The sequence below is a fragment of the Pinus tabuliformis genome, chromosome X (assembly GCF_031772625.1).
Source record: "Pinus tabuliformis cultivar Carrire ecotype Pingquan chromosome X, CPIR1, whole genome shotgun sequence".
In the NCBI taxonomy this organism is placed as follows: Eukaryota; Viridiplantae; Streptophyta; class Pinopsida; order Pinales; family Pinaceae; genus Pinus; species Pinus tabuliformis.
This window is the reverse complement of record NC_142308.1, coordinates 1,637,335,087-1,637,479,265: the sequence shown is the minus strand read 5'-3', so window position 1 is coordinate 1,637,479,265 and position 144,179 is coordinate 1,637,335,087. Positions and strand designations below refer to the sequence as shown.

Genomic DNA, 144,179 nt, shown 5'->3' with positions numbered 1-144,179 from the left:
TGAATAATGATGGAACATAGGAGAGAAGACTTCATGACCAAGTTTCATGGTCAAAGGGACCAGCTAATATGGGGTTCCTCATCTTGAGTATATAGATGTGGGAAGGGAGAAATCGCGGGTACATGAGTTACCAACTCGGCCTTTCTTTTTCCACCCTCTTGTGTGCCTTTTACTTTTTCTTGATTTTTCTTTGTATTATTGCCCGTACCTCAAGGGTTAGAGCTTGTTTTCTATGATGTATAGCAATGATTGCCCCCTTAAGGGTGAGGCAGCACATTCCCCACCAGGGGTTGGGACGTGCAAGTATTCCTTTTCATAATATGATGAGCAACATGTGCTCAGGAACCAGGTGATGGTCATAATGTGTGAGGTAGATCTCATGCTAGGATTTTTCCCATGTGCTAATGTGTATGTCTCAACCATCTTTTGCATTTTTTATCTTCTTTGTTACTTTTTTTTTTTTTAACTTGTGCCCATTATTTGCTTTATCCTTTTCTTTTAGTTGCACCAACCTCCCAGGGCCAAGTTTCAGAGCCCTACCCAAGAATGAGGATGCATCGTGTCGATCCCAAAGAACCAATGGTCAGTTGAACCCAAAGAAGGGAGGTGGAATATGGGGCTCGTAATGTAAGATGGAAAGTGTTAAGTATGGAATAGGGAGAGATGGGACTACGTTATCTCAATTGGGATTTCCTAACTAGTGCCCCTCCTACACCAATTGGGCCATTATGGGAGGTCCCATTGGACTAGGATGAAAGATTAACCCCCCATTTAATGTGAGGGAACAAAATGACTGTAAAAACCCCCTTTCCTTCTAGCTTACCCCATTATCCATGCCAAATGACAAAAATACAAGAAATAATAAGCACCCAATTACAAAATGAATAAAGTACCTTTTAATCAAAATCCCACCTTCCAATGTGCACTCTTGCCAAATGGGCGAGGAGACATATGACTGATGCAAGTGGCGAAGATACGAACGGCACATCATCATCGACTATTAGCGAATGTCAGGGGCTACTGATTGTCGGTTGGAAGAGATGATGGGATAAAACATTCTCCTATGGGGTCACCCACTTTTGGTGGGTAACAAGACCTATATATCCAATTCGAAATGGGGTTTCTATAATCACTAAGAAGAAATAAAAACACCTTATTGCCTTATTATCAACTCTAAAATTTTATCCTTGCTAAATCCATGTACAACCCCCCAAAACTACTTTTTTAAAGATGTCAACACCAAAACCTAGATGAGACTAGAAGTGCTAGGATTTGTGTCCTTATGTGAGAAGAACCTAGGGTTTGTGGCTATGAAACCATATATGAGATTTGGAGGGATTTTCTTAGAGAGCTTGTGTAATATGATCATAGTGAAAGATTAAGGGTCAACTTCTTGGTGTTGACACTAGCTTGTTACGAAACCATTGGTTCACTAGATAGCTTGGTCAGATGCTTTGCTAGGCCTTTATATTTTTGGTTATGGTTTTCTATTTATTGTGGATGCCTGATCTAAGGTTTGGAGACATTGCAGAGTCTTAACGTGTTATAAACATGGAGTATCTTGTACCAATTTGTGAGTGGTTATTAATATATATTGGATCTTCATTCTTATGTATATACAAAGTGTACTTTGTTGTCTTTCCTGTGTGTACTTGTAGATTTGGTTTCAACATATATTCTCGTGGGCAATGAGCAATTTCTAGGGTTGTTTGGTATGATGATTTCTAATGAATAGTCAGAAAATTTCTAGAGTGATATAACAAGTATACAAAAGCCAAGAGTGTAGATTTGTGGTTGTAACAAATATATTGTTAATAAGTAATTTCATATATATTATATGTTGTGATTTGTGTCCTAAGGGTTATAAACATAATTTCCTTGAAGTAGAATTATCTAGTTTTTATTTTTTGCATCATGTATTTGGTTGGATATTAGTGAAATATGTCTAGTTGTAATTTATGCTTAGATTAAACCTTAAGGATAAAGTTCACAAGAAATAGATTTAAGGACCTCGAGCTGGAGGTATTTCTAAATTTGCCTTAAGTAGTGTTTTCTAGAAATTTTCATGTTTTCTTCCCTCAACCAATTGATTTTTCAATTCTTTGTAGCTTTCACATTATCTTATTATCTCCCATGATTCATTCCTCTATCAATCAATTCCAAGGCTTATACATGGAGCTCTTGCCTCAACCTCCTTGGGGTTTATAATTCCCCAACCATCCTTGAGAATCCTTGGCCTTCGTAACCCATTCTCCTACTTAGCTTAGAATCATTTCCGCTTGTATGCAATTTAAATATACTTGAGGAATCACTAGATTGCTCAACGGAATAAAACTGAATTTAATAGAGTTTACAATTCTCCCACTAATCACGATTTGAGCTTCTCCTATATAGATGGAAGGAATTTGACACGGTTTCTCACCATAACATCAATGATGAATTCAACATGGTTCTCCCCCATAACTTCAATCACAAATTTGGCATGGTTGTCCAATTTATTTTTCAACACCTTCTTTTTAACTTGCAAGTGCTTGAACATTCTTACATGGCTTTGTATTCTTTACTTAGAAATTGTTTGTTACAATAGTTGGAATCTTTCTCGCTTCAAAATGTTACCTATGTTTGTTATCCCACAACACAAATTATCCAATACATATGATTTGTAGATTGCCTTGGATATTCAAATGGTCAACGCATCATAAAAGAGCTTTTTCAATGAATTTTCAAGCAATGTAATCATATCATACTCTATTATGTTAAGATTATTTTACATTTATTCTTGTAACAATGAGGAACATAGAGTCGATTCAAAGTTACATAAATCAACAATGAAACATAGAATTAGAAGATCTAATGAACACGCCAGTTAACACATAAATTTACCTTAGAGAAACTCATACTCCCGACCCTCTGTTGACCTAGATTGTCATTGATGTCAATATGGAAATATTCTAGATGAGTAAACAACGATGTGAGGCCAAGGAGAAGTAGAGCAGATCCGTGAAGAAACGAGAGCAAGAAGCCATGAGGAGAAACCAAAGGAAAGCCAAGACAGTCAAGCCGTTGGAGCGGTATCAGAAGCCACAGGAAAGCCAAGTAAGTGTAAGAGCGGGAGAATGAAGAGGAGCCATATCAGGAGTATCGTATGTAATATATGCCAAAGACGTTAACAGAGGAGCCAAAAGAGCAGAGGAATATCAGAGAAGAGCTATTGGAGCAATGCATCGGAAGCCATCGCAGAGTCATATTAGACCATAAAAGAGTGGAGGAGTGTATATCGAGTTAAAGTATATAACCACATATATCGGGTTAAAGTATATAATATTGGGTTAAATAAAAAGTGAATGCATGTTGTTATATTCCAAAAGACAGATTTGTAACAATGGCAGTGGTTTTCGGGCGGACGCTAGGTGGTAAGTGGTATTTAGAGGAGAGCGCCTGATTCCATTAACCAAGCGACACATAGCACTGGGGTGGAGAGAGAAAACCACTTTTTGGGTGGTTATTTCCCTTGCAAATTGCTCACCTGAAATTCATGCAGACCATTGGATCCAGCGTGGGTTGATCGACGGCGAAGGATCAACGGACGGTTTTTGGGTTGATCGGGTTAAGTGTTGACCATCGGATCATGAACAGATCAACAGTGGATGATCGCTAAGGAATACCGCCTAATATCATATCATAAGTTATAAAGGGATGGCACATTAAATATGTGATTGTGATATATATATATATATATATATATATATATATATATATAGATGTGATACAATACTCGGGCCCGAGGATTCCATTGTAATACACTTTAAAGTTACATCGCATCCGCCATATCGCAAGACTCTTGTAAATCCTTGCCACATTGAAAGTTTCGATTGCGATAATACATGGACCCGACAAATGTATTAACACCGTTTAATATCATATCGCGTCGTCCTCATCGGAATTATCATATCATAAGTCTTAATAGGATGCCACATTGAAAGTGTCGGTTGCGATATATATATATGGACCCAACGGAGTTATTAAAACAGTTTAAAACAATATCACGTCCGATTATCGGGGAATTGGCTATGTTATGTGCAAATCTGCCGATTACGATAAAGTTATGAAGGAGCGGACCCGATGAAGTTATAGATGCGGGCGTAATGCATTTGAAGTCCGGCCTTATGTGTTCGGAGGGTGTATTTTCCATGTATTTCATGTGCATCCTTGTATTTCGATATATTGTATGGTCCCGGGTTTAAAGGCTTAAGGCCTCGTCATATTAAAGCGGCAACGATAAAAGGATGACTTGGCATGTGGGACCTCTATATGGCTAAGTCTCTCTTATATGGTTTCCGTGAACAATTAATGTATATTGTATGAATATTAAAAAGGGCCTCTCTGATATTTTTTTATATGCAACACTATTGCAATTCGGCCTCTCATCCTCATTAACGTGTCCTATGTGTATTGATGGATTTGAAGAGACAGAGGAAGCAAAAGAGTGAGCGCAGATGTTATAGACATATTTGGGCACTGCAACCCCAATCACATATGTCGATAAACCAAGGGCTTCTGAACCCCTAAAAGTGTTGTTTCATACCCTAAAGGAACAAAGTCAGTTGATCACATCATTTCCCAGAAGTTCTCCCTGAAAAACTGCTCAGAACTGGTCAATACTAGACCATACAGACTACTCCATGTTGAGGGTGCGATGCATACTGGCAAGCCCTTGAGTAGGGTGCGATGAGCGAGAGCAGACAAATGGCAGAAGCAATTTGCTAGGTGGAAACTCAAAGAATCTTCTAGAAACTGCTCATATGACACTTGCCTCTCTGAATTCGCCCAGGGATGAGTAATAGATCATGAAATCTCCAAGTGGAACCAAGAACTATCAGTGAAATGACACTAATCAAAATCCCAGAAGCTGACTCACTCTCCTGCAAACATCTATATATGGATCCCTCATCCCGGAGATCTAAAGGCTGGAATTTTGTAATTTGTAAGGAAGTGTTGTTGATTTCTCTTTAAGACATTGTATTGTTGGGTGATCTTGCTTTTGATGAGGTGAAGAGGGCTTTCATGCTAGGAGGATGATGTTGGATCAGACAGCTGGGTTGTAATCCTCTCTTCTACCACTTCTATCAATAAATATATTTGAGTTTTCCTCCATATACTTGTATATTTATGATTCTTGTATTTGTGTATGCATTTGTATGGTTAATGTACATCTGATTTTGCATTGTTTATGGTTATAAATCTCTATGCTTTGATGGTATTTTGCTACTTTGATTTTACAGGTGTTCTTTGAAGCGGGACAAGTGAGAAAGGAGTGGTGAAGCTCTATCAAAGGAGAGAGGAAACAAGTAAGGAGCCAAGCGAAAGACTGAGGTTGGTACTCTCTACTTCTCTCTTATCTATCTCTCATAAAGGAAAACACAAGTAACTTTGGTTTGTTTGTTTCTAAGATAGCTACCCATCTTAGTGGGACTAGCAGCTCTGAATGGACACTAGTTTTCCCGATAACAAAATGGCGACTCCGCTGGGGAGCGAATAGTGTGTTTGTTTTGTTACTGTTTTTTGCTTTATAAACTACAGATGGAGCCTGAAGTTAAGCCAGCTAGCCTTCGAACTGCTTTTGCTATGAAACTGCAAAGTAGATCAACACTGCTTCAGTCAATCTCCGAGTTGGTTTATGAACTTAACATCTAGCTTGCAAAAATCCTAAGTGCCCTAGTGGTAGTTCAAATAAGCTCATTAGATCAGCCCCTATACTTTGTGTTTACTGACTATCATCAGCTAAGCCTAAACCCCTGAACTTAGCTGCAAACTGTGAGTGAAAACCAAGCTCGGTCTCATCCCTGGACCATCGCACTGTCTCTCATTGGCAATCTGGATGCATCGCACCTCCTGTGTGTTGCAAGTGAGATGCATCCATGTTTCCCTGTGTTACAGGTGCGATGATTGAATGAGATTGTTTCTGCCTCCAGATTTTGGTTTTTTCTTCATTGTCTTCAAATTTATTCAGTAGTTTTGTTGTCTATGATCAATATATCACTGTTGAAACCATCTTCCTTTGCAAGCCTCCATCAGAAGGAATTGTGAATGTTTTTTATGTATTTTTCATCATTTACAGTTCTCCTTTGCAAATAGTAGTTTAATCGAATTGTCGTCTTTTGATTTGAAAGTGTCACAAGTGTCGTTTTTAGTCAAGAAAAAGAGTGTCGCAAATCATTCCTTTTTTAGATAGTCGATTACACTTTTGCCATTGTATTTAATTTGAATTAATAGTATTTCAAGTGTCGAAAGCAATTTTAAATTCGAAATCACAAAGTGTCGTCTTCGCCTTCCTTTCTTTTTTTGAAGAGAAAATTATTAGTACTGTCGCTTTGAAAGAAAATAATTTATATCTGTACTTAGTTTTCTTTTTGTCATTCTCACATTAAGGAAACTGAAAAACAATACATGCATGTGCATTTGCATTAAGACTGCACGCTAAAATTGATTTAGGAAAAGTGCATCTAGTGTGTGCTCTCTGCTCTATGTTGAAATAATTTCATTTCTCTTTCCTTAGTAGCTAGGATTTTCATTGCAAAAAGAAAGTAAACGACTGTTTATCATCTTAGATTGCACATTTAGGAATTGTATATCTACATCACGTGGTGAACCTTAAAGGAAAACTTCTTAAGAAAGATCAACTGTAAAATAAACCTCAATGAACATAAAAACGCTTTGGAACCTAATGCACAACATTTAAAAGTCTAGGGTAGAGATGTATTCCGGCATCGTAAAGCCTGGTAACTATCGCTTTCATCGTAGGTTGGGTGATTCCTCCTTTTTTAGACGACAAGTGCCAGTACGGACTTGTGCTCCCACGTACCATCGAGTATATATTGGGAGACCACAATAGGCTACATCCTTAATCCTTAGGAAGCCATGTTTGTCGCCCTATCGATCACAATGCACTGAACACAGCTTTCGAGAAGATTGACTACCGTACTATAAAAAGTATTCTGCAGTTTTGTGATTGGTTTGGTAATCCCTCTGTCTAGATTTCCAAAGTAGTCACTTTCGTTCCTTTTCAGACTCCTTAAAAGAAAAGGTCCATATGAGCACTTGTCACTTTAGGCTCATTAAAAATCAAAGGTGACTAGAGTCATCTTTAGCTTTTTCTCGACTCTTAAAAATTGAAGAAGCAAGTTGTGTCAAAGCGTCATAAAATTTATTTTAATCGGAATAACATCATTGTTCCCTCATTGGCGTTAGGTTGAGAAAATGGAGTCTACCAATCAAGGATTTCCCCTTGGGGGAAATCCTAGTCCTTTCTCTTCTTAGGGAGATGTTGGTGCTCCACATATGGCTACATTGTCCCTTCCAGGACTCACAATTGGCCTGCCGATATGGCTTTGCTCGACCTCTGTCGTTCAAAACACCGTAATTCCTAAGCAATCAAAACAGCAACCAGATGAGACTAGAGTTACCCCCCAACTGTCTACTTCGTTTATTTCTCCCTCTCCTTCTTCCTCTTTGCTTGGTGAAGCCAGTAACCAAGTAACTGAGAAGAAGAAGAAGCCAACGGCGAAAGGGGGCAACCATGCATCGTCTAGCGAAAATCCACACACTGCACCATCCAAGCCTAAATCTCCATGTGTCATTTTCAAGGGAGACCACTATCATCGAGATTGTCCCTACATTCCACGGATCTTGAGGGACTGGTCTCCCCGCTTGCACAATCCAGTGTCTTCAACCTCTGATGATCATGTTGAGAGCACACCATCAACTAGTGAAAATGAAGTCAATGGACAAAAAGGAAGATCTAAATTTCCTTGTAGACTGTGTGAAGGTGATCATGCCCTCCACCATTGTCCTTTTCTGGACGAAGCTAAAAGAGTCTTGGATAACCATCCTGCTTCACCACAGCGACTTCCTCCTGGATACAAGAAACTCTTGCCGAGTCCATCGCTAGTTGAAAATCCGACTAACACACCATTGTTGTCGGTCGAAGCACCTATCATTGAAGATAGACCCTCTGAGTCCACACTGGACCAAAGTCAACAGGTCGAGATGGCAGTTGACCCAATCTTGTCTTCAGAAGGTCCACCTTCAGATGATACTATCACCAAAGAGAATGAGAACGACACCGTTCAAATTCTTTTCATTAACACAGAATCCGATGAACATGGGGGCAATCTACCCATTCCTTTACCGCAAGAAGGAAGTTCATCAGAGATTTATCCGACCGTTTATTCGGTCCCTCCTCCAAGCAATCTAGTCGTTTCCTTCGATTGGAATCTTCTAGGGAGGCCTCGCCTACTATCTAATGTACCATTATAAATAATAGTACAAGCTTACAAAATGATCATGGTTGATACTATCATAGATGAAGGGGCTTCTGCGAGTATCCTTTCCTCAACTGCTTGGAAAGCACTTGGTTCGCCATCGCTTCTGCCTGAGATTCGAAATCTAGCAGGCTTCAACAAAGGAACTAGTCGACCGCTGGGGATCCTTCCAAATTTTCCTATAACTTTGAGAAGGAAAACCGTTCATCTAAACGTGATGGTAGTCCAAGGTCCTATAGATTACAATCTACTCCTTGGGCGTGACTACATTTATAGCATGGGAGCTATTGTTTCCTCACTCTTTCGAGTGATGTGTTTTCTGCATGAAGGCAAAGTGGTCCACTTAGTTGACCAGCTTTCATTCCCTGGTTCAAACATAGCTACTAGTCAAATGCAATCCCTAACTGGTCTTTTTGCACAAGGAATGTCTCATCAATCCCTAATCCATCCACCTGATGACCGTGAGTGATTCGGTGATTGTGACTGAAACCCAGGAGGCATGTGCCCTAGTCTGCTTCGGCAGGAAAACCCCACATATAAGGTAGGTTTTCCCGTAGGAATATGACTAGTCTGATACCCATGTCCGTTTAGGAAAATGGATTTAGACTGGAAAATGATTCCCTCGTCAAAGGTTATGTGATCTGAAGCTCCCACCATTCACCTTTGTCTATCTCGATGGACAGAGCCGAGGAAGTGTTTTGTTTGCTACGCGAATGGAACAATCTTGCTAATGCAAGAACTTCAGTGTGGTAACCTGGAAACTCTACTTATACCTAGTGGCATGCAAACCTTTTTGCATGCAAGTGAAAAGCGACCTTTTATTTTCTTAGTTTGTAGGCTCTCAACCCTTTAAACTCGTACGTTGGTCGTTCCTAGCTTGCATACGGAAGGCTCCGGAGCAAAGTTTCAAACGGGGCAATCTCCCTAAAAAATGAACCTATCGATGAGACATCCTTATTATACGACTAGCACGAGCAGTTTTACGCAAAGTTCAAGCTCGTTAAAAAATAAACCTAGCAATGAGAAAATGTTCCCCCAGAGTTTAAGCTCATTAAAAAATGAACCCACCTTCAGTAAATAATCTTTGCAATCGCATAATTATGAGCTTTTGAGCCTTGGTCGTATTCTTACCATCACCTCCACTCTTTTCTAGCAGATCATACACCTCCATTTGATTGTTTACCCTTTTGAGGAACAGCTGCAACGAGTGATTCTATTAGCCACCTTCTTTACACTGTCGTGATTGAAAAGTTCCAAACCTTACCTGGAACCAGTTGCTATCCAAAAACATCACTCGTTCCTCAAAAAACGAGTCTCCTTTAAGCTCTTTTCATCTGACTCGTAAAATATGAAAAGATTTCCTGCAATTGGCCCCTCCAACTCATTAAAGTGATTGGAAGTGCCATCCCTCCTCTAGATTTTAATCTTTTTGGACCTGAGGGATCATTACACAAAAAGATCGAGCACTTGTCTTGTTCGGCTCGTTAAAACTATCGAAAAGTCATCCCTTTCGTATTATTTTATACTTTTTCGGACTTAAGGGATTATATTACGAAAAAGGAACTACTGGAGTTGCCTTTACGTCTCTTTTGAGACTCTCTAAAATTGAAAAGAACCGAGTTATCTTTGTCGTTAAACTCGTTAAAACAATAGTGACAAACTTGTCCATGCAGACAAGAGCGAGTTTCACTATCGCTAGGCTCGTTAAAACATAGCGACAGGTTTGCCCGAAGGGAAAATTATAGAACAAGCATATGTTATCCTCCTCAAGCTTGACAAAAATAAAGAGGTACTGGTCAGCAATGACTGGGGAAAAGGGAAGAAAACTTGAATAACTTGATTGGTAGCAGGTCGCTCTTGAACATGACACTTTCACTCTGTCACCATGATTGAGTCGGGTTGGGTTATTCCGTTCACCGACCATATCACCATTGGTCCGTCGTACCATCCATTTTGGGGTTAACGCTACCAATCCATTTCAGTGTCGCCAATATGTTCAAGAGAAGTCGCTCAGAGAATTCACCAACCTAGCTAACGCCTTATCCGCTGCAATACCTTCACTCTCCATTTTTCATGACCGCCACCCTGAACCTTGTGTCATCAAATCGTTTTCACCTCCACAAAATCATTTGCTCTGTTCCATGTCGTAGATGTGGGATTCATTAAAGCCCTCCTACGAGGGTCACTTCTTGTCGACATCAGCTCATTATCCAAGAAGTTGACTTAGGATCAACCCTTTCAGTACTTTGAAGGTTGCATGCCTCAATGGCAAGTTTCTCACTTCCGGCGACAGGTTTACATCAATGACCTTTGACCGAAAGATTTTGCATGGTGTTCGACATCAACTCATATATTCACACCACGTGAATTGTACTACAGTACCTTGAGGGTTATTATCATTATCGGTGATTCCTCTCGCGCCTGTTAACAGCTTACATCATTGGCTGGTAATCAGGCGATGTATTTCCATGTTCGACATCAGAACATCTTTTCACATGGATCGACTTGTACTTCGGGCGAAGATTGAACGAGTTTGAAGAACCCGGATCTAGTTTCATCCATCTGGGTTGCGATATATTCGGGAAAATAAAGACATCAAATGTACATCACAGCTGCACAGATAATCACCCAAATTAAGGGATAATGACTCTACCAAAATCATCAGTGTGCCACACAGACAATTGTCTGTCCTATGTACATGAAAATGAATTTATAAAGTTGAGCATGGGAATGCCCGCCTCAGCTAGATCATGAAAATATTATGAAGATAATGTATTGTATTGTATCTTATTACAAGTCACCTTCCAGTTCAAAAAACCTCAGATCCTCATGATAAAGCATTTCACCTGACATCAAAAGATTTACAACCTCATGCTTTAGGGGGCAACTGTTATAGACATATTTGGGCACTGCAACTCCAATCACATATGTCCATAAACCAAGGGCTTCTAAACCCCTAAAAGTGTTGTTTCATACCCTAAAAGAACAAGGTTAGCTGATTACATCATTTCCCATAAGTTCTCCATGAAAAACTGCTCAGAACTGGTCAAAACTGGACCATACAGACTGCTCCATGTTGAGGGTGCGATGCATCTCACCTATTACACACGGGGGGTGCGATGCATACTAGAAAGCCCTTCTGTAGGGTGCGATGAGTGAGAGCAGACAAATGGCAGAAGCAGTTTTCTAGGTGGAAACTCAAAGAATCTTCTAGAAACTGCTTATATGACACTTGCCTCTCTGAATTCACCCAGAAATGAGTAAGAGATCATGAAATCTCCAAGTGGAACCAAGAACTCTCAGTGAAAGGACACTAATCAAAATCCCAAACGCTGACTCACTCTCCTGCAAACATCTATATATGGATCCCTCATCCCGGAGATCCAAAGGCTAGAATTTTGTAATTTGTAAGGAAGTACTGTTGGTTTCTCTTTGAGACATTGTATTGTTGGGTGATCTTACTTTTTATGAGGTGAACAGGGCTTTCATGCTGGGAGGATGATGACAGCTGGGTTGTAATCCTCTCTTCTACTACTTCTATCAATAAAGCTATTTGAGTTTTCCTCCATATACTTGTATATTTCTTAATCTTGTATTTGTGTATGCATTTGTATGGTTAATGTACATCTGATTCTGCATTGTTTATGGTTATAGATCTCTATGCTTTGATGGTATTTTGCTACTTTGATTTTACAAGTGTTCTTTGAAGCGGGACAAGTGAGAAAGGAGCGGTGAATCTCTATCAAATGAGAGAGGAAAAAAGTAAGGAGCCAAGCGAAACACTTAGGTTGGTACTCTCTACTTCTCTCTTATCTATCTCTCATAAAGGAAAACACAAGTAACTTTGGTTTGTTTGTTTCTAAGATAGCTACCCATCTTAGTGGAACTAGCACCTCTGAATGGAGACTAGTTTTCCCGATAACAGCAGAGTAAGCTGAAAGATCAAGCGAGCATTGAGGAAGCCGAAGAGCCAGCGGAGAAAGGAAGCCAAAGTTCAGGGGTATCAAGAATATAAAACAGAGAACAAGGAAAGTTTAGGGTCACGGAAAAACTATAAGAAAATAAAGGAAGTCGAAGCTCTGGCAGAAATAGAAGGAACGGGAGGACAGAAGTAAGTCATATGCCCAGCAGGGTTGGGAGCAGAGAATTACAACCAAACAAATCTAGACGGTTTACAGCATAGGGTTGTAGCCTTTGAGGTTGGTGCCTCAAAACTGAAAGGATTGGTGTCCTTGGGAGTTGGTAATCCTAAATTCAAGGTTGGTGCCTTGACAAGACAGCATTGGTGCTCTGGAGGTTGAAGCCTCACAAAGAGTCCAAGTTGGTGCTTGGCAAATGATTGAAACCATAAATATATATATATATATATATATATATATATATATATATATATATATATATATATATATATATATATATTGCACTTTATTTATTGTAAATATCACATTAATAAATGCACCTATTCGTGTTATCTACTTCTGTGTTCCAAACATAAATGTTTTCAACTGATATAAATAATAATTGAAAAGAAATACTAATTCACCCCCCCAGTATTTCCAACAATTAGTATCAGAGCAGGCTTCTTCATATCAGCCTAACAGCTTGAAGAAGGATTCTTAGTCATGATGAGAAATCAAGAAGTGTCAAGAAGACCTTCTCTATTCGATGGCACAAATTTTGGTTTATGGAAAAAGAGAATGTCCTATTACTTAATGTCCCATGAACCTGAGGTTTAGCATTCGGTCTTAAATGAGTACATAGCTCCTTCCACTCTTCCAACAGATCAAGACGAGAGGAGAGTCTACATTGCAAATGCAAAAGCATTAAACTCCATCACTAATGGAATCACTGGTTCTGAATTTACAAAAGTCATGAATTGTAACTCTGTCAAAGGAGTATGGGATAAGCTAATTAGCTTATATGACGAGGACTCCAAAGTCAAGAAGGAAAAGCTTCAAACTCATAGAAGACAATTTGAAAGTCTGAAAATGGATGATGAAGAAGATATTGCATCAAACTTTCTCCGAGTAGCTGAAGTGGTCAACTCTCTTAAAGGATTGGACGAAAACATTAAAGAAAGCACCATTGTTGAAAAGGTCTTAAGATCTCTCCCAAACAGATTTGACTCCAAAGTAAGTGCCATAGAAGAAGTGAAGGATCTAGATACTCTCAAGATGGATGAACTCCATGGAATCCTCATTGCCTATGAGATGAGAAAAGGTTGCCCAAGTTCCAAAGATGCAGCATTCAAGGCCTCAAAATCAAAAAAGGGGAAAGAAAAGAATGTTAGTAGTGATGACTCCGATGTTGAATCTGAATTGGCGCAATTTGTACGAAGACTGAAGAAAGGATCTAAGCTAAAAGGTAAATACCCTCTTATTTGTTTCAAATGTGGAAAAATAGGTCATTATGCTACAAAATGTCCTCATAAGCATGATAGTGACGATGAAGAAAATTCTAAAAGAAAGGGTTCAATAAGAAGAATTTCCTACCTAAGCAAGATGAGTCTGATGAAGATGAATTTGTAGTCATCAAAAAGAAATCAACTAACCAATTCCCTCACCGCAAAGGAGGTAATGAAGAATTAGGTGAAGAAAATGATCATGTTGGAAGCCAAGAAGTATTATTCATGGCATTCACAAATAATGATGACTAAGGGCTAGATGGAAATGTAGATGAATTGTTAATAAGTGCCATTGAAGAAAATGAGAAATTATGGAATAAAATCATTTCTCTCAAGGTATAAAACGAGGAAACAAAAAGAAGGGAAGATCTCTTGAAAAATAAGTTAAAAGAAAAAGAAGAAGCTTGCGAATAACGTGAAGCCGAAATAGTATCTCTGAGGAAGGAATTGGAGAAATTTAAAAAGGGTTGGAAGAGCTCTCAAATATTTGACACTATCCTAAATAATCAAAAACCTCAATATGATAAATCTGGAATAGGTTTTAAAGGAGAATCATCAAGTACTAAGAATAATGTGAAAAGCTATGCCGATGTACTTTCCAACAACCCAAAAGAAGAAAGATTATTTCATCAAAGGCTCATCCCAGATCCAAAGAATGAAGAGAGAGTAACTCCAAGGAAGAATGTTGATTCGAATCACGGATGTTACAATAGATACAAAACAGTATTTCATCAAAGGCCCATCTCAAATCCAAAGAATGAAGTGGGAGTAATTCCAAGGAAGAATGTTGATTCAAATCATGGCTATTACAACAGGTACATTACTATATTTTTTGGGCATTGTTTCTATTGTAAAAATTTTGGTCATCAAGCTAAACATTGCATGGCTCATAAGAATGAAACACCAAAACTGAAGGATCAAATAAACAAACCATATGGCCCCAAAGGGCAAGAACAAATCAAGACCTACAATTCTTTTTATCCCTTGGCCAAATTTGATATGATTTTCTCATTATGTAATAATAATGGACACAATGAACAAAATTGCCCACTCAAAAGAGGAAAAACAAGAGGTGAGAATCCCAACACGAATAAATGTGTCCTAGCTCTATGTGCTCAAAATAATGAAAATCATTGGTTTGTGGATAGTGGGTGCTCCAAACACATGACAGGGGACAAAAGTAAGTTTGTCTCATTGAACAAAAAGGAAGGAAATGTATCCTTTGGAAGTGGATCTGCGAAAATTGTTGGAAAAGCAATTGTTACTCTTATTAATGGAAAAGGAAAAGCTCAAAATGCTTTTCTAGTAAACAGGCTCAAACACAACCTCCTGAGTGTTAGCCAAATCTGTGATCAAGGACATAATGTTGTCTTTAGCACCAAAGACTGTGAAATCAGGAACTCTTCCTCGGGGGAACTTGTGGCAAAAGGGGTTCGAACACCAAACAACATCTACATTCTTAACAAGATTCAAGAAGATAAATGCTACTTAAGTCAAACAGATGAAATTTGGTTGTGGCACAAGCGACTTGGACATACAAGCTTCGATAACTTGATCAATATCAGCAAGATTAAAGCAATACGAGACATCCCAAAGTTATTCAAACCAAATCAAGGAATATGTGGTCCATGTCAACATGGAAAGCAAACCAGAACCAGCCACAAGACCAAGGAGTTTTCTACATCAAAGCCTTTGGAGATCATCCATGTGGATTTATGTGGACCAACTAGAACTCCGGCACTCCAAGGAGAAAGGTACTTTGCTTTATTTGTTGATGACTATACTAGAATGATGTGGATATATTTTATAAAATATAAATCCGAAGCATTTGAGTGTTTTAAAAATCTTAAAGCTCTTGTAGAAAATGAAAAGGACTTAAAGATTAAGTGCCTCAAAACAGATAGAGGAGGAGAATTCACATCAAAAGAATTTAATGAATTTTGTAAAATACATGGAATTAAAAGAGAACTGTCTGCTGCCAGAACACCGAAGCAAAATGGGGTAGTTTAAAGAAGAAACCAAACAGTTTAAGAAATGGAAAGAACAATGTTAATAGCAGCAGACTTGCAGCCAAAATTCTGGAGAGAAGCAGTTGGGACAGTGGTCTACACCTTGAATCAAACTCAATTAATACCAAATAATGAAAAGACTCCTTATGAATTATGGAAATGAAGACCTGCTTCAGTAATATACTTCAAGATTTTTTGAAGCAAGTGCATAAAAATCAATGATGGCTCACCAAGAAAGTTTGATTCTTGGGTTGACAAAGGGATCTTCCTTGGATATTCTACACGGAGCAAAGCCTACAAGTGCTACAATAATCGACTATGGAAAATAGTGGAAATCATTGATGTAAAGATTGATGAAGACCTTCCAGAAAAATAAATTGAAGAACATGAAGTTGATCCTCTCATTGAAGAAGAAGAACCTGAAAAAGAAGAAATAGATCAAGAAAAACCCAAGGAAAAAGAACCATCTCAAACCCCTTCAAAGATGAAGTTTCTCCAAAAATATCACCCAGAAGAGCAGATTATTGGCAATGTAGATGAAGGGATGCAGACACGAAGAAGAATGACAAGTACACCAAGGAAAAATGATGTTTCTCTTCTATCCATGATAGAACCAGAAACATTTACTCAAGCAAGGATCCTCATTGGGTAAAAGCCATGGAAGAAGAAATGTCTCAAATTGAGAAGAATGAGACATGGGAGCTGGTACCTCGTCCAAAGGACAAAAACATAATAGGAACCAAGTGGGTATTCAAAAACAAAATGAATGAAGATGGACAAATCATCAGAAACAAGGCAAGGCTTGTTTGTAAAGGCTATTCACAAGTTGAAGGAATTGACTTTGAAGAAAAATTTGCACCGGTAGCTCATATGGAAGCTATCGGGATGTTCTTGGCATTTGCTTGCTCAAAAGGATTCAAAATCTATCAAATGGATGTAAAGTCAGCATTTATGAATGGGGAACTTAAGGAAGAAGTCTACATGTAGCAACCAAAAGGGTTTAATCTAACAGAAGGAAAAAACTTTGTTTGTAAGTTGAAAAAGGCATTATATGGGTTGAAACAAGCTCCTACAGCTTGGTACGCAAGATTGGATCACTATCTACAACAAGAAGGCTTCAAGAAGCGGGTGGCAGGAAGTAATCTCTACATAAAGACAGATGAGGATAAGTTACTAGTCACACTTGTTTATGTTGATGATCTGATTTTTAGTAATAATTATGAGATGAGCCATGAGTTTTCTCAAAATATGTTAAAAGAGTTTGAGATGTCAATGATATGAGAGTTATCTCACTTCCTTGGATTACAAGTATTTCAAACCACGGCAAACATGCTTAAAAGATATGGAATGGAACATTGTGCACACATGAGCACACCTATGACAACAAGTTGCAAATTGAGCAAAAATGATGACTCCCCTCCAGTAGATGCAACTCATTACGGGTCAATAATTGGAGCCCTTTTGTACTTAACTGCTACAAGACCCGACATTATGCAAGCAGTAGGAATGGTGGGAAGATTTCAATTAGCTCCTAAACAATCCCATTTGTTGGTTGTAAAAAGAATTCTCAAATACCTAAAAGGAATTCCTAATTTTGGTCTCCGGTACCCTAAGAGCTCAACTCATACTTTGATTGCATACACCGATGCTAATTGGGACGGAAGTGTCGATGATCGGAAAAGTACTAGTGGAAATGCATTCTTCCTGGGAGATTGTTTAATATCTTGGCTCAACAAAAAACAAACATCCATATCACTATATACAGCTGAAGCCGAGTATCTAGTTATCGCAGAGTGTTGTACTCAAATACTATCGATGAAGGAAGCTCTAAAAGATGTCAACATATGTACAAATCAACCAATTACCATCTATTGTGATAACACAAGTGCGATCAGCCTCAGCAAAAATATAGTGACACACTCAAAGACCAAACATATACCAATCAAGTATCATTTCCTTCGTGAACAAGTAGCTGAAAAAAACATCATCTTGGAATATATCAATACTAAGGAGCAAATAGTTGATATTTTCACAAAACCTCTTCCTCAAGAAGCATTTGAACATCTTCGTTGAAAGATCGGAGTTATCTCTTTAGCATCATTTAAGTTGATTCATAAAGATGTTGCATGACAGGGGGAGCAGTTCGATAGGGGGAGTCCCTGAGCACTCCTTTGCCATTGATGTCAAAGGGGGAGAGAAGAAGAATATTGCCATCAATAACAAAGGGGGAGATTGTTGATTGTCATTGATGTCAATATGACAATATTTTGGATGAGTAAACAATGATGTGAGGCCAAGGAGAAGTAGAGTAGATCCGTGAAGAAACAGGAGCAAGAAGCCATGAGGAGAAACCAGAGAAAAGCCAAGACAGTGAAGCCATTGGAGAGGTATCGGAAGCCACAGGAAAGCCAAGTAAGTGTAAGAGCAGGAGAATGAGGAGGAGCCATATCAGGGGTATCGTATGTAATATATGCCAAAGATGTTAACAGAGGAGCCAAAAGAGAAGAGGAATATCAGAGAAGAGCTATTGGAGCAGTGCATCGGAAGCCATCATGGAGTCATATCAGACCAGAAAAGAGCGGAGGAGTATATATCGAGTTAAAGTATATAACCACATATATCGGGTTAAAGTCAAAGTGAATGCACGTGGTTATATTCCAAAAGGCAGATTTGTAACAGTGGTAGTGGTTTTCGGGCGGACGCTAGGTGGTAAGCGGTGTTTAGAGGAGAGCGCCCAATTCCATTAACCGAGTGACACGTAGCATGAGGCTGGAGAGAGAAAACCACTTTTCCAGTGGTTATTTCCTTGCAAATTGCTCACCTAACATTCATGCAGACCGTTGGATCCAGCGTGGGTTGATCAATGGCGAAGAATCAACAGACGGTTTTTGGGTTGATCGGGTTAAGTGTTGACTGTCGGATCATGAGAAGATCAACGATGGAGGATCGCTAAGGAATACTGCCTAATATCATATCATAAGTTATAAAGGGATGGCACATTAAATATGCGATTGCGATTGCGATTGTGATATATATATATATATATATATGTGTGTGTGTGTGTGTGTGTGTGTGTGTGTGTGTGATACAATACTCGGGCCTGAGGATTCCATTGTAATACACTTTAAAGTTACATCGCATCTACCATATCGCAAGACTCTTGTAAAGCCTTGCCACATTGAAAGTGTTGATTGCGATAATACATGGACCCGACGGATGTATTAACAACCATTTAATATCATATCGCGTCTGCCTCATCGGAATTATCATATCATAAGTCTTAACAGGATGTCACATTGAAAGCCCCGATTGTGATATATATATATATATATATATATATATATATATATATGGACCCGACGGAGTTATTAAAACAATTTAAAATAATATCATGTTTGGGTATCGGGGAATTGGCTATGTTATGCGCAAATTTGCCGATTGCGATAAAGTTGTGAAGAAGCGGACCCGATGAAGTTATAGATGCGGGCGTAATGCATTTGAAGTCCAGCCTTATGTGTTCGGAGAGTGTATTTTCCGTGTACTTCTTGTGCATCCTTGTATTCCGATATATTGTATGGTCCCGGGTTTAAAGGCTTAAGGCCTTGTCATATTAAAGCGGCGATTGCAATAAAAGGATGACTTGGCATGTGGGACCTCTATATGGCTATAGTCTCTCTTATATGGTTTCCGTGAACAATTAATGTATGTTGTATGAATATTAAAAAGGGTCTCTCTCATATTTTTTGATATGCAACACTATTGTAATTCAGCCTCTCTTCCACATTAACGTGTCTTATGTGTACTAATGGATTTGAAGAGACAGAGGAAGCCAAAGAGTAAGCGTAGAGGAAGCTGAAAAATCAAGCGTGAATTGAGGAAGCCGAAGAGCCAGTGGAGAAAGGAAGCCAAAGGTCAAGGGTATAAGGAATATAAAACAAAGAACAAGGAAAGTTTAGGGTCACTGAAAAACTGTAAGAAAATAAAGGAAGCCAAAGCTCTAGCAGAAATAGAACGAACACGAGGACAGAAGTAAGTCATAGGCCCAGCAGGGTTGGGAGCAGAGAATTACAACCAAACAGATCCATACGGTTTACAGCAGAGGGTTGGAGCCCTTGAGGTTGGTGCCTCAAAACTGAAAGGATTGGTGTCCTTGGGAGTTGGTGCTCCTAAATTCAAGGTTGGTGCCTTGACAAGACAGAGTTGGTGCTTTGAAGGTTGGAGCCTCACAAAGAGTCCAAGTTGGTGCTTGGCAACTGATTGAAACCATATATATATATATATATATATTGTACTTGATTTATTGTAAATATCACATTAATAAAAGCATCTATTCCTGTTATCTACTTTTGTGTTCCAAATATAAATGTTTTTAACTGATATAAATAATAATTGAAAAGAAATACTGATTCACCCCCCCTCTCAGTGTTTCCAACACCCTCTTTCTTTGTTTCTTTTATAACTTACAATGTAAATCCTATGGAGTGTATAGCCAGTGTGGTCAATATATTAAATTATTGCTAAGGTATTGTATCCTCCATGTTGCGTCATTACGTCAAGTCCTCTTTCATGTGCTACTATGGAACAATATCTCCTTGGAGTCAAAACCAATTTATTTGGTTGTTGATGGGATTTTAAACTATTACACCTTGAACATTTGGATTCACCCTAATTATCAACCTCCAAAACCACTTGTAATATGGCCAAGAACCTATTACAATAGTAGTTGTAACTATGTTTTGAACCTTCTTGACAAGCAATGCATTTCTAGATTCCATGTGTGATTAATATGGTGCCTAAGAGGAGATCCTATGGCGATACCATGGTGCTCAAAAGGTTATTGTTGTGGCTTGCAATATTGTCTACTTATATCAAAACGGTTACCTTATGTGGCTTCTTCCTACTCCTACAACCTAGTTCTTCATTGCAGGTAGAAACCTTCCATATATCATCCTTTTATATCTTTGGATGGTCAAGAAGAGATATTTCCACACTTCGTTCTCCATTCCATTACATTCAAAAGTGTGTGACCCTAAAACTTTATTGACCACATTGTTGTCAAAGTTCAAGGGTGTTTGTTGATGGAAGAATGAAGGGGCCTTTAGATATTTGTCCTTCGCATGGCCCTAAAGTATTATGAAATGGAGTTTAGTTAAGCATTAGAAAGAAAAGCTCCAAGGCACTCAATCCACTATGGAACCAAACACCCCTTAAATTTGATTTAGCGGTGCTTTGCTCCTAACTACTTTATGGACCATCCTAGACTTCCTAGACTGCAACATAGAAACATCTCAAACATTATGGGTTCAAGCAATCCTACATCAACCAAGAAGGGTTCTTGCTTTTGTCTTACATATATTTTCATTTTCCAATTTTGTTTTGGGTTTCATTAGGAAACCAAGCATACAATTGATTTGCTCAAAACAAAGAACATACTTAATAATTTGAAGTCATAGATTAACAGGTGAATTTTATGTGGTTAAACATTGATATGAAACCTTAATGGTTAAATGTTGATCGAAATAGATCAATTAACCAAACAAAAAAGTTAGGAGGAAGAGGGCACAACATGGAAGAATGTGGAGCAAGGAATAGTGTGGAGGACGATAATCTCCACAAAGAATCGAGGTGGGTTACAAATGGTGCAAGGAGGCATGTGAACAAAGATTTTGACACATTTTAATCTCTCCATGGATGGATGGATGGAACAAAAATGGATAAAATTATATATAGATTCCCCCTACCTATACCAAAAGGCCAAGAATTCAATTGCCATATTGATGCATAACCTCATCAATATGAGCACCCCGGGAAAATAATAACACAATTTGGAAGGCATTTGGAAGGCTTTTGTTTGACATTAAAGCCATGTAAACCATTACCCTCCTACTAAACAATCTTCCGTAATATGAAGGTATCAAACATTGTAAGAAAAAAGAACTCCTCCACAATTTATGTTGGAGCAATCTTTTATTCCTTTGGAGGGGGTGGTTGGAATATGAGGGTAATGTGCTCGTAAAATATTATAAAATGTAGAAATTAAAAAGGTTAATAACACAAATTCCTAGAATAATAAAATTCTTAAATACACAATTCTACATGTAAAAACAATACCATTCATGACCTCATAAAAGATGAGAATTTATCATGGAACAAATAATCATGTTCAACAATTTTGTGTGGTACTTATACAATTCATGATTCTATAATAGATGAAAAATTATCTTTCTATTAATAACAAACAAATGGATAGTCAAAAATGGTAAAATGCCAAAGCATGTGATCATATTAGAGACCTTGAAGGTTGATATTGTTGAAATATGTAACTAGGTTTGGTCTTCATTATGACAAATGTAATCATGATTTTATGTATTTAATGTAAAGAGAAAAATAATATTATTGTCATTCTTGAGGCATGGGTTTCATGCTCAAGGGAAATTTATTTTATATGTCAAGCACTCATTGAGTGCTTCTAGGGCTTGTCATTGAGTCTACAAGTCAATTGAGTCATTGTCATGTATCACATGTTACATATTGTAAGAAAAAATATTTTGTGTTATTAAACCCTCCAAGATAAGTCAACCTGCCTTGATCAAGTCGGCCTACAGATCACAAGTCCACCTCATGTTGGACAATTCAACCATGAAGAAAAGGTTATATATAAGGAAGGCAACGACCTCATTTTGGAGACAAGGATCAGACATCAAGAAGTTCGATCAAGAGCAAGAAGACGACCTAGGAGTGAAAATAAAAAGATCTAAAGGAAGAAATAAATCGAAGTCTTTGGGATTTGTTTTAAATGAAATCTCTCACACATGCGAGGTGAATTAGGGCATTCATCTATTGCAGGAAGACTGAATTGCAGAGCCATTAAATCCTCACTTTTGGTGCCAAGAAGACTCACTTTGCAAGCCGAGTTCTCAAGGAGAAAGATCCTATCCAAGCGAAGAGAAGAAGTATCATGATTCTGCCCTAAACTTCCACACGTGCAAAGTTGCAGTAAGTACTGAAGCCGAAAATTGCAGGATGAAAAGTGCGAACATAAGTTGCAGGGTTGAAATCTTGGTCAAAGCAAAAGGGTGTAGTTGCCTCAAGGCAAGTTTGACTTGAGTTGACTTTGAGAGAAAGTTCTTCGAGGTTGACTTTGTCTTGGAGGAGTTTGTGTCAAGGGTCATAGGTCTTGGAATTCGTCATTTGAAGTTCTATAAGAAGAGGAGTTTTTGTGGGTTCCTCTCAAGAGGAGAGGTTTTGGTTGTGGCTAATAGCATATATCTTGTGTCCTCATGTGTTATTTTTCTTCACTGTTTGGTAGTTGTTTGATGAAAAAAAAAACATTATTAATAATCAAATCAAATAAGTTAATCAAGTTAAATAAAAATGCATTTCTCAACTAATCTAGCTGCCCTAGATTTCGCAACAAATACATTATAGACTAGTGTAGCCATATAAATTAAATGGCTAAAGCACCAATCCATAATAAGCATAAAATTTATATAAACAAAAAAATATCATAAACTAACTAATTTAGAACTTTATTATTATTATTATTTATAAAAAGAATTAACATAAAAATTAAACATATATACATTTAAGAAAACATGGAATGTATTCTTATCCATGGAGATTTAACTCCACTTTACCATGCATATTCCCTAATCTATAAATAGATGTCATTACAATATCATGGGTCAATACCATGGCTTATCAATACTACATGCCAAAAAAACAATCACATATTCATATGACTTTTTTTAACTAATCAATTTAATTAATAGAGAAAAAATGGCATAACTACTTTGGAAATAAATCTCAACCTTTGATTTGTGTATACTACTAAGAATGTTCTAGAATATTCTATGGAATTTAAACCCCTACCATCCACCTAATATTTATTGATAAATTAAAATTCTGTAAGCCCTACTCTAAAGTAGACATGCATATCAACATAATTTAGTGCTCTAGCCCTAAGGGTTGGTTTAAGCAATCATAAACCAAATATCAAATCTTATGAGCAAGTGATGCAGGAGCATCTTACTCAGAAAAACCATTGTATTTTAGTAAGCATAGGGTCTTGTGTTTCAAGGGACCTGATTCCCTAAAGAGTGATTAATTATTTATTTTCCTATGTTTTTATGAGGGTTGTATAATAGTGAGGATATTGTAATGAAATCTTCTCATTAAAGAGAAATTTCAAGAATAGTGTGTGAGTTAGAGGAACTAGGAGTTAGTTCATGATTTTGTGGATTAGAGAGGATCCTTAGAGATAAGGAAAAGATTTTAGGATTTTGTTGAGAAGGTTATGGATCTAAACCAAGAATTGGTTGTAGAATCCTTTTATACAAATGTAAGCCTAAAAGGCATAGTCAAAGGTTCACTGGTTAGTCAGTCAGATCGAGAGTTAGATAGGTTGGATTGTGAGCCTACAGGCATTGAAACGAGAAAGGCCAACTGAATGTAAATCAGGCTAGAGAGAGAGAAAGAGACTCTTATGTAAATACTTGTTTATTAACACAAACAACTCGATTTGAGTTCATGTGTGTGTATTGAGTATTTGAGATATAGAGTGTGTATGATCTTGAGTTATTCTACATAACATAGGTTGCAGGTACAAAATCATAGGTGTAATATAGAGAAGAGTAACAAAGAGAGGTGTTACGACTTTATAGACACAGACAGTACAAGAGGAAGCCTTTAATGTTACAGTGAAGGTGAAGAAAACGTAAGGCGCAAGCGGAAGTCGAGATCAGTGAGAAGACAGTTTGGAGAACTCCTAAACCACAGAAGGATAGAGCAAGTCAAATACACAGGCAGGAAATTAAATACGAGAACACTGGAAGAAACCCGAACCACAGAGAACACTGAATAAACAACGTAAAAACGAAGTAAAGAGAAGAAACAAAAGAGAGTGTAGTGATGCATAGGAGCCGTTGGATCTTGGAGATCAACGGACGAGATTGAAGGAGATAAGCGGCCAGGATTAAGTCGCATAGAATGGAGTAAAGAAATGAACCGACGGAGATCAATTTAAGAGTTAGCGGATGAGGAATCCGGAGGAGCCGTCGCAACCGTCGAAGGTAGAAGATCTACGATCATCAGGTGTTAAATAGCTCGGGAATTAATCAAAGAAGAAAAGCGGGTTTACAAGCGAATGCGAGTATCAGACAGAGAAAAAGTGTTAAGTGGTAATAGAGGGGAGTCACCCAATTCCATTAAGCCACTGACACGTAGCACGTCGAAGGAGAGAGGAAACCGCTTTATCGGAGGAGTAATCATCATGCAAATAACGCACCCAATATCATTGTGGACCGCTGGATCAAATGGTTTTTGATCTACGGTGCAGGATCACCGAGTAGTTCTGTTGATCGGAGAAGATATCAACCATCAGATCGCAGGGTAAGATCTATGGTGAAGGTTGAAGCCGATAAGGCTTGAGAAAGGAGCGGACCCGAGAAGTTTATACAGCAGAGTTAAAGTCATTTGAATTCCGAAGGATGAACGGAGATCGCACGACAGTCGTTGATCTGATGGAATGAAATCAACGGTGGAGGTTGTACGCGATAAAGGTAAACATCGAAATATGTGCCAAGGCTGAGGTAAGGCGGAAAGGTAAAAAGGTAAGGTTTAAGTGTATTTATGAGTATTTCTATTATACGAAGGTTATAATAGAAATAAAGCGGATTAATGTATTTTGGGTTAAATCGGGTTTTAACCAAAGTCTAAGGTCATGATGAGCGGGTAATGAAAACAAACATAAGGTTAAGTAATAAGGGTTAAGAAGGGATGAATTAAGTTCCGCTCAAAGGTTAATGAGGGGTCAGACCACGTATAGTCAATTAAAATGTTTCCGCATGAGATTAAGTGAAGGGGCCTTAAACCTTAATTTAAGGAGGTTTGACTAGGCAGGGTAGTTGAAATTCCTGGGACAAATGAGATCATGCATTTTATATGCATATTGTGGGTAAAGTCGACTTAAGCTGGCATCATTTGGTATCAGAACAGAATTGTGGTTGAAACATTTGAGAAATTTAGAACAGAGTTATGTTTTAAATGTGTACGCAGGCAAGAGGAAATCAAATTCTTCTCTGACAAGCAGTAGGCACACAGAGATAAAGTATAGCAGAATATTGGGAGAACTTGCAGATGCAAGGAAACAGAGAACAATCCATTCAAAGTGCAGGTGAATGGTGGAATAAGATCATGCAGAGCTCTTGAAGGTGAGATGATATGATTTTATTATAGTTTTATTTGAAGATTGAAGAGTTTGTGGTCTTTATATTGATGCACATGTAGTAACATAAGAAGGTGAGAAGGTTGCAGCAATCTAGAGCAAGGAGTGCTCAATTGGTTCCAAAGGAAAGAACCAGAGAAATGCTAACAGACTGAGCTTAGAGGAGAGAAGCTTAATGAGGCATATGTAGCAAGAAGGAGACTTGTTACTGCAGAGGTATTGTTGCAACTCACAAAGGCAATTCCACAGAGGATGTGGGTAGAATTGCTAAGGGATGAAAGAAATTGGTAAGAGTTTCTAAGTGAAAGAAGAGGTGGTCAGAACCCAGTATTTCATTGTGATTGAAATACAAAAGGATAGTTGTGTTCTTAGAAGATGCAGATGAGTTGAAGCCTAGGAGCAGAGAGAAGTGCTCAAAAGAGGTTCCAGAGAAAGAGAACCAAGGGCATGCCAAAAGACCAAGTACAGAGGAAAGCTTGGTGAAGTAAGTGGCAACAAGGAGGACTTGTTGCAGAGGCTTTAATGCAGCCCATAGTAAGTGAGTAAGGAGCTCATGAAGATAGAGATGGAGGAGAAAATGACTACTGATAGTCATAGTATAAGTTTTGAAGAAAACCATAGCAGAAGAAAGGAGAAGAAAAAGGATGCCAAGGCAAATGGCATGAGAATGAGTGACGAAAAATATGATAAAGAAATGGCTCAGATAGCAGTTCAACTTGAAGTATTAATGGAGATGTTGCAGAGAAATGAGAAGGACCTGAAATATGGTTATGTCATGAGAAAGAAAGTGAAGTGGCAGAGGCTACAAGAGAAAAGGAATCAGCAAGAGAATATGCAGTTAATAAAGGAGTTGAGGGAGTTTGAACAGATTATAGATGTCAAATTGAAGACAGAGAAGCTCAACATGGACCATTACCTTTTGAAAGTAATGAAGAGACAGAGGAGTTGAATCATATAAATGATTCAGAGCAGCCAGAAGACTTGATGGTTGAAGCATCAAATGAGACCATAAGGTCTTGTGTTTTTAAAACTAATAATTTGTGTATGGTTGCAGGTTTGGAAGAAGATAGGCAGTCTTTTAAAGCTGTCAAAAACATGGAAGAATACCTTCCAAAAGATGAAAGTTTTGAAGCAGAGTATGACAATGAGACTGGAGAAGAAACAATTCACTACAGTGAACAAGTGCAAAGAGGCATCATTAAAACAGATGGTGTGGAAAAGAGACTTGCTAATAGTCTCAAGAATTCTTTGAGTTTGAATCAGCATACTAATGTGCTGACAGAGGAGTTAAAGGAAAGATCAGAGCAACATACTGAAAGGTTGCCAGAGGAAGAAGAGGCACAAAGGCCTTATATTTTTTATTTTGATAATTGTCTTATGATTGCAAATTTTGTTGCAGAAACTAGAACATATTTGGCACAGGTGGACAACCAAATGAAAGAAGAAGAGAAAGAACATCTACTGAAAGATGTTAAGGAAGATTTAGCAAAGGAAGAAGGACCATCTGATGATTGGTCAATAGAAAATGAAGAAATAGGAGATTGTGTAAAATTTCCAAATTTTACTCCAAGTAAAGTCATTGAGTTATATAGAGAGTTAGACCTTTAAAGGAGAAAGTTAGAACAGCAGAGGATAAATATCCAGATAAATTACTGAAGAAGGATGACAAAGAAATTGTCATAAATGACAGTCAAGAAGAAGTTGACAGGTACAGTAAATAGAAGCAGAAAATTGTCTTGAAAGACAATATGGCAACAGATGAAAAGGTGCAAGACAATAGTGAACAAGAGGGTAAGGATGTAAGGGCGGCAGTAAAAATGAAAATTCAGCAATTAAGAGTTGAAGACAATTAGCAGACATAGGATATACTGGACAGAGAAATTGAACTCATAAGAAGGATAATGATGAAAGTGTCTCAAAAGAAGACAACAGCGGGAAAGCAAAGAAGCAGCAGTAAGAGGAAGACAGCAGCAGACTATGAAAGCATGGCAAGTGGAGCATTGCAGCATAAGGCAACAGCGAACAAGCAAAGACAAATTACAAAATAAAGTCTGGGATCTAGGAGGAATCAATTATCCAGACTTATGACCAGGAGATCATAAATTTTCTTACCTGGGGACTCTGATGCAGGAGCATCCTACTTAGAAAAACCATTGTATTTTAGTAAGCATAGGGTCTTGTGTTTCAAGGGACCTGATTCCCTAAAGAGTGATTAATTATTTATTTTCCTATGTTTTTATGAGGGTTGTATAATAGTGAGGATATTGTAATGAAATCTTCTCATTAAAGAGAAATTTCAAGAATAGTGTGTGAGTTAGAGGAACTAGGAGTTAGTTCATGATTTTGTGGATTAGAGAGGATCCTTGGAGATAAGGAAGAGATTTTAGGATTTTGTTGAGAAGGTTATGGATCTAAACCAGGAATTGATTGTAGAATCCTTTTGTACAAATGTAAGCCTAAAAGGCATAGTCAGAGGTTAGTTGGTTAGTCAGTCAGGTCGAGAGTTAGATAGGTTGGATTGTGAGCCTACGGGCATTGAAACGAGAAAGGCCAACTGAATGTAAATCAGGCCAGAGAGAGAGAGAGACTCTTATATAGATACTTGTTTATTAATACAAACAACTCAATTTGAGTTCATGTGTGTGTATTGAGTATTTGAGATATAGAGCGTGTATGATCTCGAGTTATTCTGCGTAACATAGGTTGCAGGTGCAGAATCAAAGGTGTAATATAGAGAAAAGTAATAGAAAGAGGTGTTACGGCTTTATACACACAGACAGTACAGGAGGAAGCCTTTAATGTTACAGTGAAGGTGAAGGAAACGTAAAGGCGCAAGCGGAAGTCGAGATTAGTGAGAAGACAGTTTGGAGAACTCTTAAACCACAGAAGGATAGAGCGAAGTCAAATACATAGGCAGGAAACTAAAGACGAGAACACTGGAAGAAACCCGAACCACAGAGAACACTGAAGAAACGACGTAAAAACGAAGCAAAGAGAAGAAACAAAAGAGAGTGTAGCGATGCATAGGAGCCGTTGGATCTTGGAGATCAACAGACGAGATTGAAGGAGATAAGCGGCCAGGATTAAGTCGCGTAGAATGGAGTAAAGAAATGAACGGCAGAGATCAATTTAAGATTTAGCGGATGAGGAATCTAGAGGAGCCGTCGCAACCGTCGATGGTAAAAGATCTACGGTCATCGGGTGTTAAATAACTCAGGAGTTAATCAAAGAAGAAAAGCGAGTTTACAAGCGAAAGCGGGTTATCGGACGGAGAAAAAGTGGTAAGTGGTGCTAAAGGGGAGTCACCCGATTCCATTAAGCAACTGACACATAGCACGTCAGAGGAGAGAGGAAACCGCTTTATCGAGCGGGTAATCCTCGTGCAAATAGCTCATCCGATATCATTGTGGACCGTTGGATCAAATAGTTTTTGATCTCCGGCGCAAGATCACCAAGTAGTTTTGTTGATCGGGGAAGATATCAACCGTCGAATCGCAGGGTAAGATCTACAGCGAAGGTTGAAGCCAATAAGACTTGAGAAAGGAGCGGACCCGAGAAGTTTATACAGCAGAGTTAAAGTCATTTGAATTCCGGAGGATGAACGGAGATCACACAACAGTCGTTGATCTGATGGAATGAAATCAACGGTGGAGGTTGTACGCGATAAAGGTAAACATCGAAATATGTGCCAAGGCTGAGGTAAGGCAGAAAGGTAAAAAGGTAAGGTTTATGTGTATTTATGAATATTTCTATTATACGAAGGTTATAATAGAAATAAAGCGGATTAATGTATTTTGGGTTAAATCGAGTTTTAACCAAACTCTAAGGTCATGACGAGCGGGTAATGAAAACAAATAGAGGGTTAAGTAATAAGGGTTATGAATTAATCAAAGGTTAAGAAAGGGTTGAATTAAGTTCCGCTCAAAGGTTAATGAAGGGTCAGACCATGTATAGTCAATTAAAATGTTTCCGCATGAGATTAAGTGAAGAGGCCTTAAACCTTAATTTATGAAGATTTGACTAGGCAAGGTAGTTGAAATTCCTAGGACAAATGAGATCGTGCATTTTATATGCATATTGTGAGTAAAGTCAGCTTAGGATGGCATCAACAAGATATAAAATCGTTTAACTCTCTTAATCCCCTTAAGGTTAAGTGTTTGGACCTTGCAGTGACAATTTACCCAGGCTAACTATAAAAACCCGATTGCGCCTGGAAATTTGAAATTTCATAAACTTGCGTTGCCAAGTCTTGGCCTCAACATGCCCAAATCTCTCCGGATATATCTGAATTCTTGTCAAGTTCCAACTCAAATTCTTGAATCTTCACTTGCTTTCCACTTGAAAATATCTCACCTCAAAAATAATGATCTTCAAAGCTTCAACACTAACAAAATGCCACTCTTAAGGATACCCACGAGCTTGCTGTTTTATTTACATATGAAACAACATGGGCAGCCAATATAAAGAAAACAAACTGAAGATATTAGCGGGGTTACTGATGGTTAGGTTAATTGATGAGTTTTAGGCTAGACTAGGTTGGTTACGTGTAGGATTCCAGGAACATCCCTGAATGTCCCTGATATGAGGCCAGGTTAGGCTAGTTGACTGGCCAATACTAGTATTTTCAAGGGGAGGGGATTCCAGGAACATCGCTGAATGTCCCTGATATGAGAGACATACTTTGTTATCTTGGGAACGTTCCTGATAAAACAGGGTTGTTTCCCCTATTCCCTCTGAACGGGTAAATGCAGAGGAAATATCACGGGAGATTGCATCCCCGCATCCCCGTATTTACTGGGGATGGGGAAATTCAGGGGCCGTGGCCCGTAACCATGGGGCAAATGTAACGCCAGTGCAACACAACCCCTAAATAGTCAAATAACCAAACACGAATGCTGGATAAAAATTTGGGAATTATAAGTGAAATTCAATTCTTTGATTCTCGCAAATTTAATCAGAATAAAACCATCACTATGGCAAGAAATTATAACATGCAATGATCCAGAAGCTACGGTTTGACAGAAGAAGTGGAATCTTACAAATGATATTTTATTTCTCGACAAGTACAATACTATTCATAGGAATTATAATCAAAATATTGAAAAAGCATATGTTTGTCATAAAATACAATTTGTGTTGATTTCTTTACACTACAGAAATCACCACTTACTTTTCCACATTAGGGTATGTCTAAAAAAGATGTATATCTTTAATATGATACTTAATAATTTTGACATAACTGTCTCCACTGTGGCAGTAGATAACAAACTCCCACTATCCACTGCAACTGTTTGCAGAAATTTGCCAGATCACTTTTCCTGAAGAAAGGATGTCAGTGTATTAAAATGTGTTTTCCCAAAGATATCTACCTCCTTTCCTGTTTATTACCATGGTTCCAATTTCAAAGACATCCTGCAGAAACAAAGTTCCCTCTTCATGTCAAGACTTCCAAGTATCTACCTCCTTTCCTGATCACTCCCATTGTTCCAGTTTCAAACACATCTAAAGAAACGAGGCTCTCTCTAGATGTTAAGACCTGAGGTGGTTAATTTCAAAGAAGTTGAGAAGTACCTTCCGCCTAGCTTTGTTGATTCTGATCTTCATAACTGAGACCAAAAATAATAAAATTTTGAAAACAAACGAAGAGCAGACCGTTTATTTACACAGCTCTGATTGGAGCTTATTAGATATGATTTTATCAACTATCTCTCAATTTCTGAGATTGTATTGTCAGGAGCTTGCACTGTTCTCTCATGGCTGACAATTCTGCCTCCTTAATATCCAGGGATGCTTTTAACCCGTCGTTAGTTTTTAAAAGGTCACGGACTTCCATATCTTTTTGTTTGTTCGCACCCTCCAAGTTTGCAGCTTTGGAAGTAAGCCTGACACCAAAGAAAAATATCACTCTGGCTGTAAAATGAAAAATCAATGCAAGCTTTGGAAGTGTACATATGTTATTTGATTGATAAATGCATGCAAGCAGAAATAATAGTCAGAGAAAAGTGAGTATTATATAGCCATATTTATCCTCTGTAGCATTAGATACAATTATTCATATATGGCAAAGTAGTCGAAGGTTCTTCCTCTTCAAGAAAATATAAAACCTGCTCTCAACTGATACAACCTCTCTCTACTCATGATGGTTCTTCAATCAACTTTATTTTTTTATCTGTATAATACAATCATGAGACATACGCGGGCTTATAATGCCAGTTATGCAGTAATCATGAGACACACACAGCATTCAACCATGAAAAACAGAGATTTTAACGTGGTTCACCCAACCAATCTGGGCTACGTCCACCAAACAGAGGCATCGGCAATCTTATTACTCAACAGGAGATTACAACAACAGATTTGCACATCTGGAATTCTTTTTCCTCACACCTTCTCATCACACATATCCTCTACGGGCTTACATTTTTATAGCTGGGAGTAGAAAACTGAATCATAAATTCACTCACAACAAATATAGGATGCAATAACTCCTCATCAGGAATAAATGGAGTTAATTTAGCAACAAATCCTATTGTTGTCACATTCATGAAATTTTCTCCAAATTTAATTAACAGAAAATCTCAACACTCTCAACTGATACAACCTCTCTCTACTCGTGATGGTTCTTCAAGAAACTTTATTTTTTTATCTGTATAATACAATCATGAGACAGACGGGGGCTTATAATGCCGGTTATGTAGTAACGTAATTCACCGAATGCTATTTTTTCTTAGCTTTCTAAGCAGTGTTAGCAGAATATGGAGCTGACTGTCATATGTTGTTTCAATGTTTCAATTTTGACGAGTATACTCATCATTCATCATTCCTTTAAATGGATGTGTCTAATAATTTAACATTTTCAATTATATTACTATTTTTCACTTTTGACAGGTATATGCAAGATGACATTCAAGATTACGTGAAAGAAGACATGTACAAAAAAATATTAGCTTTTGGGGTTACTCCAAAAGTATTTATGTCATGCTTGGGGATGCATGATGTATGGATGACTCTTCATTGTACAATGATGAACATACACAATAGAGTTGATTTGCTCATTGATTGACATGAATTGTTTTTATGCTTGTGTGGCATTCCTCCTTCAAACATTGTAAACCTATGGAGGCTTGTGACTTCTTTATGTAGAGAGCACATGGAGGGTGGTTGTTTGCTTCGAAGACAACTTTCCTTGGAGAACAATGGTCGGGCATCCTGGGTGTCTTGGTTGCTTTCGTAGGGGTTTGTACATGACTTCATTGGAGTAAATTTGGCGTCTAAAATGGACCCCATCAGAAAAATCCATGATGAGTTGGAATTCGAGAATCAATAGAGATTCAAGAAATTGGATCACCGATAATCATTGAGTTGGATCCATACAAATCAAATATATTGTCATTTTCTTATTTGGCAATATTTAACTACATACGGACCTCACCTTGGTTAAGATCCGGTAATATCATGTAGAAATATGATCAATATTCTTGAAGTATTAAATATAGAATATTTTATATTTCATTAATTTAAATCCTTAAAATAATAAAACACATTAATTAAAATCATAATTAAGTCACTTTAAATTATTTACTGTAAGGACTTTTATATATAATATAGAACAAAATATAATTAATATATATAACTAACAAATATTTATCAACGGGGTTTATCTCAGGTGGTTCGAAGAAATTATTGCTATCCTCCCCACCCAAGTTCAATTTCCACAAGTGACATGTTGAGCTCGTAATGAGTTGATTATATTTGTTAAAATTGGCAACTAAGGCCAAACTCCATGTGGGTCATGTTATTTATGGCAGCTGATATTTTTCTTGGATTCCTCTCGTCAACAGGTGTAGGATTGATCTAGCGATCATCCAATTCCAACATGTATTCATGGAGATATGAATTTATTTGTATTTCTTGACAATTTGTCAAGGTCGGCCAGCAAGTTAAGTTGTGTTGCACACCCCCAACTAACCTCAACGTTGCATATAAAAGGAGGAGACATTGTGTCTCATTTCACTCACTCTCATCCTCTCATCTCTTCCTTGTCTCTTGGGTATACACAAGGAAGGAGGACGCAAATCTCTTGGGCAGCTTTGAAGAAGGACGCAGATCTCTAGGGCATCATTGCGAGGACGCAGATTAGGGCAGCGAGGACGCAGGAGGGTACAACCATCTGTTTGGGGTGATTTAGGCTGCTTTGACAAGCGTCTTACCCTCTTTGACTGTGGCTTTACATGGGAAACCTCCCCTAAGCTAGACGAAGTGCTGCGCTGACTTTTGGAGGACTGATTTGGGACAGCGTTGACTGGTTAGGGGTGGCTGCAAGTTGTTGTAGCTTTCACTGCTGACTTGTCCCTCTTACTTGGACTGTTTTGCGCTACACATACTTGCTGTTGGAGGTCGAGTTCTCCTAGGATATCTTAAGGTCATTGGTGAGTTGTTTGACCAGCTTTGACCTTGCTAATTTGATTTACGCTGCTGCTATTATAAATCACAGATTTGTGATATTGTACTATCTCTCTCTCTGCGCTGAATTTTTGAAGAATATAGAAGAATTGATCAAAGGGTTTCCCCACATTGGGATTTGTCCCTGGCTAGCCGCCACATCTTGTGTCTCTTGTCTTGGCTTGTCTTCTGTCCATTTTATTTATGTTCTATCAGCGTTTTACTTATATGTTAATGTGACTGCTACACTGAGAATTGACATTGGGCTAATAAGAAGAATTGAAGTAAATTGCTCTAAGCAAAGAACATACCATAATTTAACAATATTGTTGTAATGGCTTTGCACCTTGTTGTTGATTGACCTTGTGCCCTGAAAAATCTAGGGTTATAACAACAAATAAAATAATATTAATTCTTAAATATAATGAATATATAATAATAATAATAATATATTATCTTCATATTCTATTATTGCGGAAGGCTTCTTATTTCTTATTTCAACTTAAGGTGGATGAGGATCCGTTGACTTCTTTTTATTGTTTTAATTGAGGGCCTAGATTGATCTTAGTCTTAATGTTTATCAACGGCTATAGTGTATTAAAGAGTTTGTTAGGTTGCATTGACTTTTAATAAATTTAAAAAATTAGATTCGTGCACCTTCCCGCCCATCAATTTCCTTGGGATTCCTCATTATTATCTATAACATTCATTTATATATAAACAATTTTTATTTAGCAAAATGGTCTATTACTTTTAATAAATTTAAAAAATTATATTCGTGCCATGTGGCTCCCCACCCACCAATTTCCTAGGGATTTGAGATTATTCCAAATCTAATAAGTTCTTCCATAATAAGTTCCTCATTTCCTCATTAATATTTATAACATTCATTTATAATTCTTTTTATTTCTTAAGTTAAAGTTAACTCATAACATTTTTATACATGGTTAATTAGGTAAATGTGTGCATTAGTAAGGCATTCTTCGTGTTGCAATAGTTTTTTTGGTTGTATTTATGAAGCCTTCGGCTATCAACCACACTAATATTTTTAATGTGGTTGTACTAGTTGTATGTTGGGATTGTTACCACAATATCTAGCAGGCCTAGTGCAAAGAATCTTCTCGAACTTTCGGGGAAATATTATTATCTTCATAATTATATTATTCGTAAAAAGAATCTTATAGATCTTTTTCCTTATCCTTTAGACGGGATTCCATCGTTGATGTTTGTAGCTCGGGAAGGTACAGTTGCATAGGCCTAAGTGTCTAGGTGTGCAGAAGCCAACCACAAGATCTCCCTAGGATACTTGCTCTAGGTTGAGCAAGTTGCTTTGTAACTTAGTGTTGTATACCTGGGGGGGTCATATGGGGTGCAAAGGAAGGTACGCAAGGGAATAATGTGATGCAATAATATAATGGGCCATAGTTAATAAATAAAATCATTAACCCACATTATGCAAGGGACCACAAGTAGTTAGAAAATAATGTGATAAGTCCATTGTAATGGATGTATGGTATTGAGAGACTCATGGTAATTACCCATGGTATTGTATGTATGAAGTCTATACAGAGGCTAGAGACTCTTCATTGAGATGTCAAGGATTATTGTATTGACAAGCTTATGGCTTGTGGAGTGTTCTCATTCCTTAAGGAGTAATTGTATGGTATTACCCTACTTCAAGGGTTTTGATATTAATAAAGATCTGAAGCTTTTATACTTTGTTTATCTTGGGATTATTTGCAATTATTGGATATATTTGCATTTTCATATATTTGCAAGTCAGATTTACTACAAGTGGTATCAGAACACTTTCTTGGGCGAAGAAGGGGGGCATTTTTTTTTTCATTTTTTGCAGGAATTGTTTGGGCGATGAGTTTGCAGATCATATCTTAAACTTCTGGTGCAAAATTTGCAAAAACAAATAGCAGATTTGGATTCTTTGCGGAAAAATACCCAAATTCAAAAAAAAATTGGCCGAATCGGAGTCTGGATGAGGGAGATATCGCTGATTTAAAATCAATGGTGTTGCAAAAGTTTCTTTGATGGCAATTTGTAGATGGCAGCTCTCTAGCCAATTTTTTCAGTTTTTATGTAGAATTTCAGAAAATAGATTGCAGATCCGAGCTCCTCTTGAAAAATTACCCAATTTCAAATAAAAAAAAGTCCAGATGAGGGAGATGTCACTGATTTAAAATCAACGCTTTTTTTAGAATTTTTTGTGATGGCAGAACAGTTGCAGCGCGAATTTGAGTTTCCAAATTGCCCAGATCGGGTTTCAATCGCATGGGAAGATGAAAAATGATCGTTCCATTTCCGAAAACGGACTATAATATTGCCCAAATTGTGGCCATTTTAAAATTTGTCGCACAAAAAAGGTAAATTTTGTCAAAACCCTCATTCTAATTCATGGGTTCTACTCAGGTATCTTTTACAGGGAAAGATGATGGACCTACTATTGAAGAATTCCTAAAAATTCAAAAGTCCAAGAAGTTGGTAAGCCTTCCCGATGAAGAATTTGAAAAGTCCTTTGGACAAAAGGTCTCATGCTAGAAGGCAGGATAATGAGCCACATAAGGGTTTATTTTCTACTGGCGTCTCCTTATTGCAAATTCATGGATGTATTCAAAAAAAGAAGATCATTGTATCTATCAATCCTAGTTGCAAGTATAATCTATATACCCAATAACTACAAATAATCCCAAAATAAACAACGTATAAAAGCTTCAGATCTTTATTAATATCAAAACCCTTGAGGTAGAGTAACACCATACAATCACTCCTTAAAGGAGGAGAGCACTCCACAAGCCATAAGCTTCTCAATACAATAATCCTTGACATCTCAATGAAGAGTCTCTAGCCTCTATATAGGCTTTATACATACAATACTATGGGTAATTACCATGGGTCTCTCAATACCATACATCCATTACAATGGGCTTCTCACATTATTTCCTAACTACTTGTGGTCCCTTGCATAATTGGGTTAACCATTTTATTAACTATGGCCCATTATATTATTACATCACATTATTCCCTTGAGTACCTCCCTTTGTACTCCATATGAGCCCCCCCCAGGTAGACTTCACTTAGTAAAAGCACATAGCTATTTTTTTGGCTCATTGAGCTAAAATAAACTTAGAAAAAGTAAAGCAATTTACTTCAGTGATTTTGTTTAAATCTCCATCATTGATCTCAAGTGAGGGAAGATCTAATCTCAGTCATCAATCACTTTGGAGATTAGGGTTAGAGATTTAGTTCAACGTAAAATTATAAAAGCAAGGCTAGGGAAAGGTAGAAGAAACACCATCTAGCAGCACTCACCTTAGAACGAGGACAAAAATGGCAATATTGTCATCACTAAGCGATATGTCGAGTTGTTGGCTAGCTAGCTATCCAAGATAGAATAAAAGTTTTCCCCTATAGGGTTACTCACTTTTGGTGGCTATGAGTGCTCTCTGTTATATTTCTCTATGTATGCTCCATTTACTTTCCTAAACTTCATTTCTTGCTTGTACAAACTAGATCATATAGCATGTCTTCGTCATGCTACAAAATGTATGCTTGGGATGATTGACCTTGATTTTACACTCGTTGTGCAAGGATAAGAGATACTCTCAATGTTGCCTAATCTTGTAATGTACCATGTTTGGGTTGTACTAAGTGTGGCAGTTCCAGCGATTCCCAGCAGTGTCAGCTGTTTCAGCAATTCTAGATTCTGCGTGACAGGCAGCTTTTCTACGTCAGCTCTCCCGGCTACTACGCTGCCTCTTTGCAAGCTCTCTCCGCCTTCTCTGTCAGTGTTCTCCGAAAAGTCCTTCTTCCAGATTCTCACTGCCCCTCAGCTGCAAGATCTCCCCAATCAATTTTCCTCCTGAGAACTTCTCACCTCAGAAAATCGATTTCCTCAATCTCTTTGTGTGTGGTTCCAAATAAACCCCAAGCCTCCATTTTATACTTTTCTCGTTGAGTCTTCAACGGCCGAGATTAAGTCTCTAATCAACAACTAAGATTAAAACATGACTTGATCCGCCTTCTAGATCATTCTCACCCATATTTTGATTAATACCAATTAATATTTTAATTTCCCTAAGTTTAGACTTAGGAACTCCATTAAAAATATTAATTATTTTAATAAAATACAATCTGGGTGGAATATCACCAAACAGTTTCTGGGTTCTTTAGAACTCATGTGCCTTAGCCTCTCCACCAATTTTCAAGGCTAGATCACTTCCGATGCTACCAAAAACTAACATTATAGTGAGATAGATAGCTAGGCTCTGCTAGCATGTCAGACCAAGATGGTAACTCTCGAATTTTAAGTCTTTGCATTAATGTTAACAACATTATATAACATGAAGAGGTGTGAACATTGGGATTCATATTTCAAGGTCACTTCCTATTCTAACTGTTCATTTTCCTTTATTTACATAATTACAATTTGTTCACCCAATCCCTAAGGATTAGGTGTCTAACAAAATAATTACCCATGTCCAATGGAAAATATAAGATTTTTGTCATGGTTGATAGATTAACTAAATATACACATTTTATGATAGTCGGTAGGACAGATTCAACAATAGATTTCTGATGTCTTATGTAAGAAAATCTATAAATTGCATGGTTTCTGAAGGTCATTGTCAATGACAGGGATCCAAAATTTAAAGGGAACTTTTGGAGAGAATTTTGCGAACAAACCAGAATATCCCTTAATATGGGTCCAATTTACCATTCGCGAACAAGTGGGCCAAACAGAAATTGTAAATAAATGCTTGGAAAGTTACCTCCGTTGTTTTGTGACAGATAAGTAGAACAAGTGGTCCCAATAGTTGCATTTAGCCAAATGGTGGTAAAATTATACTTACCACACCTCCACCAAAATTTCTCCCTTGCAAGCCTTATATGGATATGAACCACCAAAATGGAAGGAATTTGCACTAACACTAAGATCCAAGCAGTAAAGAATCAGCTAGAGGAAGAGAAATAAATCATCAAAATCTTAAAAGAAAATCTAGTTGTAGCTCATAATCGAATGAAACAACACGGAAACGAACATAGATCAAAAAGAAAGTTTGAAGCAGGCGATTGGGTGTTTGCATGACTCCAACCTTACAAATAGCCATCAATTATTCCTTAAACAAGAAGGGAAGAACAAATTCGCTCCAAAATTCTATGGTCCTTTCAAAGCAACAAAAAAAATTAGCTAAGTAGCCTATATGGGTTGAAGCTACCGGACAACTGCCACATCCATAATGTCTTCCATGCGTCTTGCTAGGAGGTGTTGGGACAAGCCCAACCTATTCAAACAAAGATTTTCAAATTTGATGACAAAGGAAGAATTATTTTAGAACCAAAAGGTATTCTTGCAACTAAGAAAAAAGTGTTACGTTCTAGAACCATCAAAGAATACCTTATCAATGGAAAAACCTTCTAGAAGAAGATTCATCAATGGAAACAAAAGTTTCGCCAACAATACCCCTCAATACCCTTGCAATTTTAAAGGGGGTGACAATCTTACAACTATAAATAATAAATAATAAAAATTAGAATTGATTACAAACAAAAATAAATAATAAAAAATTAGTCAGTAAAGAATGCATATCGTGCCCCCTCACTTGTGACCAGTGAATGTTATATAGCACACCGTCTGAGTGAGGGGGCATGGTATCCACCCTTTGCCAACAATGCACCATTTACTAACTAATTTTTTATTATTTATTTGTATTTGTAATCATTGCTAATTTTTATTATGTATTATTTTAATTTGTAATAGTTATTATTAATTCATATCTACAAGTGTTCTTGTAACGATACGTCTCCCAAATAGAACCTACTCTACCATGACATCATCCATAAAGAGGCCTACATTACCTTTCCAAGGCATGTAGGAATGGCATGGCACCATCTAGGGCAAGCATTGGCACCAAGGAAGAATATGCTAGCCCTCCCAAGTAATCTCAGTGGCATCCATCCTCATCTAGGCTCTAAAACAAGGAGTCGTCCATCAAACAGGTTCAATGCCAGCCTCGAGGCATCATGGATCCATCTAGGCACATCATCAAATAATCCAATGCCTGAGCTCTCAAGCTCAATGTTTCAAAATCAGGACGTATATCAAGAAGTGCAGAATCATGTAGAAGTTGCTCAAGGCCCAACGCTCATCTTTGGAAGTGCAATGTTGGGGCCACAAGGTCATATATACTCTCGAAATGGGGCAAAGCACCCTCTGGATGTACTGGAAAGGAGTCAAGACATCCCTCAACAAATCTCTAATGCATGTTTGATACCACGCGAAAAAACCTCTCAAGATCAAGTGAGATCAACATCATTAGGGACATAAAACCATTAAAGCATCATAATGGACCATATCTAATGCTAGGGGCACAAAAATACTTCACACAAAACTTACCTTCAAATGTCTAACTAGCTCAAGATCTGTAAACAAGTTACCTCACTTATATTAGGGATGATTAGGTCAACAACCCTATTAGGTGTTTCCAACCCTCAAGGGGAGTGACATGTCCCAAGTAAACCCATCAATCCATAGGTGCATGTGATAAGGTGGTCATGGAGTGGGAAAGACTTCAAGGAAAATGCCACAACCATGAGACCAGCTAATGGAGGTCCAACATCCTAAGTATAATAATGTAAGGAGGCAGCAATCATGGAGTTGCCCCTTTCCTCAACCCACTTTTTCCACCCCTCTAGTATGCGTTTTACTTTAATGATTTATCTTTCTTTAGTATGTAGCGTAAGAGACCAAGCTTGCTTTGTGCTTTTCCAATACCCCTTATGCTAGAAAATCGGAAAGGCAAAAAGATTTTCTTATGATGATAATTACTTGTGATTTCTTTGAGTTCTTATTATCTTTTTTATGCTCTTTTATCTTAGTTCCATCAAGCAATTATCAAAACAAACACATGAAGATCATGGACACCAGATGTACGAACTCAGCCAGGGCTAAAACCCCTATATAGGGGAAAACCCAGTCAAAGAACTCTTCCTTCAGTAGATTCACCACAAATCTTCCTCCACCAAGTTAGCTTTCCAAGATGATTCAACAAATTTCAATAGTCACTTCTAGTCCAACAACAACTAACCAAAAATTTATGCCCCAGCTTCAAAATTTCGGCCTCCCCAGCAACTGCAGAATTTCAACCCCCAGCAACAATCCAGAACTTCACAAGTGAGAGAAAAGAGAGAGAAATCTCAGCTTCTTTAGCAAGATGTTGGCCTCCTCCTTCTTTGCTAGACTTTTCCTCGTCTCTTGAAATTTGCACTTTTTCTTAGCCCGGAAATTGCAGATTGAACTTGTTGAGTTGGTGTTTCAAATGAAGTCGAGTTGCTCTAATATATAGGCTTCTTGTGAGGTCAAATTCTCCTATTTGAGGCCAACTTGTCCTTCCTTAAGGCTGACTTGGTGGAGGAGGCCTAGAAGACCTAAAATACAGTAAAATAAATTTCTTCTTTAACAAATAGATCCCAAGAAGGGTTTGTTACAATATGACATGGATAAGGACACTTGACATAAACCCAAGAAGCCTTTAATGGAGGATTTGACCTAAAAACAATTGACCCAAGCATGAAACCTATGCTTTAATAAGTCAATTTCTTTAATAATAAAATTTATTTTTTCTTTCTTTTGAAAAATATATTTCATTATGACTCAAATACAATTATAAAGACTGATATTAGTTACATTCTTCAACACTCCCTCTTAACTAGGGAGGTATTCATAATTACAAATATATAGAGGTACATGGAAGATCTCGAAAATGAACTACGAAGAGTTCTAGCACACTCAGTGCTTCGGACTAGATACCTGACCTAGCTAATCTATTCAAGTGGGACTAAGATGGACTCAAGCTTTCAGCCAGTCTAGGTAGCATCAGGCTTACTTGCTAACCATCAACCCAAGGAGCTAGGTGTGTATCCAAGGTTGAAGCTTCATGACCAACGCCACCCTCCCTCTTCGGGATCTAGACATCAACACATAGCCCGTCCAGATGTCGTCCCAAGCATCTGCCATTAGATGCTTCATCTGTCCCTAATAAACTAAACTAGATATATCCATTTGTCCAAGCATGCTTCTAAAGTGTTCGTCCTTCTTTATAGAGAAATTTGTTGAAAAGTGTAACTAGGTTCGGTCTTCATAATGATATGTGTAATTATGATTTTATGTAATTGATGTAAAGAAGAAAATAAAATTATTTTTGTAATGCTTGAATCATGGGTTTCATGATCAAGGAATTTTATTTTTAGTTAAAGCTCCCATTGTGAGCTATTAGGTTTGGTCATCAAGTCATAAAGTCTAGTGAAGTCAATGTCAAGGATTGAAGACCCATTTGGGCATGTAATTCATTGTAAAAGAAATTTGTTAACCCTCCAAGACCATGTCACAAGCTCACCTTGAAGTCGGCCTGAAAGATAATTCTAGAAAGGCATGTTGGCCTTGTCATAAGGAGAAGTCGGCTTATTTTTGATGGACAGACCACTATATATAGGGTAGCTCGGTCTCACTCAAGGACAAAATTCAATCAAGCATCTAAGAAAGGAAGAAAAGTGCAAGAAGCCTAGGAGAAAAAGTCTCCCATCAAGCAAACAAAGGAGGAAAGGAAGCCGAGATAATTTGGACTTGTATTGGGCAAAAACTCTTCACACGTGCGAGGAAGTCAAGGGTTATCTACTGCAAAAAAGGGTCGAAGCTTATACAGTCCATCTAGAAGTCGAATCAAGGGAAGAAAAGAAGATAATCATCAAGCCGAGTTGCAGAAGGAAGTCCTTCTATCCAAGCGAAGGAGATCAAGATATCAAACTAAGTCAAGTACTACAACTAGGGTTTCTAAAGAAGGGCCAAGAGTTGCAGATCTGAACCAAGGGACCGAAATCTGAAGGATAGCCGAGATAGTAGGAGGAGGAAGTTTGACCATTGTTGACTCAAGGAAGGAGGAGTCAAACTTAGAAAGCTTGTGACTTAGTCTTGGAGAGGTTATTGTGTCAAGGGTCTTGGTCTTGGTATTCGTCAATTGAAGTCTCTATAAGAAGAAGAATTCGTTTTGGGTTTTCCTCTCAAGTTGGAGAGGTTTTGGCCCTAGTTGATCGCCTACATATTGTGTCTCTTGTCTCTTTATTGTTCATGGTTTGGTAGTTGTTTGATGAAGAAGAACACTATAATAATATAAGTAAAAGAAGAACCTAATCTAAAGAAGTAAAAAGTATTCACAAGCAGTTATCATCAAAGAGAAATCATCTAATCCTAATGCCCTAGATTTCTCAACATGGTACTAGTGCTAAGGTGACAGAATCAAGGAAAGGGCATCTCATCAAGGGACACTCAAGCATTCAAGGACCAAATCTCGAGGAGGGCATCAAAACAAATCTAGAAGGTCATCTTGAAGTCAAGATCTACAAAAGGTGTCAAAACCCTAGATCAAAGAAGAAATCTTGGGATCCTCAAGTCATAATCTAAAGACCACAAAGGCCCTACTCAAGTTGAAGAGATCTACAAATCAAAGTAACTTGAAGACTACTCATCCAAGAGCATATGCCTCTCCCACTGGTTTGCGGCTAATAGATAAAGCACGCCAATCTGGTGAAAGAAGCATGCTCTTCACATCCCACATAGAATTCAACAAAGACTAAAGAGATATGAAAGTAGTGGCAAATCGTGTAATGGCAGGACGGACAAACTGTTTGTTGTTGGTGAATCTTCTCATCAAGCTAAGCACAGATGCAAGATTATATATAAATTTTGTTATGTTCCTGGATGATTCAACAATATCCCTCACAATAGGAATCTTACCTATATCCTCCAACATCAAGTCAATGCAATGAGCAGCACAAGGTGTCCAAAACAAGTTAGGAAACCTCTCCATAAGCAACTTGACAGCTGCAACATAATTTGCAACGTTTTCCGTTATCACTTGGACAACATTGCTTGGGCCTACTTCCTGAATTGAGATGTCCAACAACTCACATAATAAATGTGCATCTTTAATGTGTGCAAATGCATCAACAGATTTTATAAACATTGTCTCCTTAGAACAACTAACCAAGAAGTTAAGAAGGGTCCTACCCTTCTGGTCATTCCAACCATCTGACATGACTGTGCATCCAGTGTGTTCCCATGATGCCCTAAACTCCTCCAATCTAGAAGTGCAATCAGTCTTTTCATCTTGAAAAAGAGGCCCTCTCAATTCTGCAAAGGTGGGGGCTTTGTACCTAGGGCCAACGACAACAACAACATCAAACATAGGTTGGTAGAAAGGGTTTGTCTTGGCAATGTTGAAAGGAACATCACTCCATAGAAAACACTTACCGACCAACCTGTCAGCTTCTTCTTTTTCCTTTTTTTTAAGTGTTGATTTGATGCCAGGTTGTGCACCAGGTGTGGTTGTAGGAACAAAAAAAGAAGAGAAAGTTGAGGGGTTGGGACATATAGGTTGTTATGTAAAAAAATTAGTTAATTTTAGGTTTATTATTTAATTTAGGTTTAGTAGAAGAAAGGGCACGATCATAAGATCATGCCCTTTCCTAAAGGGTGCCCATGGCGGTATATAAGCCAGGCAACCCACTGTAAACATTCATCATCTGTAATTTCATCTCTTTAATAAAATATTTATATATAATTTCTGCGTATATTAAAGTTCTCTGCTTCATCTGGTATCGGAGCAGTTCGTTCTGCCATCCAACTGTGCCCACCATCTAAATTCCACAGCCTGTCGTCCGTCCGCTGCCCACAGACTTCACCTTCGACCGTAGCCAGCCGTTAAAATTACTGTCCGCGTCCCCCGTCCCCGCTGCGTCCGTCCCATACACCACCATCGACCGTAGCCAGCCTGCGGTTACGGTGATATTCGATATTCGATATAATTGCCAGCCTGCGGTGTTATTCCATACGATTTTTTCGAATAAGTCAAAAGGGTCCGTTAAATCAACGTGACTGTTCAGAGTTTAATGATATATACAAAAAATAATTATAACTAATCGCCAGCCTGCGGTGTTATTCCATACGATTTTTTCGAATAAGTCAAAAGGGTCCGTTAAATCGACGTGACTGTTCAGAGTTTAATGATATATACAAAAAAATAATTATAACGTGATTGGTTATAATATACGTATATCGTATTTTAATTTATATATAATATATATATAATTTAATTAAGAGTTATATAATTCATAACTTTAATTTATATATATATATATGAGAGGTTAATAATTGTAAATTATAATTATTATAATTTATATAAAAAAAAACCCTTACGCTGGCAAATAAATACATGCCCCCGCAAACCCGCTCAATGTCGACAATGACAATGGTGGATTTCCAGAAAAAATTGGTTGACGGAGAGCATAAGATAAATAACAACCACGACGAGGTCAGTAAAAGATTAAATGAAGTCGAGAGCAAGCTTGGGGAGCAAGCAGACAAAATCAAAAATCTTCAAGATACGACAAATCGAATAGAGATAAAGATGGAAAGTCAACATGTCCAAACAGAAGTAAACATCAGAGATGCTTTAACAATGCTGAGACTTCTGTGTAAAAGGTCGAATTGTACACCCGAAGAGCTATTAAAAGAAAGTGAAGAGAATCAAGAACACCTCTCATTAGATTCAACAAAGTCAACAGATTCTCATGAAAAGGTTGAATCCCCAAGAAAATCAGCGACACCCCACCAAGAAGCAAGTAACACGGCCTTTACAAACAAGCAACTTTGGGATACCCTTACTAATCAACACCCTCTTTTTGCTCAACCATTAGCCACATACCAGAAGAGGGCAAAGGTTGAGATGCCTAAATTCGATGGAAACGAAAAAAACAATGTTGCATGGATAAATAAAGCAGAAGAATACTTTGAGATATATGACATCACTAACGATGACGAAAAGCTCAGACATGCATCCATGAAAATGGAAGGAGAAGCATATAACTGGTATATGTGGTGGAAAAAAACAACACACGTCATTAGCTGGAGAAAATTTAAAGATGCTTTTTTTAAGATTTCAACGTGTAAAAGAAGAAGAGTTCTTTTCAAAACTCATCAAATTACGACAAAAAGGAAGTGTGGATGAATACACTCAAGAATGGGAGACCTTAGTAACTCGAGTGCCTGGGTTATCAGAATCTCGTTTAATTCAGTCATACATCTCGGGACTTAAAACCCATTTACAAGTAGAACTTGAGATGCATGACATTTCATCAATAGAAGTAGCAAGACGAAAAGCAAAAACAGCCGAAAAGAAATTCGAACAAATATTTTGGTCAAAAGCCGAAAAAACATATTCAAGACGAAGAACACCTCAGTATGCGGACGCAAAAAATACAAGATATGTTCCACCACATTGTCGTGAAGATGAAAAATCTAATGTGGAAGCGCAAAGGATAAAGGAGGGTAAATGCAAGCGCTGTGGTGAAAAGTGGGATCCCAAACATAGGTGTGCTGAAGGAAAAGAACCAAAAAACCTATATAATTGTGAAGCAACCAATGATTCAAACAGTGAAAATTCTGACATAGAAGAAACAGGAGATGCCCCAGAATTCTCACCAGAATTAGATGACGAAAGTATTCCGCAAGTGTTGTTATCAGCTATGACAGGTATATCACAACCTCAGACTCTAAAGTTAAAGGGACACATTAAGAAGAACAACGTGGTGGTTCTCATTGACTCTGGTAGCACACACAATTTTTTGGATGCAACCATGGCCAAGAGACTCAATATTTTTTCATTTCCCTTACCAAGCATGAAGGTAATGGTAGCAGACGGTAAGAGGATTGAAAAGGTGGGGAAATGTCATAAGGTTAAATTGCAAATTCAAGACTTCAATTTAGAGTCTTCGTTTTTCACAGTACCATTAGGAGGAGTAGATGTAGTCTTAGGTGTCCAGTGGTTACGAACCTTAGGTACTTATGCCGCTAACCACCAAGTACAATTTATAAAATTCAAATGGGGAGGTCAGAAGTACAAACTACACGGATTCCAAGCACCAGAAAATCAAATCGTATCACCATCTCAGATGATGAAGATGATTTGAAGAGGAGCACCTGCTTATGTAGTACAATGTCATCAATTAGAAATGTTATCTGCAAGTATGACCAGTGAAGAGTCACCAGAGACACTTTGAATCTCTCACATTGAGCAGTGGACAAATCTCCAAATCCCCACCACAAAATTAGCAAATCTCCTCCTCTTGGGCAATGGCAAACAGCTACTCTCTCCATAGGGATGAATGGGAGCAAAAACAGCAAGCAAATATGTTTTTTTCACCCTTTTCGACCTCTTATATGTGGCCTGGGAGAGATGGTCGACTTTTTCGGTCGACTCTCGATAAAATAGGGATTAATTTGATTAAATCGCGATTTTTCGGCAGGGAAAAAGTCGACTAATTTAATCGTTTTGATGAAAAAATTGGGTTTTGGGGATTTAATCCCAACATTTTCCACACTGGTTTGTATGACTACATGTGCCAAGAATGTTTGATATCATGAAGATAAGTTGGATTAAAATCTTGTATATATTTGTGTAAAAGATATCTCCTTGATACAAGAATATGTTGTTGAATGGTGTTGTCATTGATGTCAACCCTGGAGTTTGACTTTGACTAAACACCTATCATTGATGTCAAACTATAAATGAATGCTTTTAATATTTGTCTAAATTACGTCAAGTTGGAAGCTCCACTATTGGATGGTTGAAAACCCTAGTTCTAGAGTTTGGGTTTCCTGGACAAAGGATGTACCCACACTTGTTGGAAGTTTTTGAACAAGCAAATCATTGAACTTATAATGGAAATCCTCGCCACTGGATTCTCCTCATAGAGCCAGTTCTGGAGGTACGTAGCACACCCCGAGAGGCCTCACAGTTTGTGAGATATCCTCATTTGAAGATGATGCCCCCATCATGTGGACAAAAAACCCAAAAGTCAAAAGGTCAAAGCCATGACAAGGGTTCAACATCTTTGTTGAAGTCCCAATAGCTCAAAGGTTGATTGACCAAGTCAAAGGTCAAAACTGGACAAAGGTTGAAGGGCATTTATTAATTAAAAAAGGAGGTAAATCACTCAGCTTTTGGTTTTTAACCTTAACAAAATTTAAAAATCAAAAGGAGAAGATCCCTCCTCAAAATTCCTCCAATGTTCATCCTTGAAGCCCCTCAAATTATCTATAAAAGGAAAGAGAATTCTTATCAAAATATATGATCTTAACGATTTATCTGATGTGACATTGTTCTGAAACAATTTGACCCCTCTGGAGGCAGCAAAGATATATCTTGAGAGAAGGTAAGTTTGGTGTGGTTTTCAAGCAGAGACTCGGCTTCTGTGGGACTAGCAAAGGCAAACTAGCGGGAAGGGCTTGAAGTTTTCTTCTGTTTTCGTATATTACTTGGCAGAGCTTCGAACCCTTTTAGGGCATCGTTTGGGGTATGGTCACTAATGTTTTGTTTTGATCCTACACCTGGTGGCTCGGTCCTTTAGGACATTCATCTTGATCATCTTTACAAGACAACTAGAGGGCTATTCTGGTGCGAATCTGCAGGTAATATTGAAGGATAATTTTGTGCTCTAAAGACATATGGTTCCAGGCATCCTTGCAGCCTACTTAATAGTCCATCTTTGCAGTCCCTATAGCAGTGTATGAGCATAAAGTGAAGTCCGTGACATGGATCTGCAGACTAGGAGGGCCAGCGAAGGAGAACTGTTGCACAGATCTGTGAATTAGGGCTCAACACTTGCCTTTGAGATTCGGATAAGACACAAGCATCTGTGGCCTCCCTGAGTAGCACAGGTCAAGGGCTTTTCAGCCCTATCTCAAACCTAAAACTCCTCATTGACTGTGGCCTCAACAGATTCAAAAGGACTTGATCTGTGTGACAGCTTGAAAGTGTCTCATTGCTTGTAAGATCTTTTGAAGAAGCATTCTGAGCAGTGACCTAACCATGGTCGTTTGGGCACATATATAGTTTTACTTACTATATTTGCATCCATTAAAGCTGACCTTGTGAGTAGTCCAAGCCGCATATCTAACAGCAGTGTCTAAGTTGAAGAACAGTTGTTGAAACATTGAGAGAGAAGCCATGTTTGGAGAAGTAAACCTAAAACATCAACAACGTTGAACAATTGTGCAAAGCATCATGATTTGGTCAAGCAATTTGCAAGGAGATTGGCAGTAAGTGTTCTTGACAGCATCAAACAAGGTATGTTTCATATGGTGCTCTTATTTTGAAGGCATAAGTTTGACAGAGGACCAAGATTAGGTTTCATTGTCTGAGGGTTGCAAACTACCTGAATATCCCTGGGCGCAAATTATTGATGGCAAAATGAACAAGGTGTTTTAAATAAAAGGGCCTGAGGTACTATGTAACCTACAGTGGCAGCAAATAAGAAGGAAGTTTCAAATACATATGCAATCTGGAATATGCACTTTGCAGGTCAGTTTGAAGACAGGGTCTTAAAAGCAGTCTTCACTGACTTGAGTATTCAAAACCATATTAGTAGTACTGCAAGGCATTGACATCTACAGGCAGTGACATCAGCATAGTTGGCAGAAAATCTTACAAGATTCATTATGTAGTCAGTGATGCCAAGACTTTTGACGTCAGTGGATGGATGAAGCAGATTTGACTGATCAGATTTTGTATTACAGGTTGTTGAAGATTTTTGAGCAGAGAGGATTTTTCATTACAGGTTGTTGAAGACTTTTGAGCAGAGTTTACTTTGGATGTTGAGCAGAAGCAGAGGTTTGAGCAGAGATTGAAGACACATTTGATTATGAACTGACTCTACATTATTGCAGAGATACTGAACAGTGAATTGGTTGAGTCTGATGTTTGGTGCAGCTAGAGTTTGATAGGTAGATTGAGACGAGGCAGGGTTTGACAGTGAACAGAGCGGCAGAACTTTCATTACAGTTTATTTATATTGATTCAGAGCACAAGTGGAACCAGTCTGAAAATTGTGAAACATGGTCCATTGGTGTGAGTTGAAGGTTGGAGCCTTCAAGGCAAGTGGCAGCTCGCTGACTAGGGTGGCAAAGTGGTGCAAGGCAGGTGATTGGAGTCACTTTGAAGTTGGAGCCTGAGAACACTTCACGGTGGCAGGGTGATGCTAGGGCAGGTTGTAGCCTGCATAGGGCGTTGGAGCATTCGTCCAATTACAACTGATGCACAAGGCATTGGAGCATTCGTCCAATTACAACTAGTACACAAGGTGTTCGAGCATCCGTCAGGTTGGGGCCTGAGATCTAGGGTGTTGGAGCATCCTCCCAGTTGTAATTGGTAAACAGGGTGTTGGAGCATCCTACAGGTTAGAACCTATAAATCAGGGGATTGGAGCATCCTTCAGTTGGCACTGAAAACATGATGTAATTATTTTTTAAGACAAATATTAAGAAGCGTTAGGTGGTTTTTGACCCGGAGGGGCTTTTCCACCTAAAAATATATGTGTCTACTATCTTGATTATTATGCTTTGTTGAATGGTGTTGTTTATTGTTTATGTGCTATTGATTCATGTTGATGAAATGATAATGATAATCAATGCTCTGTGAAGATAAAAATACTAATTGATAAGAAATATTGATTCACCCCCCTCTCAGTATTTCCAACAATTGGCATCAGAGTAGGTTCCTTCAATCGCAGTTTAACAACTGGAAGGAGATCATGGAGTGGATAAGCCAGGAATTCTAGTACCAAATAGAAATAACTATGCATTATGAGTTTTAAAGATAAAGTTATATCTTCAAGCACAAGGATTTGATGTTTGGAATGTTGTATTGACCAATTACGAGGAACCTTCAATGCGTCCCTCAGATGATGACATTCGAAGGCTTTACGAGAGCCCTGCTAAAGCTAAAAATGCTCTCATGTCTAGTGTGATCGATTCTATATATGTCAAAATAATGCATTGCAAATCAGCAAAGGAAATTTGGGGCAAACTTCAGAATACATATGAAGGAGACAAGAAGGTAAAGGAGGCCAAGCTTCAGACTCACCGAGGACAATTTGAGCAGCTGAGAATGAACGAGGATGAAAACATCGCAACCTTTTTCCTTCAGGTTGATGAAGTAGTAAATGCTATATAAGCATTAAGAGAACCAATGGAAAGCAAGACAGTTGTCCGAAAAGTTTTAAGATCTTTTCCAGAGAGATTCGATGCTAAAGTTTGTGTTCTTGAAGAAAGAGATGATTTATAGAAATTCAACATGGATGAGTTGCATGGAATACTTACAGCATATTAAATGAGGAAAGAACAAGATGCTCCATCTAATCGAGAAGCAACATCTATAGCATCCAAGAAGACTGAGAAAGACAAGCAAGAATCAAAAACAAGCTTCGGTTGCTGCAAAGAAGAGGATTCTCAGATGGAGAAATTGCAAACTTTGCGAGGAAGATGAAAAGAGGAATAGGCAAGTTCAAAGGTAAACTTCCACTAAATTGTTTTATTTTTGGTGAGATTGGTCACCTTGCAGCGAAATGTCCTTATAAGGACTCGAGTAACGAAGATGAAGCACCCTGGCAAGGGAAGAAGGGTCAAAGAAGATTTAATAAGCAAGGTCAAAGGAAAGGCTTTAAGAAAATCTTTTTCTCTAAAGAAGACAGCTTCTGATCTGAAGAAGAAAGCGACAGTGACGAAGAAAATACAAGAGTAGTGTTATTCATGGCTAGGGACAACAGGAAAGAAGCTCTTGAAGAAGAAAAAGGAAATGAAGAAGAGATGAACAAGATCGAATTTCAAAATGAAATGATTAGAGTTATAAAAGAGCTTAAGGTTGAAAGAGGAAACGTCAAATCTCTCAAAGTCAAATTGAAAATAGCAAAAGAACATGCCAAAAGCCTCAATAACAAAAATGAAGAATCAAAGGAAGCCATCATCAACCTTAAAGTACAATTGGAAGAAGCCAGAAAAATTGATGACTCACTCAGAAGAGAACTTGTTAAGGAAAGCTTTAGAAGCAAAGATAGTCTACCTACGAACGGAAGCACGAAAAGAAAATGTCTAGCAGAACTTTGCAAGCAGCTCTAGAGCATTGGATGGGTCCATCAACAGTCAAAGGCCAAATCAAAATGAAGGACAAAAGAATATGAAAAATGTTGCAGCTCCAAGAAGTAATGTTGAAGGATTCAAGGACAATGATCAACAATAGGTTGTTCCTCCTCCAAGAAAGAATGAATACAGAAGATCATCCAAACAGGATAATCCATCCAGGTATGCTAATTTGTTTAATGGTTATTTGTTTTCATGTACTAACTTTGGACATATGGCTAGGGATTGTAAAGCTTATGACAGGTACAATTATCAAAGATATTATCGATGGAATCAAAACCCTAGAAGCAGGTTTACAAGATCATGAGACAAGTTTCATGATGACTTTAACAGCAAGAAGTATGTGTCATTCTCCACTATTCAAGCCCAACATTGAATGTTACAAATGCCATAACTATGGGCAAGTAACTCGAGATCGCAAGTACAAGATGGAATATTTTATAAATGACAACCCTAATATCAAGTACATGACAAGAAAACAGGTGCAAGAAGACAAAGCAAATGAGAAAGTTTTAGCAGTAATGCTTTTGGGTTTTGTAAAGGAAAAAGATCATGAGGAATCAACAAATACATTAGACGATGACAAGATTCAAGATGATCCGGACGAAGAGCTGGTTCATACATTATTTTGAAAAATTCAGCATGACTCCCTGAATATTGAAGAGGTGGAGTCTAAGTAGCAGCAGTTGCACATTTGAAGATTGATCATTGACAGGTTGACAGTTGGTAGATATAAAGAAGTGTAATGGCCAATTTCAGTGGAATAGCAGTTTTGGCAGGCAAAGTTGATCCATATTGGTAGGTAGAGTCAGCAGTGGCAATTTGTATGAAGCATAGCATGACAAGGGAAGATAGGTAGTTTATTGCAACAAGCATTGATCAAGGCATTTCGATGATTGACAGGTACCTTGCAAAAAGTCAGAGGAAGGTACTTCATTAAGAGGAGCACAGGGAAGTGACAAGTCCACAAGAAGCAGGCAAATTGTCAATGGATTCAGCCTTTGCCATTGATGTTAAAGGGGGAGAGGAATCAGAAGAAGAAGATCGAGGCATGATGTCAGGGGGAGCAGTGATCACAAGAGGAGTACGTGTGTTGCCATCAATGACAAAGGGGGAGATTGTTGAATAGTGTTGTCATTGATGTCAACCCTGGAGTTTGACTTTGACTAAACACCTATCATTGATCAAAATGTAAATGAGCGCTCTTAATATCTGTCTAAATTACATCAAGGTGAAAGCTCCACTATTGGATGGTTGAAAACCCTAGTTCTAGAGTTTGGGTTTCCTAGACTAAGGATGCACCACGCACTTGTTGGAAGTTTTTGAAGAAGCAAATCATTGAACTTGTCATGGAAATCCTCGCCATTGGATTATCCTCTTCGAGCCAGTTCTGGTGGCATGCCACGAGAGGCGTCATGGTTTGTGAGATATCCTCATTAGAAGATGATGCCCGCATCATGTAAACAATAACCCCAAAATTTAAAAGGTCAAAGCCATGACAAGGGTAAGTAAAAAGGTCAAAGCCATTTCAAGGGTTTAATGTCTTTGTTGAAGTTCAAATAGCTCAAAGGTTAATTGACCAAGTCAAAGGTCAAAACTGAACAAGGGTTGAAGGGAATTTATTAATTAAAAAAAACGACGTAAATCATTCATCTTATGGTTTTTAACCTTAATAAAATTAAAAAATCAAAACAAGAAAATCCCTCCTCAAAATTCCTCCAACATTCATCCTTTAAGCCCCTCAAAATATATATAAAAGAAATGAGATTTCTTCTCAAAATATATGAACTTAATGATTAATCTGATGCATCTGACATTGTTCTAAAACAATTCGACCCCTCTGGAGGCAGTGAAGATATCTTGAGAGAGGGTGAGTTTAATGTGGTTTTCAGGCAGAGACTCGGCTTCATTAGTGCAGTGCTTCTATGGGACCAGCAAAGGCAAACTAGCGAGAAGGGCTTGAAGTTTTATTCTGTTTTGGTATATGACTTGGCAGAGCTTCGAACCCTTTTAGGGCATCGTTTGGGGTATGGTCATTAATGTTTCGTTTTGATCCTACACCTGGTGGCTTGGTCCTTTAGGCCATTCATCCTGAGCATCTTTACAAGACAGCGAGAGGGCTATTCTAGTGCGGATCTGAGGGAAATCTTCAAGGATAATTTTGTGCTCTAAAGACATACGGTTCCAGGCATCCTTGCAGCCTACTTAATAGTCCATATCTGCAGTCCCTATAGTAGAGTATGAGCATAAAGTGATGTCTGTGACATGGATCTGCGGACTAGGGAGGCCAACAAAGGAGAACTCTTGCACAGATCTGTGAATTAGGGGGATCAACACTTGCCTTTGAGATTCGGATAAAACACAAGCATCTGCGGCTCAAGGGTTTTTCAGCCCTATCTCAGACCTAAAACTCCTCATTGACTGTGGCCTCAACAGATTCAAAAGGGCTTGATATATGTGACAGCTTGAAGGTGTCTCATTGCTTGTAAGATCTTTTGAAGAAGCATTCTGAGCAGTGGCCTAACTGTGGTCGTTTGGGCACATATATATAGTTTTACTTACTATATTTGAATTTTGAATCCATTAAAGCCGACCTTTGTGAGCAGCCCAAGCCACATATCTAGCAGCAGAGTCTAAGTTGAAGAACAGTGGTTGAAACATTGACAAAAAAGCCAAGTTTGGAAAAGTAACCTAACACATTGACAGCATTGAACAATTGTGCAAGCATCATGATTTGATCAAGAAATTTGCAAGGAGATTGGCAGTAGTTCTTGACAGCATCGAACAAGGTATGTTTCATATGGTGCTCTTATTTTGAAGGCATAAGTTTGACAGAGAACCAAGATTAGGTTTCATTGTCTGAGGGTTGCAAACTACCTGAATATCCCCAAGCACAAATTATTGATGGAAAAATGAACAAGGTGTTTTAAATAAAAGGGGCTTAGGTACTATGTAACCTACAGTGGCAGCAAATAATAAGGCAGTATCAAATAAAAATGCAATCTGGAATATGCACTTTGCAGGTCGGTTTGAAGACAGGGTCTTATAAGCAGTCTTCACTGACTTGAGTATTCAAAACCATATTAGTAGTACTACAAGGCATTGACATCTATTGACATCTACAGGCAGTGACATCAGCATAGTTGGCAACAAGTCTTACAAGATTCATTATGCAGTCAGTGATGCCTGGACTTTTGATGTCAGTGGATGGATGAGGCAGATTTCACTGATCAGATTTTGTATTACAGGTTGTTGAAGACATTTGAGTGGAGAGGATTTTGTATTACAGGTTGTTGAAGACTTTTGAGCAGAGAGGATTTTGCATTACAGGTCGTTGAAGACTTTTGAGCAGAGTGTATTCTGGATGTTGAGCAGAAGCAGATGTTTGAGCAGAGATTGAAGACACATTTGATTATGAACTGACTGTACATTATTGCAGAGATACTGAACAGTGAATTGGTTGAGTCTGATGTTTGGTGCAGCTAGTGTTTGATAGGAAGATTGAGAAGAGGTGGGATTTGACAGTAACCAGAGCAGCAAAACTTTCATCAGTTTCTTTATATTGATTCAGAGCACAGGTGGATCCAGTCTGAAAATTGTGATACGTGGTCTGTCAGTGTGAGTTGAAGGTTGGAACCTTCAAGGCAAGTAATAACTCACTGATTAGGGTGGAAAGGTGGTGCAAGGCAGGTGATTGGAGTCACCTTCAGGTTGGATCCTGAGAACACTTCACCGTGGCATGGTGGTGCTAGGGCAGGTTGTAGCCTGCATAGGGCGTTAAAGCGTTCGTCCAGTTGCAGCTGGTACAGAGGGTGTTGGAGCATCTGACAGAATGGAGCCTGAGATCTAGGGCATTGGAGCATCCTCCCAGTTGCAGTTGGTAAATAGGGTGTTGCAGCATCCTACAGGTTGGACCCTGTAAATCAAGGGATTGGAGCCTCCTTCAGTTGGAGCTGAAAACTTGATGTAATTATTTTTGAAGACAAATATTAATAAGCGTTCAATGGTTATTGACCCGAAGGGGGTTTTCCACCTAAAAATCTCTGGGTCTATTGTCTTGATTATTATTTTTCATTGAATGGTGTTGTTTACTGTTTATCTGCGATTGATTCATGTTGATGAAAAGATAATTATAATCAATGCTCTGTGACGATAAAAATACTAATTGATAAGAAATATTGATTCACCCTCCTCTCCGTATTTCCAACATGTTGTAGCTCTTTTTATTCCCTATCACACAAGTGTTGTTGATTTTAGGTAGCATCGGATGTGCTCTAGCTCTGAAATTTTGTGGAGGGGCTAGAACACATGAGATCTCCAAGACCTAGAAATTGTTTGGAGAAATTCCACCCAGATGAGGAGTTATTAAAATAATTAATATTTTTAATGAGTTCATAAGTCTAAACTTGGAAAATAAAAATATTAATGTGTATTAATAAGATATGGGTGGAGAATGTTCTAAGTGTCGAGGAAAAAGCTAGTTCTAATCTTAGCCGTTGATTAGGGACTTAATCTCGGCCGTTGATTCGTCAACATGAAAAGTATAAGAGGAGGCTTGAGGGTCAGTTGAAGACACACCAAGTGATCAAAGAATTCGATTTTCTGGGGTAAGGTTTGCTGAGGAAATCGAGTTAGTGATCAGAGTTGTTGTGAGGGGCGGCAGTTCAGCAAGGGATTTTCATCGAACGCTAAAGAATACATAGAAAAGAGGCAGCGAGTGCCTGGAGAGACAACGCAGGCCCTAGAAGGGTTGACGCAAAGGCCGAAGAGTTGCGTAGAGGACGCAGAAGCCGTAGAGGCAGCGCTGGGGAGATTCTGTGGGGCAAACTGGAAGTAGATTAGCAAATTCTGAGCCGGGAAAGGGTGACGCAGCTCCTGGAGGAGTGACGTAGTTCCAGAGAAATGCTTGGAGCAGCTTTCGTTGTCCAGCATAGGGAATAGTCAAAGTCACTATGGAGTTTGATCATCCGCTTGCTGATTTGCCGGATTCCGGAATATCTGTCTCTGGATAGAGGTACTACTGCCAAGGATATTCTCTGTAGGGTGAGCCATACCTAGCACCCTAGTTGTATTCACGAAATTTTCTTAATAATACAAACCCTCTATATGCTCCACCGGTTTTCCCGAATTGGGTTTTTCCTAGGGACAATTGTCCAAAAATAACGGTGTCCCTTGTGTTATTGTCTCAGTTTATCTCAGTGCATTATCTGTATATTTGTGAAGGCTGCAATAGTGTTTACTTCGTTGTTTATGCAATAGGGGTTTCTGATGTGTTAGATTCAGGAATTTTCACATGGTAACAGAGGGGTTGCAGATCGTAGGCAACTGAAGACACCAGTCGATAAATCTGAGAATTTGAAGTAGAGAAGTAGTTGTCCCGAGAGATAGCGTTGTTCCAGAGCTAAAGAGGCAAGAGGAGTGATGCAGTGCTTGCGTTAGCACTCTGAGCTAGGAGAAGAGCCAGCGCAGAGGCAGAGGAGGGCAGATCAAACTCACGCAGAGCCACGTCATCTTTCTGAGCCAAGAAGGATTGACGTAGTTGGCCGAGAGGAGCAGATTCAGCCCACGAAGAGATTGCGCAGAGCCTGAAGGGCTCAGATTTTTCAGGTTGCCAGGGTTAAGGGAGTTGTGCAAATTTTGATTTGAAAAACTAGTGGGACGCTGGTTCTGTCGATACAAAATAGTGTCTAAGGAGACTGAACTAAGGTAGATGGAAGCACTACCTCGACAGATTTCTAGCCAAGAAATCTAGATTCAAGGTGCAGCGGTAAAGGAGAATTGGAGAGGAGTGATTCGACGATTGGCCAGAGGATTTCCGGGAGGGAAATCAGGACTCAGAGGGAATCTAGAGAAGAGCAGCAGAGATGGCAGTGAACGGATTGAAGGATCAGGACAGATTGGACGGGGCTTCCAATTTTGTCATCTGGAAGGTCAGGATCCTGGCAATCCTAGACAAACATCACATCAAGGACTATGCCTTGAAGGTTGTTGTTGAATCAGTCGACGTTGATCCATTGAAGAAATACGAGCAGGCCCAGGGTAAGGCCAAGTGCATGATACTAGACGGGGTCAAACATCATGTAGTACCACACATTGTTGAGAAGAACACAACAAGGGAGATGTGGGAGACCCTGACCACCTTGTATCAAGGCTCTTCCGTGCAACAGAAGATGCTATTAGAAAATCAGTTGAGACAGTATCAGATGCAGAAAGGAGAGGAGATAGATCCCTTCCTTCTCAGGTTGCAAGGGATTCACGACCAACTTACTTCCGTGGGGTCTACACCAGATCCAAAGTTCATGGTCAGGACTGGCCTGAATGCAGTCTCCGAGGAGTGGGGGACGTTTGTCCAAATCATTTTGGGCAGAGCAACTCTCCCCAGTTGGGAGGAGATGTGCGCAGCTCTTCGACAGGAAGAGCTCAAGAGATTGACCAAGGCAGGGAGTTGCTCATGCGCCTCTAGAGAAGAGGTGGGGAGACTTGGAGCTATAGTCGAGAGGACTACAAAAGGAGGGTAGGATCCTTGAGGTGCCCAAACTCTTGGATCACATACGGCTACGGGAGCCCTTAAAGACAGTAGCATGATGACAGGTGTCGGGTGGAGCAAGGTGTGATGGAGCGGTAAGGAAATGCTAGAGTGCAGAAGTCTGTGGTAGTGCAGTGGATGTTGCAGCAGTGCGAGAGGCACATAAGAGGTTGCAGCAGCACAGTGGCAGTAGAGGGAGCACAGGATAGCAGCAGAGGTAGCTTCAGCATCACGAGGCTTCCAGACTGACCAGGATGTCAGTGTTTGGGTGAAGTCAGTTACTTACTTCTCAGTGTTGATTTGGGATAGCATCGAATGTGCTCTAGCCATGAAAATTGGTGGAGAGGCTAAAGCACATGACATCTCCAAGACCCAGAAATGGATTGGGCAGATTCTAATCGGTTTGGGAGATATTAAAATAATTAATATTTTTAATGGAGTTCCTAAGTCTAAACTTAGGAAAAATAAAATATTAATGGGTATTAATACAAAACTGGGTTAGAAGGTTCCAAATGTCATGGATCAAGCCAAATCTAATCTTAGTCGTTGATTAGAGATTAATCTCGACCGTTGAAGGACCAACAGGAAAAGTATAAGAAGAGGCTTGAGGGTCAGTTGGAGAATACACTGAGGGAGACCAGTCAGTTTGATTTCTAGAGCGAAGTTAGCTGAGAAATTTGAACTAGTGGTCTGGAGAGCAGCAGGAGGCAGCGAGTACGAAACAAAGAGTCGGGAACAGCACCAAGGGAACAGCGCAGAGGTTGGAGAGGCAGACGCAAAGCCTCTCAGGCAAACACAGAACCAGCAAACTGCGCAGTCACTGGAGGGCCTGCGTGGGTGACGCAAAGAGGCCCAGTGCTGACGCAAAGGCAGGGGCTGACGCAGAGGGTTTGGGAGCTACGCAGAGGTCAGCCAGGCTAACGCTAAGATTGGAAGAAGTGTTGAAGAATTTTCTCTCTGTTGGGTAAGCCAGTTTGGCACCCAGTTGTACTAAATAATTGTTGAATAATAAAATCCTCCCTTGCTACACTGGTTTTCCCACATTGGGTTTTTCCAAGGACTGTTGTCCAAAATATCTGTGTCGATGTGTTAATTCTTGTGCATGTGTTTGTTTCTGTATTATGGTGTGATATCTGCAGCATAATTTATTTTAATGTTTACTAAAGGATTTTTTATAAATAACTTATTGGGAAAATAAGTAGGTAAAATAAATCAGTTGTTGCAATGATAGAATTTTCACACTTGGTAACTGAGTTGCAGTGCAACAGTTAGCAGTGGCAGTGTTATGGGCAACATGTTGAGAGGGAGTTGCAGTACAGATGTAGCAATGGCAGTGGCAATGTCATGGGCAGCAGTACAGGAATCAGAAGTGCAATGGATGTGAGGCAACAGACCAAGCATCAGCACAGAGGACCGATGCGAAGAATCAGTGTGATGCTTCTATGGTGAAGCATTGTTAGAGCACATTCCTCGCTAAGAGGGAGTGTTGATTTTGGGTAGCATCGAATGTGCTCTAGCTCCGAAATTTTGTGGAGGGGCTAGAACACATGAGATCTCCAAGACCCTGAAATCATTTGGAGAAATTCCACCCGGATATCGTTGATTATAATCTCGGTCGTTGATTCATCAACAGGAAAAGTATAAGAGGAGGCTTGAGGGTCAGTTGAAGACACACCAAGTGATCAAAGAATTCGATTTTCTAGGGCGAGGTTTGTTGAGGAAAACGAGTTAGTGATCAGAGTTGCAGTGAAGGGCAGTTCAGCAAGGGATTTTCATCTGAGGCTGAAGAATACATAGTAGAGAGGTAGCGTTGTGCCTAGAGAGACAGCACCGGGCCCTAGAAGGGTTCACGCAGAGGCCGAAGAGCTGACGTAGAGGACACAGAAGGCTAATGCAGGTGACACAGAAACCGTAGAGGCTGATGCTGGGCCTCAAAAGCAGCGCTGGGGAGATTCTCGGAGGAGTGACGCGGTTCCAGAGCAGTGCTTGGAGCAGCTTTCGTTGTCTAGCATATGGAACAGCCAGAGTCACTGTGGGGTTTGATCATCTGCTTGCTGATTTGCCGGAATATCTGTCTCCGAATAAAGGTACTACTGCCAAGGATATTCTCTGTTGGGTGAGCCATTTCTGGCACCCTAGTTATATTCACGAAATCTGCTTAAGAATACAAACCCTCTATATGTTGCACCAGTTTTCCCGAATTGGGTTTTTTCTGGGGACAATTGTCCAAAAATAACGGTGTCCCTTGTGTTATTGTCTCAGTTTATTTCAGTGCATGATCTGTATATTTGTGAAGGTTGCAATGCTGTTTACTTCGATGTTTATGCAATTAAATAACTTGTTAATGTAAAGAACAAGTAGGAGATTGTAAACCAGTAATTGCAGTTGGGGTTTCTGATGTGTTAGATTCAGGAATTTTCACAAGTGCTTGAGAAGATATAGAAGCCTCCTAGAGACATCCTTTGGGTTGATAGAAGACCAATGCCTACGGCATCCGAGAGGAGTGCTTTTGAAGATTATCTGAGGGATTTCTGTTGCACTCCATATGTCACGTAATTGGAAAAGGGATAATTCAAGGCTTGGTTCAATAGCCCTTCACCAAGGTAAACTCAAGCAAACAAACACTAGTAGGTATGGCTAATCTCAAAGAGAAATGTCTTGGTTCTGGTGGTCGACACACAACAATATGCAGCTTAACATTATTGTTGTAGTATAGATGAACAGAAGGAAGGAAAGGAGAGAAATCGATGCAGAGGGCTAGACATAACACAGAATCCTAAGCAACAATCTCCAGCAGAAATATGGAAGAGTGAGGAGGTGAAAATGCAGAAAAAGTGGAGCGTGAATTAAGGTCTCAAGCTCTATGCCTCATGAATACATTTGTCCCCAAACAACAATAAGTAAATCTTGAGCACATACAGGTACTGTAGGTTATCAAATAACACAAGTAAATCTGTTGTTACACAGGTACTGTAGGCTATCAAATAACACGAGTAAATTTGTTGTTACACAGGTACTTTTACTACTTAGCAACAAACATACAACCATGAATGAGAGTGAAACCAGCAGCTTCATTACACGATTTCAGAGGAGGAAAGACATACATGAAGTGATATACAAAGGGGAAAACATACTGTACATTGCTCTGATTGGAATCAACAAAACTGCTTCATTTCCAAATCACCAATTCATTACATTTAACAATTGTACATGCCCGAGCACCACATGAACAAGCAAATTGAACCAAAGTGGAACCACTTTCTCTGCAAACAGAGGGCCTCTAGAATGCAGAATTTGGGAACCTTTTTTAAGTGTTTCTTCCCTCTATTTATAAGGAGAGGGGAGCTTTGAACAATAGTTACAAAATATCTCAGTCGAGCTCCAGCTGTCTCAGCGTGCGATGGCTTTGCTGCCCAAAATGATTACAATAGATTTGATCGCTTCTTTAAAATGCAACAAAGTACAAAATAACAAAACATAAGATAACTAAATAATGACCCTAAAAAAATATTTCCACACCGATTCTTGTGATCGCCTCTGATGAGGGTGCCATGATGTGCCTCTTCTGTTACTCGGTTAGTTCACCTGTCATTTTTGCCTTAACTGCTTGACTTCCCCACTTTCTGGAGTTGGGAGCAATCAACTGTCGATTTCTTGTCACAATGCAGAATCAGAGATCAACCTGGCAGTCCTTCATTGTCTGACTTCGTGGAGCTCCATGTTGAGAAATTAATTCTCAAGTGACCTGCACATTGCTTCCTGAGTCCCATACCTCCATTTATCTCACTGAAGACATGCATCGGAGCACAGAGATGGCTTGTATCACTTCAAGGCAGACCCAACACTCTTTCCTGCGGATCGTGGTCCTTGCTACCTTGATTGAGCGATCTTTGACAGTGGCCATGACTCCTGAGACCAACACCTTTGTTCCCGCATTCAATCTTGCGGCTACCCACCCATCCATCTCATAACTCTCTGTATTACACTATTGGAGCCCAATATGTCCTGTATTATTGCAATAGTGTTAGATCGGAGCTTTGCCTTATCGGAACTTTATTCTTGAAAGACATTATGAAAACAACGAGTTCTGATGCCCTTGGCACCCTTTGTTTAGCCCATTTCTATTTTCCTCCATGGGACTGGGTGCGGTGACCGGAGGCTTAGCCTTAAGGCGCTAGGGCATTTTGTTCCTGCCCGAGGGTCATTTTTCCTTTGTTAAGAGCTTAGCGCCCTTGGTTCTATAAGTTCTTCTCGACCATGTGCCAGCCCTAATATCAGAGCCCCCTTATCGGCACTTTTTCAATTGCCAACTGTTATAAAGTGCTGACATCCTCAACCTCCAATATGCGATCTCTAATATGATGTCATCACTTCCACGTGGCACCTCATGAGTGGTGACACATGTCACCCAGATTTTCCCCCTTAGGCCCTCTCAAAACGCCAAAATTGCCTGCCACGTGTCCTTTCGTACCGCCATGTCATGCTGACGTCAGATGCCACTGTAGCTTATCAGAACCAATCATATGCCGCCACGCGCCATTATCGGAGCCAACCCTATGCTGCCACATGTAGCTTACTGGAACCAATCATATGTTGCCACGTGTCCTTCTAGAGGAGAGAGAAAAGGGCCCGTCAACCTTTGGTTTTGCGATGAAATCTTTTGTTAATCCTTATTGGCGCTCCCTGACAGTTTTTAACGCTATCGGAATTTTTAGCAATATCACAACTTTTTTAAGGTTTGCACTTTCAGAAGTTCTGATCCTCCAATTGTCGATGCTCTGATCTCTGACGTTGCTTGCTGCGATGTGTTGGACCTCCGAATTGCGATCGCTGATAATGTGATGTGCTGATAATGTGATCTCCAACATCTTGACCTCCAATATTGCGATGCGCTGGTACCTCTAATGATCTGATGTTGCAATCGCCAATGTCTCTAGACCTCCAATACGCGATCTCCAATATTCCCTCCTAAGGCTTCAACCCTTGAACTTCAGCAAACCATATTTTTTGATCCAGGAGTCCAATTTTGGACTTCCACATATCGTTGGAAAGCTTCTTCATAGCACTTTCCAATGGAGAGGGTCTGATTTAGGCTTTGAGTCCTTCTGCTACTTCGAAAATGACTGCAAACTTCTCTGCTCATTTACTCTTTGGACAGCTGAAAACACATTTTGCAGTAAGTGACAACACAACATATGTCACCTTTGAGGAAATATCATATCAAGTATGCATGAAATGTCTTGCATTATGAATGGTAATATGATCTTTGAAGTTCCTTTCTGACCCAAAGGAAGTTAAGGAAATTATTTGCAAGAAGTCATTGGCTATCAAATCTGAAGAAAAAATCCTTGAAGTCTCTTATTTAAGGCAAAATGCATCCTAGATACATTTACTGATTTGAATCACACTCAAAGGAAAGACGAGATACATGATTTAAGAAGGCATAAAGATTCTATGATCTTGGACATGGAAAGATCGTTTGCTATTGATGATGAAAAGGGTATAGTTGTTGCAACTGTCTAGTTACAAGGGTTGTTGAACAGCGAAGAAGAGGCTGAGCTCCTCTTTCAGATTTGAGACCGAAAAAACCTTAAGAAAATCAAGTCATTTGCAAAACATTTTATTATTATCACTAGTAGGCTACTTGGGTTGAAAAGATAAGAATCAATGTTTAGCTAAGAATATTAAAATTTAGAACAGTAACCAAGTATGTTGTGGGATCCCTGATCTTGATTGTTTGCTAAAAGCATGGGGATTTTATGGATTCTGGAATATGACTTGAAAGAGGTGCAAGATGGATCTTTGAAAAACTAGGATTTGGAAGACAGAAAATCTTGGATATAAAAATTCTAGGGTTTTACACATTTGGATATCTAGGATTTGTAAACCCTTGCAGTACAAAACCCTTGGGTTGAATTTAGATCAAAGTTTCCGCTAAAAAAATGAAACTCTAGCTCATGCAAGGAAGGAATGACATCATGATGACGACGTCGATGAGGTTGATAAAGTTGCAAAGATGAATGCAAGAAGGCTAAGATCAAGAGGGAGCTGAGATTTTTATGAAGTTCTCAAAAGATAAGTATTTTATATCTCTCTTGTTTGATTATTACTAATGTTGTTATTTTACAATTAGTTAGTCTCTTGTCTTTGAATTCCTTTCTTGGTTGTAATTGTTCTTCCATGGCCTCCTAATGAGGATTGCAGGTACATAGTAAAGGATGCCAAGACTCTGGCAACAGATGAAAGAAGTGGAAGAACGAAGCAAAGCATGTGACAAGAGGACTTTCCCAAAATCGTGATTTATGTTGAGAGATATTGCACTAGATGAAATTCGAGCTCAAAGGGAGCTAGTAGATCAATAAGTTTGAAGTATGTCTTGATTATGCCAAAGAAAAGTCAATGGTATCTACAAGATCTAGCATGCAGCAATCGCGAAAATTGAGAATAGAATATTCTCCCAATAAGAGGGAGAGGATCATGGCAAAATGTTTGCTCCAAGTTGTGAGGTACACATTTGTTTATTATTATTGCTTTGAAAGTGTACCAGGTAGATGCAAAGATCGTTCTTCTCAATAATTGAAGAGGAAGAAGTGTACATAGAGCTATTTCAAAGTTTTGAGGTACATGAGAAGAAGTCTCATGATTGAAGAAAGCTTTGTGCGATCATAAGCAGACACGTTGAGTTTGATATTCTTGGATAGATCAATATTTGATGAGTCTTGGTTGATCTTATTATTATATGACTTGTCTTTGACAAAAGCAAAAAGACTCGTGTCAAAGGGAGAAATTGTGGCAGAATGATTTACTTACAGAGGGAGCAATCAAGAACCTTTGTTTTAGCTTTAAAGGGATTTGACCTCTGAGTTCATAATGATGGACTCTCATTGACATTGTCAATTGATATGCTGGAAGATAACAATGGTAGAGGGAGCAACCAAAATTACCACAGCAATATATGTTTCAGTGTGAGAGGGAGCACCCAGTCAGGGTGACAGGAAAGTAGTTGTGGTGATGGACCCAGTGAAAGGAAGTTGATCAGTTTTATGAGCCAAGGCATGTTGCTCAACATGGGTTGGAGTACCAACATGGTACAGTTGGTCATGGCAAAGTCAGTTATGATTTGAGATTTGTCTCAAACAGTGAAGTACAGTTGCAGATTCATATTAGGCAGAGAGTGTTGAAGACAGAAGAGTTCATCGAGATATTGGTTCAGTTTGGGCTCCATTATAACTTCTTGGATGAGCATGAAGTCAACATTTGCCGCACTCAGTATTGCAAAGGCAAAATATATATTGGATCTGGATTGGCAAGTTGAGAAGCAATTTGGCTTCAAAGGCTACTTGCAGGATTGTCTTGATCAGGTGTAGGTGACAACCATGATGACAAGTTGAAACACGGGAAGCAGTATGGCTTCAGCATTATTCTACAATATCGCAGATGGTTGACAAAACCTCTGTCCAAAGTGAAGTTTGTATACTTCAAGGACAAGCTTGGACTTGTTGAGAATGCCTCTCATTGAGAGGGAGTGCTAATGAGATAACATCATGGACTGACATTCTCCCTATGTCATATATGACCAGAATTAGGGAGAATGGTCCAACAGAGGACAGTCATTCTTCATGTGTCAAGTATGTTGACCAGAATTAGGAAGAATGGTCTTAGAGGCCCAAAATTACTCAGATAGAGTGTGGCCTTTCAGCATCAAGATCATTTAGCATCAGGTCCAGAATTACTCAAATAGAGTGTGGCCTTTTGGGATTCACCATGTGTCAGGTACCGACCAAAATGATGGTGAACCAAGACTATTCTATATATCATGTGACAGATAGACCAGAATTATGGTGACTAGTTGATGCTAATGATGTACCATGTGTCAGGGGTACCAACCAGAATTATGGTGAGAATGCACCATGTGTCAAAGGTACCAACCAAAATTATGGTATCTTGTTGATGTTGTTGACTTACCATGTGTCAAATATGTTTGACCAGATTATGGTAATCAATTGATGTTATTAATTTACCATGTGTCATAGTTTTTGACCAAATTATGGTAACTTATTTACCATGTGTCACAACTATTGACCAAATTATAGTAATTGGATTTGTTATAACCTTTTCTTAGAGAAATTTGTCAACATGAGAACATATATATAGTCATTATGAATACCTCCCTAGTTAAGAGGGAGTGTTGAACTTTGTAACTATGGTCGATCTTCATAATTAATATTTTTGGCCTTGGTATGTTTTACAAAGCATGTTCTTCATGCTATTTGTCAAAAGAATAATTATAAGGCATGCTCTTCATGTCCTCATCAAAAGAAGAGAAATTGAATTTTTAAATTTGAATTTATTGGCTCCAAAAGAAGGAAAGTTGTCCCCCTCTAGTCAAGTCAGCCCCAGTATTGATGGTACCCATTCGGCATAACAGATGACTGTATAAGAACACACACTCGTCCTCCCACATTTGGCATACAATTCAGATCTCTCCAAGAAGAAAGTTTGGATCACTTGAGGGAGTATGTAAGGCAGAAGATGAAGGCGAGAAAGAAGGTTGAATCTATCAATGTGATTGAAGGACGAAGCTTTGTAATTGAAGGATAAATATTTGTGATAACACTCTGTGGAAAAGGCCAAAATTTTGAGGAAGGAATCTCTGTGGAAGGACTAAATCTATGCTCTGTAAAAGGCAACAAGAAGACTGAGCTCTGAGGCGGAAAAGATGAGTTCTAAGGTAGACAGAAGGCCTAACTCTAAGAGAACCAAACTGAGTTATGTCGGGCAGATTTATGACTTGACTAGGATGGAGTTGGATTAGGTTTGACCATGTTTCTTTGATGGTCAATTAAACCTTGTAAATGACTAGGATGTTTAGGTATGTCTCTTGTTGAAAGAAGAATTTCTCTAAGGAAAAAGTTGTTGGGTTTTCCCCCATGTGGGTTTTCCCCGTGTAAATGCTTGTGTTCTTGTGTGGCTGTCTCTTTATGATCCTACTGGCATATTGTTTTAATGTTGAGTTCCTTTGTGTAATTGCTTTATGATGAAAAATGAATACAAGAAAAGATTAACCTAACTGAAATCATAAAAAGCTATGTTGCACAAGGACTTGTCCCCACCAAAATTCATCGTGTTTCCTTCATCCCGACGATCTCGGTACTTTAGAACTCGTTGGAAACTTCCCCAATTGATTGGGGACTCCATCAAGTACTTCGGGACTTCTAGGCCGTCCCCAGACCGTCCCTCGAAAAATTGGGGACTTTTCGGGGGACTTTAGGGCATCCCCTGATATCATGCACATTAAACTTAAGAAGAACAAACAAACAAACAAACAAAAAATTGAAACCTAAACCATATCACAACCTAAACCTATCGCATACAAACTAAACCAATCGCATACTACACACTACACTACATGGCAGCGGCAAAGGTAAACACTATTACAGAGACACTACAGCAAAGGTAAACATCAGTTGCGAAGGTTGCAGGTAAGCACTGAGCTTGAGGGAAGGTTGCATGTAAACATAGGTTGAGAGGGCTGCAGGAAGAGTCGAGCAAATTTTGAGACAGCAACGAAGGTAAAAGATGAACAGAGAACTCCATTCACAGCGACAAAGGTAAACAAAGCTAAGAGAACTCGAGCGAAAGTTGTAAGTGAGGTAAGAGTCGGATGACAAGGCAAAGTCTAAGACTCTTAATTTGGGATTTATAATTAAATTTTAATGACTTATTCATGTTTACAGTTTACAGTCACTATACTCCATGAATTAATTTGCCTTCAATTTGAACTTGTCTCTTTCTCCATGTCTGTGACAAACCTTTTCTTGGCATGAATCTTTGAAATTTCCCTATGCCACAATCACCATGACTTTAATACCATGTTAAATATATGCAAGAGACAAGTAGGAGAGACTAGATGAGAGATAAGATGATATATCAATGTGCTACTAAATTACTAGTGGTGTTGTCTATATACATAGCAAGTTCCATTATTCATTTTAGGAACCAATCAACTAATTCCCTAAATACATTAACATAAACATCATTTATTATATATAATTTATTTCACTTTATGACATTATTACTTTTGTACATAACATTTGTTACTCCTAAAATAAACATTACAATGGCTAACTCATCTTTAACGCTTAATGTTATAAGGTAAATAGATGGGATGGTAATACTCTTTGTGCTCTGTAAATAATAGTGATTCTGAATGATTATGATATACATTACACTGATGACAGGTCCCGCAAGGTTCTTAATTTCTAGACTCTTAATTTGGGATTTATAATTAAATTTTAATGACTTGTTCATGTTTACAGTTTTATTAAATTTTACTTTTAGTCTTTAAAGTTTAGCTGCTATTTAAATTTTGAAATGATTCATCATGCATCATAGAATGATTATGTAGACAGTAGTAGATACTAGGTTGTAGCAGACTAATAGTATTGCTTGTTGAGAATTCTACAGGGTTGCAATTAGGATGATTTCTCTTAAACTTGATAACTACTTGTGATGTCTTTTTACTTTTTCTTACTTATTAGCTTTTTCTCTTATTATTATGTTATTCTTATCATCAAACAGTTATCAAAACAAAAAGATCAACAGTACATAAGAACATAGGATAGAGGCTGCAAGCCAGAGCCAAAACCTCTCCACTTGAGAAGAAAACCCACAAATCTCTTCTTCTTATAGATTCTTCAAATGATGAATTCCAAGACCAATACCCTTCCAAGACCAAGTCCGACCTTCTTGATGATGTGCTTCCTTTGTCCAAATCAAACCCAGTCAAATCTCTTCCAGTTGCACAACTTCAACCCCCAGCTACAGAATTTCGACCTCTATTGCAGATCTGAAATTTTCGGCCCCTGCAATAGTTGTTGCTTCCACACGTGTGAGCAAATCAGTGTTCTATGGGGACTCACCCCACCTAGGGGTCTAGTTTCGTAGCTCCTCCGCGCTCCAGGGACTTGGGGACGAGAAGGGGTCGTTTCCCCACACTCCCAAAAAATAGGGTACGCAAGGCGACGTGCCAGGGGGTTGTTTCCTTGTGCTAAGGGGTCGTTTCTAAAAGGGGGTCGTGAGGGGCTGTGTGGGGTTGAAGGGGGGGTCAAGGGGTCCGATATTTTTAAATAAACTTTTGCTTATAATTAAAATCTAACATTAGTTTTAAAACTCTAGGGTTTCAATTTGTTTTTTTATAAATTTAATTCATTATTCGCCCTGGCCCCTCACTCCATTCGCAAGACATTCCTAGTTCCTCTGCAGCAGAGAGGATGGTCCACATGTAGCTGCATCCACTCTATCAAGAGGAACAAGCTTACCTCTAAAAGAGCGGAAAAGTTAGTTGCTGTGCACAATGCCCTACGTCTTGAGCATAAGAAGACACCTGAGTATATGAAAGGACCAGCAACACGATGGGATGTTGATCTAGAGGATGATGCACACGTAGATATGGAAGAGAGACTTGATGAGAGACAGATGGGGTTGGTTGGTGTGCCACTTAGCATGTTTGAGAATGCTAGTGATTCAAATTCAGATGGTTATATGGCTGATCCTGATTTATTCATGCAGCAGCTGGATGCAGAGAATAGTGGGGCATTACCTTGAGGCTTGAGCAAAATTATGCTCGTTTATCTTTTGATATGTTGATGTTCTTATGTAATTTTGACTCTATAAAATTTTGACTCTTGATGTATCAGACTTGACTTTAGTCTTTTATAATTCTATAAAATTTTGACTCTTGATGTATGATGTATCAGACTTCACTGTTATAATTTTATGTCAATATTCACTGTTCAGTATTCAGTGTTCATAGTAGGAAGTGGAACATCAATATCGTTTAAACTTTGTAGAAATTTCTCATTTCCCACCCCGGTTTTCAGTTTCTCCTTATTTCTCCCATATAGTTAAATGCCCTTTCCCATAACCATACATTTAACAAGCTGGAAAAAATAAATTTGCTGAAAACACAAATTCTGGAAATTTTACACAACGCTGGAAATTGCAGTAATAAAAATCAGCAATAATAAACAGCCATTAAAACACATTTAAACACTGAGATTTTTGGTCAATGTGACCCTGGAAAAACCCCCTACAACTCTTGGGGAAAACCAATTTGAGAGCTCTTCTTTATTTCAGGAAAATGCCTTTTTACAGTAAGAGAAATATTCTAGAGTTCAGGCTTCTGTGATCCATATCAAGTTTGTGAGAGATTTTTCGGCGAAAATCACATGGAATACCATTTGTCGACGCGTTTCGAACCAAATAGTGTGGTTCATCGTGCTTCTGTGATCCATATCAAGTTTGTGAGAGATTTTTCGGCGAAAATCACATGGAATACCATTTGTCGACGCGTTTCGAACCAAATAGTGTGGTTCATCGTCAAGACGATGAACCACACTATTTGGTTCGAAACGCGTCGACAAGACAATGAACCACACTATTTGGTTCGAAACGCGTCGACAAATGGTATTCCATGTGATTTTCGCCGAAAATGACGATGAACCACACTATTTGGTTCGAAACGCGTCGACAAATGGTATTCCATGTGATTTTCGCCGAAAAATCTCTCACAAAAAAGAGAAATATTCAGCAAAACTCAGCAAGCAAACTTTTACAACTTATCTCAGCCTTGCTGAAACTCCGCTGCTGAAACTCCGCTGCTGAAACTCCGATGTTGAAACTCCGCAGATCACTGTCCAGAAATCTCCCTTGCTCTCTTGCTCTCCTTCTCTCAATCTGCTCATGAAAGAATGAATGACCTTTTCCTCCTTTTCCTCCTTTAATCTAACCCCAAGTGACTTTTGGGTGATCCCTAAATCCAATGGCTGAAATAGATTGAGACCTAAGGCTGAGATTAAATGTTCATTTAAATCTCACTTTCTATTTTTTAATTCACCCCACTTTAATAAAGACCCTGTTGTCGCGCAAATTGACACGACAACGCTCAGACCGGGGGCTGTCACTCTGATCCCCGATCCCTCCGTTTAAGCCTGTCTCCCGCGGCTAAGGGGGGTAGTCCCTGTGAGATGATGAGACCAACTGTCGACCAGTTGGTTGGGAGACACGAGATACGATATAAAAAGCACTCGATGGATTTGATTAATTTAGCAGACCAGTGCCTTAAGAGATTGTGGTTAAAACGATTACTTGTTAAATGATATAAAAATATGGACCATGAACAGCAATCATCTATCATCAGCTAAATCACAATGCTCTTAGAATGACCAAAACGATATCCAGCAATTGAGAATTTTCAAAAAAAATGAATGCTTTAAACCACCACGAATCATAAACCATTAACCAGATATCAATTTCGCATCTCGACTTGAAAATTTAGATCTCAGCATGAAAGATATGACAATTCCCGAAAATAACTGGATCTAAAAATTTCCACAATATTTTTATATTTTTTCGATTTTTTTTTTTTTTTTTAAAGAAAAAAAGAAATTTTCTTATTATATATATATATATATATATATATATATATATATATAATTTTAAAATGTATAAAACTTTAAAAAAAAAACTTAAAATGTAATTCTAACTAAAATCCAAAACATTAAAATCTAGAAATAAAACTAATCTAACAAAGCTTAAGTCCTTTTTTATTTTATATTATAAAAATCTAAAAAAGAAAAATCTAAAACTAAAATCTAACATAACCTAAAAAATCAAATCTAAATTCAAAAGATAAACTTTAAAATCTAATTAAAACTAAGTCTAAACAAATCTTTTTTTTTTTATTTTTTATATTTAACAAAATGAAACCTAAAAAATAAAAGAATTAAAATCTAAAAAAAAATGAAATACGTAACTATAAAACCCTAAACTAAAATTTAAATCTAATTAAAATCTAACTAAACTCAAATAAACAAATTAAAATCTAAATGCAATGTATCATCTAAGATATACGTTAGTCTAAAAAAAACTAAAAAAAAATTAGAAATTAAAAAAAAACTCAAACGCATTTCTTTTGATTTTCATATGTATGTTTTAAAAGAAACAAAATTAAAATGAAATCTAATTTAACGAACTTGACTCTAAAATTAAAATTAAACTACGCTACCAACTAAACCCTAGATCTACGATATAACCACGCATTTGCATATTTAATCGAAAACCAACCATGAAACCGTGACCTGGCCCGGCATCAGAACGAAATGATCAATCGCAGAAAAATATTTGGCAGATACGATTCAGTTTGAAATGAGCACTGAACATTTCGAGTTTTGCAAACAATACCTGAGCGACCTGAGCGTGAGCATGCCGAAAACGTAAATTGATCGATTAGATTTAAGACTACTTACCTGAAGAATTTTTGTTAAAAGAGTTCGACTGGGCTCGGATTTTCCAGGGAAACCTAGCCGTCAACTGAGAATCGTATTTTGATGTTGTCCGAAAGAAACAAAATGTATTACCAATCATACGATTTCGTCCAAAAATTAATACACATTACCTGGTACGCGTGGGAAGCAATCTCTCCTTGCAAAAGCCGGTGAACGCTTTGATACCAGTGTTTGTTTTGGTGGTGGACTTGGAACACTGTCTCATTGGCCTGTATTTTTCAACGCTTTTCTTTTTTTTTTATTTGTGCATCACCCTCCCGCAAACTCACAAATATTCTACTACAGCTTCGACGTTTTTATGTACAAAACGCCCATGATCCACAGGCCATCGCAGTCTCAGTTTTCCAAACGGCAATGGATTTAATACCAAATTCCAATAACACGCAAGCATACGTGAAGACGATGGCTGAGTCGTTGATACACAGATTTACAATGGCTTTGAATCAATTGCAGATGGCAGACTGATCAGCGTATTCTGTTTTGGAGCCCACGTTGAAATCCGACCATTCGTCTTGAACGCTGAATGCTTGCCACAATCGTTTCGATTTTGGGCTGAGAACTAAGCAACGACCCCTCTTCGGCTTTCTTGGTATCAACCGGATGGCAGGATCCTTTTTAATGATAATCGTTTGAGGGTTTAAGGTTTCCAGCAGAGGCTAGAAATGAAAGATGTTCACAACGTTCAAAATGCTGAAGGATCATATAACCAGACCCAAGAAAGAAACATGAACACTTTTCTCAACGATAAATGACTCTCTGTCTGCTGATCAAATACCTTCTAACGGCAGTCCTGCAATTGCAAGGAGACAAAACCCTAATGAAAATTGAACAAAAATTTGAAACCCTAGAACAGAAAAATTTGAAACCCTAAGACAGCTGATTAATTTACAAATTTGGCCCCTTAACAGGCAGATTCATCAATAAGCACAGAAATATTTTTTAAAAAGCAGAAATTTCAGACTGTCACTGTGAAGAACTTCAAAAAATCTCATGCAAATTAGAAAAATAAATCGAATGATAGACCCAGGATCAAATCCAACTGGGCTCAGCAAAAAATGCTTGCGGGAGTTGGCTGGTTCAGCCGAGAACTTCCCCGAACGCCCACAAAATTCCTTCATAAAATGCTTTCTGCACAGCTCAAAACAACCGTCAATAAAGGGGGCAAAAAATGCTGCTAGATTTCAAACAGTAATGGAGATACCTGCCATTACTTCATAAACCCTAACAGCACCCAAAACCCAGCAAGTGAACAAGATACCTGTGCTCACAATACTCTACAAAAAGCTATTATTAATGGCTGAAAATAAAATATGCAGAAAATTTAAACAATCTCACAGCATTTCAAGAGAGTAACACCAGCGAGATATGGACCCCAAAGTCTTCTTTTATTAACCAGAAACAGATTTACAAGAGAGCTTCTTCAGTATCAGACTCACAGATCGAATGAATGAAATGACCACCTAAGACCCTATATAAAGGAAATGATCCCAACGGCTAGTTCGAATGATCCATGTAGAAATGATCTCGACCGTTGATGAGGATCAAGACATCTCTTGATCTCATCCGTCGATTTATTCACTTAAAATATTATTATTTTATTAGTTAGGGTTTTTGCTTTATTTTTTAATTTTTTATTATTATTTTTTTTTATTTCATTTTTTTAAATTTCTAAATTTTTTAATTTTTTATTATTTATTATTTTATTTTATTTTATTTTATTTTTTAAATTTTTAAATTTTTTATTATTTTTTATTTATTTCATTTTTTAAATTTTTAAATTTTTAAATTTTTTATTATTTATTATTTTATTTCATTTTTTAAATTTTTAAATTTCTTAATTTTTATTTATTTTATTATTTTATTTCATTTTTTAAATGGATCATCGAACTAAGCCTTTGGAAACATCACCTAGGACCTAGGACTTAGGACTCACGAGGGGATTTAAAACATTTTCAACCCTCAAGACACATTTCATGATGACTTTTTACAATTTACATCTCAAGGGGACAAACCCACTTAATACAGACCCTCACAAAACACCCAGTTCTGCGACACAACTATAATCTAGCAGATCAACACACTAGGATTCTCCTAAAGTTCTAATGACAAAATCCATCCCGGCTTTGGGGTCAGGTTTGAAGGAAAACTCTGCCGATCCATGGATCGGTGAGACGAAAAACCTTCCGGGACGTAGATTACCACTAGAAAGTTAGGTCCACCTAGGCAATACACATACACGACTCATGTCTGCTAAGATTATTTACAATTCATACATGCAGACTGGGTTTACAATCAAAATGATCAAGCTGCTGATGACTGCAGGATGGCACGGAAACGCTGATCAGGTGCTGCCCCTTTTTGCAAAGAAAAGGGGGGTGTACTGCATGGGTAGTTGACCAGTAGTGGTCAACATCTGGCTCTACTTGGGGACACGTTGCTGCTTGCAGGAATGTGAGAATCCAGAATCTGCACCCATACAACACACAGATAAAAATAAGTAGCGTCCATTCCAAAATCATCATATACATTAAGCACAGGAAAGATAAAAGCTCTTCATTTATTGACTAACTAACAACATGAAAAGTAAATCTAATCCTAAGAACAGAAATGAAATGCTGAAAAGACAAGGTGTATGGATAGAAATACAATACAGAAGATGCCCCAATGGCATCAGATATCATCTCTGAAGAACAGCTTGAGCATTTGGCCGTTCACTGGTAGATCAAGTGGTTCGCCATCCAATCTGCTCAAGTAGAATGAGTTCGGCCCGGCTATATCTCTAATGATGTATGGTCCCAGCCACAAACTATCAAACTTCTTATGTTTTCCCGGCTTTTCATTTTTGCGATCCCAAAGTAAAACCATATCTCCAACCTGCAAAGATCTAGATCGAGAGCATTTATCAAAGCTTTTCTTAATATTAGATTGATTTTTACATATAGCCTCAAAAGCTGTCCGACGAGCCTCATCTAATTCCACAATCTGATCTATCCTATTCTGAACAACATCTTTATTAGTGGAAAAATTTTGGAGAAGCTGATAAGCTGGCAATTTTAGGTGCACAGGTAAGGTAAGATCCAAGCCATAAACTAATGCAAAGGGTGATTTACCAGTAGACTTCTTCTTAGTAATTCTGTCTGCCCACAAAGCATACTTGATTTTGCTGTCCCAAGACTTCTTGTTATCTCCTACTATCTTCTTGATAATGGTTATGAGATTTTTATTACTTGATTCAGCCAAACCATTACCCTGAGGATAGTAATTTGACGAATGAGATAAGACAATGCCATACTTAAAACAAAAAGATGTAAACTCTGAAGAACTAAAAGCCTTGGCATTGTCCATAGTGATCTTAGCGGGGACACCAAATCTAGTAATGATGTTATTCTCAATGAAATCCATAATCACCCTTTCAGTGACATTCTTAGCAGGAATGGCTTCGACCCATTTAGTGAAATAATCTGTGGCAGTCAAAATCCAAGAGTAGCCATTGCTAGAATTTTCATGGAACTTCCCTATGAAGTCCAGACCCCAATGCTGAAAAGGTGCCTCTACAATAACAGGTTGTAGAGGAAGGGCAGCAAGCTTCTGCTTCCCAGTGAACAGTTGACAGGCTTGACACGTTCTAACATACTTGTGCACATCAGAAAAAATCGAAGGCCAATAATAGCCAGCTCTCAGGATTTTGTGGGCTGTAATTCTAGCGGCATAATGACCACCACAAAATCCTGAATGAAATTCGGAGATTAATCTTTTGGACTCAACATCGTCAACACACCTAAGCACTATGCCCTCAGGATTTCTCCATCCAAGGCCATCCTTCATAAGGCAGTACTTAGTGGCTTTTAGTCTAAGAGCCCTTCTCTTATGAGCGACTAAATGGTTAGGACATGCAAGATTGGTTAAGTAGTAAACTATGTCCTTATACCATTCATGCTCTGCTAATCTTTTCAATTCTGGCGAAGCTAGATCGTTAAGGCAGAACAAACCAAGAGTCTTTTCATTACTTTCAATTAACATTTGAGCTAATCCTTGGCCTTTGATTACCTTGGTGGGTCTGATTTCCAAATCATACTCCTGTATCTTAGTAACCCACCTAGCACGAGTCCCTAAGCAATCGATTTGAGTTAATATGTCTTTAACAGCAGAATGTGGGATGAAAGCAATGATCTTAGAATAACCCACATAAGTTTTAAAATGCTTAAGAGACTTGACCAGGGCATAAGCCTGCTTTTCCATGGTATTGTACTTCAATTCGGAGTTTTGAAGTGCTCTACTCATGAAAGCAATAGGCTGCTCGTGACCATCTCGATTCTTCTGAAGCAAGACACCGGCAATGGTATCTTCAGAAGCGAAAGAAAAAATCATGAAATCCTTGGAGTAATTAGGACTAACCAGGACAGGAGCTTTTGCAATAGAGGACTTGATTTCTTGGAAAGCCTTTTTGCCCTCTTCTTGCCAGACAAATTTTGCATCTTTCTTCAGAAGACTTTGAATGGGCTTAGCTATTTCTGCATAATTTGGGATGAATCTTCTAATAAAATTTATCTTTCCAAGGAAAGACTGAAGGGATTTAAGATTATGCGGGAGAGGAATCTTTTGAATTGCTTCAACTCGTTCGGGATCGATCTTGATTCCTTCCTTAGAAATGATATGACCGAGTAATTTTCCTTCTGTTACCCCAAAAACAGATTTAGCCGGATTCAAAGAAATTCCATATTCTCTGCATCTATCGAAAACTTTCCTAAGATGATCTATATGACTGATACCATCTTTAGAGAAAACGGTAAGATCGTCTTGGTAAATTTCGATTTTCCCGATCAACCCTTTGAAGGCATAATCCATGGCCCTCTGGAAAGTATCCCCAGCATTTGTTAACCCAAATAGCATTCTGATGTATTCAAAAGTACCCCATGGTGTTGTAAATGTGGTCTTGTGTCGATCTTCCTTTTTAACCCAAACTTGATTATACCCAGAAAAGCCATCTAGCAATGACATCATTCCAGACCCAGTTACTCTTTGCAACAAAGTTTCCATGTTTGGCAAAGGGTAATTATCCTTTTTGCATGCTAGATTAAGGTTTCTAAAATCGACACAAAGTCTTATTGTACCGTTCTTTTTCCTAACAATCACCAAATTCAAACACCATGTCAAATGCCTAGTTTGAGCGATGATCCCTGCTGAAAGCATCTTTGCAAGTTCTTTCTCGACCAAGGGGGCTAATTTCGGATTAATCTGCCTAAGTTTCTGCCGAAAGGGTTTAGCATTTTCGTCCTTTAAGGGAATAGTATGCTCCATAACATCCTCCCTATAGCCTTTTAATTCATCATAGGAAAAAGCTAAAACATCTCTATATTCATGAAGTAAATCAGTTAACTTTTTCCTTTCCTCCAAACTAGTACCTTTACCAATTTTAACTATTTTCGGATTTTCAGAAGTACCAATGTTGATTTCGAGGTACTGGCCTGGGTCCATCTTGTTTTCTTCTCTAAGCTTTGTGGCATCATGCCGATCAAAATGTTGCTCTAAGGCAACCACATTTCTAGGAGTAGGATTTATAATATGTTCATGATTTAAAGATCCATCTTCCTGAGAAATTATCCGAAAATCTTCAAACTCATCCAAACTGTTGAGAAAACGAACGACTTGTTTTTCATCATTAAAAACTTGCCAATGCTCTGAGTTGTCTGGAACAGATGGTCTGAATATTACTTCCATTTTAATTTTATCGTTAATTAACTCGTCAGACAACTGGAAAGTGGTAGCAGCTACGGCAAGTTCATCTGCCGAACTATTTAGCTCTCTAGGAATTGCTTCAAGGTTAAGGGCATCGAAGTGCTCCATAGTATCCCACACAGCATTTCGATAGTTTCTTAATCTCTGATTTCTACATGTGAATTTGTTTTTAAGCTGCATGATAACCAGATCGGAATCCCCCTTGATGCTAAGCAATTTAATCCTCAAAGCTTTGGCCAATTCAAGTCCCAACAATATGGCTTCATACTCAGCGACATTGTTGGTTGCTTCAAATTCTAAACGATAGGCAAACTTGAATATGTGACCAAGGGGAGACTTAAGCACTATTCCAGCACCCTTACCATGACTAGAGAACGCACCATCGAAGTACATATACCAGACTTCATCTTTAAGATTTTTTACCTTATCATCGGGAGGAATTATGAAGTTAGACATGATAGAATAGTTCCCGATGTCAGATTGCTCTCTAATTATTTCATTATGAGGCTTCTTAGGATTTTCAACATGAAATTTCCTCTCGGGCTCTCTATTTAGTCTAACGAAACCATCACCGCTAGGAGAAGGAATCATAGCATATGACCAATTCATCTGAATGCTTCCTCCTAGATCAGAGGCCCACTTTCTAGATAACAACATACCCCAAGCATCAGGTACATCAACGACAACAATATCCATAACAACCATGATGTCTGGGTAAACGGAAAGATGAACTTGCAAATCCTTGATTAAACCATGTACTTCGATTTTCTTAGAATCCATGGCACATATATTATAGTAGGGTCTGGAAACTCTTAAGTTAAGTTGTTCCATAACCCTTTCAGTCATAACACAAGCAGATGCACCTGAATCCAACATGCAGTTATTCAATTTATACCCATTGATTAATAAGGTGATAGAGAAGGGTTGATGATCTTTGTTATCAGCATCCACGCTTTGCAGATAAATAGGAGCATCATGATAGTCAACCTCGCGAATCTTCTGCTGAGAAGTGTTGACTTGAGGACCCTGAATTGCCTTTAGTAACTTGTCTTTTTGGGAAGGGATCTTAGCGATCTCAGATACAGGAACCCAGATTTTTGCATTGTTAAACCAACTTCCCAAATCGACATCTATTCCAGAGTTTATGCCCGGATTTAAAGTTCGAGAGGGAATCTGATTCCCGCTCTGATCTTTATCCCTTCTTTGGTATGTCAAACCCTTATCTCTAGCAATTTCTAAAATTTTCTCAGGAGAGGGTTTCTCACCATACAACCTAGCTAAAATGTCATCTTCATTTTCAAGGTTATTTATACTAAAAGTAGATGAAGGATTCATAACATCATAGCTCCTTTCCTTAACCTCTATCCAATCATTCATGGGCAAAGGAAACTTGCTCCCTACTACGTTTATTTGCTCACCTGTCCCAAACATTCCATTATCCAAGAGTCTTCTGATAATGGGACAAGAGGACTCTTCGTGAAAAGCATCGCAAGCACGACAGTAAGGAGGAGCATTATCTACCAGATTAGTAAGCGGATTAGGGGGTCTCTACTCACTAGATTGACCCCTTCTTTGCCAATTATTATTTCTGTTATTATTATTTCGAGGTTGAAAATTTTGCGATTGCGTTCTTTCCATCTGAATCAATCTATTCTGCAAAGTGTTTATCTCCTTATTATGATTAATTTCCATAGTTTCAATTTTTTGAAGCAATTAAGAACAAGCTCACTTTCTGGCTCTTGGACTGCTTTTCCCTTAGGTTCCTTTAGTTTTGTAGTAGACCTATCAAAACCTGGGATTTCAGACTTCCCAGAAGCTGCCTTGTCCTTTTCAAGTTCTATAGCTAAGGCTTGGCAATCTCTATAATCGTTAAGTTTAGCACGCCTTAAATCATAAGATGGTTCAGGACTAAAGGCATCAATGTAAAAGTCTTGCAGAGTTTTATCTGTAGGTTTATAGTCTTGAGGTAATTCTCTAATAATACCATTAAACCTTCTATTAAATTCTTCGACAGTTTCATCCTCTCTCTTTTTCATCAGAGTAAGAGCTCTTACAAGATGTCTTCCCTCTCTCTTATCTCCATATTTTTCTCTAAGTGAATTAATGATTGATTGTAAAGAGTTAAATGAATTTGGAGGTTTTTCTGTAAACCAATCATAAGCATCACCTGCTAGAGTCAAGATAAAAAGAGTCATCCTGACATCTTCATGATCAAAATCAGGAGATCTAGCATACTTAGCCATCCATATATTGAAATCTCGCAAATGGGAGTTAACACTAATGGCATTATCTCCTTGAAAATTAGGCAATTTGTCTATCCCAACAGATGGAATAGCATTGGGGGATCTGGGAATGTTAGAAAAATCACAAGGGGCATACAGACTCATGGTGCTGCGCCTAACTTGACCTTTAAAGAGCAAATGAATATCGGAAAGGGCTTCTTGTCCAAGATTTGCAAGGAGTGTACGAGAAGCAAGTTTGTGTGATCGCACCCTGTAAACCTTTTCAGGATCAGGAGTGGGGTTGCACAGACTGCTTGGATGTCTTCTAGTGTACACTCTTGCAGATAATATAGGAAGTGGAGTCGCCACTTGAACAAGAAGTTAAACACAGAAAAGCTTGAAATGTAAGAACCAAGGACAGAAAAACTCTATCCCCGGCAACGGCGCCGAAAAATGTTGTCGCGCAGATTGACATGACAACGCTCAAACCGGGGGCTGTCACTCTGATCCCCGATCCCTCCGTTTAAGCCTGTCTCCCGTGGCTAAGGGGGGTAGTCCCTGTGAGATGATGAGACCAACTGTCGACCAGTTGGTTGGGAGACACGAGATACGATATAAAAAGCACTCGATGGATTTGATTAATTTAGCAGACCAGTGCCTTAAGAGATTGTGGTTAAAACAATTACTTGTTAAATGATATAAAAATATGGACCATGAACAGCAATCATCTATCATCAGCTAAATCACAATGCTCTTAGAATGACCAAAACGATATCTAGCAATTGAGAATTTTCAAAAAAAATGAATGCTTTAAACCACCACGAATCATAAACCATTAACCAGATATCAATTTCGCATCTCGACTTGAAAATTTAGATCTCATCATGAAAGATATGACAATTCCCGAAAATAACTGGATCTAAAAATTTCCACAATATTTTTATATTTTTTCGATTTTTTTTTTTTTTAAAGAAAAAGAAATTTTCTTATTTATATATATATATATATATATTTTTTAAATTTATAAAACTTTAAAAAAAAAACTTAAAATGTAATTCTAACTAAAATCCAAAACATTAAAATCTAGAAATAAAACTAATCTAACAAAGCCTAAGTCCTTTTTTATTTTATATTATAAAAATCTAAAAAAGAAAAATCTAAAACTAAAATCTAACATAACCTAAAAAATCAAATCTAAATTCAAAAGATAAACTTTAAAATCTAATTAAAACTAAGTCTAAACAAATCTTCTTTTTTTTTTATTTAACAAAACGAAACCTAAAAAATAAAAGAATTAAAATCTAAAAAAAAATGAAATACGTAACTATAAAACCCTAAACTAAAATTTAAATCTAATTAAAATCTAACTAAACTCAAATAAACAAATTAAAATCTAAATGCAATGTATCATCTAAGATATACGTTAGTCTAAAAAAAACTAAAAAAAATTAGAAATAAAAAAAAAACTCAAACGCATTTCTTTTGATTTTCATATGTATGTTTTAAAAGAAACAAAATTAAAATGAAATCTAATTTAACGAACTTGACTCTAAAATTAAAATTAAACTACGCTACCAACTAAACCCTAGATCTACGATATAACTACGCATTTGCATATTTAATCGAAAACCAACCATGAAATCGTGACCTGGCCCGGCATCAGAACGAAATGATCAATCGCAGAAAAATATTTGGCAAATACAATTCAGTTTGAAATGAGCACTGAACATTTCGAGTTTTGCAAACAATACCTGAGCGACCTGAGCGTGAGCATGCCGAAAACGTAAATTGATCGATTAGATTTAAGACTGCTTACCTGAAGAATTTCTGTTAAAAGACTTCGACTGGGCTCGGATTTTCCAGGGAACCCTAGCCGTCAACTGAGAATCGTATTTTGATGCTTTCCGAAAGAAACAAAACGCATTACCAATCATACGATTTCGTCCAAAAATTAATACACATTACCTGGTACGCGTGGGAAGCAATCTCTCGTTGCAAAAGCCGGTGAACGCTTTGATACCAGTGTTTGTTTTGGTGGTGGACTTGGAACGCTGTCTCATTGACCTGTATTTTTCAACGCTTTTCTTTTTTTTTTATTTGTGCATCACCCTCCCGCAAACTCACAAATATTCTACTACAGCTTCGACGTTTTTATGTACAAAACGCCCATGATCCACAGGCCATCGCAGTCTCAGTTTTCCAAACGGCAATGGATTTAATACCAAATTCCAATAACACGCAAGCATACGTGAAGACGATGGCTGAGTCGTTGATACACAGATTTACAATGGCTTTGAATCAATTGCAGATGGCAGACTGATCAGCGTATTCTGTTTTTGGAGCCCACGTTGAAATCCGACCATTCGTCTTGAATGTTGAATGCTTGCCACGATCGTTTCGATTTTGGGCTGAGAACTAAGCAACGACCCCTCTTCGGCTTCCTTGGTATCAACCAGATGGCAGGATCCTTTTTAATGATAATCGTTTGAGGGCCTAAGGTTTCCAGCAGAGGCTAGAAATGAAAGATGTTCACAACGTTCAAAATGCTGAAGGATCATATAACCAGACCCAAAAATGAAACTTGAACACTTTTCTCAGCGATAAATGACTCTCTGTCTGCTGATCAAATACCTTCTAACGGCGGTCCTGCAATTGCAAGGAGACAAAACCCTAATGAAAATTGAACAAAAATTTGAAACCCTAGAACAGAAAAATTTGAAACCCTAAGACAGCTGATTAATTTACAAATTTGGCCCCTTAACAGGCAGATTCATCAATAAGCACAGAAATATTTTAAAAAAAGCAGAAATTTCAGACTGTCACTGTGAAAAACTTCAGAAAATCTCTCATGCAAATTAGAAAAATAAACCAAATGATAGACCCAGGATCAAATCCAACTGGGCTCAGCAAAAAATGCTTGCGGGAGTTGGCTGGTTCAGCCGAGAACTTCCCCGAACGCCCACACAATTCCTTCATAAAATGCTTTCTGCACAGCTCAAAACAACCGTCAATAAAGGGGGCAAAAAATGCTGCTAGATCTCAAACAGTAATGGAGATACCTGCCATTACTTCAGAAACCTTAACAGCACCCAAACCCCAGCAAGTGAACAAGATACCTGTGCTCACAATACTCTACAAAAAGCTATTATTAATGGCTGAAAATAAAATATGCAGAAAATTTAAACAATCTCACAGCATTTCAAGAGAGTAACACCAGCAAGATATGGACCCCAAAGTCTTCTTTTATTAACCAGAAACAGATTTACAAGAGAGCTTCTTCAGTATCAGACTCACAGATCGAATGAATGAAATGACCACCTAAGACCCTATATAAAGGAAATGATCCCAACGGCTAGTTCGAATGATCCATGTAGAAATGATCTCGACCGTTGATGAGGATCAAGACATCTCTTGATCTCATCCGTCGATTTATTCACTTAAAATATTATTATTTTATTAGTTAGGGTTTTTGCTTTATTTTTTAATTTTTTATTTTTTTTTTTATTTATTTCATTTTTTTAAATTTTTTAATTTTTTAATTATTTATTATTTTATTTTATTTTTTAAATTTTTAAATTTTTTATTATTTATTATTTTATTTCATTTTTTAAATTTTTAAATTTCTTAATTTTTATTTATTTTATTATTTTATTTCATTTTTTAAATGGATCATCGAACTAAGCCTTTGGAAACATCACCTAGGACCTAGGACTTAGGACTCACGAGGGGATTCAAAACATTTTCAACCCTCAAGACACATTTCATGATGACTTTTTACAATTTACATCTCAAGGGGACAAACCCACTTAATACAGACCCTCACAAAACACCCAGTTCTGCGACACAACTATAATCTAGCAGATCAACACACTAGGATTTTCCTAAAGTTCTAATGACAAAATCCATCCCGATTTTGGAGTCAGGTTTGAAGGAAAACTCTGCCGATCCATGGATCGGTGAGACGAAAAACCTTCCGGGACGTAGATTACCATTAGAAAGTTAGGTCCACCTAGGCAATACACATACACGACTCATGTCTGCTAAGATTATTTACAATTCATACATGCAGACTGGGTTTACAATCAAAATGATCAAGCTGCTGATGACTGCAGGATGGCACGGAAACACTGATCAGGTGCTGCCCCTTTTTGCAAAGAAAAGGGGGGTGTACTGCATGGGTAGTTGACTAGTAGTGGTCAACAGACGCACTTAGTCATTTATTTCCAAAGTCACTTTTCCTTTCTAATTTTTCATTGACTTTATAAAAGTCACTTTAAAATTAGACTTAATAACTTTATCACTTAAAGTCACTTTTAAATTAGATTTAACTTTATAAAATTATAAAGTCACTTTAGGAGAAAAATTAAATTCTTTTGGACACTTTTCCCTAGGCCAAAGATCAAAGCCTAAGGGAACCACTTGTCCTCCGGTACCAAATTTCAACACTCCCTCTTATCGAGGAAGGTGTTCCTCACCACACCCATCTTGTCTCTGAAGTAGACATGCTTGCCCCGTGGTAAGGCTTTGGTAAGAATATCTGCAACCTGCTCACCAGTGGAAATATACTCAAGCTTTACAACTCCCTTCTGAACATAGTCTCTGATGAAATGATATCTGATCCCGATATGCTTTGACCTGTCATGAAATACTAGATTCTCCGTGAGTTTAATGCAACTCTGATTATCACAGTAAATCACTGAAGGTCTCAATGGCTGACCAAATAAGCCAAACAACATCTTGCGAAGCCAGATAGCCTCACAACTAGCTAGACTGGCTGCCATATACTCTGCTTCCGCTGAACTCAGTGCTACTGACTGCTGCTTCCGGCTGAACCATGACACTACTGCTAAACCCAACCCAAAACAGCACCCTAAAGTGCTCTTCCTATCAGAAGCACAACCTGCCCAATCAGAATCAGTGTATCCTACCAATCTCACTCCATCTCCCTGCCTGTAGTCCAAACCATAATCCATTGTCCCCTGCAAGTAACGCAAAATGTGTTTTGCAGCCACCCAGTGAACCTTCCTAGGCTCACACATAAACTGACTCATCGTGTTGACTGCAAAACAGATATCTAGTCTAGTGTTGACCAAATACATCAAGGAACCAATCAGCTGCCTGTACAATGTGGGATCCACCAACTCGGAATCCAAAGCATGAAGCTTCTTTCAGTTGGTGATCATCGGTGTCGACATGGGTCTACAATCCTCCATGTGGAATCTGCTAAGGATGTCCACAATATACTTCCCCTGCCCCAGGAAGAAATGCCCCTCCTCCTGCCACACCTCCAAGCCCAAAAAGTAATGCATTAAGCCGATGTCCTTCATCTCAAACTCCATCGCAAGATCTCTCTTGCAGTGCTCTATGAGTCTCTCTGCACCTGTAATGACCAAGTCATCCACATACAGCACCAGAATGAGAGGCTCCTCACCAATCACAATAAAGTAAAGGTTCGGATCTGCCTCACTCTTTGTGAAACCCATCCCCTGCAAATATGTATCTATCCTGGAGTACCAAGCTCTGGGAGCTTGCTTCAGGCCATAAAGGGCCTTCTTCAGTCTGCACACATGGGACTCCTTCCCATGCACCTCAAAGCCCTGTGGTTGCTCAATGTACACCTCCTCCTGTATGAAGCCATTGAGAAATGCAGTCTTCACATCCATCTGGTGGATTTTCCAACCCATCTCTGCTGCTATCGATATAATGGAGCGGATCGAAGTATATCGAGCCACGGGAGCGAAGGTCTCCTCATAATCAACTCCCTCTACCTGGGAGAACCCTCTAGCCACAAACCTTGCTTTGAATTTTTCAATGCTGCCATCTGCAGCATGCTTTGCCTTGTAAAGCCATCTGGAAGTAACCATGGATTTGCCCTCAGGCCTCGGCACCACCTCCCAAACATCATTCTTCATGATAGAAGAATACTCCTCCTGCATGGCCTCTCTCCAGACCTACTGGCTAGCTGCCTCCTCATAGCTAGAAGGCTCAGAGTCAAGGATGCTGGTAACCATCGCCATATAGCTACAAAACCTCTCAGGTGGTCTACTCTCTCTGACCGGCCTCTTCGGCTCAGCAACAGATGAGGCATCTCTTAAGGTGTCCTGAAGCCACTTGGGCCTCCTCTTCCTTGACTGCACTTCTCCCGCCGGAGAATGAAACTCCTCCTCATCATCATCATCAGGAGCCTGAACTCCTGACTGTCTGTCTACTGTCCTCCTGCCTGCACCTGAACCTGTAGAAGCTGAGGTACCGTGTGAACTGTCCATCAGTGGACTCCCTAGTGAACTGCTCTGTGAACTGCTCTGCATGCTGCCCGGAGCACCACCCCTCTAGCTCGGTGAGCCACTGCTCACTAACAGACCTGACATCCTCATAGATGTACCTCCTGATCCTCCTGATCCCTGCCCACTGGATCCCTGCGACTGACTCAACTGCTGCTGAGGGTCTGGCTGATCCAGATACTCTAACTCCCGTGACCTCCTAAATGCCCTGTCCTCCTCAAACTTCACATCCCGTCTGACAACAACTCTCCTCTGTGTAGGAATGTAAATCTGAAAGGCCTTTGAGGTCTCACTGTAGCCCACAAAGATACCCTTCTCTGCGGTGGGCTCTAGTTTGGTCCTCTTCTCCTTGGGTATATAGGAGTATGTAATGCATCCAAAGATATGAAGATGACCAATATCAGGCTTCTTCCCAGAGAAAGCCTCCTCCGGAGTCATGTGCCCCAAGGCACGATGCGGACTCCTGTTCTGCAAGTAAACAGCTGTATTGCAGGCCTCTGCCCACAAGAACAATGGCAACCCCTGATCATGTAACATGGCTTTGGCAGCCCCTATGATGGATCTGTTCTTCCTCTCTGCAACCCCATTCTGCTGGGGGCTGTAAGGAACAGTGAACTCCCTCCTAATGCCTGCCTCCGCACAATAGTCAACAAACTCTCCAAGGGTGTACTCTCCTCCATTGTCCGACCTCAGGGACTTGATCTTTCGACCTGTCTGTGTCTCCACAAGAGCTCTGAACTCCTGAAACCGCTTGAAGACCTCACTCTTGGTCTTCAAAAAATAAATCCAGGTCCTCCTGGAGTGATCATCAATGAATAAAACATAGTACTCATATCCACTCAAGGAAACATGAAACATCCGACCGCTCACATCGGAATGAATCAAATCAAGTATCCCAGTCGCTCTGCTGTCACTGCTGGGAAAAGGGGATTTGGCAAACTTGCCCATCGCACAACCTCTGCAAGTATCAAAGTGATCAGTACTGAAATCTGGCACACCTGTAGTGATCTCCCGCAATGTCCTCAAGGCTCCATGATACATATGTCCCATCCTGCGATGCCAAATCTCACACAGCTCAGAACTGCTAGCTCTGCTGTCGGTACTACTGCTCAATGCCAAAAGGGGCTGGAATGCAAACTTGTACACCTTTGCATGGCATACACCTATCACTCTAGCTAAATCAGCTGGAGTGCCCCTGGGATACATCAACACCTGTCCTCCCCTGAACAGTACCTCATATCCTCTGTCCTCCAAAGCTGAGACGGATATGAGGTTCTTCCTCATCCCTGGCACACAAAGAACATCTGACACTTTCAAGGGAGGTTTGGACTCCCTCTGAAATGTCAGTGTCCCCACCCCGACTGCTCTAACAACTCTGTCATCACGAGTACTACCTCTATATCAGTGCCACTCTCTGAAAGCTCTGAGAAGTACTCACGGACTCTTGTCATGTGACGTGAAGCCCCACTGTCCACATACCAGATACCTGAAGATGCTCCGCTAATCGAGGGAAAAGCATGCTCCCTCTGAACCTGTGTGGCAGGTGATCCTGCACTAGAGGACTCACACGTAGTGAACGCAAACTCCCGGTCAAAACGACCTACAAAGTCCTCAATCTCTGCTAAAGCTGCCACGTCCTGGTTCTTCCCCTTCTTCTTCTTCTTCTCGGACACACAACTGCATAGTGTCCCATCTTTTGACAATTCCAACACTTCACCTTGGAATAGTCCTTCTGTGTGTTCCCCTGTTTACCTTTACCTTTGCCTTTGCCCCCACCACTGCTTATGGAAGCCTGCTTCTTCCCTTTGCCTTTCTTGCCTCCTGCCACCAGTGCTACATCCTCATCCTGCTCAACTGGCTTGGCTGCCCCAAGCTGACCTTTCCTGATCTCTGTCTGAATGCAATCATCCCAAAACCTCTCCCATGTGGGAAGGGTCTCACGTGCACAAACCCCATCAGCGAAGTTCAACCATGAACGGAGGAGGCCATTCACTGCAATCCGCACCAACTCAGTGGGTGGAATGGCCTCTCCAATCGCTGCCAACTCATCTCTCGCATTTGTAATCTTTGTGAGATATCCAGCTGCACTATCATTACCCATCTTAATGTTCTTCAGCTTCTCCTTCAGGACCATCTTCCGGTTCTCATTGGTACTCTGGTAGAGATTGGACAATGTTGTCCACATCTCATGGGCATTGCTCTTTCCTCTCACATGAGAAATGCAATGGTCTTTGATTCCGTCTAGAATTAGCCTCTTACCCATGTTGTTCTTTTTATTATAAGCTGTCAACTGAGTAGCATCAGTAGGCACAACAACAGGGTTCTGTGTGGTATGCACCATGATATCCCAGACTTCTGCCTCCTCAAAGATACTCTGCATTCTCTCCTTCCAAACGTTGTAATTTGTATGCCCATCCAGCCTATCCTCCACCCTCAATCCCAATGACATCCTGTTGTCCTAAAACTGAAAAATAGCACTGCTGTAGTAAAGATAAAACTGTTGTTTATGAAAAAAATCAGCTTGCTGGAATTTTCTGAGTGAAAAGTCAGCAGCGGTAATTTTTCTTTTTGCTGTCCCAAACTGTCCTTCAGCACTCAAGCTCTGATACCATGTAGAAATTTCTCATTTCTCATCCCGGTTTTCAGTTTCTCCTTATTTCTCCCATATAGTTAAATGCCCTTTCCCATAACCATACATTTAACAAGCTGGAAAAAATAAATTTGTTGAAAACACAAATTTTGGAAATTTTACAGAATGCTGGAAATTGTAGAAATAAAAATCAGCAGTAATAAACAGCCATTAAAACACATTTAAACACTGAGATTTTTGGTCAATGTGACCTTGGAAAAACCCCCTACAACTCTTGGGGAAAACCAGTTTAAGAGCTCTTTATTTCTGGAAAATGCCTTTTTACAGTAAGAGAAATATTCAGCAAAAATCAGCAAGCAAACTTTTACAACTTATCTCAGCCTTGCTGAAACTCAGCCTTGCTGAAACTCCGCCCTGCTGAAACTCCGCTGTACAGACTTGCTGAAACTCCGCCCTGCTGAAACTCCGCTGCTGAAACTCCGCTCTGCTGAAACTCCGCAGCTCACTGTCCAGAAATCTCCCTTGCTCTTTTGCTCTCCTTCTCTCAATCTGCTCATGAAAGAATGAATGACATTTTCCTCCTTTTCCTCCTTTAATCTAACCCCAAGTGACTTTTGGGTGATCCAAGTGACTTTTGGGTGATTCCTAAATCCAATGGTTGAAATAGATTGAGATCTAAGGCTGAGATTAAATGCTCATTTAAATCACTTTTTATTTTTTAATTCACCCCACTTTAATAAAGACCCACTTAGTCATTTATTTCCAAAGTCACTTTTCCTTTCTAATTTTTCATTGACTTTATAAAAGTCACTTTAAAATTAGACTTAGTAACTTTATCACTTAAAGTCACTTTTAAATTAGATTTAACTTTATAAAATTATAAAGTCACTTTAGGAGAAAAATTAAATTCTTTTGGACACTTTTCCCTAGGCCAAAGATCAAAGCCTAAGGGAACCACCTGTCCTCCGGTACCAAATTTCAACAAACTTTAATCATAATGTATGATATATGATTATAAATTAGAATTTTAAATTTATATGATATTAGATAATGATATTCATATCAATGATCATGCTTTGCAGCAATTCAAACCCAATTGTCATAATGGACTCAATTTATAAATTATATTTTATAATTATAAGTTTTTAAGACCCTCACGTCCCCCCACGTTTCCTAAAAATTGGTGGGGAGCTTTTGCATAGGCCGCTCCCACGTATCCTCGCTCCCTCACCCCCTCGTCCCAGAACCTTGGTGGAACATTGGAGCAAATCTAGGGCTTCCAAGGCTTCCTTTGACCTTCGCTTGAGTTTCTCCTCCTTCTAGGGATTGTAGTTGACCTGATACACCTTCCTTCGACCTTCTTACTACAAGTTCCTCAACTTTTACCTTGCAGCAGCAAAACCCTAACCTTCCTCCTTCACACATGAGAGAGAAAGAGAGAGAGAAATAACCCAAACACTTGTCCTTCGACTTTCTTCCTTCTTCACTAGCCTTCTTTTGCTCCTTCGCTTAAATGATGAGAAGATGAATGAATGTCCATAGGAGGTCGAGTTCCCTCCTATATATAGGCTTCCAAGGAGGGTGTCATGCCCTAACTGAGGTTGATTTCTTAGCTACCAGGGCGACTTGGTCTTGGAGAGTATTTTGACACTTTTAAATACAAAAATAATTCTTTTTACAAGTTACAATGTGCCTAATGGGGACTTCTTCATATGACAATGACTCTTTTGACTTCTTAACCCTAGGACAAACCCTAGAAGTACTCAATGGGTGCTTGACCTCTAAATAAAATGACCTTGAGCATGAAACCCATGCTACAAAAATAACAATAATAGTTTTTCTTTCATTTTACAATATACAAGAATCAAAAGTACATTTCGCATTTCTGAAGACCTAACCTAGTTACACATTTCAACACTCCCTCTTAACTAGGGAGGTATTCATAATGGTACATGGACATTCTCAAACTGAAGAGATCTCATAAGAAGAGTCGGATTGGTAAGCCATCTTTTGCATCATACCAACCAGCATTTTCACATAGCAACGCCTTGACTAACAGCTCTATCTCTCCACAATATCAGAGCACAATGTTGGCAAGACCAATGTTTGATAGACACCATCATCATTGTCTCTCAAGGCAAATACCCCACCTGGTTGTTCACAGGGTATGTCTTTTAAAAAAATTCCTATCTTGGAATAACACATCCTCAAGGAATTTCCTCTTCGACTACTCTTATCTTGGATGCCCTACCTCATCCTCAAAGAGTATCGGAAACCAGATGCTTACCCAATCCTCCATTCTTTCTTCACAAAGTGAACACAAGAATGACGTGTCTATCTCTCCCTCTCAACTAGAGAGGACATATCAACCAAGCCAAGGTTGCCTCTCAAATACACAAGCTTCTTATTAGGAAGATATTTTGTCAAGATGTCAGCTACCTGCTCATCGGTGGAGATATATTGTAGCTGCAACACTCCATCTTGCACCAGCTTTCGTATGTAGTGATACTTGTTATTTATGTTCTTTGTCTTTCCATGGAACATTGGGTCTTCAGACAACCTTATACAGTTGGTGTTGTCACAATGTATCATTGTAGGGTCCATCAATCCTTCAAACAGGTCAGACAACAGCTTCCAACTAGATAGCTTCTCTGCTTACTTCACTGTCTGCAATATATTTAATCTTAGCGCTCCTCAAAGCAATCGATTCTTGCTTTCTACTCATCTAGGATATCATGGAGGATCCCAAACCAAAACATCCTCCAGTAGTGCTTCTCCCATCCATCTCACTACCTCCCCAGTCAGAATCTATATAACCAATCAAGTGGACATCTTTCCTCTTATCATACTTCAAGCAGTAGTGGATTGTTCCTAGCAGATATCTCAGTATATGCTTGGCTGCTGCCCAATGATTATGCTTGGGCTCTACTTGGAATTGACTAAGAACATTCACTGCAAAACAAATGTATGGTTGAGTATTTACCAAATACATCGGTGAGCCAATCAATTGTCTATACCTTGTAATATCTACCGGGCTTGATTCGGAACTTCTTGGCCTCTTCAATTTTGTGATCGGGATTGTCAAAGGTTTGCAATCCATCATGACAAACCCTAGAAGCACTCAATGGGTGCTTGACCTCTAAATAAAATGACCTTGAGCATGAAACCCATGCTACAAAAATAACAATAATAATTTTTCTTTCATTTTACAATATACAAGAATCAAAAGTGCATTTCATATTTATGAAGACCGAACCTAGTTACACATTTCAACACTTCTTAAGTTCTTGACAATGGGCAATGATGACGAGATTTGTTTTTGTGATGCGCAATGATAATTAGATAGTGTTAGACTTTAGTATTTTATTTTGTAATTTGAATTTCAAAACTAGTAATAGTTCTAATTTTTATATTTTAATTTATTATTCATGTTTATGCTGAATTACTAAATTTTATTTTTATTTTTATTTTTTAATAAATATAAAAATTAGTTGCCGCACTTGTCATCCCCAACTTGTCGTCCCCTGAAAATTTGGGGGTGCGCTCTAGCCGTCCCGGAAACTTGTCCCCCGGTACCCCTTGTCCCCCCCATCCCCTCAACCAGTGCAACATAGATAAGAAGTAATTATCAGTCTAGAGGATGCCTTAAAAATCAACACCGCGAACCATAATTTTATAAACCGCTCAGAAAAATCGGTAACCGGTCAAACCGGCCGGTTAGCTAGCTGGCCGGTCCAAACCAGCCTAAAAACCCGGTCAGACCCTTCATTTGCCCGATTTTTGGCCCTAACCGGTGAAAACCGGCCGGTTTAGGACAAAACCGGCCGGTTTGTTACAAACCGGCCGGTTTTGTCCTAAACCGGCCGGTTTTAGGCACAACCACCATAAAGTTAAAAAAACATGTTTTTGACTGTGTTTGAGGGGTTTTGGGGGGGGACTAAGGGTGTTTCAACCCTAACAATGTTGGCAATTAATGGTAATGTTAAATTCTTAAAGTAAAAGTGACATTTCCTTTAATTTTCATTTTCATCCTTTTACTTAAATTTTTAACATTACCATGAAATGACTCAGGATGTTTGAGAGTGGTTTCGACCTCATTGGATTTCATATGGAGAAACTAGAATTTTAGATTTCACTCAAAATTCAACAGACTTAATGGTTTTCAGGATTTCATGGTTTGGGGGTAAACAATAAATGCAATTAGAGCTCCAAATGATAAGAAAAACTCCTGATCTAGATCCCATTGTGTTGGACGATATTGATCCAACATCAGAATGGGTGGAGGAGACTGAAGAACCTGTGTTTGAGGCTGATTTTGATATCGACATGGCTTTGGCGGGGGATGAAGCAGATTATGTGGTGGCATCAGAACCAGGATCAATAGCGGCATCAAGGAAAGGCAAGGAACCAATGGAAGGCACTAGTCATGCAGGTCGACAAACTCGTGCTTCCATTAGGTCCACTTCTATTGTCATTGGTGGCATTGATATTGAGGTTGCAGATCAGGCTGAGGCATCCTCAGACTCTGAACCAGATGATGTCTATGTAGCTCCTGATGATGATCTTGTGTCTACTAGTAGTAGTGGTAATGAACTTGATGATTGATCATGTGTATACTGTAGACTTGTAGTAGGCCAATGGCCTCATAGCTTGCAGCAATGTTTTTGGACTTTATAGGCCATTTAGAGCCTCATTTGTTATGTATTTTGCTATTTTGTTGATGATATGTGTTGCACTCGGTGCCATTTTGATGTATTCACCTTTACATGGTATATAAATGAGCAAAATTTGCATATTTTGTCTCTATTGGCTTGGAATCATGGTTTTACATCTAAAAATAGTTTTGTTTCATTAAAAATTGATTATTTAATGTATTTTTTTAAAACCGGTTCGTTTAGACCAAACCAGTGCCGGTTAGACCGGTTCCGGTTGGTAAACCGGTTCATTAGGTGGACCGGTCCGGTCACCGGTTCCGGTTTTAAAAACATTGCCGCGAACTACAGGGAAGTACCCAAGGCTTTCCCTAGGAGATTTTCCTCGAAAAAAATAAGAATGGGCAACTTATCAAAGGAATGAAAAAATTAACGCAAACAGTGATAAACAGGAACTGAAAGTGCAGACAAATGAACAATGTAATATTATACAACCATGGAACAGCAGGTACTCCATGTTGGCATGGGGTGCCATCCACCACCAACTTTGGGTGCAAATTTATTGGAGAGGAGCCATAAAGCAGAACGACACAAAGCTATAGACAATTTCTCTTATTTCTTCCTCATCCGGAAGAGGGAGTAGTTGAATCAACATGAGTTTGAAACAAAATTATAACTAAAAGTAGCAACCTTTGCAAAAATAAATATTAACAAGTTAGCAATATATGATTTACGATGACTATTTCAATTGGGTTTATCTTTGGTGGTTGGGAGGAATGACTGTTATCCTCTCCACCTAGGTTTGATTCCCGCTAGTGACATGTTCAGTTCATATTGAGTATATTGTTGTAATGGCTTTGAGGCTTCTTGCTGTACAGACTTGAACCCTGAAGAATATCTTACCCTTGCCTACAAGCTGGATGGTGGGGTGTTTGGTTACATGGAAAAAAATGATTTACAATGACTATACAAGTGATAGCAATTTCAATACAAATTGACCAGTAAATTTATTATATTATGGCCTTGCAAAACAAAACTGTTTATTGAAATAACATGGTGTGGAATTTTCAGGATGTCAAATTAGTTGAGGTATACTCTGCTTACACAGAAACTGTGAATGTAATTTTGTTGGCAATCAGGCCTCCAAAATGAGTGCAGGTAGTCTATACTTAGTTCTGCATGCAAAAACTACCCCTTGGCCTTCATAGAAAGCAGATAAGGGTAAAATACAAGCAAAATCTCTAAAATTCCACTTTAACCTCCATCAAAATGATCAAGTTCACCAAACATCAAAACAATCTGCCATGAGAAAGGAGAAAACATTTATGCAACATAATATCCATGTCTAGACAAATTAGAACTTATCAAGTTTACTCTGCATATGTTATTGGGCTGCCCCTGTTTGAATGTGCCATTCTGATATTCATGGCATCCATTTGTCAATTATAATTGTCGCATTAGGACATAGTACATACATATTCATTACCTCGGTATTCTCTGGAATTCATGGTTGTTCCGCTAACCTTAAACCTGGGTGCTTGTGTCAAGGCTATTTTGTAATCAAGCTGAATTAATAGTTAATAGGGTTCTCTATTTTCAAGTCCTCTCTTATAGCTAGAAGTTTGCCAGCTTCTCGTCTTGCATCATCACAGCTCAAATCCCGATGCAAATGAAAGGGCATCATTAAGATCAAAGTTGTCTATAAAGCACCATTCTACATAGAAAATTGTTGGTTGTTATGAACTTCCCCTGCCCCTACCCCTCCCCACCACCCAAGACACACAAATTAGATGTGAAATATTTTCTAGCTAAAAAGGTGGAATATGCACTTTACAGGTGTGCTGTATTCAGTGAAAACATTATCTTTCAGACTGATAAGCGGTGATATTTCCACTATAATCACATTTAGATTGGTCAATGGTAAAATTGTCTCATCTTTTCTAAGTGTATCTTCTATTTTTCTTTTGCATTTGCATTATATATCATGCAAACATGTACCTTATTCTGTTTGTATTCTCAAATAATTAATAAGAGACTAAACAATAAGAAGAAAAGGTTTAATTTTCCTGAAGAAACAACAAAGGATTTTATAAAAACAGTAATTCATCCAACTGGACTCACTTCAGGTCACATCCAAGGCACAAGAAAGTCAGCACATTCTAGGCCAAGGAAAACATCTAAGGCCATCCAAAGTGAGATAAAGAAAACAGAAGACAAGCAGGCCTACCTTTCCAAAACTTTCTCCATTTCTTGGAGTCGCTTCTCAGATGACAACAGAGACTCCCTTGTACCAGTTAGATTATCAATATTAGACCGTAAAACCTCAAAATCATGCCTCACCCTTGACAGTTCCTGCTCATTTTGTGCGGCACGCTGTCTTTGCCTTAAGGTCTCCTGTTCCATATGTTCAAGCTTCTGCTGCATTTCCTTTAGGACCCCACTGGTTCCTTTGGCTACATTCTCCATCTCTTCTACTCGTGCCCACATGTTCTCAATCTGCAGTGCCTTCTTCTTCACCTGATCCTGACTTACATTTGCCTTTTTTCTCTCCAATGCAATCTCTGTCTCAGCTATAATAGTCCTTTTAAGAAGCACCTCCATCACATCGTTCACTAACATCACAGACATAGCTATCTGTTCCACATACTCCTCTTCACTCTGTTCTGTAGGGCCTACCATGTCCCCTTCACATTTTGGATCTGAGTTTTGGCTGCATCCTTTGACCTTTGAACTTTCGAATAGCGAAATGTTAGGATCCTTGCACCACTCACCCATGGGAACACCCTTTTTGTCAACAAATCCTACACCTTCTTCATATTTGATACCACATGCAGTATATGCAAAACCTGGCATAGACATAATTCTTGCTTTGGACTTCAAAAATGACAACAAATTATTTGCAGTCTTGACACGCCGACGAAGATGATCCACTTCATTTTTCTCTCTTTCCCCAGCACTCAAAAGACATTCTTTCACCTCCAACAGTTCTGATTCCAGAAGGTCCTCTCGAGCTTGTCTATGGGTCAATTCCACCTGCCACGTATCCTTCATCTCCCTGATTTGGGCCTTCAATAACTCTTTTTCAGTATCTCCATTCATTTTGTTTCCCCTTGTGAACTTTTCAATACAATGGTGTTCGAGTTGTGCAGATTAGCCTGCAGCACCAAAAAAATGATCTCAGACACCAGAGGGCAAGCTGTTCACAAGTAGGAGTACTTCATGGGTGAGCGAAAATGAAACTGCAACTTATAGACATAGGCACTCTCATTCAACTTTCAAGCATAGAATCAATTTAAATGCAAGACTATATCACGTTCCATGCCTTCAAAAGCAACAGCAAGTTCAAAGGATACCAAACAAGGAAACATGACTAGTTTGAATTCTACCTAATGGGGTAGTTATGTACTATAATAGGATATGACAGAGGAATAACAAATGTATTTATCTTAAATTAGGCATATAAGGCTATCAGATCCATCTTTTCATGTTTTCTCTTTCTAGTTGAGAAAATACCAGTTAAAAATCCCAGGTATTTTACTCACCTGTGTATTCCTCAGTTTATGTAGCAAAACTAATTATCCCAGCATAACACATTAGAAATGTAGATGATGGTAAGTGCTATTGAAAAGTGGTCTTCCTGTTATCAAGGGCTAGAATAAGCTAAATGGGGCATGTTATCGTCAAGAAATTCCTGTCCTGCAAAATGTAAGTGAAGTCCAGATAACTATAGGAAATAAAACAGTCACCTCGCTTGTTTCCTATTGCTTCAAAGTTAGCGCATACTAACTTCAGAGGGGGTGTCCCTAAGCGAAGGTGTCAACTGCAAATCAACACTGGCAAGGAGCATCTCAAATCAATAACATGAATCCGCTATATTTTAGAAAACAAATAAATCAGAAAACGTGGAAAGCAGACAGTGTGCTAAAGAGCATGGAAAATTATGCAAACTATAAATTAGAAGGGAAAAGATACTGTTTTCTGCTAAATAGTACGGAGCAGCAAGCTGTAAACATGCATAAAATTACTCTAAACTGCTGGATAAACAAGGAAATCAATGCAATAACTACTCAATAAATATGGGTATGCAAACCAAGCCAACTAAGATGAGGAAAACCGTTGATTACTGTGTAAAAACAATGTTTATCAGCAAGTTGTTCTTACTATCTTCTATGCTGGAAAACATGAATTAAATTCTATTTTTATATTTTATCATGCATGAAAATTGATGAGTTGAAAATCCTTTCTCGTTCTGTAAAAAATGTCAAAAATCTGCACATTAAGCTTGCTGTTTTTTGACAAAATACTAATGAAAATGAACAAGAATCAACAATGATATATATCCCTAAATGATTAAACTAACAAAGTAAATCGACCAGTGCTTTCCATGGAGCTTGTTACCCCACCTTCCAGCAGGGGTACCTGTAATCAAATTATTCACTTTTATTTGCATTTTGATGAGCAGGGCAGACAGGAGACATGACTGTTTTTATTCTGATTTTGGGCATCTTGATATTTCCCAAGGTCACGGATTCCAATGCACAGGGTCCCCACTCTAGAATTCAACAAGGGCTCATCATGATCAGCACGAGGCGGACTTGACATGCCATGTTGAATTTTTGGCAAAAGGAAGATATTTCAAGGTGAATCCCATCTCTAAAGGCTGACATGGGCATATGTTCTGTGAACATAAATGAGGCAAAGCAAAGCCATTGCATGTGCTATATTATAAATTGCATGTTGGCCATAAGGCCTCCTATCACCCATGAAAGCCTTTTCATGTTCAAAAGAGGAGGAAGATTGGTGTTTTCATGCAAGATAATGCAGGTCGTTGACTCCTAGTTCAACTCGCCACCTTGTCCAAGCTATACATTGGAGTCCAAGGTCAACAATGGGAACAGTGAGGGAGAAAAGTGAATGTTGGCGGGTCTAAAATGGTCAATCCAATTTCCATCTAACCTCCTCACTCAAAATACTAGCCAAATCAAGCAAGGCATTAGCCATCTCATGCAAAGTGAGTCCCCTCCTCCTAGACCTTAGGCACCTTTTCCAAGATTGAGCAATAACTAAGTGAACGTTGGCTTTCTCATTGTGTAGGTCAACCCTCCACCTAGTCGTTGAACCATTCCAAGGGGGCGTTGGGCATCATTTTCAAGAGGTCGAACATTTTAAGGAATATTTCAGTCTAGATCAAGTCAAATGTTGCAGTGTTGGACCATTTCTTCTCTTTATTGGGTGGATTGAACCTCTCCTTCATAGGGATTTGTGTATTTGAACCTCTTCATGGGGATTTGTGTATTTCTCATCGTACATGTAGCTTTGACCACTTTATTTATTGATCTTTACCTCTAGAAGTAGATTAGATATAGAATTTCCTTATTAGATCTAAGAAAATTCTGCAAATAATATTATTTAATGCAAAGGAAGTTTCTTACCTCCTCTATATAAAGGAAGAGCTTCCTCATTTGTAATCATGGTTGGATAGTAGGAGTATTCCTCTCCCTGGGGTTTAATGAAATGTCTCTAGGTGTCTATTGGTGTTGAGTGTCTATTATGTGATGTATGTTTCAGCAAAGAAGGCTAGTTCTTTCTTGGTTCCGTTTACAGTATTTTTAGGGGTTTAATTTATAAGCAATTCAATATCACCGCAAGGCTTTGTGAGATCAATCCATTGAGGGGAAATACTGTCACATGGAAGAGGATGTCAAAGGCATAGGTCTTCATATCCCCTTTGATGGTGTGAGGGAGGCATTGAGCCTCTTTGCTCGGCAGACCCTCGAAGGGGTTCCCTTAACGAAAGCTTCATTTGTTTCATGCCATAGTCGATCCTTGGGTTAAGGGCAATCCTAGTGAGGAATGCTCTCTAGTGGGGTTTTGGCTTTACACTTTTCCTTGATTAGCTAAGAGATTACTCATTCTCTAGATGCTAGTCCCTCCGCTGATCCATTATTACAGATAACTGACAAAAGGAGGTTGTTATTCTCAATACCCTCTCATCATTGACTTTCTCTTGACTCCATAGCCCCTAAATATTGGCACTAATCTTTGTGATATCACCTTGTTTCTTATTACTTAGCCCTAGTGATTCTTTATGGAATCCCCCCTTGAGCCAAAGGAGATCTAGCCTAAATTGCAGAGGTAGGTCATTAAGTTGACAATGGGTGACCTTCCTAGGTTCCGCTTGGATTGTACAATGTGGGTTAAAGCTTTTATCATTCTAACATACAATTTGGCCAGTAATAGAGCTGAATAATGAATTCAAGAAATCAAGTAGGAAAAATGAAAATTATTGGTTTCTTCCTACTCAATTTGCTATTAAGCATGCAATAAAAGCAAGACAGACTCTACATATGATATAAATTCTTACACAATAATCACAAGTATCAGTCATCAAGCAAATGATAGATCATTATTACCAAGGGTTATAGGTAGAACAAAGTATTTAAGAAGTAGGAATACACTAATCACTCTCAGATATCTTAAGATATGATAAGATAAGATAATTTCTTTAATGTCCAACGAATGACCATAAATAGGTCAATGGGACTAAAGGATACAACCAATACGAGTACAATGTGGGAGAAGCCAAGATTTTCAACTTCTCCACATCACATGGGATAGAACACAAATCACGATGATGACTGCAACGTTGTTCAACTAATCCCTGCACTATATTGGTAGCTCTCAATCACATGCTCTCTAGAAATAAATATGAAGCAGGGGAAGGAAGAAAGCATTGATGATCTTCCTCCAGCGATTTTACAACAAAGAGATAAGTGCAAGAGTAGTGATGGATTAAAATAGATATCCAACTCTAGAGTATAACCAATACTAGGTCCAATAAGAACAGAATTTCCAAAAATACCACAAGGAAGTCTCTACGTGAAGTGCTCCATATATGGGATAATTAAGGCCCCATAAGTGCACCCTATCTCAAGAATAGACAATATCATGCAGATAGCACAAAAGCATGCCATAAATGGTCCTCTTGGGGCACACACCTTTTCAAGTATAGCTGTTGACCCCTAATAAATAACCCCTATCCCAAAATTACTCCCAACCCTGTGCTCCAAGAATAGTGAGTGCATGAAGGTATAATGGAAAAATTCAAAAGCAAGCAGGAGGAATTGTTTTAGACAATAATAGAGGAAATTTCATAGAAGGTATAATGCAAATATAGCAAATTTCATGCTTCAAATAGAAAGATAACTAGGTATAAAAAGAGGAGATAAGAAATGATAAATAGAGCAATATAACCCTCCAAGGAAAGCACTATATTGCCTTGGTAAGAAGATCAGGGCTCTGCAATATGACCCTTTTGAGGTATTGGAGAAGATGGGAGATAATGCCGACAGACTCAATCTAACCCGTACATGCACAATTACCCAGTAGCGAATGTTGAAATGTGGCAACAAGAATATTCCAATTTAATTTGTCCTTGAATTAAATTGTGAATTAAAATCAAATTTAGTCTTAATAGCTACTTGGAAATAATTAATTAAGTTATTTTGACTTAATTAGTTGGAGAAATTCAAGTTAGAAGTCTTTCTGAAGTCATGCAAAAGTTATCCCTTAAATTACGTAGATAAGATTGAGTTATATTTGAGTTGTAATTAGTTAACTCAATTTATTGAGTTAAGTCCAGTTAAATTAGTTCCAAACTGTTTGAGGAACTAATGGTGAGATAACAGTCAGTTGATGCATGCATGCACTCAACTAGTGTACTCTAGTTAACTGAAGATTCCCTCATTAGAAACTCTTGCATGTCTATTCTGAGAAAGACCCAGTAAAGTTAAATGTCAAGGACAGTCTACTATCAGTTGCATGTGTTTTTTTATAAAGAAAACTCATGCATGCAGAAGGAATCATTCCTTGAGGATTGCGCAGTTCTGACAGTGTGTGAGATCAGTGTTCCACTTGGTTGAAGGTGAATCATCCCAGAGGAACAGCGCAAGGAAATAGGAGCTTGGAGGGCAAAGAGAAAGGCTTGTGAGAAGCCAAGATTGCCTGTGAGCATCTGTGAGGATTGTATTGAGAGTTGGCTAGCTGTGAGAGCTAAGGCATTGTATAATTCTGATGTATTTCTACCTTGTATGATAATACAGATAGTGGGGTTTTTAGCTGAGGCTTTCCCCAAAGTATTTTCATGTGTATTGTGAATTGATTCTTCTTCTTCTGGTTATATTGTTCAACTCGATCTTTAAGTTTTCGCAAATTGATAGTAGAAGTAGGTTATATTATTCTGCTTTGATTTATATTGCATTATTAGGTTCACCTACATAGCAGATTTTCTACATGGTATCAGAGCTGGATTTGTAGAGAAAATTTCTACATGGTATCAGAGCGAGATTTGTAGAGAATTTGCAGATTTTCTACATCAGAGCCAAGTTTATCGGAGCTGCGAACAGTGTACTGAGAAGAGAATTCGAAGTTTGAAGTTCGGGGTTGCAGGTGCAAATCGAATTCTTATCATACTTCAAGGTTGGCCAATGGCGTTCTATGGCTTGAGACTCGAGTATGCCTTGGAAGGTAGCTCGAATTACATAGCATGGAAAAATAGAATGTAGGTTGTATTAGAAGACAATGGCTTGAAGGAATTCATTGATCAAGAAATCCAAAAGCCAGCTTCAACTAATGCACAAGAGTTGGCTGAGTGGAAGAAGTGTGTGGCGAAGGCGAGACGGATCATCCTTGAGGGAGTTCGAGACCATATTGTCTCGAGTCTCCATGGGAAGGATATTCCATTTTCAATGTGGAAGACATTGAAGGACCTCTACTAGAACAGTAGCGACCAAAGGAAATTGGCGCTCAAGGATAAGCTTCGAAGAATCAAGATGGAGAAGGGTGATACTATTTCCACATATCTGAACAAGCTCACCACCTGCAGAGATGAGCTTGGCAATGTGGGAATAACTACTGCCAATGATGATATGGTGAGGCTCTCTCTCATTTGTTGGAAATAATACTGAGAGGGGGGGCGAATCAGTATTATCAGATCAGTAAAACCTTTACAAATTTCATACTCAGAAACATATACGCTACTTCAGTTAAGTGAACCCGCGTGTACACGCTACTATGTCTAAAGCAACTAGCGTATATCCAGAAATCTTATGATTCAGTTAGCTTATCTTCAGTAAATGCATCAGAACATTATTAACCATATTAACAGGAAACAGGTGCAGTATAACAGAATAGATCATCACACAAAAGCCACACACATGAACACCATGATATAAGGTGGAAACCCAATGTGGGTGAAAACCACCTGCTGCAATTCGTCTCTTTCTTCTTTAATAAGAAACTTCTTTTACAATGTACTGGTGCAGTCATTTACCAGCACGCAGGCTACAACCTGCAGAGGGCTACAACCCTCATAGCTCTTGTACTAGCCGATCCATTTACTAGTACGTAGGTGCCAACCCTACAGAAGGCTACAACCTTCACTCGTTTTCCAGCTGCTCCTGGAAGGGAGCTACAACCCCCTGGCTCTTGTACTGGCTGATATGTTCACCAGTACGTAGGTGCCGGCCTACGATCTTCCCGGGACCACGTTTCATACATTTTCATACTGGATCCATGAAACAATCACCATTGTAGTACAACCTGCATCATCAATCTCTGAATCACCCAATACTGAATCACTGAAACCCTGTCAACAACAACCAGACAACATAACAACAACCAGATCCAACTCCATCTTCAAATATCATACTTCACATTGTATACGCTACTTCGACGAACCCAACCTGCGTGTATACGCTCTTTTACCAAAACCAACCCGCGTACAGATCTGCAAATTCTAACTTATAACTCCGCAGCTATATTAGACATCAGAACATACCCAGATCATAACACTAAACATGCGTCAATAGATCTAGTCTATCCACAGTCATACCATATGAAGATAATCATTCCAAGCCTTGAGATCTCGTTCCATTGTTCATCTTCCTCCACATGAGTGAAACCTTGGTTCAGATCACCAACCCATAACCAGCATTTGGATCTCACACTTCCTCAGATCTTCATCATTCACACCAACTCTAACCATCTAGCCTAATGATCTTTTCCTTATATAGGCTTAGGCCCTTCACAATACCACGGTCCAAAACCATAGTAACACAATACCATCAACTTCAAAACTAGGGATCAACACGTCCGTCGAGACACCATGGTCCAAAACCATAGGCACAACTTCCAAGGACTAACCGCCACGGACCAAAGGTACTTTTCACATGTACGCGCTTTTACTGAAGCCAACCTGCATGTACACGCTGATTTTCCTTACTGAACCTGCGTATATCGCTTTCTTGTCCTGCTGTACTAAGATCTGTCCTCTTATTAAGTTGCCATCACCTGTACCTGCCTCTGAGTGAGTTGCCATCAAGGACAACACTTGTATCATAATGCCAACAATCTCCCCCTTTGGACTTGATGGCAACCACCACACCAAGTCACTCTCCCCCTTTGACATCAAGGGCAAAGGGCGGACCAAGATATTCTCCTCTTTGGTATACCTTTTGTTGTACATACTCCCCCTGAGTACCTGCTGAAATCTCCAAAAGTGCTTCCCCTTTGTATATGCCAAAGTGTACCAATCTGTCCATGCTCCCCCTGAGTACATGTTGAAGTTTCTGATTTGGCTCCCCTTTGTATTAATCCATCCATGCTCCCCCTGAGCAGATGCAGGTTCTAAGACCAGCCATTCATTCAAGACCATGACTATCATTCATCATATATGATCTGTACCATAAGCAACAGCCTGCAATTCCTTTGATCAAACAGCAAGATGTATCATTTAGCTTCATAGACTTTATCAACAACTTCTAACCATAATGCCAACAATGCATTATTTGAAGTATATGCTCCCCCTGAGCCTGTGCCATCTGTAGTTAGATCTGATCATGCATACATCAGTAATAAGCATCAAGATCTCATCATCATCAAGTTAGGATTAAACAACTTCTAACATCTTACAAGTATCAAGACATTTCCAGACATCCTCAGCAGACTGTAACTGTTAACCAATAGAGCATATACTGGACTGGATCATATCAGACCCCTTTTCTGAGTCTGTCCCCACTGCTTTTTCACAAACTGACATATACGCGACTTTACAGTGTGAAACTCGCGTATATACGCGGATTTCCTTCATGAAACTTGCGTATGAGAATTTGAACACTGAAGTTTGACACTTTCAGCTCCCCCTGAGTCTGTTATGTCTGTGTTGGGCTGAGTACCATGTGCTGTGCCACATCTTTCTAACTGAACTTCCTTCTTCTTCCATATCTTCAAGCATGTTGATGATTTCTTTTTATCATGAGCTTTGTTCCTGCAATCTTTTGCTCTATGTCCAAGCTTGTTACATGCATAGCATCTTACATGTTTCATATTCCTCCTATAGCAATCGGCAGCTTTGTGACCAAACATATTGCAAGAAAAGCAATATCCATTAAAGTACCTTGAATGTGATGATCTTTCTGCATGATGGTCTTGAAACCTTCTTCTTCTACATATGGCTGCAACATGTCCAAGATTATGACATACATGGCATTCAACATTATTCATGGGAGGAGTAAAAGATTTTCTTTGAGGAGTCTCTTTCCTTGATTGTTGATGGGGTTGTCCTTTCATCTCCTTGTAGAGCCTTTCAGTTTTTGCATTAGAGATTCTTGTCTTACTTTGTGAACCAGATTCATCTTCAATAGACTCATGAAAACCAAGACCAGTTTTGATAGCAGGGGACCTTTGACTACTAAGAATATCATCCAAGATCTTAGTACTATCTTGAAATCGTAATAGTTTATCTTTTTCTTCTAATTTACTTTTCAAGATTTTTACCTCAACTTGATGTTGTTCTTCTTTTTCCAGACATTGCTTCTTCAAGGTCTCTTCAGCTTCCTTCCTTCATCCAGCTGATGCCTTAGTTTGAGGATCTCGTTTTCTTGCTCTTTATTCAGCGCTAGCAGCATTTGTCGAATTTTGGAGGCACATTCCAACTGATCTTCTAATCTGATGATTTCTTCTTTGAGGGCATTCTCCCTTTTGCTTTGATCTGATGCTTCATTTGTTTGTCCATCTTCATTCTGAGGTGATTCAGGATCTGAATTCTTGCTTCCACTCAACAGCAGGTTGTCATTGTTCCTTTGAGCTGTCTTCTTCTTCTGACGTGCTTTCTTTCCCATTGTTCTACGAATCTCCTTCAAGCGATCAAGCTTCTCTGAAGGACCGGCTCTGATTCCAATTGTTGGAAATAATACTGAGAGGGGGGGTGAATCAGTATTATCAGATCAGTAAAACCTTTACAAATTTCATACTCAGAAACATATACGCTACTTCAGTTAAGTGAACCCGCGTGTACACGCTACTATGTCTAAAGCAACTAGCGTATATCCAGAAATCTTATGATTCAGTTAGCTTATCTTCAGTAAATGCATCAGAACATTATTAACCATATTAACAGGAAACAGGTGCAGTATAACAGAACAGATCATCACACAAAAGCCACACACATGAACACCATGATATAAGGTGGAAACCCAATGTGGGTGAAAACCACCTGCTGCAATTCGTCTCTTTCTTCTTTAATAAGAAACTTCTTTTACAATGCACTGGTGCAGTCATTTACCAGCACGCAGGCTACAACCTGCAGAGGGCTACAACCCTCATAGCTCTTGTACTAGCCGATCCATTTACTAGTACATAGGTGCCAACCCTACAGAAGGCTACAACCTTCACTCGTTTTCCAGCTGCTCCTGGAAGGGAGCTACAACCCCCTGGCTCTTGTATTGGCTGATATGTTCACCAGTACGTAGGTGCCGGCCTACGATCTTCCCGGGACCACGTTTCATACATTTTCATACTGGATCCATGAAATAATCACCATTGTAGTACAACCTGCATCATCAATCTCTGAATCACCCAATACTGAATCACTGAAACCCTGTCAACAACAACCAGACAACATAACAACCCAACCTGCGTGTATACGCTCTTTTACCAAAACCAACCCGCGTACAGATCTGCAAATTCTAACTTATAACTCCGCAGCTATATCAGACATCAGAACATACCCAAATCATAACACTAAACATGCGTCAATAGATCTAGTCTATCCACAGTCATACCATATGAAGATAATCATTCCAAGCCTTGAGATCTCGTTCCATTGTTCATCTTCCTCCACATGAGTGAAACCTTGGTTCAGATCACCAACCCATAACCAGCGTTTGGATCTCACACTTCCTCAGATCTTCATCATTCACACCAACTCTAACCATCTAGCCTAATGATCTTTTCCTTATATAGGCTTAGGCCCTTCACAATACCACGGTCCAAAACCATAGTAACACAATACCATCAACTTCAAAACTAGGGATCAACACGTCCGTCGAGACACCATGGTCCAAAACCATAGGCACAACTTCCAAGGACTAACCGCCACGGACCAAAGGTACTTTTCACATGTACGCGCTTTTACTGAAGCCAACCTGCGTGTACACGCTGATTTTCCTTACTGAACCTGCGTATATCGCTTTCTTGTCCTGCTGTACTAAGATCTGTCCTCTGATTAAGTTGCCATCACCTGTACCTGCCTCTGAGTGAGTTGCCATCAAGGACAACACTTGTATCATAATGCCAACATCATTGGCCTTCCAAAGAGTTGGAATAGCTACCAGGACTCTGTGAATGGAAGGGAGAAACTACCAGATTGGGAACGACTGTGGTCGGATTTGATGCAGGAGGAGATCAAGAGGAGCACTTGAGATGGTTCTTCATCCAAGGATGATGATGAAGAAAATCTGGCCTTAGCAAGTAAGGCAAGGAAAGGGAAGGGGAAGGCTTCCCATTCCAAATCGAATTCTTCTCATGGAGGGAAGAAGGGTGACAAGTCTAAAGTGAGATGCTTTAATTGTCACGAGATGGGACATTATGCGACTAATTGCCTATCGAAGAATTCCAAGAAGGGATCCTCGGAAGGATCGGAAGGTAAGGCATTAGCCTCTCAATTCGAAATGGACTTTACCCTCATCGCATGCATGGTGTCATCGATGATGGGTTGTGTCTGGTATATTGACAGTGGAGCCTCATTCCACATGATCGGTGATAAAAGTTTATTCAGTGCCTTGGAGGAGAAAGACCTCAAGATGCGCATAGAGATGGGTGACGACGTAAAGTATAGTGTTTCAGGAGTGGACACAGTTGCTTTTCAGAGGGAGCATGGAGTTCCTATCACCTTGACAGATGTGAAATATGTGCCTGGACTGAAGAAGAACTTGGTATCGGTCGCGATGTTGGAGGACAAAGGAAAGGTGTTCCTAAGACACATAGTCACGGGTCAGACCAAGAGGATAGGGATTCGGGTGAAGAATCTCTATAAACTAGCGGTAGATGATTGTGCAGCATTGAGTACGAAAGCAAAACTAGTGCAAAGCCAAGACATTGGCAAGTTGTGGCACAGGCGGTTGGGCCATTTGCATCACGGGGTTTGAAGATAATGCAATGGGTATCTATAGGACTTCCCAAAGGTAAACTTGAGCAAGTTGACACATGCAAAGGTTGTACCTTGGGAAAGTACACCAAGTCTTCCTTTCATGATCGAGACAGTCGAGCGAAGGTTATCTTAGAGCGAGTTCATACTGATGTGTGTGGACCATTCTCGACAACATCCACAGCGAAGCAAAGGTATTATTTGATTTTCATTTATGACTATTCTCGTAAATGTTGGATTTATTTCATGCAGAAGAAGGACCAAACCTTCACAAAGTTTTGTGAGTTCAAAGCTTTGGTCGAGAAAGAGTCATGGAAGAAGATCAAGGCCTTGAGAAGCGACAACGGTGGAGAATATGTCTCTCAAGAGTTTAAGGACTTCTATGCAGCGGAAGGAATTAAACGAGAGTTGACGGCACCTCATAACCCACAGCAGAATGGGGTGGTCGAGAGGAAGAATAGAACTATTGTAGGGGCAACACAGGCAATGCTACATGACCAAGGCCTACCACTTCACTTGTGGGCTGAGGCATGCAACACAGCGGTCTATTTGCATAATAGAAGCCTGCATCGCATACTTGGGATGAAGACACCAGAGGAAGCTTTCTCCGGTAAGAGACCAGATGTGGGTCACTTCAAGATCTTTGGCTCATCAGTATATTGTCATGGGACAAAGGATGCACGGAAGAAGCTTGAGCCGACAGCAAAGTTGGGGATACTTGTGGGGTACACTGATACACCTCACAACTATCGGGTGTACTTGCCTACCAGTCGGAGCATAGTGGTTCATAGAGATCTCAAGTTTGACGAGTAGAAGGCCATGCGAGTTTCCCTTGAGAGGGAGCTCCAACTACAGGCTGTGGAGGAACTGTTGGTTCCTAAGGAGGAGGAGCCTCAAGAGCAACCGCATGCAGAGGTTCCAAGAGTGGAGACATCCACTCAACCAGAGTCTTCCAGAGATGGACGGAAGCGCACAAGAGAAGCTGACAAATTGTTGAAGGATGCGAGAGAGAATGTGGGAGCACCATTTTCTCAGCGCAAACAGAGGAGGTCACCTGAGAGGTACACTGGATACATGGCCCGAGGAATGTGTTGAGACCAAGCCATTTTCCTTTCAGGAAGCAGTGCAGCAGCCGATTTGGGTTGATGCTATGGTGGAGGAGTATGACTCCATAGTTCGTAACAATGTTTGGGCAGCAGCTGATTTGGGTTGATGCTATGGTGGAGTATGACTCCATAGTTCGTAACAGTGTTTGGGGCGTGGTTCTGAGACCGAAGAACAAGTCAGTTGTGAGTTCCCATTGGCTTTACAAGGTAAAGCAAGCTATTGATGATGGGAGGATCATGTTGCTACAGTATATTTCGATAGAGGAGCAAGATGCTGACATTTTGACAAAGGCATTGTCAAAGTGTAAATTCAAGTTCCATAGAGACAGGATCGGGTGGCAGATAATCCCTTTCTTGTTGAGAGGGAGTGTTGAAATGTGCCAACAAGAATATTCCAATTTAATTTGTCCTTGAATTAAATTGTGAATTAAATCAAATTCAGTCTTAACGGCGACTTGGAAATAATTAATTAAGTTATTTTGACTTAATTAGTTGGAGAAATTCAAGTTAGAAGTCTTTCTGAAGTCATGCAAGAGTTATCCCTTAAATCAAGGAGATAAGATTGAGTTATATTTGAGTTGTAATTAGTTAACTCAGTTTACTAAGTTAAGTCCAGTTAAATTAGTTCCAAACTGTTTGAGGAACTAATGGTGAGATAATAGTCAGTTGATGCATGCATGCACTCAACTAGTGTACTCCAATTAACTGAAGATTCCCTCATCAAAAACTCATGCATGTCTATTCTGAGAAAGACCCAGTTAAGTTAAATGTCAAGGATAGTGTACTATCAGTTGCATGTGTTTTCTTATAAAGAAAACTCATGCATGCAAAAGGAATCATTCCTTGAGGATTGCGCAGTTCTGACAGTGTGTGAGATCAGTGTTCCACTTGGTTGAAGGTGAATCATCCCAGAGGAATAGCGCAAGGAAATAGGAGCTTGGAGGGCAGAGAGGAAGGCTTGTGAGAAGCCAGGATTGCCTGTGAGCATCTGTGAGGATTGTACTGAGAGCTGGCTAGCTGTGAGAGCTAAGGCATTGTATAATTCTGATATATTTCCACCTTGTATGATAATATAGATAGTGAGGTTTTTAGCTGAGGCTTTCCCCAAAGTATTTTCATGTGTATTGTGCATTGATTCTTCTTCTTCTGATTATATTGTTCAGCTCGATCTTTAAGCTTCCGCAAATTGATAGTAGAAGTAGGTTAAAATATTCTTCTTTGATTTATAGTGCATTATCGGGTTCACCTACATAGCAGATTTTCTACATGGTATCAGACTGGATTTGTAGAAAAAAATTCTACATGGTATCAAAGCGAGATTTGTAGAGAATTTGCAGATTTTCTACAGCGAATGTGGAGAATTTGGAACCTTATGAGCCTTCCACGTCCTACTTGCCATCAAGGACTTAGCACCAGATGCTCAAGTAGAGTTGGAAAAAGAAAATTTTGCAATCAAATTCCAAAACTACAAGACAAGGACAGCATGACCATTAGCAGAATGGGTCAAAATGACGACTTTCAAACAAAGCAAAACAGTAGTCCAAGGGAAAGATAGAGGAAAATTTTCCTCGCATCATTTAGTAAATCTTTTGGGGGCCAAAAGCCTCCCTCCATTGAGAGTTATGATCTAGATTGGATAATGACACAATTTGTCATCTATCTCAGTACTTTCTAGGTGGAAAATTATAGGACTTGCCATGCGGGGCACATTTTAGTGATAGGCTGCAGTTTGGAAAATTACGGTCCATAAAACCTTCCAAAGCCATTTTGAGGCATCAAACGATATTTATTGGAGTTGCAACACCATGAACTGTGCACACACCCTCAAAGTTGATCGACACAATGAAACTTTTCCAACAATGCAAAAATCATCTCAACCAAAGGTTGTATGCAAAATTTATACCTCCTGCAAGTTGACGCACCCTTTTGACCACCATGGTACCAGTGGATGCCATGGCAGCCCCCATTACTCGCACATGTGGGGCTAGCCACATGTGGACTTTCAAGAAGACTTTAGAGGTCCAAAACCTTTTGACTAACCAAGGGTTGAAGAATTCAAAAGCCTAACCCTAGATGGTTATCGGGCTATGTTAAATACCAGACTGCTAGGAGGAGAGGGGGTTCAATTCTTTAGCATTGCACTTATTCCATAGCTAAGCAAAAAGCATCTAGGCATGGTATTTTGAGAGCATAATGGAGGAGGAGGAGGAGAAGGATTCTACAGTAACCATTCAAGCCACAGTGTCAAAGGTAACTCCATAGTGAGTTCCCATTATTTTGTATATGCATTTTTATAATTGGAGCGAAGAGAGAAGAGAATAGGCCTCACCTTTTATCTGGGATTTCTCCTATATTGGGTTTCCCAAGATAAATCTTATGTTTATTGTATGGATGGTGTATTCATGTGCCTATTTTTTCCATTTCTTATATCAGATATTTCATAAATTGAAGCAAAGCTAGTAATTAACTAATTTGGGATCTAAGGAAAATAAGTTTGCATAGAATGTTATAAGAATTGTTGTGATGAATTGTTCCAGTGGAATATCCATAATAGTTTAGAAATTAATGTTGTTCCCTTGCAAGAAACCTTGTGATTTCTAAAGGGGAGATTGTTTTGGCCCATTGTTGTTAATGTTTTAGGCCATCCTTATGGATATGTGGACCTCCATGCTCTATAAGGGAAAGTTTTGCAATAGGTTGGCCACTTGATTCCAACTTCTTTGATGATAGGAGTTTCAATTTCAAGTACGGGTTTACTATTTTATCTCAAATTTCTCCTTGTAGCGATTCCCTAAATGTTGGAATGTTCTTTTTGAAAAATCTTCTGTAATTAATGTTTTATAGCTAAAAAAATACAAGCTTGATCGCTCTCCATGCACAATAAATCCAAAGTTAGGATGGATTTAAGTTGCTTTTAGAGAGAGAGAGAGAGATGTCAACTCCATATTGAGGATGAAAATAATTACACATCTAACTCATACTGAGCAGCATACCATTGAAATGTTTTAACCAAACATAAGAAATCATTTTATTTTCAATTGTTGTGTGTGTATATATATATATACCTCCAAAATTATTTTAAGTCAGCCTAATATGATTCAAGTCGGCTAGGCCCCTTCAAAGGCACCCATTCGACCCCATTTAAATCCTATAAAAAGGAGGCTATCTCTCCTTACTTTGTACATCGATCTATCATCATATGAGCTCTATTTTAGGGAAGGTAGATGGAGAAAAGGAGCATCAAAAATCTGATGGAGGGATTGACATTTGGCTTCGCACTTGATCTTGTCTTGGTTTCTGGTTTGGCTATTATCTTGATATTATTGCTTCTAATGTATTGATGAATCTAGAACTCTCTCTCTCTCTCTCTCATAAGGAAGAATTTATGGGTTTTCCCTTTGTGGGTTTTGCCCAAGCCTCAGAGCTAACTTATGTGTCTCTTGTCTCATTGTTTCATGGTTATTGCCTATTGCTCTTTCATGTTTATTAGTTGAGTTTTTCTTTTGTATAATTGCTTAATGATATTGGAAATGTAATTGATGCTAACTAATAATTAGAAGTAGTTATCATGATGAAGAAAAATTGTCTCTAGCTTGTGTGCCCTAGGAAAATCAACATTTATGGCCAACATTAAGATATTTGTTGTAGAATTTTATTGATTGAATTTTGAGCAATCTGATTTCTTACAAGGAAAATTGTTTCACTTGAAAACTCACATGTTCTCACTGCTATACTAGCTAGAAACTCCCTGCAAAAACCTTGACCCAGCTCCTCCTTGTTTGCGGCCTGCCTGGCCCTCTTTCCTTGCACATGAGATCTCCTATTTCCTAGCACAAATGCCTCCCTATTCTTTAGGACAGACCTCCTAAATCCTAGAGCAAATATGGCTGCAAGAAGGTCTTTCTATCACTGTGTATTGGCTCCTCCAAGGTACGCACTCTCAACAAGAAGCTCTCTCACACAAACTTGTGCAACAACAATAATGATACAATTGTGCCTTTCGTCCTCCTTTTAGAACATGAGATGAGTTTGAATTGTTAACTAAGTCGAACTGACTCTCTAACTCGTCCTAGCCTCAGTTAGAAACTGAAGCTCCCATTCGTACTCTTCTAATTTTGAACTCGTATTTGGAGAACCACATAATTGAGCCTCCAACTATGTGCATGAATAAACTAACTCCACAAACTCGTCCTATCTCCACGAACTCATCCATGCTAAAGGAAGGACTAATCGTGGTCTTTTTTTACTAAGGCACGAGTCAAGAAGACCTTCTCTCGCTATTATTTTCAACACTCCCTCTTAGCGAGGAAGGGATTCTGTACAACTCCCAACTTATCTCTGAAATGGACAAAACTGCTTCTTGCCAATGCCTTGGTCAAGATATTTGTTGTCTGCTCGTCTATTGGAATGTACGATAGCTTCCCTATCCCTTTCTACATATAATCTTTGAGATGATGATACCTGATCTCAATATGCTTTGAGCAATCATGAAACACTGGGTTCTCAGAGAGCTTGATGCAACTCTGATTATCATAGTGTATCACAGTAGGCTCCATCCCCTATCTGAAAAAGTCCCACAAGCAACTTCCTCATCCAAATAGCCTCGCATGCTGCCAAACTGGCAGCCATGTACTCAGCCTCTGCTGAACTGAGTGCAATTGATCTTTGCTCCCTGTTGTACCAGGAAACAGTTGTTGACCCAATGTTGAAGGCACCACCTGAAGTACACTTCTGATCTGTGGAGACCCTACCCAATCTACGTCTGTGAAGCCCTCAAGCCTCACTCCATCAACCTATCTATACCACAATCCATAATATGTTGTGCTTCTAAGATGCCTCAAAACATGTTTTGCAAGAGCCCAGTGAACTCTGGACGATTCCATCATGAACTGACTCAGTTGGTTTACTGCAAAACAAATATTGGGTCGTGAGGTGACCAAATACATCAATGACCTGATGAGCTGCCTATATATTGTAGCATCTACTCGCTCTACTCTGCGAGCATCCACCATCCTCTAGTTTGTGACTAGAGGCATGGCCATGGGCCTACAATCCTGCATACAAAACCTCCTGAGAATCTCCAACGTGTACTTGCCCTGTCCCAAGAAGATCTCACCATCACCCTGCTAAACCTCCAATCCAAGGAAATAGTGCATAAGCCCTATATCCTTCATCTCAAACTCCCTTGCAAGGTACTCCTTGCAATCCTGGATCAAGTTGTCTGCTCCAATCAATATAAGGTCGTCAACATAGAGCACTAGAATGAACAAAAGCCCTCCAACCACAATGTAGTACAGGTTGGGATCTGCCTCACTCTTAGTGAAGCGGCGAACCATGAAGAAAGAAGAAATGATCGAGAATGTATCAACCATTCTCCACTGACCCGAAGTCAGTCTCCAACAACAGAGAGTGTGTCATACCACTCTTAACTGACCCGTAGTCAGTTTCCATTGATCCCAGATCAATATCAACATCCTAGCATAGGGATTACGGTAGTATACGATGCATCCATCGGTAGTACTATGGTCCCCATCCTCATTTCCTAATCATTGGCCAGATGAGAGGTACTTCCCATGAGTCCCAGACTACATGGGTAGGATGTGCCGGTAGGAGAAGGTGAACCATTCATCCTACTCATATGCCATGGGGAGGTTGAACCACTTAGCCTATGCATATGCCACCATGGGGTATCACAGGGGAAGGTGAACCATTGACCCTATACACAGCGCACCACTAGGGGAAGGTGAATCATTCACCCTGTACACAACGCACCACTAGGGGAGGGTGAGTCACCCTATGGTCGCTCATCGCTCCAAGAAGTACCTCAAGCCCCCCGGAGCTCACAAAGCTCACTATCCATCTCATACAGGAGCCTCATAAGAGGGTCTCTCCACGACTCCAAGTCGTTCACGGAAGGTTAAGAATTTGACCTTCCCAAGGGACTTCGTAAGAATATCAACGACCTGCTCATCGGTCCCAATATGATGAAGCCTTATTGCTCCTCACTGTACCGTATCCCAAATAAAGTGATACCTGATATCAATATGCTTGGAGCGATCATGAAACATGAGATTCTCAGAAAGACGAATCCCACTCTGGTTGTCACAGAAGATCACGGTGGTATCCAGCACATGTCCAAATAGCTCACTATAGAGCTTCCTCAACCAGACAGCTTCATAGAAGACCAAACTAGCAGCAATGTATTCAACCTTAGCAGTGCTTAAAGCAACCGACTTTTGCTTCCTGTTCATCCATGATATCGAAGCAGAACCTAGAGAGAAGCAACGTCCAGATGTGCTTTTACAATCCACCACACTGCCAGCCCAATCTGCAACAGAGTAACCATGGAGCCTCACATTCCTGGCAGTGTATCTCAATCCATAAGTGATTGTGCCTCAAAGATATCTCAAGAGATTCTTGGCAGCAATCCAATGTATGTGATGAGGCTCGACCATAAACTGGCTCAATGTATTCACTGCAAAACATATGTCCGAACGGGAGTCCACCAAGAACATCAGGGCCCCTATGAGTTGACGATACTCGGAAGGATTTCCCAAATCGGGCCCAGCAGCACTTCCACATAACTTCTTAAAGTTGAGTTCCATCGGAGTAGTCACGGACTTGCAGTCCACCATCCCAAATCTTTCAAGAATCTTCACAATATATTTTCCTTGAGGAAGGAAAATCTTGCCTGGCTTTTGCCAGACCTTCAACCCTAGGAAGTAATGCATCAGTCCTAGGTCCATCTTGAATTCGGAAGCCAAATCCCTCTTACATTAATGAAAAAGAGGATCTACACCTGTCAGAAAGAGATCGTCCACATAGAGTACCAAGATGAGAGGTCTATCATTCTCAACCTTAAAATAAACGTTTGGATCAGCTTCACTTCTCATAAATCCCAGTTTCATTAGATAGCTATCGATCCTCTCATACCAAGCCCGGGGTGCTTGCTTCAACCCATAGAGGTCTTTCTTCAACCTGCATACATGTCACTGACGATCTTGAACTTTGAACCCCTCAGGTTGTTCTACATAGACTTCCTCATTAAGTGAACCATGCAAGAAGGCAGTCTTGACATCCATCTGATGAAGATTCCATCCTTGCGAGGCAGCAAGGGCTATAATTGAATGGATGGTGGTGTAGCAGGCAACCGGTGCAAATATTTCATCATAATCTACACCTTCCTTTTGAGAGAAGCCTCGAGCAACAAATCTGGCCTTGAACTTTTCAGCACTTCCATCAACTCCATGCTTGATCTTGAAGAGCCATTTCGAGGTGACAACGGATTTGTCCTTGGGTCTAAGGACCACATCCCAGACATCATTCTTCATAATTGACTCATACTCTTCGTTCATTGCATCCTTCCAAACTTGGTGTTTGGCAGCTTCTTCGAATGTGCAAGGCTCAGATTGAACAATGGTGCTCATAGCAGTTAAGTACCCTTGGTACCTATTCGGCTTCTTACTTTCACGAAATGTCCCCCTAGGTGCAACATGTCTCTCGGCATCTTTGAGAGTCTCCCTAAGCCATGAGGGTCTCCTTTTCGAGGAGGAGGGCTCATGAGGGGGTGGATCAATGGGATCCATTGGTCCTTCAGCATCGAGCATCTACTCATCCTGTGATTCTCCCTACTTTCCGGAATCTGCTTCTTTGTCCTTCCTTGGAAGAGGAGGTTATTAATCTTCCCAAGGGCAGCATCCTCATCGAAAGTGGCATCATCAGTCATTCGTATTCGGTTCCATTATCGGTCCTCAATATTTTAATTTTCTTCCCAGTTTGATTTTCGACCAAAGCTTTGAAAGAACAGAACCATGAGAATACTCTGTCCTTCTTCTTCAAGAAATATATCCAAGTCTTGCGAGAGAAATCATTTATAAAGGTTGCATAATATAAGTATCCTCCCAATGAGTTCACGGGCATTGCACTAGATAGATCAGAATGAACCAATTGCAAAATGTCTATGGTCTTGCTATCACTTGAGGAGAATGGTCCCCTTGTAAGTTTTCGCTCGGCACATCCCTGACATACACCTTCATGCTCTATTTTGAATTCAGGCATACCTGTAACCATCTTCATTGCATCGGGTAGAGCCTTATAGTAAAGATGAGCAAACCTCCGATGCCATAGTTCGGATTGAAGAGATGTGTCGCAAGACATAGCTCCCAATGGAATTCCTCCAACTTGATATAAACTGTCAACCCTGAATCCAAGAGTAAATGCTTCTTTGAAATTACTTTTCCATACACGTACCTTTTCCATTGATGAATGCCACCTTGAATCCTTTGTCTTCCATCGCCGAGATAGACACAAGATTCTTCTTTAGATCAGGTACATATAGTACTTCTTGAAGATGAACAGTGTTACCTTGATTCAATTGAAGGGTAACATTCCCAACTCCCTTCACGAGATAGGTAGCATTGTCTCCAAGGATAATTTCCAAAGTTGTATCCTTATTTATCATATTTGAAAGAGCTTCCTTGTACCCGGTGAAGTGCCTTGAGGCACCACTATCAATCAACCAATTTCCCAAAGTATCCAGAGGAGAGGCAGTAGAGAGGGCAGATATAAGATAAAATTCATTTTTCTTAGAATTTACAACATTGGACTCATCATACCTAGAGTTTCTTGATCTTTTAGAAGCTCGATCATTTCCAAGTTGAGTAGCGGAAGCATTTATTTTCCTTTGTTGTTGAACTTACCATTCCTTTGTTTGTTGATGTTGCCCCTGGAATGATCGTGAACATCATCATGAGATGTGTCCCTTCTATTTGGACACTCCTTGGCATAGTGACTAAACTTGTTGCAAACGAAGCATCTTCCCTTCCTTCTATTTTTGAATCTCGGTCTTCCTTGACTTTGACTTCACCTTTCTTGTATTTGGTTTTAGCAGCAGTCGCTGCATTAGAAGGAGGTTCTGAAATCTTTCCCTGCACATAATCCATCACATCTTGTTCTTCTAATGTCAAATCAAGAGACATCTTCCATGCATGATAATCGGACTTATCATGAAACTTATCATCAGACTTGAAGTAGGATGTGGAAGCCATTGAATCTTGTCTTTGATTGGTGATTGCTCCTCTTGGTGATTGCTCTTCTCACTCTTGCTTCGGCTTTGTCTTCACCTCAGCTCCGATACCATGTTAATTTTAGGATAATAATGGTATGTTCTATGCTTAGAGCAATTTTACTTCAATTTTCGTTATTAGCCCAATATCATATCCAGTATAGCAATCACATCAATGATCAACATGATAGTAAAATGCACATAGAACATAAACAATAACAATAAAAGACAAGCCAACGCAAAAGGACACAAGATATGGCACCAGCCAGGGACAAACCCCAATGTGCGAAAACCCTTGATCAATTCTTCTTATAATTCTTCAAAAGTTCAGCAGAGAGTACAATTTACAATATTCACTTGCCCAAACTGATCAGTCAAAACAACAGAAACAGAAAGCCCTAACCAGAAAGTCAACGTTGGTCAACAGGGCTGAAATAGACCTCCAAAACAGATCGGTCAACCTTGGTCAACTTGGCCTCCAACAGCAAGATAATGCAACTCAAAACAGTCCGAAAATAACTAGTCAAATCTGGTCAAGAACAAAAATCAATACAGCAACCTGAATTAGGGTAGTCAACAATGGTCAACGCAGGGGTCAAACTGCCTCGGTTTTTGTGCCCAGAATTGCAGCCTACCCAAACAGAAGTCTCCCTCACAAAACCAAAGTCAAACAGGGTCAACGCTGGTCAAAGTCAGCCTCCTGAAATTTCGGCCTCCTAAAATTTTGGTCTCCTGAAATTTCGGAAATTTCGGCCTCCCAAAATTTTAGTCAAATCTGGTCAACACAATAGCTAGAAAATCAGACCTTCCTTCCCACGTGTGGAGAGAGAGAAAAGCCCAAAAATCTGTACCCAATCAAGATAAGAGAGATGAATGAGAGTGATGCCAAAATGAGGAGGCACCTTGTATTTATATGCAACGTTGAAGGCTGGAGGAGGCTAATTTGATGGTTGGCTGACCTTGACAATTTGTCCATAATCAAAATAAATTCATAATTTCATTTGTACATGTCAGAATGGTATGATCTTTAGATCAATCGTACACCTCTCAGAAAGAGGAATCGAAGAAAAATATTAGTTGCCTCATAAAAGCTGTCCAGAGTGATGTTTGGCCCTAGTTGCCAAATTTAACAAAAAGTCAATCCTTAAGGTATCAAAAATTAAAATACAACCCACTTGTTGTCCACAACACTTAGGGCAACTAGACAGCCACTAACAGGCCTCCAACACACTGTACATAGGTTGCTACATAATTGGTGTTCAATACTCTGAACAACCCTCATCACCTAGCATTCAATCAACATAAAACCTGGAAGCAGAATCACCAACCTGAGATCAAACCTCCGTCTCCTTATGCGACATGCACTTGTGATAGACCATTGACTATCAAAATACAACCCACTTGTTGTGACAAGTCTGCCACTTGTCCACAACACTTAGGGCAAATAGACAGCCACTAACAGGCCTCCAACACACTGTACATAGGTTGCTACATAATTGGTGTTCAATACTCTGAACAGCCCTCATCACCTAGCATTGAATCAACATAAAACTTGGAAGCAGAATCACCAACCTGAGATCAAACCTCCGCCTCCTTATGCGAAATGCACTTGTGATGACCCTTAAATATGTTCCAACTACTCCGATACCATGTAGAATTTCCACAAAATTCCAATCTGCTAATATGAGCAATCTGAAATAAAAATTTCTTCTCACATAAACATAGAATTTCTCTACTGAATTTGCAGCGTAATTAGGAACAGAAATAAAACACAGTCACACAATTCAAGGCACAACTTTTTTTCTTTTTACGAGGGAAGCCAACTAAAAAAACCCTCTGCTTGATGAGAATTTTATTGATAGAAAAACTGAGCAATTGATCTCTTACAAAATACAATTGTTTCAATCTGAAAGACACACTTGTCTTTCCTGCTTGATCTAAGCTTGAAACCCTTGCAAGACTGTTGATCTCTGCTGCCCTCTACCAACCTATGCACAAGCTTCTCTTGCACACTCTTCCTCTCACAAGCTCCACACACAAACTTGTGCTTCCTATTACTTGGTCTAACCAACTCGTGCTAACCAAAAAATGATTAAACTTGTGCCTTCGTTCCTTCTTTTAAAGGCAATTAGAATGGTTAAAATTAGTGAATTTCTAATTAAGGAATTGAATTGGAGCTTTTCTAGTTAACAAAAGTCGACAAAACTAGTTAATTGGATCCTCCTAAATCTTAGGAGGCTAACTCCACTTAAGGTTTCAGTTCCCAATTTAACTCACACTGGAAAATCAAGAACTTGACTTTCAATTACAACACATCAGTTAACTGCCTCATGCACTCCTAATTTTTAGGGAAACTCCTAAATTTTAGGAACTCAACCATGCACAAAAAGGAACTTGACTTTGACTCCTTGAATTACGGCACAAATCAAGGAATCACTTTTCTCGCTAATTTTCAACAAGATAAGCGGCAGAATAATCAGAGAGATAAAAACAGTCACACACAATTAAACACAAACATTTTGCTTAGGAAACCCAACTGGGAAAACCCTCTCCTTGCTGTATAATTTTATTGAAAGAATTTCAAGCAATCATATTTCTTACAGGGCAAACTGTTTCACTTGAAAACTCACACGTTCTCACTGTTATACTAGCTTGAAACTCCTTTGCAAAATCCTTGACCCAACTCCTCCTTGCTTGCAGCCTGCCTGGCCCTCTTTCCTTGCGCACGAGATCGCCTATTTCCTAGCGTAAAGGCTTCCCTATTCTTTAGGACAGACATCCTAAATCCTAGCGCAAATCTGGCTGCAAGAAGGTCTCTCTATCACTGCGTATTGGCTCCTTCAAGGTACACACTCTCAACAAGCTCTCTCACACAAACTCGTGCAACAACAATAGTGATACAATTGTGCCTTTTGTCCTCCTTTTAAGCAATTTGATCATGATATATCTGGCAAGTACAATTTTAGAACATGTGACGAGTTTGACTTGTTAACTGAGTCAAACTGACTCTCTAACTCGTCCTTACCTCAATTAGAAACTGAAGCTTCCATTCGTACTCTTCTAATTTTGAACTCGCACTTGGAGAACCACATAAATGAACCTCCAACTATGCACGAATGAATAAACTAACTCCACGAACTCATCCATGCTAAAGGAAGAACTGATCATGTGTTTCTTGACTAAGGCTCGAGTCAAAAAGACTTTCTCTCTTACTATTTTTAACAAATATTTTTGAAGTGCCACGTGTCAACTGCATGTTGAACACAAAAAAAATTACACATCTCCCTCATAATAAGCTATAGAAAATACCACTCAGTGCAATCATGAATAAGGACAATGTCAGAATCTCCAAGACTAAAACAAATGTCTACAACCCTACTCTCAATCATTCTCATCAAATTATCAATAAAACAAACTTCTAAATGCAGTATACAACATATACCCTGCCTAATTCTAACCATGTGGTGTTATCTTACATTTTGATTCTTTGGGCAAGTCCCAACATACCATGATCGTTGTGTGAATGGGGACAGCCACAAGGGAGTGGTGTCTCCAGCTAACATAATTGTTTATTGGGTAGCTACAAAGGAGTGATGTTTCTTACTAACAAAATGGTTGATTGGTTGCAATGTGAGTATGCATGCTTGCTTGGCTTTTCCCTCCTCGTTTGGGGGAGTTATTATGAGTGTGAAATAACAATCAGATTCACCTATCTTGTGACATCTTGGAATTACCCAAACAACAGGGAGATAGGTGTGTCATCTTGGAATTACCCGGAATTACCCAAACAACAGGGAGATACACCTATCTTGTGGCATCTTGAAATTGTTTATTTCCTATGTTAACAACAGGGCATGGATTCACAGATGAAATCAACCCAGTGTTAATCTCTTTACCACGATTCGATTATTGTCTTGCTATGGACTCCCCCACCCACATCGCATGAATTTCAAAGGGATGAAGCCATCTGCAACTCCCAGGGGATTATAGTGGGACAACCAAGCTATTCTTCAGACCTGGCACGTCAGCCAGATGAAGTCTGCTCCTTGAGGTACAGCAGCTCAGGCATGTTTCTTAATCAACCCTGAGCTATTAAAAAATAAAGAAACAAGTAACAGCAAAAACTAACCTATGCTAGCAGCAGTTCTGACGGTTTCCTATATTTTAGTACCAGATTCAAAAGGAAACACAGTGACCTCGTGATTTCAAACCAGTCAAATAATATGCTATCAAGACCAGGTTTCCCAACCACCTTAGGGTATAAAAATGATATGATTCATTAGAACCCATGACCAAAGGGTTCTAAAGCTAACATCTGAATAAAAATATCACGAATCACAGCCAAAATTTTCGCATTGACCCATTTCATAAAATAAATAAATAAATTCGAAAGAAGATGCATCTGCAATATTTTAAATGCATTTCCGATGTTGCGTATCAAACGAAAAGAATTTGTAGATCGCTGCATAAACCCATTAAAGAACATGATTTAAATTTAGTTTATGGATATTTTAGTGCAATTCAGATAGAGGAATGGAAATAAATCCACTACAGATCACGGTAACAATGCTTTTAAAGAGTAAAAGACACGAACTTTTTTTATATATTTCAATGCAATTGAGATGCTGAAAATCATACACGGGGTTTTTAGGGGAGATTGTTACCGTCCAATTCGATACTTGGCATTCAACCGTGAACATTCGCCCATTTCAGTTCATCATTTCATATCCTTCAAAAGCATGTTCCTGTTTTACTGCACACTATCATACACGAAGATTGAGTATTTGCCGAGTTACCACGACGTTTGTTTGTTATGGTTCTTGTAATTAATCTTTTTACAAAGCTCCGCAAAGAAGATTTTGAATAAAGTACGCTGATAAATATGTTACTTAAGGGATCAAATCCAAGCAATATTTTAGTTAAAAGATCAAATTTAGGTAATCGGTAGACGGAGTCTGTTTATAAATATGGTTTGTTTGATATTGAAAAAGATCAAATTTAGGTAATCGGTAGACGGAGTAGGTTTATAAATATGGTTGGTTTGATATTGATTGAATGAATGATATTTTAATGTCATTACATTAAAAAAAAATAGTTCATGGCATCTAGTTTTTATGTTTTTGTTTTTTGTGATTTGGTTTTTTTCTTATTTAAATTGATGATGAGTTGGCTCAATTTTCTAAGAGTTCTCTCGCTGAAAAGACATTGTCAAGAGACCGATGCTAACATATTGTCATAATTATTCTTGATGTATTTGAAAGCATTACATTCTAAAATGAAATATTCTTATGATTACACTGCCCCAAAAGTGTAAAAAGTACACACTCGTTGTTCCCAAGCTTTTTTAGGTCTTTTCCACCGTCTTGTTTCACACCGAAGTTGATGCAAGTTAGTTCTTAATTGAGCAATAAGAATCTTTGCTCTCCACGAAATGCTAGCTCCAATATACTCTCTTTGTTGGAGATCACAAGTAGGGTTGAATTCCTCAACATGGTACTTCTTCTTTCTGCCCAACTCTTTTCCCGGTATATGCTTACAAAACTTCTCCATAACAAAATTCTTTAACTCCTTGCTATTTGAGGGACAAGCATTGAGGTAGATATCTCATTTTTGCATCCATTTATTATTTTGTCTCATCTATATTTTCTTTCTTTCACTTATGCCTTCGTCAAAGATAACTTTAGGCTATCTACCTACTCTCAGTTGCTCAATTATTTTTAGATATCTTATAAGACGCACCATTGCAATTGCTTCGATGGGAGCTGCTCCTGTTTCACTCAACATTATCTCATAAGGAACCGAACTTTTTATTTTGAACTTGCTCGTGATCAAGAGTTTTTGGATTTTCTCAATTGGTTTCCATTTTGAGACGGGGGTACTGGTAGCCCATAATTCACACCCATATAGTATCACGAGACAAAGTAGGAATCCAAAAAGTACTTTAGTCATTTTCCAATCCCATAACATTGCCTCTCTACATTTATTTTGAAGAGCGTATAATGCTTTCCACCCTCCTAAAATTCTCTTCTTTCTGCAGTCCTCCCAATTAAGCTTGTTGTTGAAATCAAACCAAAGGTACTTGTATTCATTTACTTCTTCAAGAATGTTACCCTCAAAGAAGATCGTGTGTTGACTATGCTTCCTTTTATTAGAGAAAAACATTATTTTGGTCTTGTTTGTATTGACTTGCATCCCCACTACTCTGCAAAAGTGCAAAGGGCATATAGGTGCATCTGCAATCCATGGGTTGGTTTGGTAATCAATATAAGGTCATCAGCATACAAAAGAAGCTCTATCACAAACTCCCCCAAACGAACACCATTGTCACCTTGAAAATTTAGCCACTCTTCTAGTTTATCAATATATAAACCAAAAAGAGTAGGGGATAAAGGGCAACCTTGCTTGACTCCAATGTCACTTTTAATGCTTTCCAAAATTCCTACTGAAGTTCTAATTTTGACTTTCACCTCTTCATAGAGCATATGGACAACAGCTCTATAATGCAAAGGAATTTCAAGTTCTTCCATTTTACGCCACAACTTATCTCTAGGGCCCATGTCAAATGCCTTTTTGAAGTCAACAAAGCAACAAAATACTTCTTTTTTGTCCCCCCAAGCCTTTTCAATAATGTGTCTCAACATGATACCATGATCCACTATAGAATGCTTTGGCCTAAAACCTGCTTGCCTCTTTGCCCTCTTTTCTTTTACTTCTGCCCACTTACTGTTTCTATTTTCTACCATGCTGTCGAAGAGCTTTGCAAACAAATGATTGATCAAATTGTGTATATTTTAAGTAAAATTGATAGGAATTTTTACGTGTATAATGTTATAATGGTTATGTTCTAAATTAAATAGGGAATGTTTTATTTTTTTGGTTAAGTGGTTTGAGAGATTTGATTTGAGTATAATCATTTGGTTATCTGGTATCAATTTGTAGTTTGATATATATTTGTCTTTTACTTGAGAACACTATATAAATCTAGTTATTCTACTTTATCTCTAGATCAACAAAGGGCTCCAAATCCATGGAGGGGGAAAGGTTATGGAAACTGACGCTAAATAATTCATGTGGTTGTGCATCAGAGATAAAGATCTGACATGGGATTACCTTCAAGAAAGATCTTTCCATGGGCAAGGCATTTGTATTTGTGTCATCAAGCTAAGGAATTTGTCATCCAACTCTTTCTCGCATGCCCCTTTATCTAATTTGTTAGCGGGGGATCATAAAGGATCATGGGGAAGCATATGTCTAGGAAGGCCCCTCTATTGGCTCTACTCTCTCACGTTGGTTCTCTTCTCAGCATAGGAAATAGCACAAATTACTTCCCCTAACCATTGCCTAAGGTGTATGGTTAGATTTCAATCAAGTCATTTTTTAGAATAAGGATCCCTTGACAGTTAAAATGGAAATCAATGGCACTATAATTATTGATGAATTCTACCAACCTTCCAAGTCACAACTTGAAGAGCTTTGTACTACTCCATAGATCCAATTTGGCACTCCTTAAGCATTTTTATATGGTGTCACACAAGGAGCTCCTCTTTAAGGTGGGGTGAGGGGAATACTCTTCTTATATACTACCCACTCCATTAATTTCTTTGCAATTATTAGGGTGGTAACAAGTAATTTTGTTGAACTTAGGACTCTTAACTTTTACTCCACCTTGCTAATGAATAGAGAATTCCTCATTTACACTTATATAGATACTCACCTAGTCATAAATTATATGAAAGGAACTTCAAGGTTATAGAATTACTCACTCAAACATCCTTTCAAAACATTCAACATAGTATATCTTCTTTTGCTCGCATAACTTATGATCATGTGTTTAGGGAAAGCGACCAAGACGTCAATTCCCTTTCCAAAGATAGAATAGTGTTGGACAGATGAATATGGAAAAATTAAAGAAAATAAAGAAGGCATTCGGCCAAAATATCTTCACAACTCTTGGCTCCAACTAGATCATGATAGTAATTGTGGTCCACATGGAATCTGTTTGTTGTATTTATATTTTTATTGTGTTGGCGAAAAATGATGTTTAGATTGAGACCATGGGTTCAGGCACAAGGGCCAACAAAGGGTTCACCATAGTCTAGCGTAGCGCCAGCATTTTCACCTTACTCAAGAGAATAAAGCATCTCACTCGAGGCACGTCACAACCTTACTTGGTTAAGGGACTGGAATGAAGAATCAGGAATCAAAGAGAACCATTCAAAGAAACTAGCACTAGTTCAATTCAGAACTAGGATATCAGGCATGCAATCGCTACATAAGAAAATATCTTAAGTATTCATGATGGTACATAATACACATATGCATTCATAACAAAAATTTAAAAGGGATACATAAACATAACATAAGAAGACTCTTAAATATCCCTGTAACTTTCCTTTTCATCAGATTTGGCAAACATTACATCAGTACATGAGGTTCAAAGCCTTCTCAATAGAACAGAGATTAGAAAGATAAACTAATACATAAGCAGGTGCCCACAGAGTTATGTGGGCTCCAAAGACCCCGTGACAACATTTCGGTACATTTCTCTCCCCTTTTTGGCTTCCCTTCGACCCTTTTAACATTGTGCTCACCTTAAATGTTGCTTCCCCCTCAGATGCTTCATATGTCTCTTTTCAGCTACCTCTGTTGCTTGGTTGTGACTACTTCCTCGGTTGTTAGTGAACGTTGGGGCTCAGTTGTGACTGCATGTGCCTGATTTCTCTGGTCGGTCCTCTACAACTGCCAGTTTCCAACAGGTTCTTTCTCTTTCCTTGGCTATCTTCCCCATGACTTTTCATTTGTCATCTTTGGTCAAAATGTGGTCAACCATCAAACCATCGACAAACCATGACAAAACTTAATCCTCAAAATGAAGGACCCAACAGGCCCTGACCACAATCCATTAACTCATCCCCGAGTCAATCATTTGTTGGTGTTGTTGGTGCTTGTTATAGGCCATTTTGTCACATCTAGTCAATAAGCCTATTAACTGGATCAATCAACATCCTTTTACCCCTTGTCATCACCTTTGCATAAATCCTTAAGCATGACTCTCCCTAATCCTAGAGTTTCTACCTTTAACTGCTTCATTTCAATGATTTTAAGGCCCAACTCACCCTAACCCTTTAGGAGACTGTGTTCATTAGAAAACTGACCTTCTCTACACCTATGTTGATCACCAGTAGGTTGTCCCTTACTGGGGGTGCGTTGATTCTAGAAATTCGGGAAAAATAAAAAGAATCCTGAAGCTTCCTCTTCGAGAAGCTTCCAAGAGTTGTTACAACCATTTACCTTGGATGAAATTCTCGAATCCTATCCTATCCTACCTTGGATATTTCACCACTTATCTCTTGAGCTCATCCTCCCATCAACAGTGGATCTCAAGCCTAGATTGGTAAATGGATAAGAATTCCTAAACTACCATCCTCTCATATATATTTATTGCCATCCACAAGCTAGGGTTTGGATTTTGGAGATAGATTATACCCTAATGTTGTTGTTGTGAGAGTCATTATTCCATGCATTAGGGTGACATAGAGATACACTTTGTGACAAGTCAACATGGAGGAGCTCTTCTACAAGATCAACTCTATATTTGGTTGTAACTTTCACCACTTTTATTAATATAAAGAGTTCATTGTTTTCCTGTATGTGATTTTATGATTTCATGTATTTCAATACCATGTTGATATATTGAATGAAGTGATTGGATGATGCTACATAGATGTCGTAGATCTTTGGCTTGTGTTATTTGATTGTGTAGGTTCTAATTATAGCGATCAAAGCTATGATTGGAGCATACAAGCTAAGAGAGGGCCAAAGCTTACGATAGATTCCAGGTAGGCTTCATCCCGTTGTCCATTTACTTTAAGTAAAACATTGGTTTCTTTGCTTTATGTTGTTCTAGACTAGGCCACCTAGTCTAGGGTAGCTACTTTTGTCCATAGTTGTAGATTTTGTATAACAAATTGGCGACCATATTGGGGACCGGTGTATTCCTTTGGTGGTTTCCTTGTCCTTATTGCTTATTTCATCTCTTCTTTAGACCTTCATTATTTTACTCATACAAGAATACACCTAGGAAGACCTTTCATTGAGTTTCAATTGCAATATTTGTGTTGGAATCTTGCATCCCCTTATCAGCGCTCCCTCTAGTCTAGTGATAGAGCGTTGCAATGCTCCTGATCTTTCATTGTGTCTAGATTGCAGAGCACTGGTGCCCTTTCAACACCTGCGTTGGACCTTGTTCATGCATAAATTTGCTTTTGTCTAATTTGCTCTCTATCTAGCTTTGTTCTAGCTGCTCTTCCTTGAGACCCTGAGTGTCTTGTGGTCTCTCAGAAGCCTCCATTTGATTTGCTTTTGGTTTTGATTGCCTTTGATAAGTATTTGTTTAGATTTTCATTTATTCTTATCATTAGGTCATTAGTAAAATGATTTGTTTGATCATTGAGTGTTTGAATGAATTGGTGTTTTAGTCATCGTTCTGAAAAGTTTGCTTCTATCAATGATTAGACGTGCATTTTGGTATTCATAATATTTGAGAATTAAGTGGAATTGGAAATAAAAATATCTTTGCATTGGAATATAGGGTTGTGTATGTGTATCAATATTGGAACAATTGCATTCAAAGGGAATTACACTTAGCATATTGTTTGTTTCATTTTGTATGTTGCATACTCTTTGTCTCTTCCATCCTCTTAGCATATTGTTTGTTTCATTTTGTATGTTGCATACTCTTTGTCTCTTCCATCCTTTAGATACATTTTCATTACAAGTGAAATATTTCATTTCTTCATGCTAGGTTGGATATTTGGGAATTTAGGTGAAACTCGTGGTGAGCCCCAAAATTGAAACTTAATTGAAGATAAACATTAAAATTTATTGAATAGGTGTAAGGAGCATTTGTAATTATAATGCAAACACTTAGAGGTCTAGGTTAGAGATGTGTTCTAGCATCGTTAAACGCATGAGTTGTCATTGTTTTCCAATGTTGTATCCCAGGGGTGATACTTGTTCCACGTACGTAAGTGTATCTGATCGGTCTCTACATACTTTTAGGTATATTGGATGGCTCTCCACGCATGATAAGTATATGGGAACACTCTCATCGAATGGTTTTGCATTAGGAAACACTACTACGAACTGCACTTCTGCGTACCGTCGAGTATATTTTGGAATTCCACCATAGGTTGGTATCCTCACCATAGATAATAGAGTAAATCGCTTTGTATACTATGATACATTGAACACATCATTTAGGGAGATTGCATGCACATACGTTAAGTCCTTGGTTCTCCAAGGTGTATTTTGCAGTTCACAGTTACTTGGTAAACCTTTATGCCTAGTTTACCCCCCCCTGATGCAGGAGCATCGGGACGGGCCAGCAATGTGGGAAATTGCCCACATGTTGTGGCTTGAAAAAAGGAAAAAAAACCCGTATTTCATTTGATGTTGATAGAGAGTCGAGTTCATAGTTAGTTTGTTGTTGTAATAGTTAAAATCTTTCCATTTAGTGTTTGATTTGTTAGGCGCATCTTCTGTTGGAATAAATTTATGGTGATCACCTTATCTATTATTAGAGAAATTAGTGGCATAACAGAAGCTAAAGAAGGGCGATTCTGGTGGAAATAAATGGCAAACTGAAGATTCTTGGAGCGGATCAACGCCGGTTTCTTCTGGGAGATCTTGATTCCGGCAAATTGTTATAAACAGGTGTTATATACCTGTTCTGACCGCTGATTGTGGCTAATGCAGCTGCGTTGGACCGGAATATGGGTCAATCACTGAACCTGCATTAAAAACTAACTGAGATATGGCAGAGGACGGATTGATAGGCTGGAATCGGCTCAGAATCCAGGTCGATAGTGTGATTTTTGTTATGTCAAAGTCTTGATATGCCAAAAAGAAGAGAAAAGACGGGGTTGGATCGGCGTTTTTTTTTGGTTGTTGTTTATTCAGATAGGATGTAAAATTTGTGACCTGCGTTGTCAAATAAGATAGGAACAGATGTTTCGTTTGATGGTTTTTTGTTTTTGGTTGTGATCTATATGCGTAGGTTAAGCCTGCGATGTGCTGGGTGATAGAACGCATTGTATCGGTGGATACAATGGACCAATGAGTATGTAATCTTTTGGGTATTGTAATAATATAGCGCAGGTGGAAATGCAACGTTCTTTGTTTTGTTTGAACTAACAGGTGTCACATTTTTTTATTTGCGTTGGGAAAAGGGTGTGATGGCAGCGTCTTTCTGTTGCTAACAAAATCCAGTTTGATGAGGAAAAAACAGAGGCACTGTTTGGATAGTTCGGGCGGTTTCAAGTTAAAGAAGATCGCCTTATCTTTACTGAAGTCTGTTGTTTAAAAAGAAACAGAGTTTTCTTTGTTGGTAGATCGGCCTTTTAAATCTGAAGCAGATTGATATGTATGATTGCTGAGTGTTATTGCTTGTAGATTGAGCTTAAAAATTTCAGGTACATCAAATTTTGGTATCAGAGCCATACTAACGGGTGTTTGCAGCAAAAGATGCCGCCAAGAAGAGGAATTGGTCGAGGAAGACCAGAACCTAATGCAGTCCTGATAGACGAAGTGCGAAGACTGCGTGAACGAATGGAGACAATGGAAACAGCCCAGAGAAGAGCACCGGATGAGGGGGCTGAAAGCTCTTCAGAAGAATCTGAGGAAGATGTGGAAGCAGAAGAAGAGAATGAAAACGTTAAACTCGTGAAGATGCTGGCGAAGGTTGGAAGCAAACCCAAGATAGAAATTCCTATGTACGAAGGGAATTTAAATGCCGAGGAGCTCATGGATTGGATCAGATCCATAGATCAGTATTTCGATTATGAAGAGGTTGAGGAGAATAAGAGGGTGAAGTTTGCAGTCACTAGACTGAAGGGCCATGCAGCCCTCTGGTGGGACGAGTTATAGACATCAAGAACGCGAAAGGGGAAATCTAAGATCAAGCAGTGGAATAAAATGGTAAGCAAACTGAAAGCCAAGTTTTTGCCTAAAGACTATCATTTGAATCTTTTATACAGATTCAAAATTTGAAGCAGAAAGGAATGTCTGTTAAAGAATATACTGAAGAATTTTACAGGTTAAACATCAGAACAGGGCATGTAGAAGATGATCTGGAGAAAGTAGCCAGATATGTTAATGGGCTAAGGTATGAGATCCAAGACGAGATTAGCCTGTTAAGTTTGAAAACTGTTGAAGATGCCTATCAAGCAAGTTTGAAAGAAGAGGAGAAAATATTGCGGAAACAGAGTCAAAGAAACAGAGGAAAGAGCTCAGCAAGAGGTAGAGGATCAGTCAGATCCAGAGGAACACAGCATCAGTTTGAAGCAGGAAGTTCCAGCGGCAGATCACCACAGATGGGTGATTCTAGTAGAGGGAGATTCGCGCCCAGAGGAAGAGGGCGAGGAAGAGATGTCAGGTGTTATACCTGTGGAGAATGGGGACATACGTCGTGGAATTGTCCTCAGAACAAATCAGCAAGCCAGAGAGGTGCAAATGTGGCTGAGGCAAAGCCGGAACCACCTCGACTTGTAGAGAAGGAAGAACCACCGGAGGAAGGTGAATCATTGCTGCTCAGAAGAACTTTGCTGAGATCAGAAAAAGAGATTGGAGAACCTGCGCAAAGGAAGAACTTGTTCAGGACTACATGCAAATCAAAGGGTAAGTGCTGTAAGGTTATAATTGATAGTGGGAGTACTGACAATCTTGTGTCTACAGAGATGGTGGAAAAGCTTGGGTTAACAAAGAAAGCGCATCCTGCACCTTACAAAGTATCTTGGCTTCAGAAGGGTCATCAAGTCACCGTGACAGAACAATGTAATGTGGAAATGCAGATTGGCACATACAGAGATGTGATTTTATGTGACATAATGCCCATGGACGTATGTCACCTGTTATTGGGGAGACCATGGCAATTTGACCGAAAGGCGATTCATGATGGAAGAAGAAATACATACACCATAGAAAAGGATGGAGTTAAGCATACGTTGCTGCCAGTGAAGAATGATGCTGATAAAGAGCTGCCCGAAAATAATATTATGCTGATCAGTGGCAAAGAATTTTTACAAGAGGTGGACAAAAGCGCAGAGATGCATTTCGCTATCGTGGGGAGGCCAAAGGTAATTTTAATCTCCACAAATTTACATGATTTGCCTGAAGAAATTCAATCTGTGTTAGATAGTTACATGGATATCATTATGGATGAATTGCCAAATGAATTACCACCCGTTAGAAGTATAAGTCATCATATCGACTTAATACCAGGAGCAAGTCTACCTAACAAAGCTGCATATAGATTAACTCCTTAGGAAAATGCAGAAGTTGCAAGACAGGTTCAAGAGCTGATGGACAAGGGGCTGATTCGAGAAAGTTTGAGTCCGTGTGCTGTGCCAACGGTGCTTAGTCCGAAAAAGGGAGGAGAATGGCGCATGTGCACCGATTCCAGAGCTATCAACAAGATAACAGTCAGGTATAGATTTCCTTTGCCCAGGATGGATGATTTAATGGATTGTCTAAGTGGATCCAGGTACTTCACTAAGATAGATCTGAAAAGCGGGTACCATCAGATCAGAATTTGGGAAGGCGATGAGTGGAAAACCGCTTTCAAAACCAACAATGGATTGTATGAATGGTTAGTGATGCCTTTTGGGCTCACTAATGCGCCTAGCACATTCATGAGATTAATGAATGAGGTTCTAAAAGAATACACAGGTAAATTTGTTGTTGTTTACCTTGATGATATCCTAGTTTTCAACAAAAGTAAAGAGGAGCATTTGAAACACTTGAAGTTAGTTTTGAAAACTCTGCAGAAAGAGAAACTACTAATCAATTTGAAGAAATGTAGTTTTATGAAAGAAGAGCTGGTATACTTGGGATTTGTGATTTCCAGAGACGGTTTGAAAATGGATCCGGAAAAGGTACAAGCAATCAGAAACTGGCCTATTCCCAAGAGTGTCTTTGAGGTAAGAAGTTTCCATGGACTTGCTATTTTCTACCGAAAATTTATACAGGGATTTAGTCAAGTTTGTGCACCAATCCTTGAGACAATCAAGGAGGTCAATCAGCCATTTCGATGGACAGAAGTAGCTGATAGGAGTTTTAATCTGTTGAAAAGAAAGATAACAGAAAAGCCAATTCTAGCCTTACCAAATTTCAAGAAGGTTTTTCAAGTGGAAGCCGATGCAAGTGGAGAAGCAGTTGGTGCGGTGCTAAGCCAGGAGCAAAGGCCAATAGCATATTTCAGCGAGAAGTTAAATGATGCAAAGAAAAAATATTCCTCTTATGATAAAGAATTTTACACTATTGTGCAGGCATTAAAAAATGGAGGCATTACTTGCTACCGAAAGAGTTCATCTTATATTTAGACAACCATGCTTTGCAGTTTATTAATAACCAGCCAAAACTAATTCAGAAGCACGCCAAGTGGGTGGAATTTCTGCAAAGTTTCACTTTTGTAATAAAGCATAAAAGTGGTAAGTCTAACAAAGTAGCGGATGCATTGAGCAGAGTAAGTTTTCTTTTGCAAGAATTTAAAGTGGGTGTTGTAGGATTTGATGAAATGATAGAGATGTACAAGGATGATGGGGATTTTAAAGACATCTACACAACAGTGCAGAACCCGGTGAGCAATAACAGAAGTCAATGGATGGATTACCTTGTTCAAGGAGGCCTGCTATTTAAAAGCAACAAATTGTGCATCCCAAAATGTTCCATGAGAGAGAACATCATTAAAGAGAAGCACAGTGGAGGATTGTCTAGTCATTTTGGACAAGAAAAAACTTTTGCTTAGGTGAATGCTTTTTATTATTGGCCTAAAATGCAAACTGATGTCAAAAAGTTTGTTGAGAAATGCAGGGTATGCTAGTATGCCAAAGGAAGGAGTCAAAATATCGGACTATATCAGCCATTGCCCATACCAGATCGACCATGGGATGCAGTGAGTATGGACTTCATTTTGGGTTTACCAAAAACTCAGAGAGGAAATGATTCTATTTATGTTGTTGTAGACAGATTTTCTAAAATGGCTCATTTTATTACTTGTAAGAAAACTAATGATGCCACACACATAGAAAATTTGTTCTTTTCAGAGATTGTAAGATTGCATGGGTTGCCTGTAAGTATTGTATCAGATCGAGACACTAAATTTGTAGGGCATTTCTGGAGGACACTTTGGAAGAAATTGGGAACTAAACTTAGTTTTAGTTCAGCTTACCATCCTCAAACGGATGGTCAAACTGAAGTTGTAAATAGAAGTTTGGGGAATATATTAAGAAGTTTGGTACATCAAAATCCCAAACAGTGGGATTTGGCATTAGCTCAAGCTGAATTTGCTTACAACGACACACCAAACCGAAGCACTGGAATGAGTCCATTTCAGATTGTCTTCGGAATGCATCCGAGAGGAGTATATGAGCTAAGGGACTTGGGGAACCAAGAAACCAGAAGTGCAAGTGCTGAAGATTTTGTTGAACAAATGCAGAAGCTACAGGAAGAAGTTAAAGGTAAACTACAGGAAAGCAGCAAGAAATACAAGCAAAAGGCAGATCTGAAAAGAAGAGAAAAAGAATTTCAAGTGGGAGATTTAGTCATGGCATATTTGAGAAAAGAGAGATTTCCTACAAAAACTTACAACAAGCTGAAACTGAAGAAGATAGGGCCATGTAAAATCAAAAGGAAATTTTCAGCCAATGCATATGAGATTGAGTTACCAGAAGGGATCGAAATATCTCCCATTTTTAATATTGCAGACTTGTATCTGTTCAGAAAGGCAGAAACAGAATTGCAGACTGAAGCTACAGGTGATGAAGTTCAAACTGTGGATTGGGCAGAACAGGTACCAAAAACATTCAAGAAAGAAGTTGAAGCTATTTTAGATCAGCGGATATCCAAGAAAACTCGAGGGCAGACATATTTCCAGTATCTTGTCAAGTGGAAGGAGCAGCCAGTGGAAGATCCAGTTGGTTGACAACAACTGAATTGCAGAAATATGGCATAACTCTTGAAAGTTTAAAGAACCAATCTTTTCTTCTCTGGGAGTCTGATGCAGGAGCATCGGGACGGGCCAGCAATGTGGGAAATTGCCCACATGTTGTGGCTTGAAAAAAGGAAAAAAAACCCGTATTTCATTTGCTGTTGATAGAGAGTCGAGTTCATAGTTAGTTTGTTGTTGTAATAGTTAAAATCTTTCCATTTAGTGTTTGATTTGTTAGGCGCATCTTCTGTTGGAATAAATTTATGGTGATCACCTTATCTATTATTAGAGAAATTAGTGGCATAACAGAAGCTAAAGAAGGGCGATTCTGGTGGAAATAAATGGCAAACTGAAGATTCTTGGAGCGGATCAACGCCGGTTTCTTCTGGGAGATCTTGATTCAAGAGCGCTTGAAATCCGGCAAATTGTTATAAACAGGTGTTATATACCTGTTCTGACCGCCGATTGTGGCTAATGCAGCTGCGTTGGACCAGAATATGGGTCAATCACTGAACCTGCATTAAAAACTAACTGAGATATGGCGGAGGACGGATTGATAGGCTGGAATCGGCTCAGAATCCGGGTCGATAGTGTGATTTTTGTTATGTCAAAGTCTTGATATGCCAAAAAGAAGAGAAAAGACAGGGTTGGATCGGCGTTTTTTTCTGGCTGTTGCTTATTTAGATAGGATGTAAAATTTGTGACCTGCGTTGTCAAATAAGATAGGGAACAGATGTTTCATTTGATGGTTTTTTGTTTTTGGTTGTGATCTATATGCGTAGGTTAAGCCTACGATGTGCTGGATATAGAATGCATTGTATCGGTGGATACAATGGACCAATGAGTATGTAATCTTTTGGGTATTGTAATAATATAGCGTAGGTGGAAATGCAACGTTTTTTGTTTTGTTTGAACTAACAGGTGTCACAATTTTTTTATTTGCGTTGGGAAAAGGGTGTGATGGCAGCATCTTTCTGTTGCTAACAAAATTCAGTTTGATGAGGAAAAAACAGAGGTACTGTTTGGATAGTTCGGGCGGTTTCAAGTTAAAGAAGATCGCCTTATCTTTACTGAGGTCGGTTGTTTAGAAAGAAACAAAGTTTTCTTTGTTGGTAGATTGGCCTTTTAAATCTGAGCAGATTGATATGTATGATTGCTGAGTGTTTTGCTTGTAGATTGAGCTTAAAAATTTCAGGTACATCACCCCCCCTTTTTTTCAATTGTTAACATTTATTAATCCAACATGGAAGAACGAAGACCTTTCCCTCGTCGTTCGTGTAGAATGCAAAATAAGCCTCCTCTTCCACCAGAGGCAACTCTTGGCCATCATTAGAAGTATAAGAAGATGCAAACTATCGAATCAGGGACTTCAGGAACTACTTATTGTCCTCCTCCTGAAATTGATCTGCTATAATCATATTTCCCTTTAAGCATTGAGCCCAAGATTACATCTTCTCTTCCAAGTGAATTTGATACAATCAAAACAGAAGTACCTAAATCCTTATTGCTTGAGGTCATATACCTTATTACCTGAGGTTATTCAACCTAAGGTACCTCAGCCATATTCACCCGTTACTTCAAGACATTTCCCTTATCTTCCTTTGTCTCAGACACAATCATCGACTATATATCTTGGACCCAACGGTGAACCCCTTCCACCTAGTCTTGTGAGTATTGAAGAGATCCCACAGGAAGAACCTTGTCCCTCTTCTCCTATTCATTTGAGAGGGCTTCATCTTTATCAAACTTATCCTCTTCCTCCTCTTCAAACTCCATCTCAACCTCCTTTATTAGATTATGTTCCTTTCAGTTCACCCTTGAGTTTTTCGCAGCAATCATCTTTGGGATTGTTAACCATGACTGAATCTGCTATGGTTTCCTAGCCTGCTACTTTGGTTGAGACAACCACTATTGCTTCCTCATCCATGTTTGCGACATCACTAGAGACACGTATGTATGGTGGCCTGTCCGTCCCACCTAACTATCCATCATTGTCTGGTACCTTATCTAGTGATGCATCTAGTCCTTGGACCTCTCCCATGACATCTATTTTTGGAATTTCGTCTAACACTTCTCTAATAAGAACTATATAGTATGCTCCTTCTCCTCCACCTACAGTTATAATTGAACAGCATGTTGGTCCTTATGTTAGTGGATACCTTCAACAACCCAATTCTCCTTATATTGGGTACCCTTCACCTAGTGGGCAGTTGCCTCCATCATCCCCTCCTCCTTTGGCAAGGGGGCAACCTGTCATTGGTATAACATAGATTAGTGCTTTGCCTTATTTGAATCCTCATTTTGGTTTGGCTAATAATATTTAGCAACCTGATTTTCTAGTCCAATCTGGTTCGGTTGTGCGTACATCCATGCATTCTCAATCTATGCCATCTGCATCCCAAATTCCTACCTAGCAATCTATACCTCAGCAAGCTCAAATCGATGTGAGCCTGATCCAGGTGGATGTTGGTGGCCACCCACCTATCCCATTTGGACCCCCACAACTGTCTCTTTCAGTTTTTTAGTTTCCGTAATTATAGCACAATTTACTATTTTTAGTAGTTTTTCGAGTCCTGAACTTCTGGAGCCGTTTTGAGGCCGTAAACGATGTTTTTTCGGAAATCTGGGAGCAACATGGGTCCATGGACGAATGTTGCTCTTGCCAAAGTTGTAGTTCTCGGATAGATCTTTCTAACGAGCTATTGTACGCGTCAAATAGAGATCGTATGCCAAAGTTATGACCCCGAGAAATTGATTTACCAACTTACCCAAAACGGGGCCCACATTTTGGTGTTTCATCTTCTAGGGTTAGGTTTTGGGATGTTAAGGGTTTTCCATTGTTTCTCAACAATAAATAGGCCTTCAAGCCTCATTGTAATACAATTCAGAGGCATGTAGCTGCCACATCTCTTCTCAGAGATAAGCTACCATCGCCCTAGCTGGTTTATTTCCATTTCTGTTTGTAAGCATATTTCAGTATTTTACAGTAATGAAATGAAGTATTATTTCTGCTGCATCTCTGTATTTATGGTTATCTCTGTAATTTGTTGCGTTCCTGTTTAAATCCAGATCAAAGGCAACCTTTATAGGTTGTCTCTATGACTCAATCTAGTCCAACAGTTTCTGGTACCTCCCAGATCCCATATACTCAGCCTTTATAAGGTGCCTCACAGTCTCAATCACTTGGCCAAGGTATTCCTAAAATCCTAGTAGGACATACTGCATATCGTATGACACAACTTCCATCGACTCCACCTTATGTTGAAATGGTGAAAAATCTTGCGAGAACACAGTAATAGCCTTTTCAAGGTATCCCTCAAGTGCCTTATCAATGCCAACAAGTATAAACCTAGCCACTCCAGCATTTACAGGGTTATCCTAGATCTAGACAACAAGGATATGTGTATACTAGTTATCAAAATCCTCCCTATTCCAGTACCCAGGTTTCCTCTTTATCAAAATCCCCCTTATTATGGAACCCAGATTCCCGTTTCCCATGCTATTCCATCCTATCCATGATATCCTCCTCCAGATGTTAATAGGTAGTTATCTTTTGTGGAAACTCTTGAACTGTTGGATTTGACTTGGCTCACGAATGATCTTATTGCTCATTCTCCTTTCTCGATGATAATTCCTGCTAAATGGCCTTTTGATATCCCAAAATTCAATGGGAATCTTGGAGAAGACCCATCCACCCACATGATGACTTATCATCTTTGGTGTTCTTCGAACTCCCTGAATGATGATTCCATTCGATTGTGTATTTTCCAGTGTACACTTACAGATTCCGCAACTAAATGGTATATTGAATTACCTAGAGCTTCATTCAATAATTTTAGTTCCTTAGCCACCACATTCCTAACACATTTCCAATTGCCCATACTATACGAGACTGGAATGGAACTTTTGACCAACTATAAACAAAGTAATGCTACTCACATTTCCGATCATATTCATGAGTGGCACATCATCATTGGTTGGTTAAGACTTATGTTCCTGATCAATTGTTAGTAGAATGGTTCATTAAATCTCTAGTTCCATCAATCATAGAAGATGTGGCTAAGGGTGGAGTTGTGACTTAAGAGCAATTAATTACTCGTACCTAGTATTTGGATCTCATTTATACCAAATATAGCATGCTTTATGAGAAAATACCAAACGCTTAGAGACCTTCGAACATTGTTTCTTAATGTCTTGGTAAAGAATCACATGTTTTTGATGGTATGATTGGTTCTGCCAGTTCACATTCTGAGAGTAAACCATATGGTACTGCTCTTACTACTAACCAAAACTCTATATCCAATCCTCTTGCGGGTTCTACATTTGAGGTTAATACCGTTCAGTCCAATAAAGGTAAATCTCAACAACAACTAGGAAGTAAGAAGAAAGGTAAAGGCAAGAAGAAGAAATATTCTCCTCCACAGGATAAACAAACAAATCAATCTTTTGATGAGAAACAAAAGCCTTGCTATCCATGTTTGATTTGTAATGAAGAGAAATTCACTCGTAATTGTCCTCACCATGCATAAGTGAACCAATTTATTAAATCTACTACTTTTACCGTTGTGTTGACTGACCCGTTTCCCAATCAGGAGCCTCACATGGTTGCTCGGGACCCTACTTCCTCTAACTTGGTTTTAATTATTTCCTCCGCAAAGCCAAAATATGATGTTATGGTGGCCACTCGAAGTAAAGACTATAGTAATTTGAATCCTATGAATGGTCAGGCTAATGATTAGCCTACTTGTTCAACTTCACCTCCATTGGATCCTACTCTGCCTATTATTCCTACGAAATTAACCATTAAGCCTCCAAAGGGTGTCATTCATAAATCTACTTTCAACCCTCACGTGCAAGCTGCCCAAAATTATAATCTAGTTGAGGACATGGCCAGTCTCCATCAACAATGTCCACGCTTGAGGTGTTACAAAACTATCCTGCCCAAAAGAAGGCTTTGTTTTATACCATCATATGTATTGATCCTTTAGATTCTAACCTAGTCGTTTTCAATAATGAGAACTATTCACCTCGACTTTCGGCTCAATTGAATTTTACGATCAAGGTTGTCGTCTGCGGTAAAAACATCCATCTTTCTATTGTAGACAAAGGAGCCTCAACCTGCATTATGTCTTTATGAAGCTGGAAGACAATTGGTTCTTCTCAATTGAGTCAGTCACCCACCACCTTGAAGGATTTTGACGGACGAACAAACAAACTGTGTGGTATTTTGAATTCCTTGCAAGTAGAATTAGGAGGTAAATATGTATCCATAGAATTCAAATTTATTAACGGAACACACGATTATAACCTTTTATTAGGTCGCGCATGAGTTTATGCCATGGTTGCTCTCATTTCAACTTATTTCCAGATGATCGTCTTTCCCCATAAAGGCAAGATTGTAGCCATCGATCAACTCACCTTCTTTGCCTCTAGTTCTCAAGTTACAAGAAGTGTCCCTCTTGTAGGGGAAACTCTACACCCATATCAGCACATCGGGGTTGGATTGCTTAAGGATTCCTCTCTCATGGGAACCTTTTTGCTTCCTCCACCTTCACTTCCCAACAACTCTCCTTCACTTGCCTATATCAATATGATATAATATTTTACTATTCTGACCAATCCTTGGATTGTACCAGATGAAACTAACATTGATAGTTTTGGCGACCGAATTTCATTGAGTCCTATTGAGCTTGATTACGAAGCCATTTATTCTACTTGTGCGGCTCATCCTGATCTTACCTGTTCGATAAGTTGGATTGATCACTCATTGGATTGTGGCATGTCTTCTGATATTTTCTCTCGCACATTCCCTACCGATGAGAGCATCATGGAGATCATGATGCTAGATGACGCTTCGTGGGACAATCATCACCATTGTTCCTCCTTACCAAATTTCATTAAGGATAATCTCAGTGACCTGTATCAACCCAATATCGTTGATTTTTCTACGAATTTTGTTTCAATTAATGAAGTCGATTCTGAAAAGAATTTCTTGAATATCGAAGAGACGATGCCTCTTGATATCTTAATTAGACTAGGTATTGTCGATAATCTACACATTGGTGCATCTTGCTCTTTGGATGAGGTTAAGACCTATAAGGTTGTATTCTAGGAATTTCAAAATGTCTTTGCCTGGTTGTATGAGGGAATGCCAGGGATCGATCCAAATATAGTGGTGCATGAAATTAAAACTTATCTTGATGCAAAACCAATCCCACAACACCTCCATCTGGTCCATCCCAAGAAGGTTTTCATGATTAACACTGAAGTTGAATTTTGTTTATATGTTGGTTTCACCTACCTAGTTCCTTGGACCGATTGGGTGTCAAATATTGTTCCTGTCATGAAGGAATAGGGGAAAATTCGTGTATTCGTCAATTATAGGGATATAAATCTTGCTTGTCCAAAGGACAATTACCCAACCCCATTCACCAACAGAATTGTTGGTGATTGTACCAGCTGTGAGATATATTCGTTTATGGATGATTGCTCCGGTTATAATCAAAACAACATTCTCCTGACAGATCAACCGAAGACTGCATTCATTTGTTCCTAAGGTACATTTGCATACCAAAAACTTCCTTTTGGCTTAAATAATGTTGGGGATACATTTCAGAGGGAAATGGATTACAACTTCCATAATATCAAACATATCATGCAAACTTATTCGGATGATCTACTTTCTCATTCTAAACATCAGACTGATCACCCGATGCATCTTTGGGCCATATTTTTACGATGTAAACATTATAATATTCGACTTAATCCTCACAAATGTGTGTTCTATGTTAGTTTTGTCAAACTTCTTGGTTTTTTCATTTCAAAACATGGAATTCATATCGATCACTTGAAAGTTCAAGCAATTATCTATTTGTGTGCTCCTTCTTCCCTCGTTCAGCTTCAACGACTCCAGGGGAAGGCTAACTTTCTTTGGAGGTTTGTCCCTAATTACATTGAGTTGACCAAAGGATTCACTTGCCTACTTAAGAAAGGGGTTCCCTTCCATTGAGATAACATTGCTCAAAGGCGTTCGATACCTTGAAAGATGTACTCATTTGGTGATTTGAAAATGTGGCTCTTAGGATTCTTGTCTAACTTACAAGAACCTCTCCCACTTCCAAAGCTTTAAATTTTCCCAAGTCTTGATGATTAACCAATGCGAAATTAAGAAATGCTTGAAAATAAGGTGTATGCTTGCATGAGTTTTTAACTATTTATGTGCTTTTAAAATTCGGTTGTTCGTGCTGATATGTAAATATGTATGATAATAGACGAATGCAGCAATAAGCAAACACATAAGACAACAATTTAATACGGAGTTCACCCGAAACGCTTGGGCTACGTCTCCTTGAGCTCTAGTCAACTCAACTAGGATCCCTGGGATTATGGCAACAGTTCTTTTACAAGTTCCAAACTCAACTCCAATGTTTTACACAGGAACATTGGACTCAGAACACCATCTTATCCCTTGGCTCTTGGAAAGCTTCGGCTTTCTAGCTCTGGCTTTTGGCTCTGACTCTAGCTCTGGCTCTTTGGTGCAGGCTCTAGTTCTGGCTCTCAGATCTTGCTTCTGGTGCTCACTTTGGCTCTTGGCTCTGGATGTGGCTCGTGGCTCTCTGCTCTGGCTTCTCTAAGCTCTTTCTCTCAGCTTTTGCATGCCTCTGTGAGTCACTTGACCTCCAAGCAACTCCAACAACAATATGTTGCTGTCAATTGAGTTCTCTGGCTTTTCACTCGACCTCCG

At 39.0% G+C, this 144,179-nt stretch overlaps 1 protein-coding gene across 6 annotated transcripts; it reads right to left on the bottom strand.

Moving 5' to 3' along the window:
• Positions 1–30,987: 30,987 nt before the first annotated feature.
• On the bottom strand, positions 30,988–124,362 carry LOC149146305 (uncharacterized). Of its 6 annotated transcripts, none has more exons than XM_089446989.1 (4): positions 124,113–124,362; positions 98,581–98,626; positions 97,021–97,948; positions 30,988–31,841 (listed from the first exon to the last, which is right to left on the bottom strand). In XM_089446989.1, the coding sequence occupies exons 3-4, from the start codon at positions 97,890–97,892 to the stop codon at positions 31,658–31,660; spliced, it is 1,056 nt and encodes a 351-aa protein (XP_089303115.1). In that variant the 5' UTR covers positions 97,893–97,948; positions 98,581–98,626; positions 124,113–124,362; the 3' UTR covers positions 30,988–31,657. The 6 variants fall into 6 exon arrangements, with proteins under 6 accessions (XP_089303115.1, XP_089303113.1, XP_089303114.1 ...); XM_089446987.1 differs by having other exon boundaries at positions 98,540–98,626; positions 124,113–124,361; XM_089446988.1 differs by lacking the exon at positions 98,581–98,626 and having other exon boundaries at positions 124,043–124,362.
• Between the last annotated feature and the right edge of the window lie 19,817 nt (positions 124,363–144,179).

Coding starts and splice junctions, on each gene's coding strand:
- LOC149146305 (XM_089446988.1), bottom strand. CDS start 97,892: ATGAATGGAGATACTGAAAAAGAGTTATTGAAGGCCCAAATCAGGGAG. Junction 31,842..97,020: donor ATGGAGAAAGTTTTGGAAAG/GTAGGCCTGCTT, acceptor CTTTGGTGTCAG/GCTTACTTCCAAAGCTGCAA.